Here is a 144,179-nt window from a genome sequence, read left to right as displayed (position 1 = left end):
TGTTCCTCTCACTGATCAGAGTTGACTTTGCTACGAATAATATGTTCCCCAATATTCAGAACAGAATTTAGAAAGGACAAGGACTGAAGATAAGACTTCCAAGACAGAAGGAAAAGTCCCCTATGTTGGGACAGGGAGTACACCTGTGATTTCATTTTCATATAATCTCCCCCCTTTCAATGGGAGTTAGATTTATGGATTTAGAAAGTGATCTAGAACATTTAGTGGTTAAATAGTTTGTCCAAAGTCACCCAGCTAAATGTTAGAAACCAGATACACAGGCAAAAAAGATTTATAGCAAAATGTTTTATGGTAGCAAAAAACTGGAAACATTTTCCCCCAGGTGGAAAAATCTGATTGACAGATGATTGAAAGTGTGAATGTAATGGTACATGATTAGGCAGTAAAAGAAGCAGGAAAACAAACTATCCAATAACTTACAATGAAAGAAAAGAAAAACAATATTGAAACACAGAAAAAATTAGATCAATGAAGTAGCCAAAGCTGAACTTAAGGAGCTAATAATAAAAGCCATCCTTCATTATTTTTATTATTATTTTGCTGAGGCAATTGGGGTTAAATGACTTGCCCAGGATCACACAGCTAGGAAGTGTCAAGTGTCTGAGGTCAAATTTGAACTCAGGTCCTCCTGACTTCAGGGCTGGTGTGCTATCCACTGCACCACCTAGCTGCCCCTAAAAGCCATCCTTCATGACTGTATCATCAAAATAACTGAATTGGAATTTTAGTTCTGCTATCTATACTGACCTGACATTGGGTAAATCACTTCCCAGTCTGTCTGGGCTTCTTTATTTCTCCTCTACAAAAGAAAGGTGTTGAATTAGCCTTTTAAGATTCTTTCTACTTTGACCTCTTATCTTTTAGCAGATAGTTGGTAGAATATAGATGCTGAAAAAGTATCTATATTCTATATGAGACCTATGTCTTAGTTGGATTTGATTAACTACATATATTTTTTATTACAAGGAAGAAGTCATTGCGAATTGAGAATGATGCATAGAAAAAAATAAATTAAATATACGATTTTAATTTCTTTTTTAAGTTAAATATATGTAATTCTTCTAAACATATTTCCATATTCATCCTGCTGCACACACACAAAAAATCAGATAAAAAGGGAAAAAAAACATGATAAAGGGGGAAAAAACAAGCAAACAACAACAAAAGGGGAAAATACTTTCTCCATAATTCCCTCTCTGAATGTGGATGGCACTTTTCGTGACAAGTCTATTGGAATTGTCTTGAATCTCCTCATTGTTGAAAAGAGCCAAGTTCATCACAGTCAATCATCACATAATCTTGTTATTGTATACAATATTCTCTTCACTTAGCATCAGTTTATGCAAGTCTTTCCAGGATTTTCTGAAATCAGCCTCCTCATCATTTCTTATAGAACAATAATATTCCATTACATTCATATACCATAATTTATTCAGTCATTCTCCAATTGAGGGGCAACCACTCAATTTCCAGTTCCTTGCCACTATAAAAAGGGCTGGGTCCTTTCCCCTCTTTGATTATACCTTTGGGATACAAACCCAGTAGAGACACTGCTGGATCAAAAATTTTGCATTGTTTTATAGCCCTTTGAACATACTTCTAAATTTCTCTCCAGAATGATTAGATCAGTTCACAACTCCACCAACAATGTATTAGTATGCCAGTTTTCCCACATCCTTTCCAACATTTATCATTATCTTTATCTATCATCTTAGCCAATCTGAGAGATGTGAAGTGGTACCTTAGAGTTGTTTTAATTTGCATTTTTCTAATCAATGAGAATTTAGAGTTTTTCATTTGACTAGAAATAGCTTTAATTTCTTCATCTGAAAATTGTCTGTTCATATCCTTTGACCATTCATCAATTGGAAAATGGCTTGGATTCTTGTAAATTTAAAACAACTCTACATATTTTTAAAATGAAGCCTTAGAAACAGTAGCTGAAAAATTTCTCCCTAGTTTTCTGTTTCCCTTCTAATTTTTGATGTATTGGTTTTGTTTGTGCAAAACCTTTTTAATTTAATGTAATAAAAATTATCCATTTTGCATTTCATAATGTTCTCTAGTTCTTCTTTGGCCATGAATTCCTCTATTCCCTACAGATCTGAGAGTTAGACTATTTCTTGTTCTCCTAATTTGCTTATAGTATCATCTTTTATTCTAAATCATGAACCCGTTTCAATCTTATCTTGATAAAGGATCAATGCCTAGCTAGTTTCTGCCATACTATTTTCCAGTTTCCCCAACAATTTTTGTCAATAGTTTTGATAACATTTTTGTCAAAATGTTTTAATTTCTAACACAGTAAACATGGATACAGTAGATATAACCTACATAAACAAAAGTTATGTAGGGAATCTTACGTAATTCTTAGAAGCATAATGGGGCCCCAAGGCCAAAAAGTTGGAGAATGGCTATAATAGACACTGTGCTAAATGTTGGTGAATGCAAAGAAAAATTGAGAGCAGTCTCTGACCTTAAGGAGCTTATAAACCAGTAAGACAGTAAGCTAAAACTAGTAGTTGAGGTTTATCTTTCATTTGAAAGTGGTGTTACTAATTGAGGTTTATATGCAAATCTATTTCCTAACACATTTATATTTGAAACCATTGAATTAAAAACGATTAAATAATGTTCAATTCTTGATTGTTATGTTAATTAAAATTAATAAGGCTTACCTAACCTTTAGCATCAAATTTCTTGCTAATCTTTCAGACCATTAGGTAAAAATATTACTAGTGGGGAAGATGACACATACATAAAGATATAGGCATTGAAAAGAAACAAGGGAATTTATAGGAGGATTGCAGTAGGGTTAGAAACAAGATTTGACTACTGATTGGAATAACTCGGCTGAGGGAAAGTGAAGAGTTGAGGGCAACTATGGTTGTTCTCAAGGAGGTTTATGGGAACTAAGGTATATAGGGAAGTGGTAGTTAGGGAAGGGCATTTTAGTGTGAGAAGTCACAGGGAATGTGAATGGTATCGTAAGACAGTCTTTTCACAAGCACTTTCCTTTTGCTAAAGTAGTTTTGAATTGGTTATTATCGATCATATCAAGAGATCGAGAAAGGAGAGAAAAGATCAAATAGAAAGATAATTAGAGATATAGAGCTGCTAGATATAGTGGATTCTTACCAAATTGTCTCTCTACTTTCTTGGCTTCTTTCCTATTCATCTCTCTTCTTCCCTGCCTTCTTAGCCTAACAATTTGTTTTTGTTTATTATTATTATAGCTTTTTATTGACAGAACATATGCATGGGTAATTTTTCAATATTGACCCTTGCAAAACCTTCTGTTCCAACTTTTCCCTCCTTCCCCCCACCTCCTCCCCTAAATGGCAGGTAGTCCAATACATGTTAAATAAGTTAAAGTATATGTTAAATCCAATATATGTATACATATTTATAAGGATATCATATTTATAAGGATTAATAAGGATATAAGAAAAATTGGATCTAGAAAAAAAGAAATAAATCTGAGAAAGCAAACAAGAATGTAAGCAAACAATAACAGAAAAGAGTAGAAATGCTATGCTGTGATCCACACTCATATCCCATAGTTCTTTCATTGGGTGTATATTTAGAACTGGTTTGAATCATCTCATTGTTGAAGAGAGCCATGTCCATCAGAACTGATCATTGTATAATCTTGTTGTTGAAGTGTATAATGATCTCCTGCTTCTGCTCATTTCTCTTAGCATCAATTCATGTAAGTCTCTCCAGGCCTGTCTGAAATCATTCTGTTGGTCATTTCTTACAGAACAATAATATTCCATAACATTCATATATCATAACTTATTCAGCCATTCCCAAACTGAAGAACATCCACTCAGTTTCTAGTTTCTTGCCTCTACAAACAGGGCTGCCACAAACATTTTTGCACATGTGGGTCCCTTTCCCATTTTAAAGATCTAGTTGGGATATAATCCCAATACTAACACTGCTGATCAAAGGATATGCACAGTTTGATAACTTTTTGAGCATAGTTCCAAATGGTTGGATCTGTTAGTTTCACCAGCAATGTATCAGTGTCCCAGCTTTCCCACATCCCCTCCAACCTTGGTCATTATCTTTTCCTATCCCCTTAGCCAATCTGACAGGTGTGTAATGGTATCTCAGAGTTGTCTTAATTTGCATTTCTCTGATCAATAGTGATTTGGAGCATCTTTTCATATGACTAGAAATGATTTCAATTTCTTCATCTGAAAATTGTTCATATCATTTAAATATTTATCATTTGGAAAATGTTAGCCTAACAGTTTGTTATGCATTCATTTTGTTTAATTCTGTACTACAGCTGTTTCCGTCTGTGTTGTTCTTTGGTTTCCTCATCGTAACTCCTTCTCCCTCCCCTCTCCATTAAACTGCAAGATTCCTGAGGGTAAGGACTGTATCTCATTTGTTCTTCATATCCCACTTAGTTTCAAATACAAGTACTGGGCACAAACCAGGTGCTTAACAGGTGTTTGTTGAATTGAATTACATTCCATTTTGCACCTTTGATTTGACTTTTTTCCTTTCCAGGAATTAGTAACTTAATAATCACCAACACATGCTAACAATAAAAACCTCCCACTTTGTCCTAAAGACCAGAGGCAAAGACTGTTCCCAGCACAAAACCCTCCCAAGGGTCTTTTTTTGGTACTTGCCTGATATAAGAACTGAGAAAGCATTAACCAAACATCCCCCCAAGAAAAATAGTCTCTGGCTTCATAATAATGTTCACAACCAGGGAGTCTTTCCTCTTTCTTTCTCTTCCTTTCTGTAAAGAACTCCCTATCCTAGAAGCCAAAATATAGATAGAACTTCCAGCCTACTGAGAATTTTCATTTATATGAAAAACACATGGAAATTCTCAGTGGAAAAATTGCAGAGATCAAGATCTGCAAGGCTGGATGCTCTGGTATGTATAGAACAATAGAAAAGACAAGTTCAGGATTTCTACATGTCCTCTACACCCTGTCACCTCAACTACCAGAGCCTCCCACAATATAATAATCCTCCTTTCAGTCCCAGTCTTATTCTTCTCCAATGCTGAAAACTTTTTTCATTGGTTTACAGAAGACAACCTGGAGATGTGACCTAACACAGCTTTGCCAAGACTTTTCAAGTGGTTTTCAGCTTGCAACATTTTCCCTCCTTCTCCAACTTAACTAAGGTCATAAAAAGCTAGGTTCCTTTAAGATAAACTTTTTTTTTTTGCAGTAGATTTCAGCCATCATTACAGAGGAAGCCTAAGGTGGTCCACAAATAGAGAGAATTGGTCATGACAGGCTTCTGCAAGCCTCAAGAAATTCAGAAATACTAGTCCTAACTACTTCTTTGGCCCCATTAAGTAGGTCAAACCTCCCTGCTTCTTTATGAGTAGGGAGGTGGTGTAGTGGATAGAGTGCTGGGGATGGGAGTCAGGAAGACTCCTCTTCCTGAATTCAAATCAAACCTCGGATGCTTACTAGCTTTGTGATCCTGGACAAGTTATTTAACCCTATTTGCCTCAGTTTCCTCACCTGTAAAATGAGCTGGAGAAAAAATGTCAAACATCTTTATGATCTCTGCCGACAAAACCTCAAATGGGACCAAATGGGAGCCAGATATGACTGAGAAATAACTGAACAACAATTCTACATCTTCAATGACTTTGGACAAAAGTATCACAGTTTTATAGTTGGAAGGGTCTTCCTCAATCATCTTGTCCAATTTATTCACTTTATCAAAGAGGAAGATGAGATAAAAGATCTAATTAACCTGGCCCCTAACTTCGTAGCCAGCAATTTATTACCTCCTGTAAAGGAGGACCTTGCTCTCTATTCTTACAAACACAAAGTCCACAAGTGATAATAATTCTCAGATTTTCTCTGAACTCTATAAAATCTTCCAGGGCCAAAAGAGTATTCAATATGCATTTTTCCCCCATCATGACAAGCAGGAATCTTGGTACAACTGCTTTATGGTAGGCTCAATCCAAGTCAAACTGAGATAAGTGAGCGGAGAATCAGCCTATAAGAACTGGGAAATTTCCATGGTGATCACTATGCTAGGAAGAGAAAATGAGATCATGGAATAAGGCGTAAATGAAATGGATTTGTTAGAGATCGAGCTATCCCTGGTAATTCAGGGTAGACATCACAAAAGAGCCAGAGAAAGCCAGCCCCCCCCAAGACACAAGTCTCTATGAAAAGAGACCCTAATACAATAGCATCATAGGAAGGCAAACATCCTCCTCTACCATGGGTGGAACACCCTAAGATTGCTACCGGGGAGGGAACAGGACAGGGACAAGGAGTTAAGGAAGAGCTAAGCAGAGATGAAGCAGCCTACCATCTGGTAGTACTTATTTTAACTAATTATGATTATTAACTCGGTACTATCTTCAGTTGTTTTACTTTCTGGCGGAGTTCAAGAACTGTCAGTACCTACTAAATTTCTACACTTGTATGCAAAGCCACTATAGTCCCTGGTTAGGTTTCTGATGAATCATTTAATGACTCCATTGCCTTTTGTTTGTATAGCATTTAGCATTAGAATTCTGTGTCCCTAAAAATTCCAACCATCTGTTTAGGGGATTATGTGAAAGGAACCAAGATTCTCCTATGAGATCCATTTTCTCCATTAAAATAAAAATAAAACACAACAACCCCACAACAACCTAGTAGAGGCAAACTTTGTCTTATTGAACTTTGCAGATATTCTTTTATTTGTCTTTTTTTTAAAAAAACAAATTGAAGTTTTGTGACAACCCTGCACCAAGTAAATCTACTGGCACCATTTTCCCAATAGTATATGCTCACATCATGTCTCTGTCACATTTTGGCAATTCTCGTGATATTTCCAGTGTTTTCCATTATTATTAAATCTGTCACGGTGATCATTGATCTTTGATGTCACTATTGTAATTGTTTTGGGGCACCATGAACTATACCCATATATGATAATGGTAACTTAAGTGTTGTTTCTGTTATGACTCTTCCACCGACTGGCTATTCCCCTATCTCTCTTCCTCTTCTCAGGCCTCCGTATTCCCTGAGACACAACAATATTGAAGACTGTTATATAAACTTAGTTGATAAAGTAGCCACAGGGTTTCAGAGGATTGATTTTAATTTTGAAAGTTATTGTGAGTAAAATGCTATCAAATAATATTGCATGCTACAGAGAAAGCTTTCATGAAAGGAAAAGTCAATTGATGCATCAAACTTCACTGTTGCCAGCCCAATCTTCAGCAGCCACCATCCTGATCAGCTGGCATTCATCAACATTAAGGCAAGCACCCACCCCCATCAGCAAGAAGGTTATGACTTATTGAAAGCTCAGATGATGGTTGATTTTTTTTTCTTTTGGTGATAAAGTATTTTTAAACTAAGGTTTGTATATTGTATTTTTTAGACATAAAATCATCGAACACTTAATAGACTACATTATATCTTTATATGCACTAGGAAACAAAAAATTCATGTGGCTCACTTTATTGCCTTATTTGCTTTATCACAGTGGTCTGGAATAGAAGCCACAACATCTCTGAAATATGCCTTTACTATTTTCAACTACAGTAGTCATTTATCTCTCATTCAAAGTCTGGGGTTAGAAGATTAAGCCCAGGTAGAAAGTCAGAGGTAAAGCAAATTGAGCAAGAATATCCCCTTCCTTGTGGGAAAACTGGGACACTGATACATTGTTAGTGGAATTGTGAACACATCCAGTCATTCTGGAGAGCAATTTGGAACTATGCTCAAAAACTTATCAAACTGTGCATACCCTTTGATCCAGCAGTGTTTCTACTGAGTTTATACCCCAAAGAGATACTAAAGAAAAGAAAGGGACCTGCATGTGCCAAAATGTTTGTGGCAGCCCTGTTTGTAGTGGCCAGAAACTGGAAAATGAATGGTTGTCCATCAATTGGAGAATGGTTGAGTAAATTGTGGTATATGAATGTTATGGAATATTATTGTTCTGTAAGGAATGACCAGCAGGACGAATACAGAGAAGACTGACGAGACTTACATGAACTGATGCTAAGTGAAACGAGCAGAACCAGGAGATCATTATATACCTCAACAACGATACTGTTTGAGGATGTATTCTGATGGAAGTGGATCTCTTCGATAAAGAGAGCTAATTCAGTTTCAATTGATCAAAGATGCACAGAAGCAGCTACATCCAAAGAAAGAATACTGGGAGATGAATATAAACTGCTTGCATTTTTGTTTTTCTTCCCGGGTTATTTTTACCTTCTGAATCCAATTCTCCCTGTGCAACAAGAAAACTGTTCGGTTCTGCACACATATATTGTATCTAGGATATACTGTAACCTATTCAACATGTAAAGGACTGCTTGCCATCTAGGGGAGGGGGTGGAGAGAGGAAGGGGAAAAATCGGAACAGAAGTGAATGCAAGGGATAATGCTGTAAAAAAAAAATTACCCTGGCATGGGTTCTATCAATAAAAAGTTATTAAAAAAAGAATATCCCCTTCTTTTTCTAGTAAATTTATTTATTTTTAATACACATTGCTTTATGAATCATATTAGGAGAGAAAAATCAGAGCAAAAGGAAAAAATCATGGTAGAGGTAAAAAAAAAAGTGAACATAGCAAGTGTTAATTTACATTCAGTCTCCTTCATTCTTTTTCTGGATGTAAATGGCATTTTCTGTCAAAAGTCTATTGGTATTGCTTTGATCACTGAACCACTGAGAAGAATCAAGTCTTTCATAGAGGAGCATCACAAATTCTTTTTTTAAAAAATTTATTAAAGCTTTTTACTTTTTGAAATAGATGCATAGATAATTCTGCAACATTAGCCCTTGCAAAACCTTGTGTTCTAGTTTTTCTCCCTTCTGCCATTCCTCTCCCCTAGATAGAAGTAGCCCAATATATGTTAAACATGGTAGAAATATATGTTAAATTCAATATATGCATACATGTTTATACAATTATCTTGCTGTACAGGAAAAATCAAATCAAATCAACCAGAAAAGAAAATAATGAAGAAAATAAAATGTAAGCTAACAAGAACAAAAAGAGTAAGAATGCTATGTTGTGAACCATACTCAGTTCCCACAGACCTTTCTCTGGGTGTAGATAGCTCTCTTCATCATAAGGTCATTGGAATTGGCCTGCATCACCTCACTGTTGAAAAGAGCCAAATTCATCAGAATTGATTATTATATAATCTTGTTGCCATGTATAATAATCTCCTGGTTCTGCTCATTTCACTCAGCATCAGTTCATGTAAGTCTCTCCAGGTCTCTCTGAAATCATCCTGCTGGTCATTTCTTATAGAATAATAATATTCCATAACATTCATATATTACAACTTATTCAGCTATTCTCCAACTGATGGACATCCACTTCCTTTCCAGTTTCTTACCACTACAAAGAGGGCTGCCACAAACATTTTGGCACATAAAAGTCCCTTTCCCTTCTTTAAGATTTTTTTGGAATATAAGTCCACTAGAAACACTGCTGGATCACAGAGCATGTACAGTTTCATAACTTTTTGAGCATAGTTCCAAATTGCTCTCCAGAATGGTTGGATGTGTTCACAATTCCACTAACAATGTATCAGTGTCCCAGCTTTCCCGCATCCCCTCCAACATTGAGCATCTTTTCCTGTCTTCTTAGCCAATCTGAGAGGTGTGTAGTGGTATCTCAGAGTTGTCTTAATTTGTATTTCTCTTATCAATAAAGATTTAGAGCTTTTCATATGACTAGAAATGATTTCAATTTCTTCATCTAAAAATTGTTCATATTCTTTGACTATTTATCAATTGGAGAATGGCTTGAATTCTTATACATTTGGGTCAATTCTCTATATATTTTAGAAATTAGGCCTTTATCAGAACCCTTGAATATAAAAATGTTTTCCCAATTTATTGCTTTCCTTCTAATCTTGTCAGCATTGGTTTTGTTTGTATAAAAACTTTTTAACTTAATATAATCAAAATTGTCTATTTTGTGATCAATAATGATCTCCAGTTCTTCTTTGGTCCCAAATTTCTTCCTTCTCCACAGATCTGATAGGAAAACTATCCTATGTTCTTCTAATTTGTTCTTTAGGTCTAGATCATGAACCCATTTTGACCTTATCTTGATATATGGTATTAGGTGTGGGTCAGTGCCTAGCTTCTACCATACTAGTTTCCAGTTTTCTCAACAGTTTTTGTCAAATAGTGAATTCTTATCCCAAAAGCTGGGGTGATCATCACACATTCTTGCTGTTATTGTGTACAATGTATTCCTGGTTCTGCTTGTTTCACTCAGCATCAATTCATGTAAATCTTTCCAGGCCTTTCTATAATCAACTTGTTCATCATTTTTTATAGAGCAATAATTTTGCAATTCTTTCATGTGTCAAAAGTTGTTCAGCCATTCTCCAACTGATGGGCATCCACTCCTTTTCCAATTCTTTGCTACCACAAAAAGAGCTGCTACAAACATTTTTGCACATGTGGGTCCTTTTCCCTCCTTTATGATTTCCTTGGAATACAGATCCAGTAATGGCACTGCTGGGTCAAAGAAGAATACCCCCTTCTTGATTCTGATACTTTGATTAGTAACAAATCTTCTGGTGACTTCAGCAATGATCCAAGATTCACATAGAAAAGGAGAACCTACTAAAGGAGTCTCTCATTCTCTGACCACAGCAATCCATATGGAACCTCCAAATGCTTCTGAAAGTCCAAACCCAGCTTGACTGGGACAGCAATGTGTGGAAGCAAAGCTTAGGATGGCAATATTGCGAATTTCAGTGACTATTATGTGAACTAATTGGCAGAGCTGGAGTTCTGCCACAAAGCTAGGATCTACTCCTCTGTACCTCCCCTAAAAGGATCTCCAGTTACCTGTAAGACCATAGATAAGCTACCAAAGCCTCAGATTCCAAGGGAAAATGTCTTTACTCTCAATGTTGGTGCTAGAGCAGAATCCCAGGATTGTTTTTTTTTTTCCTAAAGGTTGTTCTTCATCTCCAATCCCAAAGGTCTAGTAACCTGGTTATCTCAGTTATTCTCAGATTCACACCCAGGCAAATCAGTATCTTTGCTTCCTGCATCATGCACTTGGGTTTATAGTCTATATTCTGTTTTATATGTATCTAACTTGGTACTCTCTGTCCAAAAGATATTTGTCTTTCTTGTTTGGACTTCCTATTAAAGAAGAGGGATGGTGGTATCTGGCTCTGTTCTATAGTCACACCTTTCAGTGCAGGTGCAACCCGAGATAAATGCCCTTTGAATCAAGCAGGGACCTGGCAGTTTCAAACTCCTGAGATTCTAACTTAATTCTTTGAAAGAAAGGCAGATCCAGGGCAGCTAGGTAGTGCAGTGTATAGAAGAGCACTAGTCCTGAAGTCAGGAGGACTGAGTTCAAATCTGATCTTAGACACTTAATACTTCCTAGTGACCCTGGGCAAGTTATTTAACCCCAATTACCTCAGCAAAAAAAGAAAAGAAAAAAAAGAAAAAGAGACAGAGAGCGAGAGAGAGAGAAAGAGAGAGAGAGAGAGAGAAAAAGAGAGAGAGAGAAAGGCAGATCCTTTCACTCCTTTTGATAATGTAGCCTGTTTAAGCCACTTCTCTTTTGTATAGAATACACATACATCTCTATATGTATGTGTGTGTATGTATATATTTCCACAATTCCATGTTAAAAACATTTTTAGTACTTTTAACATTTTGAAAAAGTTTAATATACCTTTCTGTGTCACAGGTCCTTATGGCAATCTAGTTAAACTTAATGATCATTTTTAGATAATTGAAGGGAATGCTTAATTTCAGTTACGAGTTAATAAAAATAAAGCTGTAATTGTTTTACCATCCAAGTCTATAAAACACCCTCCCTCATAAATCTATTCTGCAAACCCCTGGTGAAGGACCCTTGCTTTAGAAGAACATTTTTAATATCCTGTTTAACTTCACATGTGCCTTCTCAATGGAGGAAGAGATTGGGGAAGAAGGGAGATAATTTGAAACTCAAAGTTTTAAAAACAAATTTTAACAGTTGTTTTATATGTAACTAGGAAAAGTAAAAATTAATTTTTTTAAATAGAACATTTTTTGATATGAAAAACACCAACAGAAATACCTCACCCACACAAAAGCTCTCTGAAGGTCTCCAATAATTTTTAAGAACAACAAATAAATACTGAGACCAAAAACTTTCAGAACCACTACTCTAGGTTGTTTTTTTTTATTTTATTTTTTTAATCTAGTCTTAAATATGGTGAGTAACTTGTATGATATTTTTCCATCTTTTGGTGGACCAAGGATAGACTACAAACACAGGCTATAGTGGATAAATGGATCCTTATATAGGAAATGCTCCATACATAACACAAACCTAGAACTTTCTAGGTAATTTCTTCTTTTCCTATCCTATGTGAGAGATGATATCACCCCCATTTAAGGATAGATAGAGAATGGATTTACAACTTGATTTTTCTCTTGTTAGCTAATTTCCTATTCTGTCTAAACTAAATGTTTTGTCATGAAATTTTTGGTCTGCTGGTAAAAAAAAAAAAAAGGCACTGATGGGGACTTAAAATAAATGCTTAATTCTGAACCTGGATTAATGAGAGGTTCCAAAAGCAAGTGAAACCCTACTTACAAATAATTAAATTAATATATATATATATGTATGTATATGTATATGTATATTTCTCTCCTATGGAACATGATAATAATTTGACTTTAGTATTCATGCAGCAGAGTGGTATGTGGAAAAACACCTGAAGTCAGAGGACTTAAGTTCAAAATTTAACTCAGTTATTTAGTGCCTATGTGATTTAGAGCAAGTCACAATTCTATGAGTCTTAGTTTTCTTGATCTATAAAATGAGGGAGTTGAACTAGATGATTTCTGAGATTCCTTTCTGCCCTAAAGTAATGATTCCATGATCTTAAGTTATTAAAGGAGTTGGGAGATTTGGCCTTGTTTATTATGATCAAACAAGAAGCAGGAATTGTTTGATTTTATTTCCTGCTGTTTGCAGTCATTGGAACTCTGTGTTATGATCAATTCTTCATTGATGGAGAGGAGTTTTTGAAGACCTTGGTGTGTCTATATTCTGATTTCCAACCAAAATAAAAAGCATCATCCTTGTGGTATAGTATTTGGACATGGTTTCTCTTCTTGCTTTCCACCCTCCAGCAATGGAATAGTGCTTTTCATTGTTTATTTCTCTGAAAATTAAATATGTCCCTAATAAGCATGGGGCTTCACAGGTGACTGGTCTTATATTTTCAGATTCCTCACACTATTGTATGTTTCAGAAATACCTCAAATTTATTAGAGAAGATAAATCTCATTCTCTCTGTCCCACACTCTGTCTCTAGGGATGTTACTAATCTCTGGGGTTGTCAGCAAATCTACCCTTTTCTTCACAGCCCACTGCCAAGCTATTGTCAAATTCTACTTCTTTCTTCTTCATCTTTGTAAAGTCTCTATCTGTCTCTCCTATCTCCCTTCCCTGACTCTATTTATCCCCCCAAATCACATGGAAAATAACATTTAATCCCTATAAAATAACAACCAATCCCTAATCTAAACAAGGTGTGGAAAAAATTCCAGTTTCTGATAATAGTCAGAATGACTATTCTCGCCTCAAATTCAATGAACAAATTTGATGCTTTTAAATGCTAGAGTCTGTTCCTGAAATCTCCTGCCCTTGTACTGGCATTCATAAAGAGAGCATAGGGTAGAGATGCTTGGAAGAAAAGTCATACACAAGCAAAATTTAAATGATTTTTGCCAAAAAGGATTAGCTAAATTTATAAACAAGGAAACAGTTAAGGCACAAGCTGACCCAACTGACTGTAGTTGTTTGACGGATATTGCTGAAACTCACTAATAGGAGTCCCTGAAGAACAACAAACTAAACTGCAAGATCCTGTTGTCTGCTAATCAGCAGAGACAGACAAGGACAGAACTGGCAAAAAAAAAAAAACACTAATGTTTTCTATGCCACAAAAGTTTAATTCCCCATCTCTATGTCATGTGGATCTTTGGCATTCAGTGAGGGACATTTCACAAATCAAATTCCAGGCCACTGAAGCAGAAATATCAATTTTCAAAAAGCTCAAAACATCCTGCAAGAAAGACTATTTCCATATTAAGATTTAGAACATACCATTGTGAGACAGCCAGCTAGCTATCTACCTTTCACAGTGGGGTACTTATGGGAAGCCAATTTTGGTCCATTCTCTTTCTTTATCCCTCTTAATTAATGTTAGGAAGAAGTGGATTATCAACCATGATCCACTAGGATCTCTTGTCTTGGAACCAAAATCTCAGCCTGAATCCCAGGTCAACCACTTCCTAGTTGTGCAATCCTGGCCAAATGATTTCATCTCTGAGTCTTAGCTTTGTTGTTATTGGGTTATTTCAGTAATGTCTGATTCTTCGTGACCCCGTTTGGGGTTTTCTTGGCAGACATTGGAGTAGTTTGCCACTTCCTTCTCCAGTTCATTTTACAGATGAGGAAACTGAGTTTTAGCTTATTCCTTTGTAAAATGGTAATAACACTTATCCTGTTGCCTCACATGGTTGTTGTAAAGGGAAGGTGTTTTTTAAGTGGTTAGAAACTATAAAAACATGATTTTTTGAGGGGGAAAGGAAGAAGAGCTGGATTAATCCTATTGACCGTGGCAAATTATTTAGCCACTGTTGAATCTAATTTACAGGGGAAGGACCATATGGCCTCTGAGGATAGTCCTTTCTAGTTCTGGAACTATGATTCTATAGTTTCATCAAAGTAGGGGATTCCTAGTACAGCCACTACTTCTACCAATATGGTTTAGCAACTTGTAGATTTAGGAAATTACTGAAAGTCCTAAGTTGTTACTTACTCAAGAACATAAAGCTTCTAATCCAGAAGTCAGACTTATTTTCCTGACTACAAAATCAGTCTTTATTTAAAAAAAAAACACATCAGGACAGAAGCAGCTACATCCAGAGAAGGAACACTAGGAAATGAACGTAAACTGTTGGCATTTTTGTTTTTCTTCTCAGGTTATTTTTACCTTCGGAATCCAATTCTCCCTGTGCAACAAGAGAACTGTTTGGTTCTGCACACATATATTGTATCTAAGATAAATTGTAAGCTATTTAACATGTATAAGACTGCTTGCCATCTAGGGGAGGGGGTAGAAGAGGAAAGGGAAAAGTCGGAATAAAAGTGAGTGCAAGGGATAATGTTGTAAAAAATTACCCTGGCATGGGTTCTGTCAATAAAAAGTTATAATAAAAAATATTTTGCAACAAAAACAATTTTTAAAAAACACATCAGAATGTCTCACCTTGTCCATAAATTCCTGCTGCTTCAAAATTTCTATAGCATCATCTCATGTCCTTACAACCACTCAGTGAGAGAGGTAATTCATGAAAATGAAAACTAAGGCACATGCTAATTTGGCACATAATAAGGACCCTGGCTAGAAGGACCTTGCAACTGAATTCAACATCTCCTGAAATAGTAGTTATGCTTCAGTCATACTGAATCCTTTCTTTAGCTGTAATCCTGACAACTTGGGTATTGTTGTCTTTTAAAAATAATATATAACACTGAGGTCTGAATACCTCCAAAGAACTCTGATTCTAGAATTCCTTGACAATTTCCTTAATATCAATGTGGCTATATTTGGTAATAAATCATGGGAATCTTGGACTTCAGCACCCATAAATGAAATGTTCTCTATTAACACATCATGCAAGCCATACATCCAATAGTACAGCATTTAATTAAGACACAAAAGAGAATAAAGTAATAGCAGAATTCTCTTTCTCCTGACCTCAAATAAATGTAGCCTTGAAGGGAATTATGATATAATTTTTTCCTTAATCCCTGTTAAGTCCCAAAATCTATCAGGGAAAGCAATGTAGTAACCTCCACACCTATGACAAAAACCTTAGGTGTTTAATACTATTTCTTGGTAGAATGGATGTCTTTGATGCATACTCAGTGCAATTTGTTATGGTCTCTTGTCTCAATTCCAGGGATGTCAGGATTCTTTTGGGATGTTAATGTTTGAAAAAACCATTAGCACATTATTCCATTATTTTTCCTTTCTAGATCTAGAAATCATCTATTACAATTACTGTCCCTCTTCACTTATGCCTTTTGGTCATCTCTATAAGTACAGCTCTTTAAACTTTCAATATTCAGGAAGATCCTTTATTAGTGTAGCTTGGGTGCTAACAGATTCACCCAAGTGGGCAGTGTAGCCTGCAGGTGTGGTACCTAATGTACCTTTTGCTGTCAGTTTCTAATGTATCAGTCACCACAACCTGTACTCACACTGGTACATCTGTACATTTTTCTCATGGTGAAAACTACCTAATGAGAACTAAGAAATTGATTTTTCTTATCCAAGAGATAAAGTGGGAAGAATATAATCCTGCTATTCATGACCATAGGGGGCTTCCTATTTACACAAAAATAGTCATCATGTCAGCATTAACTTCAATTTTTTTTTAATTTTTACTTTCAGTTCCAAATACTCTCCTTCTTTCCCATTCCTCTCCTGTCATTGAGAAGGCAATTATATATATGAAGTCATGAAAATGTATTTCCACATTAGCCATATTACAAAAAGGAGAAAAAAGCAAGAAATATAAAATGAAAGAAAATATGCTTCAGTTTGAACTCGGAGTTCTTTAATTCTCTCTCTCTGGAGATGGATAGCATCTTTCCTTATGCTGTTATTAATGAGTCATTGAGACATGAACAACCCTTCATAACCCTACTTGGAGTTTTCTTGGAAAAGATACTGGTATGGTTTGCCCTTTTCTTCTCTAGCTCCAGCAAATTTCACAGATGAAGCACTGAGGCAAACATTGTTAAATGACTTGCCCAAGTCATACAAATAGTAAGTTTCTGAAATCAGATTTTAACTCAGATTCTCTAGATTTAAGAGCTAGTGCTCTATTCGCTGTGTCACCTAGTTGCCCTTTTCATCATGAATCCTTTGGAATTGTCTTGGACCACTGTATTGATCAAAGTAATTAAATCCCTCCTGATTGATTGTTGTTATAATTTTGCTATTACTGTGTACAATGTTCTCCTAGGTCTGTTTGTTTCACTTTGTATCAGTTCAATTAAGTCTTTCCAGTTTTTTTTCTGAAACCATCTATTTCATTTTTCTTGCAACACAATAATATTCCATCATAACCATATACTACAATTTGTTCAGTCATTCTTTAATTGATGAGCATCTCCTCAATTCCCAATTCTTTACCATCACAAGAAAAACTGCTAGAGGGCAGCTAGGTGGCGCAGTGGATAGAGCACTAGCCCTGAAGTCAGGACGACCTGAGTTCAAATCTGACCTCAGACACTTAATACTTCCTAGCTGTGGGACCCTGGGCAAATCAGTTAATCCCAATTGCTACAGTTTAAAAAAAAAGTGCTAAAAATATTTTTATGTGTGTTGCACATGAGTGTTTTTCCTTTTTCTTTGATCTCTTTGGGATATTCATATTAGTGATATTTCTGGGTCAAAGAGTATATATAGTTTTATAATCCATTTGGATATAGTTCCAAATTGTTCTCCAAACAATTACAGTTTATAATTTTATCAACCATGTATCAGTGTACTTATATTCCCACACTCCCTCTAACATTAACATTTTCCTTTTCTGTCATGTCAGTCAATTTGATGGGTGTGAGGTGAACCTTAAAGTTGTTTTAATTTGCATTTCTCTCATTATTAGTAATTTGTACATGACTATTGATAACTGTTTTTCTCCCCCTGAAAACTGCCTGTTTACATCTTGTGAAAATTTACCAACTAGGGGAAGGCTCTTATTTCAATAAATTTGGCTCAGTTCCCTATATATTTATCAGAGACCTTTATCAGAGAAACTTACTGTAAAAATTTTCTCCTAGTTTCCGGCTTTCCTTCTCTGTTAATATGGGCATTTTTTTCATCTATTTCATTTAGATTAACAGTTTCACTTGGCATAAAGTTGTGCAAAAAAGCTCCTAACAATTGCTTTAATTTCATCTTCATTAGTTATACATTTACCATCTTCATTTTTGAGACTGGTAAGTTTGTTTTCTCCTTTTTTAAAAAAGTCAAGTTATTTAATGGTTATTTTATTGGCTTTTTATAAAATTAGATGCTACCTTTATTTATTACTTCAATTTTTTGGATTCAAGTTATTAATCTCCCATTTGATTTTCAGGGTTCCTTATTTAGTGACTAATTGGAAATATTTAATTAGTTCTTTTTCTAATGTGTTTTTTATTTGCATGCCTAATTTTTCATCAGTTCTTTCTCTCTTCTATTTATATAAGTGTTTAGTTATACATTACCCCCTCAAAACTGCTATATTATATTTCTACCATGTTTAACATATAGGGGAGATTGCCATCTAGGGGAGGGGATGGGTTAAGGGGGAGGAATTGGAACACAAGGTTTTGCAAGGCTTAATGTTGCAGAATTATCCATACATATGTTTTGAAAAATAAAAAGTTTTAATAAAATGGTATATTCATAGCACAAATAAACAAAAACTGCTATGCTGCATCCCACAAATTTTGGTATATTAATTCATTACTATCACTCTCCTTAATGAAGTTGTTAATTTTTTCTATGATTTATTCTTTAACCCACTCACTCTTTAGAATTAGATTATATATCCTCAACAGAAGACAAAATCAGAAATAATCAAAACATTATGATCCATTTATAAACCTGGGTCACACTTTCTTGCCAATGCATTCAGTATCCATAGCAATAAGATGGCACATACTATACAATAAGAAGACGTTTAAAGGAGGAAATCCACATGCCCAGGGCAACTTAGTACTCAGGACTGCAAGTCTTGGTGTCCTTGGTCCCTTTAGAAATATTCTGCAACAAGGAAAGCTGCTTCTTTGCTAATTGGTCTCTTTTTAGTCCTCAGTGTTTTCCTAGTAGAAAAAGCTGTTCCTTTTCTTGTGTCAAACCAATGAAGTAGTGACAAGTCTTTCTGCTCACAGCCATTCTTAGCAGGGTGCTGAGAAAAATGTGTTATGTTCATTTAGTGACAAGCAGTTCCTTTAAGCTGAAGAAATGCCAGGCTCCTTGGATCTGAAAATAGCAAAGGATTCCACTTTCTGTGATCAATTCTAAGTCTCTTCTCACAGCAAAGCTTGAATTTTCCCCTTCTATTTCTCACTCTTAATGCAGAAAGGGCAAAATAGGTATCTAAGAGGTTTTGATGGCATTGAAGAGAAATAAGCCTGCCTATTCTTTGTGTAGCAGCAGGTTTCAATTTTCTACCAATGTGTTTAGGGCAGCTTTTCCATACTTTTTTTTATCAGTCAATAAAATAGTCTCTTTTTCAATCAGCAAATTCTCAGCAAAGCAGCTGAAAGCCTTTTATGTTTTTGATCCCAATTTTTTGTGACTCTTCCTGTGCACAGCTTATTCTCCTGCTTCTTGAATCTTTCTCCTCCTATAGCTTCTTCTCTATCAGAGCCTCCTAGTGGTCAGTAATTAATCTTTACTTTATGAAATAAAACTCAAGAAATCCACCTTCTATTAGATTTAAATTCAATAGTGCTAACAACAGCAGCAGCAGCAACTACAATAACAACAATTAGAATTTATACAGTACTTTTAAATTTGTAAACTGCTTTATAGATATTTTCTCACTTAATATAATCTTCCCAGTCCATAAAATTAGATACTAGCTTTATTTATTAGTTCAATTTTTTGCATTCAATTTATTTTCTTGATTTATGAATTTGTCAGTTACAAATTTTAAGACTCTGAAAAGTCACATGTAAATAAGCTAATGGACAGCAATACAATACTCATAGCCATCATTACTTCAATCATTGCTCTATCTTCAACGATAGGCTTTCAGTGCACTTCTCTTAAGGCACCTTTCCTTTCATTATGAATTTAAAAAAAAAACTATCCATGAAAGGGGTTCATAGACTTCACCAGACCACCAAAGGGTCTGTGATATGAAAAAACTAAGAATCCCTGCCCTACATGTAGAGGGGAGATTAGATTTTGAATGTGGCCAAGGGCTGAAAGAGAAATTATAAAATCCTGGGACTAGAAGATTTTTGTTGTTGTTATTGTTTTCAGTCATTTACTCATGTCCAACTCTTCCAGACCATACTATCCATGGGATTTTCCTGACAAAGATATTGGAGTGATTTGCCATTTTCTTCTGCCTTGGCTTTAGGCTTGGCCGAACCAACAGTATTTTAAGGCAAATGAAGGTTTTTTTTTAAACATCCAATAATTTCTGTTTCAGAGTCATGATACCCAAGCCTCAAGAAACATTTTCTTATGCCTAACCTAAATCTGTCTTATTTCTGCTTAATCTAATTTCTTCTTGGTTTCTCCTCATTGAAGACAGAGAACAGCTGGTCAGAGAGATTCATTCTAATTCAGACACTGTACCAGAAGGATAGGAAACTTTCTTTACTAAGCTCATCAGAGGTACTATTTCATCAAGCTTTCTTTTATTAGTTTAGGAAGAAGATTTCCTATCCTTTGAATAAGTATATTCATTATATGGATAAATCCAATCCTAAAGAATATTTAAAAATTTATTTTTCAGCATCACTTTGTCATTAGCTTCACATTAATCACTGATGATCATCATGCTGATGATTTCCAAATTAATATTTATTCCCTTAACATCTTATTTAAACTTCAGTTTCATCTATTGCCTACAGCAAACCTTCACTTGGCTTTTCTACTGTCAACTTAAATTTGACATGATCAAACTGAGTTTATCTTGTTCCCTTTCATACCTCAAGTTTCCTATATTTGTCAATGATACTACCGTTCTTCTAGTTCCCCCAAGAGAAATGTATTATCAGTTTTTTCCTTATCCTTTCTTAATATAATAGTCACCAAATGCTGTTGATTCTTTCTCAGAAATGTCTCTCACATCAGTTCTTCTCTATCTCACTGCAGTCACCCTTAATGTATATATTCATCAACTCACAACTGTATCAAGCAATAGATGTCTTAACAGAATCTCTATCTCTATTTTTTTTTCCTTCTCTAATCTATTCTGAAGGATCACCATACTAGCATTCATAAAATGTCATGTCAGTTTCTTACTCAAAAAAACGCAGTGATTACTTGCAAAATAAAATTTGAAATCTTTGGCCTGCCTTTAAAGGCTTTACCTGCCTCTTCCCAGTCTATTCAACTTTATTTCTCATTTTATCTCTTATTTGGCCCAATTATTCTGGTCTTCTTCTTGTTCTTCTTCAACAACTCATATTCATTCAACTATGGATTCCATCTTCCTTCTCCATGTTCATACATTTCACCTCACATTTCCTTCTGAGAAATCTTGGTTTCCTTCAGGGATTTATCTCAAGTTCTACTTCCTATGAAAAGCCTTTCTTGACCTACTTAGTTGTTATGGTGCTATCCCTTCTCAAATTATGCTGTTTTTCCTTCTCTGTTTACATGTTGCACAAGCATATATAAGAGAGAGAGAATGTGGCATAGTGGATATAGGGTAAGCCTTTAAATTAGGAAGTTCCGGTTCAACTCTTACCTTGACACAAAGGTGAGCAAGTCACTTAACATTTTAGCACTCTAAGCAAATTTTTATAAATTGCAGCGTAAATATGCCCTATGGTGATAGAGGAAGTTAGATTTTTCAGTAGCTCCCCATATCAATCAAATAACAGTTTCAGTCTATCTCTATTCTTACATTTTATATTATCCAGTGGAAAGCAGAGACTACTTTCCATTTTCATATTTGTATTTCTAGTACCTGGGACAGCGCTTTGTGAATTAGAGGGTCTTGGTACATGACTATTGAATTGAATCCAAAACTTTCCTCAATATAGTCGCCTATTTGGAACAGTTTTCTGTCTCCTTTCTCCCTACCTTTGAACCTGGTTCACTTCCTACCTACGCCATAAGGCCTTCCTCATTTTACCAGACCAGAGCAAGCTCTTCTCTGAGCTACTAGAACACTTATAGTCTATGCTGTTCACTCATTTAAATGCTACTAGACATTGTTCCTTAATTGTGGTAAGATTGTATGTCATGCCTTCCTGTGACATTTGCCATCACTTTATAGGAGGGGGTTTACAAGATTAGCATTTGTGAAATTGTTTATTTCCTCCAAGGTATTTGCTCTTGCGGTAGAGAAATAATCAAAACTGACATTTATATATCACTTGAAAGCTTGCAAAGGCCTTTATATTTAAAATTTCATTTGATACTCAAAATAGCCTGGTGAGGTATGTAGCATAGCTATTATTACATCAATTTTTACAGTTTAAGAAACTGATACACAAAGAGATTATATAAATTGGCCAAGGACCTAAGTATTAAGTGTGGGGGGTCAGATCTGAACTCATTTGACTGTGAAGCATTATTTTACCCATTAGGGAAGCTGTCATTAGGTAGATGATGATATTTCTATTATGTCCTGAATCACTGAATCCAAAGAATGATTAACGGGTTAACTAATTCTTGCTTTTTCCTACAAAAATCTAATGAGGTAAATGCTAGAATTATCCCTAGTTTTCAGTTGAGAAAACTGAAGTAAATAGAAGGTCATCTGTGTAGTAAATGTTTGAAGCTCACAAATGTCTGAAGGTCCCTCTGAAGAACTTTGGCATCCATTGCCATTCACAGGAGACACTGTCACAGGACTACCCATCATGGTGTGCTTGGATCAAAGAAAGTTCTGTGCTTTATGAGCAAAGCAGAATTACAGTAGCTCCAAGAAAAGGTGAGATACACAAATTTAGAGAAATCTCCGCTCTAAATGTTCATGTGGACAATTTGTGCCAGATCTGTGTTAAAGCCTACCAAACTTATATTGATCTGATCAACCCCAGTCAAACACTCTTTACCTTGATCCCGTTTTGGTCCTCTTCAGAGTATGAAGGACAACAACAAATCAAACGTCTGAAGCAAGATTTGAACTTAGATCTTCCTAACTCCAAGGGCTACAGACCTTATATCATCTAGCTCTTCTTTTTTCATCTAGGCTTGAACTGGCTGATGAGATCAATGACCACTTTACTTAAGAATAGATATTCTATGTTATGCTTACTTTTACTTTTTTGTTTTTTATAGTATTTTTTCCAATTTATATGTAAAGACAATTTTTAGCATTCATTTTTCCAAGATCTTGAGGTTCAAATTTTTCTCCCTCCCTCCCATCTATTTTTCCTAAAATGTTAAGCAACTTGATATAGGTTATATGTGTGCAATCATGTAAAACATATTTCCAAATTAGTTACAGTTATGAAAGCCTGGTGAGCAATGTAGCATGGCTATTATTATTACATAAGTTTGTAATTGAGGTAAAGAGAAAAAACACAAAAAAGTAAAGCAAAAATAGTATGCTTTGATCTGCATTTAGAGTCCATAAGTTCTTTTCTGGATGTGGATAGCATTTTCCATCATGAGTCCTTTGTCCTGTTGATCCTCTTGGACCATTAATTGCTGAGAAGAACTAAATCATTCACAGTTGATCATTATACAGTATTGCTATATATAATGTTTTCCTCATCAATCCAAAAGGTATATAGCAGCACCTCAGAGTTGTCTTAATTTCCATTTTTCTGATCAAAAGTGATTTAGAGCATTTTTCATATTACTAGAAATGATTTTAATTACTTCATCTGAAAATTGTCTGTTCATATTCTTTGGCAATTTATCAATAGGAGAATGGCTTGCATTCTTATAAATTTGCTGCTCATCATTTCTTATAACACCATAGTATTCTGCATTCATATATCACAACTTATTCAACCATTTCTCAATTGACAGATATCCTCTTAATTTCTAATTCTTTGTCCCCACAAAAAGAGCTGCTATGAATATTTTCATGTATTTTTAGATGCTTCCCCTCCTCTTTTTTTTTTTTAACTATCTCTAGGATAGAGACCTATTACTAATATTGCTATATCAAAGGGCATTTTGCTTAACTTTTTCAAAACGAGTATCATCCCTCTCTGACCTACTTTTAGTTTTTGACCTAGTAAATCCCTGAATCTTGGTCTGTCCTGCTTATGTACTATACTTCAGTCTTGAAGATGCTTACATGGATTTAAGCTCTCTTGTCTGCTTTGCTTCCAGTTTGTTCTCTCGTGCCTCCAAGATCCTTGCTAGCTCTAAGTCTATGATCCTATGACCTCATTCCAGATAAGGCTGCATCAATATCTCCAGCCTATCAAAGAAATCTTGAGTTCTAATCTTATCCTCCTATATTTTAGACTTTGCACTCTCCTCCCCTTTGTCATCAGCTCAGTAATAGTGAAGCACTGACTTTTAAGTCAAAGAACCTGAGCTTGGATTGGGATTGTATCCCTTACCAGCTGGGTTACCTTGAGCAGAGGGAAAGAATGCTAGTTAGGGTGTAGGAGGAGAGTAAGTGCCTTAAGCTTTAGATGTCTTATCTTCCAAAACATGGATATTTTTTGTGCTACCTATTCACATACTGGGTTACCTTTGAGAAAGTTCTCTTTATTTCTTGTTTAAAATTTTATGAAGTAGAAGTTTGTGATATTTCATACAATCTTCTTTAATGTTCCTTTTTATATGTTAGAATGTTTGTGTTGGCAATTGTTAAATTCATTTTTTTAAAAAAAGAATTCAATAAATTAGACTCAAGAGTTACTCCTTGATATTCCTCCCAATGTTGGCTCTGGATCTCTCTTTGAGTATCACTCTTCAATTAATCTCGCATATACTCACTACCGTGCCTGTCATCTCTCATTTATTTTCTTATCTAATGAACATGTGCATAGTGAAGTACAAAACCCAAAGCCTTCCTAAAATCAAGGTGGAATGTGTCTTTTGCTTCTCCTAATCTTCCATGCCTGTCACTCCATCACAAAAAGAAATTAGATTCATCTGCTAAGCTTTGTTTTTTTTCCTCAAAGCCCTGTAGATGATTACCCAGTATCCTGTGGTCTTCTAGGTGTTTGCAAATTGATTTTTTGATAATTTGTTCCAGTGTTTTTCCAGATATCCAGTGTTTTTCCAGCTTTCTCAGATGTGTAAGATGGATAAATTACTTCTTATATTTTTGCCTTTTCTCTTCCCTTTGTTAACTTACAATACAATGTTGTATTTCCATAGGGGATTTTGGAAACTGTATATCTCCATGGGGATATAGGCACATTTGTGCCAAGACATATGCATGGCCATATGTGTCTGTGCATATAGCAATCTGTGTTTTCAGTGAGACACACAGAATTTTACGTATCTGTATCATAGGAACTCATAACTGCACCAAATCTAAAAGCATGTTTAAAACATCTGGATATTCTGGGTACTGTCAATAAACTGGGCTCACAGATTTCCAGAAAGTGTTTATGTAGTGAAAAAATAAAGCATGGCTTCAAATGGAAGAACTGTGCTGATTGCATTCACTTGGCTTCTAAGTGCATCCCCAAAAGTTGGCTATCTTATATTCTCCCTTCTTTGACTCAAAGTCTGTCTGAAATCAGGATGGAGAGGGAAATACAATCACGCTACAAAAGACATTGCCTTGAATTTTGTAGATGACATATCCCAATCCTATTCATGACATCTCTCCCTCTTATTTTTCCAGTCTCAGATCCTACTTCTTGATATATATTCTTTGATCCAGGGACACTAGCTCCTTACTGTTCCATCAATAAGACACTCCTTATCTTGGCTCTGGACATTTTTTCTGGTTGTCCCCCATATCAATAATATCCTCCCTCCTGTTCTCCATCTACTGCCTTTCCAAGCTTCCTTTAAGTCCCAACTAAAAGCTCATTCTCTACAGGAAGGCTTTCCCAATGTCTCTTAAGTTATTAAAATATTGTTAAATTATTTCTTTTAAAGTATTAATAATTTAAATTAAATTATTAAATTATTATCCTGTAAATAACTTATCTGTACATTTTTGGGTGCTTGTCTCCTCCATTAGATTGTAAGCTCCTTGAGGTCACAAGAACTAGCTTTTGCCTTCCTTTGTATCCCTAGTCCTTAACATAGTGTCTGACACAAAGCAGGCTCTTAATATATGCTTATTTTGTGACTGACTGGGTTTAATAGTTTCCCTAGTAGAACATAAGCTCATTGAGAACAAGATCTGTTTCATTTTTGTTTTTGTACTCCTAGTACAGTATACATTCTATAATCACTTAATCAATAATAATAGTCATAAAGAATAATAATAAAGAAAGAAGACATTAGAATTGGAACAGTAAGGAGCTAGTATTCTTGGATCAAAGAATATTTTTCAAGAAGTAGGGTCTAAGACTGGAAAGATAAGAGGGAGGGATGTCATGAATAGAATTGGGATATGTCATCTACAAAACTCACAGCAATGTTTTTTGTAGCATGATTGCATTCCATCTCCATGAAATGCCAGTGAATTGTTTTGTATTAGAAGCCAACCAAATAAATAATGAGCTGGGTGCACCAGCTATTTTCTAATTAAATATTAGGATATTGATTTTCTTATCAACTGTATCCTTTTGAATTTGGTGAATGTCCAGTCCCATTAATGTCTTTTAAAGTGGTCAAAGGAAAGCTGGAATTGGCCAAAATCAGATTAATTATAATGATCAGTCTTGGATCTGAAGAATAAGTGATGAAGCATGTTTTCCTCCTCTTGGTACAGTAGTGGGGAGCTATGGATCTAGAATATTGCATATGTTGTAAGTCAAATTTACTTGACTAAACATGATAGAATTACAGATTGGAAGGATCTGTAAGGATCCTCTCCTTTTCCCAATGTCTCTTAAGTTATTAAAATATTATTAAATTATTTCTTTTAAAGTATTAATAATTTAAATTAAATTATTAAATTATTATCCCGTAAATAACTTATTTGTACATTTTTGGGTGCTTGTCTCCTCCATTAGACTGTAAGCACCTTGAGGTCACAGAAACTAGCTTTTGCCTTCCTTTGTATCCCTAGTCCTTAACATAGTGTCTGGCACAAAGCAGGCTCTTAATATATGCTTATTTTGTGACTGACTGGGTGCAATCCTCTCCTTTTTATAGTTTGGAAAACTTAAAATCAAGACTGAGAAAGGTTAAATGGCTTACCCAATGTCATGTGTAGTAGTCCAAGAGTCAGCATATGAATCCAGATCTTACAATTCCATACCCAACACTTTTTTTTTCCAAGGGAATGGTGGTAGCTGGAGATGGTACATTGAGGAATAACTATGATACATTGAAAAATATGAATGTAAAAAAATAGAGGCAGCCTTGATGCTGTAAATAAAGATTTGAAGCTGCTAGATATACTTTGGGTAAGTCAGTTTTTCAGTGCTCTAGACAGATCTTTAAGACAATCATTTTAGAGAAAGTGAAGAATTGCATTGCTAGAGGGAGTTTTCTTATGTGAGAGTTTTCTATATTATAAAATTGTGGGTCTAATCACTGTCCCTATAAAAAGAATCAGTAAAACTAGATGAAGAAAAAAAGATATATTTGACCTAAGATGTGCCAAAAAGATAATAATTATTTGACTTTGCTCTGAAAAATCCTGAAAATTATGAAATACAAAGATTTGTTTATATTTCTTTCTACTTCCCAAATGAGCAAATCTTGGAAAAATTTTTATATTAAATTAACATTGAACTTTGAAAACCATTTTCCACATCACTTTTCACAGCCTCAATAGTAGAAAACAACTGACAAGCTATCCAAGAGCTGAGCATTTATGGAAAAGAAGGGCAGTTTTGCTTTTCAGGATTTTTCTTAAGGATTTTCCCTACAGGCAAAGGTCTCAAGATGCAAGTCAGGTAACCTAATATGGAACAACATACAAGGTAACATGTGGAAAGCCATTTTGATCCATCTATACTAGACATGTTTTCCCATTCCAACTGTAAATGTTATGAATGTTAAATTTTGTTCTTTAACTTAAAAGTTTTAATTTTATATTTTAGAGGAAAAGAATAAATTGAAGCAATATCTTATCATTTTTCTTCTCCCCTATTTTAAAAAAAAAATCTCAAGTGTCTTATCCTTAAGAAAACTCATCTTTGGATAATAAAACATTGATTTATTTAATTCCTCATTGTGCAAGGAATGGTGCTGGGTACTACAGGAGATGCAAAGAACCCTAAGATATAATAAAAATCTTTCCAAAGCTTATGGTCCAGAAGGGGAGATAGGATATGAACTCTAAGGTAGTTAATATTGTAAGAGAATAAAAAATAATATAGTAAGACAGAGTAAAATATGCAAGTGATTGGTGGGAAAGGACTTGAGGATTCAAGGAAGATTTCTTGACTGAATTGAATCTTGAAGAAAAGGGAACAACAAGATGAGTTTCTGCTTTCTATTCTTAAAAATATATTCAGAGTCCATCCAGGGAAATGGTTTCTGATACTAATAATTCTGTAGTGTCTGGCTTTTTTTTTCTTTTAAAAGGGAGCTATCTTTTACTTTCAATCCCTTAAAACTCTGCCAGCATAACTACAAACAAATGTTAGAGTGGGCACTCTGCTGAAATATCTCTCTTGTTGGCAGTTATAGTGGATAGCCAGCTCTCTGCATGAAATAATAAAGATGACATCTTGGATCAAGTCACCCACCTCAACAATAAATGAAATAAACTCTGATGGTTACAGCTCCAGAGATTCTTCCTAAGGGCTTGATCCCAGGGTCTTCTCCTTCCTGTGGGTCACTCATAGTGTTTTCTTCTTCACTATGTGGTTTGACTCTTTTGTTACTGTCAACTACATTTGGCTGAGTTATTTATATCCCTAAGAAGATGAATTTAAGTGATAAACTCAAAACTGGGTCAAAATATGCCTGGACTCTCTCTCCTTATGGTTTAGTCTTTGCCACAGAAAAGGTTTTTAATCTGTTTGCTTTGTTTTAAAAAACACTTTTTATGCTCCCATATTATCCCCCTTTCTGACCCACCTCTACACTTTTTTCCCCTCAAAAAATGGAATTGTTGATGTTTCCTCCTCAAACATTGATCTCCGTATATTACTTGGAGTAAAATGTGGGAGAATGTTCTCCACAAACTTTTACCTCATTGGATCCTAGTTCTTTATGCTCTTATCTCTTAGGCTTTTTTCTTTTCTTTTTTCTTTTTTTGTTTTTTTGTTTTTTTTGGTAAGATATTTGGGGTTAAGTGACTTGTCTAGGGTCAAACTGCTAATAAATGTTAGGTGTCAAAGGCCGGATTTGAATTTGGGTCCTCTTGATTTCAGGGTCAAGGTTCTATCCACTGCACTATCTAGCTGCCCCATAGATTTTCTTTTTTTTAATGAGTTTAATAATTACCAACAAACATAAACATTTCAACATACAAAGAACAACAAAGAAAGACATCTCTGTAGTACATAGCAAAAATAATTCTAATTTTACTTCTATATGACAGGTCATGAGATATCATGCTAGAAATTCTATCTTCTACACTTTGCAGAGGCTGTTAAAATGTACTCATTCCTTGCTTCCAAGTTTTACAATAATTTTTGTTGTTTTTCAATTGTGTCCAACTCTCGGTGACCCCATTTGGGGTTTTCTTAGCAAAGATACAGGAGTGGTTTGCTATTTCCTTTTCCAGCTCATTTTACAGATGAAGAAACTGAGGCAAACAAGGCTAAGTGATTTAGCCAGAGTGACACAGCCAGTAAGTGTTTGAGGCCAGATTTGAACCCACTGCTCTATCCACTGCACCACCAAGCAGCCCTTAGAATCATTAGTATCCTTTAAAGCTCAGGAGAAACACTGCTCTCTACATGAGGTCTTTCCTGAAGCACCTAGTTGCTAATGTCCCCTCTTACCTTGAATTTACTTTGTATATGTTTTGTGTATATACATGATATTTCCTCCAAATGAATGCAAGCCCTTAAAGGCAGGCCACTTTTATTTTTGTCTTTGTGGTCCCAGCACATACAGTTTCTGGCATACAGTAAATGCTTATTGATAGACTGATTGAATTACATGATTCTTAGTTCTATCTCCAAAACTATAAAGTATAAATTTTATAGCTTCTAAAGTAAACAATAACAGAAAATTTAAAGAATAAACAAATACATGGGAAAACATAGGGAAAAGAGAGAAAATCTAGGTTTTTTTTTAAGTCTCCACTGTTTTTATGTGCAATTTTTATTTTGCACTGAGAAATGTGGAATAGTAAATTTTTGTTCCTTCTTACTTCGTATTAAGGGCTGTTTTGAGGACCCCTAGAGGTTATATGAGAAAAGTACTTTGCAAATTATAAAGCACTATATAAACGCCTTCTTAATATGTGTGTGTGTGTATATATTTTTATATATATATATATATACGTGTATATATATATATATATATATATATACACACATATGTTGCTGATGGATTTGAAACAATACTTCTCATGATTCACAGGTAAATAACAAAACTAAGGTTATAAGGGTTATCAGTAATCATCCAGTCCAATCCATCCATGAACAAGAAATCCTTTTACAATACACCCCATCAATGGTCAACCAGCTTTTACTTGAGGATCTGAAGTAAGAAAGGGGAAAACCATGGCTTCTTGACATATCCCATTCTATTTCATGCAGTTTAAGTTGTTAGTTTAATAAAAAAAACTTTACATGTGTATATATAAAAATACATATTATATATATATTTATATGTGTATGTATAAAGTACTATATAATAAAGACAGCTAGGTGGTGCAGTGGATCAAGTATCAGGACTAGAGTCAGGAAGACTCATTATCCTGAGTTAAAATCTGATCTATCTCAAACCCTTACTAGCTGTGTCACTTTGGGCAACTCACTCAATCTTGTTTGCCTCAGTTTCCTCATCTGTAAAATGAGTTACAGAAAGAAATGGCAAACCACACTGGTATCTTTACCAAAAGAAAATCCAAAAGGGATCATGAAGAGGCAGACATGACTAAAGTACTCAACAACAACCTATAAATGCAAGTTGTTGTAGCTATATAGTAATATTGTTGCTTGCAGTTCTAAAATTCTCTGAGTCTTCTGTAATTAGGAAGAGGAATGAAAATATACTAAGAGATTTCTTCCTCTATGACCAAAAATTTTGTAGTGGTTGTTTTTGTTAAACTTTAGAGGAAGTAGAACATTGTGAAAAGAGCATTGAGCTTGCTTGAAGTCAGGAAGACTAGTGGAGGTGTGATGTAAGGAAGCCCCTCTAACAATTTAAACTGCAAAAAATGGATTGGGCTGGGTCAAGAAGCTGTGGTTTCCCCCTTCCTTCAGATTCTCAAGTAGAAGTTGGAGAGCCATTGGTGGGATGTATTGCAAAAGGAGTTCTTGTTCAGGATAGACTAGACTAGATAGTCACTGACAACCCTTCTAACCTTGGAGTTTTGTGATCTGTGAATCATGAAAAGCATTGTTTCAAAATATTTAAGCAGTCAACAAGTATTCATTAAATGGTAGGCACTACTATCCCCTGTTGGTGGTAAGGAGGTCAGACGGTGAAAAAGGACAAGGACAAGAGTGTGAGGAACAAGAAGACCAGTCTGGCTGGATCACAAAGTGTCCATTGGGGTTAGAAAGCCAGGTTGGGACCAGCTTCGAAAAGAATTTAAAAGCTAGAATTTATATATGATCGATCCTAGAGGCAGCAGGAAGCCACTGGAGTTGACTGAATAGAAGAGTCACATGGTTCAACCCATATTTAAGGAACGTTTAGTCATAGTATAAAGAAGGAACTAGAGTTAAAGGACATCAATTAGGAGGCTATTGAAATAATCTAGGAGTGAGATAACAGCCTAAACTTAAAGTGGCATCTGGGTATGGAGATAGAAGGGATCAAATATAAGGGGTGTTGTGAAGGCAAAAATGGAAAGATTTAGCAAATGATTGGATATTTGAAATGAGGAAGAGAAGGTGGTTTAGGTTAATGTTGAGGTTACCAAGCTGCTAGATTGGGTGGAGGATTGAAATAGGGAAATACAAAAAATACAAAAGTTTGGAAGAAGATGAGAGATAATGAGTTCGGTTTTGAACATGTTAACTTTGAGATGTCTTTGAGATATCTAGTCTGAAATGCCCAATAGATAATTAGTGATGAGGGACTGAAGCTCAGGGGAGAGACTGGGACTAAATATAGATACCTGGAAGTCATCTGCATAGATGACAATTAAACCCATGGGACCTGATGAGGTTACTAATAGAAAGTTTTTGTGTTCTAGGACAAAATTCACACAAATATTTCCAGTCTTGGAGATCAAGCTATATAAAGTCCCCTGAGCCATAATTGGTTAGCCAGCTTTAACCACACTACAGACAGAGACAGAGAGAGACAAAGAGTATATAGTAATAACAATATTAACACATTTTTATAGCACTTTTTACCAAGAGCTTTCCCTTCAGTCACCCTGTAGAGTACACAGATTTTAACTCTGGCACAGCTAAGGAGGACATGTCTATACACTGGGTTTATCAGCATTTATGATATCATTGAAAATGTTTTACTGATGTTTTATTTATAATTCTTTGCAGGTAGCCCAAATTCTCCCCACTTCCTGGTCATCTCCTCCTGAGATTTCCTCTACTTGGACTTGCAAGTCCATTTTCTTCCCACCAGAATCTGGGACTCCTTCCCTGGCTCCAATCACGTGAGATTTTGCCTTCTCTTGACAGGACCCAGGCCTCCAAGTCATGGACATGGACCCTTCCTAGAGTTCTTCCCACTTCCTTACACCTTTATGTGTTTGTATTCCCCCATTACAAGATAAACTTCTCTTGCTAGCTTGTAATTTTGTCCCCATGGCCTTAGCACAATGTCTGTTTCATTTTTATTATTGATCAATGGTGTCCAGATCTTCATGGCACCAGAGAACTTTCTGTCCATAAGGTTTTCTTGGCAACGATCCACTGAGCCGCTTAATGGCTTGGTTCATGGTAAAAATTTAATAGATGCTTTCTCTGTCTGTTTGTCCCTCTGTCCATTTTTCTCTTTCGCTGTGTTTCTATCTTTCTGTTTCTGTCTCTTTGTTCCTCTGGGTCTGAATGTATCTATTTCTGTCTCCATCTCTTTGTGTGTGTGTGTGTGTGTGTGTGTGTGTGTGTGTGTGTGTGAGAGAGAGAGAGAGAGAGAGAGAGAGAGAGAGAGAGAGAGAGAGAGAGAGAGAGACAGAGAGAGAGAGAGACAATTAGAGAGAGAGAGAGACAGAGACAGAGACAGAGACAGAGAGACAGAGAGACAGAGAGACAGAGACAGAGACAGAGAGACGGAGAGAGGGAGAGAGGGGGAGAGAGAGACAGAAAGACCGAGAGACAGAGACAGAGAGAGAGAGAGAGACAGATAGAGACAGAGAGAGACAGAGAGACAGAGAGACAGAGAGACGTAGAGAGGGAGAGGGGGGAGAGAGAGAGAGAGACAGAAAGACCGAGAGACAGAGACAGAAAGACTGAGAGACAGATAGAGACAGAGAGGGAGAGAGAGACAGAGACAGAGAGAGAGAGAGAGAGAGAGAGAGAGAGAGAGAGAGACAGAGAACAGAAATACAGAGACAAAGAGAGAAAGAGACAGACACAGAGAGACAAAAAGAGAGACAGAGAGAGACAAACAGAGACAGAAAGAGACAGAAAGACACACACACACACACACACACACACACCCAGAGTCCCTTCCCCCGGGTGTCTCTGCCCTGCCTCTATCTCTTCAGCACCGGACAACGGTGGCCTCTTCCCCAGCCAAGCCCGTCTCCAGACCAGTCTCGCATCCCTCATTGCACGGAGGACAAGTCATTGTCCTCCCGTTAGGGCATTTCCTGGCCATAGCGTCCACGTGGGAGCCCCTAGCTTCCCCTCACGCCCCAGCCTCGTCCCCCACGAACGCCCGGGGGAAGCCCAGCCCCGAAGCTGCCGTCTCCCGGCAGGCTCTCTCCCGCAGCTCGGCTCGGAGCGGACTCGGTGCGGCTGCTAAGGGGGCCCGGGGCTCTGTAACCTTAGCTCAGGAAACTGGAGGCTCCCGCCGAGGGCCCCCGTTCATTATGGATGCACCGCCTGGCGGTTTTTAAACAAACGGCCTAGATTGCATTTCTCTGGGGCAGCTTCGGCTTGGGCAGCTCCTGGGGCACCCAGAAAAAGGCCGGCACTCTCGTCGCCGGAGAAGGCCGGGAGTGCATGAGACGCGGACGGGGTCCCTCACTGGGTCAGAAGCGGCACAGAGTTTTCCCTCTCAGGGGAGGCTTTGGAAGCGATCTTAATTCCGAAGTTCCTGTTCTCATTTCCCTTTCCCTCTCCACCCATTCTAGGGGCTCCTAGTGCTCAGCCTCCCTCAGAACGAAATGGACACGGCCCTCTAGGGACTCATTGTGCCAGGGGGGAGAAGCCGGGAGGATGCGGATTCACGCCGGCTAAGTGCAAAGTGGACCGTTGGGTCCAAAGCTCCCCAGGGATCAAGTAGCAGCAGCCAGCCTACGGAACTCATAAGCGTGGTCCTTGCCCGCAAGGAGCATGTGGTTTAAAAGAGATAGGAGAGAAAATGAGAGGTAGAGAAGGCAGAGAGAAAGGGAGAGACTGAGACACAAAGGAAGAGAGAGAGGGACAGAGAGAGAGAGACAGACAGAGAGAGAGAGAGAGAGAGAGAGAGAGACAGACAGACAGACAGAGAGACAGAGACAGAGAGAGACACAGAGACAGAGAGAGAGAAGAAGAAGAAGAAGAAGAAGAAGAAGAAGAAGAAGAAGAAGAAGAAGAGGAGGAGGAGGAGGAGGAGAGGAGGAGGAGGAGAGATGGAGACAAAGACACAGACACGGAGAGATGGAGAAACAGAGACTCAGAGAGAGACAGAGACAGAGAGACAAACACGAGAGAGAAGATAGAAACAGAGACAGATATTTATGAGACAGAAACAGAGAGATAGAAACAATTAGAAAAAGAGATAGAAACAAGAAACAGAGCAGAGAGCTCCAAGAGAGAAATTCAGAGGGACAGAGACAGAGAAAGATAGAGACATAAGAAAGAGAGAAAAGAGAGAAACACAAGAGAGAGACACAGAGAGATGTAAAAGAGAGGAACAGAGAGGAAGAATACAGTTGTAGAAACACAAAGAGAAAAATAGAAAAAAGTGAGTGACAGAGGAAGAGAAACACTAAGAGGAATAGTATTCAAAGGGACAGAAGAAAAATCCTTCTACATGTGCCTTTTATACCATCTCTCCTATCTCCTTCAGGATACAGAAATGAAAATAAGGTTTTGTTATTTATTTATTAACCACATATTTATTGATCCCCAATTCTGCTCAAACTTCAGTATTTAGCATGGAGCTCATGAGCTCCATAACAATCCTTTAAGGGAGGCACTACAGGAATTATCATCCCCATTTTACAGATGAAGATAAGTTTATGAAGAAAATGGTACAGTCTCTTTTCTCCCAGAGGAAATAACAGATGCACATACATAAATTATTTTAATACAAGGGATAAAGCAAAAGTGCTATGGAAGTTTAGAGAAAGCTTTGTGGAGGATTTGGCACCTGTGTTGCTTTTTAAAGACTGGGTAAAAAGTGGATAAATGATGCTGACTGGGTGACTATTAATTAGTAAAAGAGAGCAATGTAGCCAAAAGGGGCACAGGATTTGTAATGGCACCTGGTTTCTAGCCCTAGCTCTGTCACTCATTCACTGGGTAAGGCCATGGTCAAGAGACTTAAGCAATCGGAGGCTCAGTGGCAGCACCTGTTTAAAGGCAAGTTTGGACTTAAGATCCCGCCAGTTCTAAACACTGATTCTCTGAACTTCATAAATCTCACTATCTGTAAAATGGGTAGGATAATTCCTGGAGGGCCTCCCTTACAGGATTGTTCTAGAGCTCACACAAGACAATTTATGTAGAATGCTTAACTATCATTATTGCTTACAACTCATTCTGGAGTGAGACCCTATGAATGTAAAACATGTGGCAAAACATTGAGTTTAATCCTTATAAGAACACTAGAAAATGTGTGCTGGTGAGAAACCTAAATAAACTGAATGTGGGAAAACCTTTAAGCAAACAAAGCTTAACCATTATTAAATGGGAGATCTGAATTTGGAATCAGAGAATCTAGATTTGATTTTTTTATTCTACTCCTTCCTCTCTATGTGCCTTCTACCAAATGAGCTGTTAACAGAGTTTTAGAAAGTTGTCCAGAATTGCGTGTTAAAAGACTTATGCAGAGTCAAATGCTAAAATGCATCAACCCCAGTCTTCTTGACTCTAAGGTGATCCTTTATGTCATACTACCTCTCTTTCTTCTCCCTTTCTTTCTTCCCTCCCTCCTTTCTTTCTTTCCTTCCTTCCTTTTTTCTTCCTTCCTCCCTTCCCTCTATCCTCTCTCCTTTCTCTTTTCCTTCATTTGTTTCTTTCTTTCTCAGTACTTGTGATTTCATTAGGATAGGGAATGCTTGATAAGGGCACTGGTAGCAGTGTGAGTCAGTATCTGCTCTGTAACTTAAACCTCTGCAGAATGGCCCAAAGTTCTAACAGATTAAATGATTTGTGCAGGGTCATACAGCCAGTGTGTGTCAGAGATGGGACTTGAATCCAGTCTTTTCTGATGCTGAAGACTGCTTTCTATCAACTAAAATAAACTGCCTCTCTTACTTTGCTCATTAAGGGTTTTTATCCTTTTCAGATATAATTGCATTCTCTCATCTGCACTACAAATTGCTTTAAGGTTAGTTACCAGGTGAAAGGCATACATTTGTCACCACTCCTACTCTCCACTAGGGAAAATCACTTCAAAATGTTTAAAAGGGACTTCTATTTTCAGACTGCCTTAAAATTAAGACAATGTTCAGCCCAGAAGAAAGTTTCACTATGAAACCAGTGGTCCTCAATTAGACGCATGTATTTTTTTTCCCTTTACCTATCATTCTCTTCATCTGAAATCCTTTTGACATCATACCCTATACTTGCCTCCTTTTTCCAGTCCTTCATGGCCCTACTCCTTACAAAGGCAAATATATGCCTTTGATCTCATCCTCTTCTGGCTCCTCAGGAACAACATATTCACAGAAATTCCAAAGCACCTTGTGATCATAAATCATTGTTCATATTTTATGAGTCTCACAAGAGAGGCAAGATTAGTATTTTTTGGTTTGTTTGTTTGTTATTGTTTAGGACCAAAGATCCCATTGATGAGGAGAATCCCCTCTCCCAGCACAGAATTACACTTCTTTATCACTTAGTCTGAAATGTCTTCTGGGTTATTGTAAAATTAACCCGTTTGGAGTAGAAGGAAATCTTGAACCACCAGATCTTTTTTTCCCCTGACCATGAGGTTGGCTTTCAGTCAATGAACTGCCTTTCAGTATAACTAATATTATAACTCAGTGCTTTTCTAGATGAATTCTTCCACTCTCCACTAGGGAGATCACTACAAAATGTTCAAAAAAGACTTCTGCTTTCTGCCTGCCTTAGACTTAAAAAACAATGGTGAGGTTGGCTTTTAGTCAATGAACTGCCTTTCAGTACAACTAGTATTAATTCAGTACAGCTAGTATTATAACTCAGTGCTTTTCTAGATGAATTCACCAAAGTCCAGAAAAACTGTAAGTTCTTCAAATTCAGAGCTACTCATGAAACTTAGTTTGATGGGGATGAGACTCAAACATAAGTCCTTTGACTCCAAATTTAGACGTTCTTAGATTTTTCTGTGCTTTTAAAACATAGAAAACATTTTTCTTGGAGTATGCTATAAGCTATAAATCATGATAAAAGTCCTATAACCATTCACAAAGCTAAGAAAAGTTTTTCCATTTGTCTATTTGTCTATTACTCAGACAGGACAGTTAGATGACAAAGTGGACAGAGTATGGAACCTGTATTTAATCACAAAGATCTGAGTTCAAATTCCATTTTAAGCACTAATTAGGAGCCTGGGCAATTCACTTAATCTCTGTTTGCCTCAGTTTCCCATCTGCAAAATGGAATAATAATAATAAAAGCAACTACTACTTAAAATTGTTGTTAGGATCAAATGAGATATTTATAAAGTGTTTTGCAAATCCTAAAGCACTGGTGTAAACACTAGCTATTACTAGAAAGACCTCAATCCAAAAATTTAAAATACCTAAGTTTTGCTAATACTATTAACATGGCTGCTTACCCTCCAAAAACGCCTGCTTTTAGCTTTTGTTTTTCAGCTTTCCAAAGACAATCATAACAAGTTATGAAAGGAGCATTGACAGTGCAGAAAATTCTTGTCATGTTAAGTAAAAGAATCATAGAATTATGGAATCATAGAAACTGAATCCCTTGGGTCAGATCTTAAAGTTCTTTTTTTAATGATCTCCAGGAAATATGGTACCACTACTAGCCCCTCGGAAAACCAGTTTTAGCACGTAGGTACTCTTCCCAGTTCTTCATATCTAACTCAAATCCTTCCTGCTGCAGATCTTTTGTGGAAGCTTCCATTCCTTAACCAGCAGCACGAACACCGTGTTCCTGGAGGGAGGAAACAACATGAATTTTTGAAGTTTGGCCAGCCTAGTAAGAGAGCTGCATTTCTTTAACACTGCACAAAAAAAGCTTTCTCCTTGTTGACACAAAGAACAGCTATTAATTCCCATGTGTCTAAGGCTGAATCTATGCTGGGCACCTATCCCATTTTCTTCACTGTTTGATCTTTTTTTTTTCCTTCCTCCTTAAGAAAACACATTGTATTTACAGGGCATCTATATTAGCCAAAGAGATTCGGTGTGCGATTCAAGTTCGCAACAGCCAGTCATTCAAGGGTTTGGACCTGGTTTCCATTTCTGCAAGCAAAACTTGGCTCTGAATCCATTTTTTATGCGGACATTTAAAACAATGGCTGTCCCAAGCAGAGCCATGTCTAAAGGAGGCACAGACTGATAGACATCATTCTTTTTAAAGCTTTGTGGATAGTACCACCTACCACTGTCACCCAGCCACGGGGAGTGGATTTACAGGGCTCACTGCAGGATTCAATTTCTAGTGGGGCCTGCTTGCTAAAGCAATGAGGGGTGACAGTGTTCCTCAAGTGTTTACTTGGATTATTTATACTTCAAATAACCCAGGAGGACTGCAACACCCTTGGGAGCTCTCTGTAAGTGAGGTGACTTCTCCCCCACGGCTGCTGCTTAAAGCCAAAATTATTAAAAAAAAAAAAAAAAAAAGAAAGAAAGAAAAGAAAGAAAAGAAAAGGAAACAAAGGTAAATTATGTTGAAGGGATGTGTTGACTTCAATCTAGCACCTCAAGGTCAGAACTGTTTTGGATTTAGGGAAAGGGCTTAGAAAGTATATATGCAATATATAATATATAAATATAATGGTCTCCCATTATAGTCCACATTGAAATTATCAACACATTATACTTACAACTTTCTAATTTATATTTTATATATATCCATATTATATATATTTCTAATTTATATGTTACATATTGTATTATATATATTATATAATGGTACTAACACCTATGATTTTTCACATTTCCAATTCCATTCATCTCCCTGTCCCCTTATTTATACAACCTAATAAAAGAAAAGATATAGAGGGGAAGAGACAAACAGACAAAAGTAGGGCAACAAAGAGAGACAGACAGACAGACAGGCAGAGGTAGGGCAACAGAGACAGAGAGACAGAGATGACCTCATGCTATTCCTCTTCCAAGTATTTTACATCCAGACAAACGGCACTGCTCTCCCTTCCTTCTTCTCCTCTTCCTCTTCTTCATTTCTATAGTTATGCTCTTGCTGTCCTTCCCAAGCCTGGATGGAATGACCCCTGGCTTTTTTCCTGTTTTTTTTTCCTCCTTCAATAGCTGGCTCAGATGCCTTTCTCCCTGATCCCTCAATTGCCAAGAAAAAGTGGTCTCTTTCTCCTCAAAGTGCTCCTGTCCTTTGCCTAATGTCACTAAGTTCACTTACTCATCCTCTTTTTTTTGTTTGTTTTAAATCATATTTGCACTTGTCCTTTCTTTCCCTGCTGCCCTATGTTATTGTAGATTCCTGGAGAAAAGGACCCATATTTCATCTTTGGATCGTCAGTGTTTTGTATAGCATCAGGTGCACATTAAATGGTTAATAAATATCTGTGGGATTGAATTGAGTTGAATTGGGAATGCTTCTTAATCTGAAATCATGAGTGGTCTATGACTATCACCCAACATGAATAGCTCCAAAGCCTGGCTTCTTGAAAATGGGCTTACATACATAACCTGTCAAAAGTCTTGCCATGTTAAGGAATGAGTAGTAAGGGAAGGAAATTATTTGGAATTGAAAAAAAAAAAATATTAAAATATTTAATTAAAATTTAAAATTAAGTAAAAAATATTAAAAATTAAAATTTTAGAATGAAATTATTTTCATTTATTAAACAAATTAAATTTAGAATTAAATTCTTTAAAGTTAAAATGTTAAAGAATATTAAAAAATTATAAATTTCAGACAGCTTTGTCACAGTGAATAGAACATTGGCCCTGAAATCAGGAATCAGGAGGGCCTGATTACAAATCTGGCCCCAGAAAACATTTACTAGATGGGAAAGTCACTTAATCCCAATTGCCTTGCAAAAAAAAAAAAAAATCTTCACATGTAATTGGAAAAAAAAAAAAACAAATACTACTTTTTAAAAAGCAAGGTATGACAGAAACTTCCAAAGTGGACGGTCACTTAATAATTTTTAAAAAAATATATAGAAGGTGTAAAAAAAAAAAATGCCTCATATGTCCAGAGAATCCTGGCTTTGGGTGAGACACTGGATATGGAAGTAGACTGGAACTAAATTACTTTTTAAATTACCTGTGAATGTGTATTATTCATGTCCCCTCAAAATCCCCATTCTCACAGGTGCTTTAAGTCCAGGCAGTTCTTCCCTAACTCACTTGTTATATCCTATCTCAACTATATTAGAAAGTCTAAGATAAGAAATCATATGTAAGCAATCTTCTACAAGTCACTGAGCAGCTCTTTGTGGTTTAGTGTGGGCACACTGAACAAAATTAAGAGGATTGCCCTTCATAGCAATGGTGATATAGTCAGTGATAATGATAATATACACTGGTAAGAAATTGCTGTTGGTCTTCCTGCCACAGGTCTCTCCCCACTACAATCCATCCACTCCTCAGCTGTCCAAATGATCTTCCTGAAGCACAGGTGTGACCATACCATCCTTCTACTCAATAAATTCATGTGGCTCCCTTTTACTTCGAGGATCAAATACACAATCCTTCCTAATTGGTAAATTGACAAACAAGTTCTTTCTAATTGAACTCCTCCCTACCTCTCCAGTCTTCTCATACTTCTTAAAAACATCTCTACCCCAAATGTTCATAGTCCAAAGACTGGGATTGATATCTAGGAAATACCTAAAGACTTGGAGGAAGAAATCTGAGTATATTGGTTTTTAAGGATGTATGGGAGGGCATGGACAGAATCAGAATATTTGTTGCTTTGTCTCTGCCTTCTGGTTAACTCAAATCTTAGCTAAAATACCAACTGTTGCAGGCAGTCATTATTGGTCCTCAATGCTAATGTTCCCTCCAAGACTACCTTCCAGGTATCCTGTATACAACTTTTATGTTCATAATAGTTTACATATTGAATTCTCCATTAGAATGTGAACTTCTTAAGAGCAAAGATTGTTTATTCCTTTATTTGCACATTTGGCATATATATGAAACAATAAATAATTGTTGATTGACAGATATACATTAAGGCCTTAAGATGAAAACATATTAAAATGTTTTTGAAATCTCAATTTTGGCCCCAAAAGCTGACACAGTCCTTTACATACTGCCAGTCTTCCTGACCGTTTTTTATTTATGCATACTAGAAAGGGAATTGGACTTAATAGCATCAGGAAGTTTGAGTTCAATTCCAGGCCTTGATAGTTCTGAAATTATGGCATTCTGGGCAAGCTGTTTTAACTTTCAAGCACTTTTAAAATCTCAAAGCACTCTATTGTAATATCATTAATATTGTAATCATTATTTATAATAACAGAGGCAGCACAGTATACTGGAAAAAGCCCTAAGCTTTGAATTGGAGGAACCATGTTAAAATTCTGTTTGTTTTAAAGAAGTTCCCACCTCACTACATTTGATAGCTTCTCCGTTCTTTTTCAACTCCAAATCTATATTATGATTATTATAATAACACTTGGGCCCTATTTTGGTGGCTCTTTCCATTGGCAGATTCTAATCCATTTTCACCTTGTCCACTCCTGTCATGTTCTTCCATCCATCCTCCAGAGTTGATCTATCCTCCTCTGAGCTTTTCAGCATTTCCTGGGTACCAATTGCAGCACTTGGGCTGTTCAACTGTTAAGCTTCAGTCTCACTGAATGACCGGCCTGTTTCCTCTGATCAGATACTTCCCTGATCATTATACGTCCTACTACTTCTTGCATGCCAGTCATCATTAGGAATATACTGTAGCCTATTACAGACATAGCAATGAGAATAAAAGCCCAAGTCCTGAATGAAGCCTTTAGGAGTTTAGTAGAGAAGCGTTGACAAGGTTATTACTAAAATTAAATGAACCAGAAAGCAAAAACTTGTTTATTGCCAGCCCTGTATCAGGAGAATATTTGCACACTTTCCGATCTCAGTGAGTGCTAACATTTATATGGCACTTTGGAGTTTGCAATCCTATTCTAAATAGGGACATTTGAATTGTGGAGGGAGAGGTATGTCAGGATTTTCAAGTGAGTCAAGGGTAGTAATCTGAATAGCTGATGACAAGCTCAGTGTAAATAAGATATATGGGATAAAGATAAGCAAGGTGGAAGAGATTGGGCAGGATGTATGACATCCTGTGGAAGTTCCTTTTTTTGGAATATATTCCAAATACTGATTTTTTTCTCTTAACATTTGTCTTTAAAAAAAAAAAATTGCCTTTTTCTCCTAAAAGTAGGAAAATTTTGAAGGAAATAACTGTCTTTGACTAGAGTTAAATTCAACAGAAATTGGATTCTAAGTTTCTAATGGATCATAAATGTTTGATACATCAAGATTATTGCTGACACTATCCCCTCTCCATCTTCTATCTTACCAGATACTCTGCCATTACAGAATTTCTGGATGTAAAAGTTTCTTTCTGTCATCTGAGGAAATGATAGCAAATCCTGCCCCCTTATTGTATTACAAGGTAAAACAGGAACTGAGCTCCACTAATTCCACTGCCATCTCTGAGGAGAAAAGCACTAAGTAACAAGGATAGAGAAGTCAAGGTGAACATGGAATGTGGGCAAAGAGGGCAACCATTGTACTATAGGACTAATATAGGATTTCTAGTTACCAACTGTATAATAGGGCATGAATTTGGCTTAAATTTCTATTTGCCAATGATTAGCTGATTCTAACAGCCCACTCCCAGAGAAGTCACATCTTTCCTGTCACAAATTCCTTCTAACCCCTGCCTTCCCTTGAGGTAATTTGTTTGACTGTTCCAGGGATATCACAAAGGAATTGCCAGTATTTTTCCATTCAGCCTTTGGGGTCTAAAAGCTCTTTTGTTCCCACTCAGAACATGGATGGAGAAACCAAACTATCACCGGTGTATCTTAAATTATTTTTTTAATAAAATCAATTTATATCTCTATATATCACAGACATCTCCAAAGATGTTGCTCCCCTCTCCCCTTGTTTTATTGGTGGGGCTTGCCATCTCTCTAGAATTGGGAATCCGGGGTATATGACTGGGCTGTCAGCTTAGAGCCTGCTGAAGCTGCATTCACCAATGAACAAGGCTGCTGAATAGTAATTGTGTCTACAGATTCTTTCAATAAATCTGGTTTCACTACATAGCTGTTTCTCATGAGCCTGAGCACTTCCTTCAGCCCACTGTGTTTCCCTGAGTTTTTGTCTAGTCCTTCTCTTCAATACAATGCAGCCTAGGGAAATAGTCTGTTATGATACAATCTGCCACATTTAACAGAGTGAAGTATTTTTCCTTTCTAAAAGAATCAAGGAAATGACACCCTGGCTAGTCATCCTCAGCTATGTTTTAATTCAGTATTTTCTCATTTTTTCCTTGCCTCTTTTTTAAAAACAGCACTTCTTAGGGATTTTATAGTTTATGTTCATTGCTTTCTAAAACGATACCAGAGAATATCCTCTCTCCAAACAATACAAGGTATATTTCCTTGTCCCATTTCCCTCAAGTCACCAAAAATAGTGTGAGTGCTAAGTTCTCACCTAATTTGAGCCCTGGTATTTTTAGCTATGATCCAGAAAGCAGTTTTTAAAACTTTCCCCAATCTGGAAATAAGGAGCAAGGAACTTGCAGCCCTATAAAGGACAGATGACTTGCAGTCAGTACTTTTCCCTTTTCTCCCATCAGTATGATCTCAGGACATTCCTGATAAAATAATGCAACACCAAATGAAAAAATTATGCTTTATAAAACTTTATTCAAAGAACAGATTTATTTCCATTTTTCTTCTCTAATGCTTAACAATACTCTTCTGTAAACTTCTGTAAACAATGACTGATAATTAAGTTAGTATCTTCCCATCCATTTGTAAGGAGACACTAAGGGACTTGCTTCCCCAAGGCCACCCAAGATAAGGAGCAGAGTTTCCACGGTGAAATGGAGAGAAAAAGGAGCCAGAGACTCCTTTGACTTTAAATTCAAAAAATATCAAAGATGGGTCATGCTGTATTTCTCTATTTCAGGTTAAGTCAGGGGGCAGGGCCAGGCAATTGTCTCATGCTGGATCCCGTCATGTAGGCTGAGTAAAATTTTAAAAGGATTCTCAGTTGGCTGTTGCTATCTTCTAAAGGCAACACACTAGTCTTTTAATAGAGTTAACCAAAAAGAAGGCAATACAGAGAAAAAAATATAATATAAACATCCCTTAGCTTTTTTTTGCAAAAATGAATTAGTAACTTGGGAAAAGAAATGGAAAGGAGAAAGTACACCACCTCTGGTTGTCTCTTTTTAAAAATATGTACTAATCAGTTCCTCATGCTACCTCTTATCCCCTTATTGAGCAAATTAAAAGAGCTATTAAAAAAATACTAACACCCTCAATCCATAGGTGGAAAGTCCAGGAAAACAAATTCCCACATTAACTATGTCAGAAAATCTGAAAGAGGTGAATGTCATGTTTCATTTTCATTCTTTTGGACTTCAAGTTTATCATTGCATTGATGAGTTCTAAAGCCTTTCAAAGTTGTTTTTTTTTTCCCTATCAAGTTGTTATCCTCATTCTTTTCACTTTACCCTGCATCAATTTATAAAGATCTTTCCTGTAGAGGGCTGAAACTATTGGGTTAGTGCACTGAGGTCGGAACTGCTGAGCGCTTGAGGCTAACTACTGATTGGACAGTAGTCTATGGGCACATGTTTGGAAAATGGTCCTTTCCACTATCTGTATTGGCTCAATGATTGGTGTATAGAGGATTGTAGGAGGGACTAGGGGGTGGAATAAAATGAGCCAGGGAGATACTCTCAGCCAAGTAGACTAGAGAGAATATGCTTCCATCCTGTTCAATCCTGAGTCTAAGACCAAGAATAAAGACTGAGGACTTTTGCTTATCCTGACTCCGGCTTATTCTGGGGTGTCCTGGGCGCTAGTGCAGTCGTTACACTTTCCAGTTTCTTAAATTATCTATTTTATCGTTTCTTATGACATACTAATATTCTATTACATTTATATTTCATTATTTATTTATCCAATACAATTTGTTCCCCAATAGTTTCCAATTTTTGGTTACCATGAAATGAGCTGATATATATACTTTTTTAAACTTTGTCTTTGGTTTTTATTTTGGTTTGTTTTCTTTTACAGCATGACAATTATGCAAAACATTCCATAAAAGTAATGTTGCAAAAGAAAACGTAGTTCTCCTCTCATCCATCCCCCTAAAGAAAAATAAAGTTAGAAAGAAAAGTATGTTTCAATCTGTATGCTGACACAATCAGTTCTTTCTTTGGGATTTGGATAGCATTTTTCATCATAAGTCCTTCAGAGTACCTGAATCACTGTACTGTTGAGAATTGCAAAGTCATTCAGAGTTGATTATCCTATAACACTGCTATTTGTACACCAACATTTGACTTTGCTTGAGTTCATGGATGACTTTCCAGGTTTTTCTGAAAGCATCTTGCTCTTCACTTCCCACAGAATAACAATATTCCATCAAAGTCACATACCACAATTTATTCAACCATTTCCCAATTGATGGGCATCCCCTCAATTTCCAATTCTTTGCCCTGAGAAAAGAGCTGCTATCAATTATTTTTGTAGATATAGGTCCTTTTCCTTTTTCAAAAAAATCTTCTGGATTCATGCTTAGTAGTAGTATGCTAGGTCAAAGGATATGCATGATTTTATAGCCTTTTGATCATTTATCTCTTGGGGAATTTTTAAAAATAAATTTGACTCTGGAACTCAATTTTTAAAATGAATATTGAAAATAGTTTTTACATATAACTGGGGAAAAATGAAATGCTAAATTAATTTTTTTTTAAAAGGAGCTGCTATGATTTTGTATATGCATGTGTGTGTATTTATACATACACACACATACATACATATACAGATGGATACGAATGGATATATCTTTTTCTTCTTTCCTTGATTTCTTTGGGGTGTAGACGCTGAAGTGACATAATTGAGTTAGAATATGTACAATGTAGTGACTTTTTCAGAATAGTTACAAATTGCTTCCCAAAATCACTAGACAAACTCACCGTTCCATTAACCATGCACTAATGTACTTGTTTTCTCATAGCTCTTCCAACATTTGTCCATTTCTTCATTTTATCATCTTTGATAAGCACGAGGTGGAATTTAAAGTACATTCAATTGTATTTATCTTATTATTAGTGATTCAGGGTATTTTTACATGATTGTTGATTACCTGGATTTCTTATTTTGAAAACTATGGATGACATCTTTTAACCATTTATGTATTGGAGAATGGCTTATAAATCTGAATGAGATTTATCTTGTATATCTTAGATATGACTTTTATTTTAAAATGTACTGAAAAACATTTTTTCCAGTTATCTGTTTCCATTAGTTTTGTGTGTAAAAAAATTTTAAAATTTCATATTATCAAAATTTTTCTTTTTATCATGTGAAGCTTTCCATTATTTGTTTAGTCAGGAACTCTTTCCCATCTGTAAATCTAAGAGGTTTTCCTCTTTGCTCCTCCTACTTGTTTATTATGTGAATTTTTATGACTAGTTCATATACACATTTGGAGCTTATCTTAGTCTATGGCATAAGGTGTTTTTGGCCAGACTGCCATCCAGTTTTCCAGGAGCTTTTTGTCAAATATTGGAACCTTCCCATACTACTTATGGTTTATCAAAAAACGCAAATTATATTATTGTATATACATTGTTTAAATGTTTGTTTGCATCTGTATATTGTATATCTAATTTATTCCACTAATGGTGTGGTTTTTTTTTTTAAACCATTACCAAATGTTTACTTCTTTTTAGTAAAATTTGAGATCTGGTACTGATAGATTCTTGTCCTTCTCAATTTTTGGTTGGTGCTTCACACTGCTGACCTTTTCATCTACAGTACATTAAAACCCTCAGATGTTTTTTTTTTTCCCCCAGAACTATCTAATTATTATTCTCTCATTTTGTATGTTTTATATTTTTTTAACAAAATGTTACATTTCTTCCTACTGAATTCCATCTTATTTGTTAAATTCATCCCATTCTCTGGATTAATTCTACTACCTGGTATATTAGCTATCTTTCACAGTTTTGAGTAATCTACAAATTTGATGAACATATGATCTATGCCTTCATCTAATTCATGGATTTTTGTAAGATTATATGATCACAGATTTAGTTTGGGAAGGTACCTTGGATTCATTCTAGTTCAATCCCCTTATTTTACAGATAAGGAACTATACAGCCCAGACTAATTGTCCAAGGATTCTCATGGCTTATAAAACAGTAGAGATTTGAACTCAGGCTCCAAATCTAGTACAATGCTCTTTCTACTTGCCGCTTCCCAATCCTACTCACCTCTTCTAGAATTCAGAATCAAACTCCTAGAAAAAAGTTATTTATAGTCACTTCAGAGGCAGTTAAGATGGTGCAGAGGAACACTGGATCTGGAGTCAGAAAGGCTTGAGTTCACCCAGTGATACCCAGTCTCAAACACTCATTAGCTGTACAAACTTCAGCCAAGTCACTTTGTCTGCCTTAGTTTCCTCAACTATAAAATGAGGATAAGAATAGTACCTACCTCTCAAGGTGGTTGGGAGGACCAAATATTTACAAAGTGCTTTATAAACAGCAAAATGTCATGTAAATGTGAGCCATTTGTTATTTTTGTTAAGGCATGTGGTAAACCTTAAAGTGCTAAGTAAATGTTAGCTATTACTATTACCGTGAAAGTATTCTGCAAATCTTAAAGTAATAACTAATAACAAAAATGACAACAAACATTTAAATAATATCTCCTAAGTGCCAGGTACTGTGCTAAGCCTTTTACACTTATCTCATTTGACTTAACAACCCTGGAGGTAGGTACTAAAATGGTTATCCCCAAACTGAGGCAAACAGGATGTGTGACTTGCCCAGGATCACACAGCACTTGAACTTGGTTAAACAGTTATCACCACAGTCTGATGAATAGAACCACTGCATAAGACAACATGAAACCAGACATAGCAAAAGAACTGAAGTCCCTCAACACGAGCAACTTCCAATTGGAACACGAAGTGGAGCTGTCAGGACAGACCCCTTAAATACTACAGCTGAAAATTCAGGACTCTGACTTCCCATTGTAAAATACCGGGTTTTTCAAAAAAGAATTTTACATGTCCTTTGTTGTTGTTCGGTCCTGTCTCCTTATGACCCTATTTGGACTTTGGGCGGGGGAGGCGGGGGCAAAGATACTATAGTGATTCATTATTTTCTTCTCATTTTACAGATGAGGAAACTGAGACAGATAGGATTAAATGACTTGCTCAGAACCACACAGCCTAAGATCTGAGCCAGATTTGAACTTGAGGCAAAAAAAAAAGCCTTCTTGACTCCAAGCCTGGCATTCTCTCCACTGTACCACCATTGCCCTTAAATCCTCTCAGTGAAGAACAAACTCTAGAAGTCAGGACTAGGAAAAAGAATAGGAACATAAGAAAAGCAAAGATGAGACAGGGAACTGAAGATCTGACTCCTGAGGATAAGAAATGCTGCTATCAAACATTCTAAGTGCTACAGAAAAGGATGCTCCTGTGGGAATGTCAAGAAATGGGCTGTGGAAATCAGGATACAACTCACCCAAGAACTCAAGAAAAGATACTTGTATTCTTCCATGCACAAGAAGGTTGACACATCGCAAAATGTTGAGGCTCAGGAAGAGATGTCTACGTGGTGCCTTTCTGAGAAGACGCAAAAAATGTCCCTGACATCAATGCAAAGTGTATTTATAGGATGCAGTGCACTCCGGGGTGCGGCATATGGCAAGCATGATAAAAAACAAAACAGGATCTCATTCTTGATCCTGAAGTTCCAGCCTGCTAAGCCTCTTTCAAAGAGACCAACACCACAGAATATTTAAATCCACATTATTTGCATTTCCCTCTCTCAATCTTAAAGAACAAATAGATCTTTTTTTTTTCCTCCTTAGCAAATTTCTCCATCCATACTTTTAGCTAAGAGTTATATGTAATATATTAATGAACCATCCTGGCTCGATCACATCTGGGATGCAGGATTTAATTGTGGATGACATATTTCAGAACCAGAATAAATCTGAGGCTATCTAGTCAAATCACTTTATTTTATAGATAAGGAAATTAAGGCATGATTGCATCTGGGAAAGTGAATAGCACTTTTAACAACCCCAAGCTATTTCCTGCCATTTGAGCCCATCATTTTAATAACAGTATTCTTCCTATAATAGTAGAGAGGCTCAAGTGATGGACTACCACCATCTTAGAGAAATCAAAGAGCATTGGAGGCCCCCAAGATGCAAGAGGCAGCATATTATTAGTGATACACAGTGAGCAAGAGGTATTATAAAAGACATCCTCATTATATAGAGGATATATATAGAGTCCATTTTAACACTTTTTAAATACCTAGTGTGTACCCAAAAGTACATATGTACTAAGAGAGAATACAGTGACAAAAAATTAACTTTCCCTGCGCTCAGGGAGCTGATGTTATAACACAGGAGACAACATGCATATTAACCAATAAATATAAGAGGGCACAGTGGTCCAGGCAGTGGGTTAGAAAAGGCACTGAGGGGGATCAGGAAAAGATTCCTGTAGAAAATATGGCCTGAATAGGGTTTTGTAGGTAATGAAGATCTTTAAGATGGAGCAATGAAATGAGAGCACATTTCAGCCATAAGGATTAGCCAGATCTCCCTTTACACTTTAAAATTCTAGTGCCTTTCCCTCTGCTGACCATTTCCTATTTATCCTGAGCAGAACTAGTTTGTATATAATTGTCCTCATGTTTTCTTCATTAGACTGAGCTCTTTGAGGACAAGGACTGTTTTTTGCTTTTCCTCCTCTCCCTGGTGCTTACTAGCACAGTGTCTAGTGTATAGTAGGCACTTAATAAATGCTTACCTAAGGGTATCACTGGAGTATGTTGAATAGAGGAACGACAGATATATACCTTAGGAAACTCAAATCATAGAGAAAATAGACATGAGAAAGAGGGGTTGATGGCAAGAGGATGTTGCAACAAAGTCCGTTGATAAGCATTTAAGTGTCTACTATATGCATAGCTCTGTGCTAAATTTGAGGGATTCAGAAAGAAACAAAGAACAGTTCTTGCCCTCAAGAGGCTTGGGGATGGAAAGTGTGATCTGGCCCTGGCAGCGGCTCAGTAACTATTTCAGCACAGCCTCTGTAGGTCTGGCCTGAAGAGTTCTGTCCCAGGTAGGAAGAGTGCAGGAAAGGAACAAGAAGGAAAGAATCCTAGCAGATGGTTTCAGCATTCTGCCTGTTTTCTCTCTTCACACAGACAATACACGTCCTCCTTGCCTCTACCTCTTAGAAATCTCTAGTTTCTACCAAAGCTCAGCTTAAGTGTCATATCCTAAACCTCCTCAAGCTGCCATTGCCTCCCCCTTAAATTACCTTGTAATTATTCTGCACCCACTTCTATATACACGTGTTATCTCCTTCTATAGAAGGTCAGCTTCCTTTGTAGCAAATGTTTCACTTCTGCCCTTGTATCCTTGTATCTAACACAGTAGGTGCTTAAATAAAACAAACTAAAGCTTGTTTATTCATTGAGTATGTCTGCCACCCATTAGCAGTGCCACAGGATGGGTCCTGCATAGCACCCAACACTGGCAACATCTCACACTCTCAACACCATCATCCCTACTGTTGGAGAAAGTTCACAAAAACAGACATCCAAACATCTCACCATTAACTAACAAGATCCAAGAGCCAAGATTCCTCTCCATCCGATGATGCAAAATGTGGTCACTATCACAGAAACATTTGTTGTGAGGCACAAATGAGACAGTGCAAAGTGCTTAACACAGTGTCAGGTACAGAGTAAGCGCTACATAAATGTTAGTTATTACCGTTATTAACAGTCTGGGAGTATTCCGTACAGAACGCAATCACAGTGAACGAGCAGGTAGAAATAAGGATCAATGTAGATCATAAATAAAACAAAATTAAATTCACATTATGTTGGCAACCGAGTGCGCTTCAGGTTGCTTTCCTACAGAATGAGATGAATGTGTGAATATCCACCTGAATACCTTTAAGTGTTGATCAATATTTAATTTCACCTAATTTTAATCCTAGGCTGAAATTTTTCTGTGGTGTTAGTCATGCAGCAAATTTCTTCTTTGGGAAAACCTCTAATGCAAAGCTAATGGAGTCAAGTTGGGGAGACCTTTAGAGGGTGAATGAATCAGGCAACAAGTATTTATCAAGATGTGAGGGACTGGACATCATGTGAGTTGCTTGGGATAAAAAGAGCAAAATAAAAGCCCCTCAATATCCTAGTGGAAGAAACTACACATGTATGTGTAAGCACACGAAGAGCAGATACAAAAGAACCTTTGAGGAAAAGCTTCATGTAGAAGGCGACTTTTGAGCTGAGTCTTGAAAGAAACCAGTGATTCCAAAATGGAGGAAAGGAACGCATCTCAAGCTTTGGCCAGTGCAAAGACGTAGCAAGTGAAAAGGGGTCGTGTTTGAAGAAACACACAAAGGCCAGTGCTGCTCGATACCAGGAGAGAGGGAAGGGAATGAGGTAGAAGACGACAAGAAGGTAGTAAGTGGACAAATCAAAACCACCTGACAGGCTTTCAAAGCCAGAGAGAATTCTACGTCCTGGAGGTGATAGGACGGTGAGGTCTGTGCATTAGATGGAGGGCGGATTAGGGCACAAAACTCCTCGCAGGTGATGGCAGTCGTCCAGGGAGGTGATGAAGACATGGGGGAGCTCCAAGGAGAAAGGGCACTTACCCAAGAGATGCTGCAGATTGGACATGGGAGGTAAGGGAATAGTCAGGGATGACCCGTAGGCTGGGAGCCAGGATGGCGGAGAGGATGGTGACAGCTCCCAGGTTATTGGTAGCAATGGAGATGGAGGAAGGAGAAGGGGAATGAGCTCCCTTCTGGACGAGGCACGTTTAAGGACTCTGGGACATCCAATTAGAGACATCCCCTAGGTGACGCAAGGCCAGAGGGCAGAGCAGAGGACAAATCTAGATTAAGAGACCTAAGAAGTATCATCACCAAGAAGCTAATGAGATCACCAAACGAAATGCTACAGGAGAAGAGAAACTTGTATATCAGAGCCGAGGTTGCCTGCAGTTAGGGGTGAGCTGGATGAAGATCCAGACAAGGGGTGGTCATACAGAGAGAACTGGGCTACAAACCCCTAGGAAGGAGAGAGTACCAAAGAAAAGCAGGTGATTGATAAGGTCAAAGGCTGTAGGTGAGGCCAGGAAAGATAAGGACCAAAAAAATACTGGCCGAAGTGCACCAGACTGATTTTCTGAAAACTGGTTCTTTCTAATCTTAGCCTGATGTGTAAAGCCACATATAATGAGTGAATGGAATACAAAATGAAAAGGACACACAAACAGAAATCCCTGAGGCAAGAGACCTCAATGGCTTTATTCAAAAAAAAGACTTACTTCTTAAAAATAAGGATAAAATTATCTTTACGATGAACTAACTGAAACTTAGGACCTAAGCTTACATTATTTCACCAACACCGCTTTTGCTATAAAATGAGTTGAACCTCATTATTGGATTTTATATGCTTTTTCACTAGAAAAAAAACAATGGTCCAAACCTGAACTATAGCAAAGGACACTTCAATTGAATCTACAGTACAAATTGAGAGCATGTCTATACAAGCATTTCCAAAGTGCAACATGTGGTTGAGCACAGCTAGATTTGCACCTAGGTGCTGGAGACTAAAACAGGTAAATTTGAATTTGAATTTTATAAGTCCTAACTTGGGAATCCATTTATTTCTGTTCTTTTCCCTCCTCATCAAAAGTCAAAAAACTTAGTTCCTTTATTGTGCAAACATTTTGTAAAAGCTACAACTTTCCTCCCTGCCCAGCCCCTGCCTCTTGGTCTCTGCATAACTGAATTATACATTTTAAACTACAATCCCACAATCCAATCTGTGGGTTGCCTCTGAATTTCCCTGGGCATCAGAAGTAAATAGGAAAAAACATTCCACCAGCAAAGCTTGTGCACAATGCCAACGGCACAGAGACTCAAGATTCAATTGGCATCTCCAATGAAAGCTCTGAGAGTATGAGATCATATCTTACATGAAATTTATCAATTAGAGTAAAAGTTCTCCTTTCTGTCCAGATGTCCTTGCAGGGCTGGCCTCCAAGATGCCAGGATGCCATTCTGGATAGGTACGTTCATGATTCTGAAACTTCAGATACCTGGTCATTCTTAGTTTTTCCTAGTGGCTCTGCCTTGGAGTTAAGTCCAAAAAAGTCATTTTGGATGATGTATCGAACACACTGCAAAATCACATTTCTTTCATGTCTTATGTCCTGTGCTAAAAGCTGAAAAAAAAAGAAAATATTCACCAATTAATTAAATATAAGGGAAAGATGGTCACCTATAGAAGTATCCCCAAATCTGTATACAACCAAATGAGTTATGTATATATGAAGAGCTATACATACATGTGGGTCTGTCTGCAAACTTGGAAGAAGGAAGTAGAAAAATGAGAAAATGAAGGGGAGAAAGAGAAGCAAAAAATTGGGCTTCTCTGAAGAGGGAAATTAAAAATCCAAATGAGATAGAATTAAAATGACTCTAACCTTTGTAGACTTCTGAAAAACTAGACTTGGAAAACTGGCACTATTACTACTAATAACCTGGGATTATCATTGGAGAAGTAGAGAATCCCTGAAGTTCAAGAAGCACTGTCTCCAGTAATCGGACAAGCTAATATGTTGCAAAGAAAGGGCAACGGCTCTATCAAATGTCATTTCTCTTGCTAAATAAAACCAGGGAGATAATATATTTAGTGACAAGAAACAGGGTAACTTGGTTACCTAGAGTTTTATTCTGCTGTGTTAAAAATTATAAAGCAGCCATAGATAATAGATATAGCTATTATGTCTATATATGTATATAGCATTTTTGTTTTACTTTCCTGTAGTCAAACTACATCTAAATATATATTAATAGCACGCAGTGGTGAAGGGTACTTTCATATTGGTAAAAGATCTTACCAGAGGAAACTCAGATTTTTCACAGACCATCAAATAAAGGAAGTAAAGGAAGAGAAGCATTTATATAGCACCTATTATGTGCTAGGATCTGTGCTAATGGCTTTTATAAATAATATCTCATCTTATCCTCAAAACAACTCTGGGAGGTTAAGCGTTTTGTTATTTATTATTATTAGCATGGTTGTGGTTTGGTGATGGTGGTTACCAGAATGTGGTAATGATCATTTTTGTATCTTACATTTGTTTAAGGATATGTCTTCTTAACTGCATCATCATCTCAGTGAAATCTCAAATATTAAAAATCAATCTCAACTTATATTTCTCTCCCATTTTGTCACATCTAAACTCTCATGTTGTTGTCAGGTTCAGTTTAACTCTGATCATTTATCATTTATCAACCTTAAAGAGAAAAAAGCCAAAACTTCCATCCTCATGGCAGACCATGAAGAAAAATCTCTTACCATCTCTAGGAGGTGTGGACGTCTTTTCCGTGGTTCAGAAATTGTCTTTTTTCTGTAGAGGTTTTTCTTATACCTAAAATTTTTTTTCATCCAATTTTTCCTTAAGTTCTTAGTCTTAATCTCAGGGAGGTTTCTTCCTCGTGTCTGGATATCTTGACTTGGACTCTGAGGGACATCATTGAGGATGACCTGGTTTTCTGCTGAGGGCTCTGCTTCTATCTTGATGGAAGTTTCTAAAACAAATAGAGGAAAACAAAATTACAAATCCTTAAAAAAAAAAAAAATGGATGAATTGAACTGATGGAAGAAAAGGATGGAACAAAGGAAGCAAGTACTTGCTGTGTGCCAAGCCCTGTACTAAGCATTTTACAATTACTTTCATTTAATCCTCAGAAAAACCTGAGAAAGTAGATACCATTATAATACCCATTTTACAGTTTTTATAGCTAGTAAGTGTCTGAGACCCGATTTAAAGTGAAAAAAATGTAATCTCTCTGTATTCAGAGAAGCATCATGGAGGACTCAGCTGAAATTATAAATCAAGAAATTAGAGGATGAAATGGTTTTGATTGTGTGAACTTCTTCAGCAAGTTCAGTTGCCATAGAGCAAAAGCAGAGCAATCCAAGGGCTGTGGTTAACCCAGAAGTAATTTGGAGGCATTAAAGAGTAGCTTGTAAAAAGACAAAGAATTCTAGGATACAACTAGAGAAACACTGATATGGCAAACCTGGTGGTGGATGTGAATAATGATGTGTGAGAGGGAGTGCTTGAGACAATAAGGTTTGGTCAGGGGACCAGAGGTTCAAAGTAGATCTAGTGTAGATAAGAGAGAAAAGGAAGAACAGGAGATTGTGGAAGGTGAATTACTTCATGGAGTAATTCCGAAGAAAGGCACATCTCTGGTGGAGCCACACCAAGGCATGAGGACGCTCCAGTGCTGGGAAGGTAAAGAGAGCACCTGGTTAGATTATTACAGGAAGATGATGGCAGAGTGCAGAAGAGGACCGGGAGATCTTTAAACACAATATTTCTGCCTATCCTTTCTCCAGGGTTTTCCCCCACCTTTTTACCACTTAAGTTTCAAATGCCCAATCAACCCCTTCCACATAACAAGGTTCGTGACTACATAAATTCAGTTTCTGCCACCATGTCACCTCATCTTACACATGTACTGATGAATCAAAGTGCAGAAAGCCATATGAGTGTTCTGGGCCCACCACAGATTAGTGTGACATCATCTCAGCTGGGTCGGACCACTGAGAGACTATGACAGCCTCCCATTCTCTGCAGCAGCTCCTGCAAACCTTCTGTCCCCAGACCTTCTCCGGCCTCTCAGCTGAGACTCTCCTCTCTTGTTCCCCTCTTCCAGTGCTTCTCCATCCCATCTTGCACAATGAAATGGTTTTCCTTCTTCTTTGCCCTCCCTCTCTTCAAGCCTTACAATCAAGTCTCTGGCCTTCTCATTCCATCCAAACTGCTCTCCAAAGTTGCTACAGATCTCAACTGCCAACAGCCCTCCCTCAGTCTTCCTTCTCCTTCTCAACACTCTCTTCTGTCCAGGCTTTTAGGAAATACTTTCCTGATTTTCCTCCTACGATCTGACCACTCCTCTGTCTCCTTTGCTGTCTTTTCTTTCAGAGCACACCTTAAGGTTCTGTCCTGGATTCTCTTTCTACTTCAATCTCATCAGCTTCCATGGATTTAATTATCACCTTTATGCTGATGAGCTTCAAATCTACCTTTCCTGCCCCAGACCTCCAGTCTGGCATCTCCAATTGCCATTTGGACACCTCAACCTGGATGTCCAATAGATATTTCATGTTCAAAACAGAATTTATTATATTTGCTCCTAAATCCCACCCCTCACCCAATTATTGTAGAGGGTTACTCCCAGTCACTCAGGCTCACATCCTAGACTCCTCCCTACCTCTCACCCTACCCTGTCCAAATTGTGGCCAAAACCTCTCAATTTTGCCTTTGTAAGATCCCTCAAATACAACCTTTCTCCTCTTATATTGCCATCCTTCTAATTCAGGCCTTAATCCCCGCAGGTCTGGACTCCTGCAGTAGCCTGCTAGGTGGGAGGGGGTGTCAGTCTCAAGTTTTCCTTTTCCAAAAGCTCATATCACACACCTCCCCCACCCCCAATAAACTCCAGGCTCCCTGTTCCAAGACGGTACCTGATGTTCAGAGCCCTTCATCACTGCAGCCCCTTCCTAGCTTTCCAGTCTGTTTACACCTCGCTCTCTGAGGGAGTGGCGCTGGCTTCCCAGCTGTTGCACAAACAAGATACTCTCTTCCTTCTGGCTGTCTTCCATGCCTCGAACCTTCTTCCTCCTGTACTCTGGTTACTGACCCCCCTGGCTTTTTGAATCCTAATCTCATCTTCTGGGAAGGAGTCTTTCCCAACTCCTTTTAATTCCAGCACCTTCCCTCTGCTAATTATTTCTTATTCATCTTCTAGATAGATTGCTTTGCATATATTTGTTTGCTCTTCATTTTCTCTATAAATGTGTCTGGTCTAACATTTAACACATGACATGAGTTTTCATGTTCCTCATAGGCCCCCAAAGTAGCCTTCCACTTACGGATGATTTTCTGGTACAAACACAAGAATCTTGGTCCTACAACTTCTCTGGCTCTATCACTTTGTGCTTTGCTATGCCAGGAAGGAAAAGAAAGTGGGAAAAATATATGGCAAGGTAGAAGGTGAGTCCCAAAGTAATTTGTGACAATTACAAATGAAGAGCTAGGAAGGAAAAGTTTCAGCTACCAAAGAACTGGGCCACTCAGTGCTTCCTATCATTCCCTCCACTTCAAACACTGATCCATTTATTTTAAAGCAGATGCACAAAAGAGAGAACAAAGCTTGCTGCTGCAGAGGATTATCAAAGTGCACAAGACTATTAGTATCTCCATGGCTTTCTTGGTTTTTGAACCCGTCTTCTCATTTAGGGCTACTTTCCTATCTGCCCTTCATTCTTCCAGTCCAACTTTAATTCTAGTTCCATGAGGTTCCTTCCTACCTCACTCAAAATTCTGTTTATACTTTTTGATGGCCTTAAAATGGCAACACTGAATAAAAGACACTGTGCAAGATAGAAGAAAATACTCTATTAAAAATACCACCTGTTTTAATGGGGTTCAGCAAATCTGGGGCCAGCCTTCTTTACTATCACCTGTCACAAACAAAGTTGATAGGAAAGAAATAATTCCACTTTCACATTAGGCATATTGGATACGAGAGTAACAAAGTCTTTGTTCTTTGTGAAGGAAACAAGGAAGCCAATCAGCTAAGGGATCTTCTATTAGATAAAAAACAGGCTGGTTAAATTTCAACTCAACTGGCTGAAAATAACACAATGCTGCATGTTCATAATACACTGAATGTCATCCCTCTCCCCCCCCCCCCCCTTTTCTTTTCTTTAACAGACCTACTCTTTTTATCCATATGTGGAATTCCTCTGTCAATGTGGATGGACACTTTTTTTGCAACTTACATAGTCTTGACCATTTGGCTGAGAAGCTAAGAAAGTAAGTGAATTGTGCAAGATAACGAAGCCAGTAGTTATCAAGGATAGGAGCTCTTTCTGACTTTAATGTCGGTTCTCGATCTACTTGGCTGCTTCTCTAAATGTCTTCCTTCACAACAGAAGGCTCTATCCTGATCATCTCCAAGTCGCAAAATACCTAAGCAAGAAGAGGCGCTAACCCAGTCAATTCTAAGAATGTTGTCCACTCCCTATAGGGAAGATTTTTGCCAATAAGGTCTCAAAGTTTTCACCAATCTCTTCAACTTCATTCAAACCTTTTTTCATGCTATAAACCTGCTTTTCAGACCATAAGCTGTCATCCTCATCACAAATGAAATCATCTTGTCATAAAAGGAAAAATATCATGAACTGTCATGGCCTGGTTGGAACCTGGCCTCTGCTGCAGCAGAAATCTGTACGTGTACTAAAATGACCCTAGTTATTCACATAACATTTTAACAAGACTTACATATACATGGACTACAGAACTACTATGCTAGGTCAGGCCAACAGTCCATATGGGGGAAGGGAATAAACATTTATATAGGACCTACTATGTGCCAGCATGGTCCTAAGTGCTTTACAAATGTTAACTCATTTGATCTTTATAACAATCTTGTGATCTTCATAACATAACCCAACCCTAGGTGCTATTATTGTCCCCATTTTACCAGTTGAGGAAACTGAGGTGAAAGATTAAGTGATTTGTTACTAAGTGTCTCAAGTGGGAAATGCTTCTAAGAGTGACATTATTGGAGAAGAAATGGTTATTACAATGGAGGAGAACATGGAAGAGCTGAAGAAGAGGAAGGAAAAAAGGAAAAGGAAATATGATGTTGACAACATTACACAGACAGTGTCCCAAAAGTCTTGATGTAGTTACAGGGTTAATTTATTAAAACTACATTAAGACTTTAGGATACCCTGAATCATCCTGTATATAAGTAGCACTTAACGGTTTTTTAAAGATTTTCACATACATTATTTTAGGCTGCCCTTCATGATCTCATCCCTAAAGGCTAAGAATTTATGCTTCACATCCTTGACTTTCTAGAATGACTCACGTCTAAATAAAAAAAAAAATCACTCCCATTTCTGAGGGCATATGCTTTGCTGAAAATGAATGAAGCAGAGCCAAGTTTGCTTTAGTGGTTTCCACCACTCAAGCCTGCCAACCTTTGTAGGCCAGCACCCAATGTGAAGAATTTTTCTCCACCCATGAGAGATGCTGTGCATTTTAATGAACCAACCAACCAACCAACCAACCTTTAGGCTGGTTCTTTGGTCCTGTGTACCTTTCCAAGGAGGTATGGAAAGGGAGTAGAGAAAATAAATGATGATTTGCTACATCATTTAGCATTCCCTTCATTCTTTTTAGTCTTTGGCTCTCATGCTTTTCTCCTCTCCTCTCTTCTCTTTTTCTGCCTGGCTTGATCTAATATACACATTAGGCATCTAATGTGTTTCTAGCTGCATACAGAGATATAAATATAAGCTCAGGCTCAGCTCCTTGAATCTGTCTCACTTTCTTCCTCTCAGGCTGTTCCCACAATCCCCCTGAGCCTCTAGCTTTCTCTCTCCCATGTTTAATATTACCTCTTATGCCAAATTAAAATGGAACTTGAAAGTCAAAATAAAGGATGTGCAATGAAATATGAAAGGGATTTAATAAGTGAATTTCATACTAGAGATTATATTACAGCAAAAAAAAAAAAAAAATGCACTTAAGCAACAACTACTCACCCTCTGGCTCACTTTCTGACCCCGACATGTTCCCGTAGTTAGTCATCAGTAAGCCCAGGGCCGAGGTGACTTCCTTGGGGATGACAACATTTTCTGGCTTCTCTTCCTTGTCGGACTCTAGAAGAGAAGGAAAAGAACTTGAGCATCTTGTCTAGATTCCCATCAAGCTGCTGGACGCCAGTCTCTCTGCCTTGGCCAGCCTAATTGAATCCTGCTCTGGGCCCACCATTGGAAATGTTTTTTAATCTGACCCACAAGTAAAGCAATCCCATTCCTGCTGTCTCTAAAGAACACACTTTCAAAGAGGCAGCAAATCTCTCTTTAGTTTATGCTCTTCACCAAATGGAAGGAACAGAAAGACAAATGGATACCACACATAGCTCAGGTATATCTTATAGCTTGCGGATGTTAGTCCTGCCTTCTCCAAATAATTATAGACTCTGCTATTAATTACAGGTCATACAAACAACATAGTAATGTGTTTAATCTGATCAATATAAGTACCTAACCATCGCCAAACCAAACCAAAATAAAATCACAGTTCCTATCAAGGAATGCAGAAGTATTTTCATTTTAAAATAAAAAGGTTTAAAGGAGACCTTAATATTTAAATAATGCTACAGAGCAGACTCTTAGTCAAGGAATTATGCTGAAATGAAGACATCCAGAGCTTTCAATAATCAGAACTTCTAAAGATTCTAAGCAAAAAAGCAAAACTATTTCGGGGGGGAGGAGATGAGAGAGGGGGAAGAAATCAAATATGGGAATTCAATTAATATTAAAGCCTTTGTCAAAAAGTGAGGCCCCTGCATCAGGTCAAGAAGCAAGCCTCCATGTTGGCCTGGGTCAAAATACCTATATTACTTGGCAATCCTGAAACATCCCATTACATTTGTCCTGGACGATCAGAAAAAAATGAAGGCTGATGACAGGCTTAAGCATAACCTTGTGTACGACAGTGCCAAGCCAATCCACGGGCAGCTAATGGGAAAACCCAACAACATTAAGGAATCGAAGGATTCCATGACCTGCATGCCAATCACTGCCCTCTTCTGGAGGGAAAAAGCCCTTTGTCAGGCACAGCTGTGTCCTCCAGTGGTCACACTCAATACAATTTGCTCTCTTAATCCACTAAAAGGAAGCGAAAGAAGAACCTGTAGTTTGGAAGAGATTCCAAGCTATGATATTTATGTAGATGGTTCCAGGGAAAATAAACACAAGCAGACAAGCAAAGGCCAAGCTGCAGCACCACCATCCAGGCCGAGACGGTGTTGTGTAGGGGGCACAATGTAATGACAGTTTTCACTTCATCCTTTCTTCCACTTCATTTATACTTGTCAGGAGCTTTACTTTTTCCCCGTTTCGTAAAATTTATTTTAAAAATATATATTTAAAGGAAAATAGGCATAACATAGTGCCCAGCTTCTTCTTCCTTTTTCCCTGAGGCAATTGGGGTTAAGTGACTTGCCCAGGGTCACACAGCCAGGAAGGGCTAAGTGTCTGAGATTAGATTTGAACTCAGGTCCTCCTGACTTCAGGGCTGTGGCTCTATCCACTGTGTCACTTAGCTGCCCCATACTTAGCTCCTTTAACCTGTGGTTTGCAACCCCTTATGAAGTTTGCGACTCATAAGGGAATCACAAAATAATGATTTATCATCAATAAATATTTCAGTCCTACCTATTTTATATTTTATATACCTATATGCCTAGGGTCACTTAAAAACTTCTTGTGTAAAAAGGGGTCATAAGTGGAAAAAGCTCAAGTCCCAGTATAATAATAGATCAAGAGTTGGCCTCTGGCTCTAGGGAGACCTAGATTCCAAAGTTCTGCATAGGTCCCATGTTGGTTGAGTGACTCTGGGAAAATCTCAAATGCTCTAAGTAGCAGAGAATGTACCTAACTGCAGTAATAAATTGGTTTTCTCATCTATCAATGAATTTACAGTCTAGTTCCTATTTCTATACTGTCAGAAGCACTTTTACACCATTCTGACAAAGAGGGTCCACAGGTTCCATCAGACTGTCAAAAGGATCTACAACCCAAAAGACATACACCAGTAGTAAGAAGATATTCAATCATGAGAAACATCTTGAACAATATTAGCTCCCTTTTAGCACTGTTCAGCAAGTCCCTTCCAAGAAGGATCTAGCTCATCAGGGTCATTATCACTAGGAAGAATCTCCAAGACCCCCAAACAATGGGCATTTCCAACAGTCAACAGTGAGTCCAGTCACAGACTATTAGCCCCACACTACATCCCACAAACAAGTTTTCTGGCTTAGATGCTTAAGCCAGGGCCAAAATTACTTAACCTATGCAGTTATCAAGGTGAGAATGGAAACATACAAACTGCTTTTTAGTTCCCTCGTGTATCATTCTAAGACAGCAAAGGCCTAAGGAGAGTCAAACTGGAAGGCTCAAGTTTTTATTCATAAGTATATATGAGGACAAGCTTAAGAACATTTTTAAAATGCAAAGCAATCTTCACTCATTTTTAATAAACACAAAACAACACCCTAAATCTTTTAAAAATACTAGGTGAGAAAGTCAAATTATAGAAATGATGGTGGCAAAAACATCAGGACAGTTAATTCATCTTCTCACAAGCTAAAAACCTATGTGGAGTAAAAAAGAAAATACACATATTTAAATACCTTACCCAATAACATTCTCATTTCTTTGAAACACAAAATTACAATGGAAGGAATGGGAAAGGCAATAAGCATTTATTTAGTGCCTACTATATCCCAGGTACTGGGCTAAGTGCTTCTGACAAATATCTAATTTGACCTCAACTGAGAACACATCACTATAATATATATGTGAGTTTTTAAACTCAGTTTCTCTTTTGGAATATTGGTAGCAAAAATCTCTTTCACGCGATTTAAATACTGATTTTTTTTTTCTATTTATGATTGAGTTCTGTGAAATAACTATAGCTATTTAAGAAGTTGTATCCAGAAGGTAACTCAGAAATACATTCAGTTGGTCAATCATTCAACATTTATTTATCTACCATATATGTGCAGGGTGCTATGGGGGTATCAAAAATAAGATACCATCTCTATATTATGGGAGCTTACAGTCTATTAGAGATAGGCATGTAAATAAATAATATGGCAAAGGTGCCAAGAAATAAGAGGGAGGAAGGGTGAAGAAGAAGGGAAGGACAAAAACAGAAAGTCACACAAAGAGAGGGAGTGAGATCACTCTGGCTTTGGGGAGGGGATATAGAAGGAAGATAGCAGTAGGGAAAACTTCATGAAGTAGAAGGGACTTTCAGTCAAGATGGGGATGTAAAAGATGACTATATATAGAGAACACATGCTCTGCACTGCACACAAGCTGGGTGAAGGCATAGGTCGCCAGCACACTTCTGAAGCCCATTCATCCCTCTAGCCCTCTGCGCATCTAGGGAGCAGAATCCACTCAGTTCAGAGGAGCTTCCAGAGAGGTTTCCCATGCTGCCCAAATGCAAGCCCTCTATTTAAGGCTTTCATCTCCTTTCATGTTGCTGTGATACTAAAATGTGAATGTGCATGAGCAGAAGTAAGGAAAAACACTTTAGAATAAGATCTGGCCAAAGACTTCATATACTATAATGAAAAATGCTAAGCACTCCATTAGCAGAGATTTTGTCAGGCCCTGTTCCCAATGCAGTAAATTTTTTACAGTATCAACTGAAGACAATAGCCTCTAGGTAATCTGTAAGCTGGTCCAAGCTGTGGGGATCAATGTCCTTCTTAGAGTCTGAATAAAATTCTCAGTCAGAACAATCAGAAAAGAAATTGGGATAAGCAAGACCGTCAGGAGTTTTCCATCCTTAGTGACTTAACTCTATTGTAGTCCGATGGCCCTGAATACTTAGTCTGATGCTGCTGTCATCAATGCTCATCTGAACATTAAATAATAGGATCAAATCGCATTATACCACTGTCTGTCTTGTCCCTGGATTACGGGGCAGAAAGAGCTAGAATGGTGAAAGATGAAGAATAGAAAGCTCGTGGGGAGTATTCCATTTTGGCCAAGTAAGGATCCCTTTTCCCTCCACCTACCCACTCCAGTAAAGATTTGTGTCCTTCCCCTCCTCCAATGTTTCTATACTGTAGATCATCAAATACTACGGATTGGATCATAGAATTGCAGAATTTCTGAGAGCAGTTTCACTTGTTAGGAAGCTTTTACTAATAAGTCTGAAATGTGCCCTTCCTATGACCTCCATCCCCTGGACCTTAACTTTGCTCTCTGGAGCTAAGTGGGGCAAGCTGAATCCTTCAACTCTGCAAATATCTGGGCTAAGACTCCTAGATCTGTTGGCAATCTCCTGCAGTCCACTACGGTGCACTGACTGTAATTTACTTCACCTTTCAGAGAGAATAATTTTCTAGGATTTAGAGGGACAGGGCCCCTAGAGATCAGCCTCCAGCCCAAACTCCACATTATACAGGTGAGTAAACAAAGACAGCTAAGTATGTCTCCCTTAATTCTTCTCTTCTCCGGGCTAAATATCCTTAAATTAGTCAACAAATTTTTATTGGAAATGGTTTTGCTTCTCCTCAATAACTCCAATGGGTTATTGGTAACCCAATAGCTACCTTCTATTTGCCAACACCTTAGAATATGGCACCTGAAAATAAGTACCTGCATCTTTACCTGCATCTGCCTCTGGCCGAGTACAGTTGAGTGGGCCTGACATTATGCTTTTATTGATTAGTTGTTAACCTGTCCAGTCTTATCTCACCATAGGCCTTCCTCTTCACAGCCTACTCTCCCACCAAATCAAACAATTCTCTTTCCAGCAAATAGAAACTAAGAGTAACAGTTCAGCCATTACACTCTTTTACACCAATTAACTTCTTTGAGAGATAGATGCTATTACTATTCCCACTTAATACAAGAGAAAACTGAGCCATATAATGTACCATTCCTGGGGTCACACAGCTACTAAAAGTCTGCCTGAGTTCTAGGCCAACACTATGCCCCCTTCAGATCTAGGGCTGGACAGGACCTCTTTAGAAGCCCGGCCTCCTTTTCTTTATTAACAGAGAAACTGTAGTTTAGAGGGGTTCAGAAGCCCAAAGGCATGTAGTTGGCACCCACCAGAGGCTCCGATTCGAGCACTTGCCCCAGCCTGCCAGCCTGTCCTTGGATCCCCAGAATCCCCAGGCCTACAGAATCTCAGCCCTGCTGAGCTCTCTGTGCCAGGATGTGGCCCCAGACTCCTGCTAGGTGAACAGGGAGCCAGGCAGCTAGGAGTAGGGCCTTGGAGAACCCACCAGGGAACAGCCAGGGGGACTCCTCAACTCAAACCAAAATGACTTGTTTCTACAGATGATGGGAAGGAGAAATTCCAACAGGAGTACAAAGCCATATTTTTAAGACTCTCCTATCAAATCACAGATGACAAGATGAGAGATTCCGAGCTGTGTCCAGTGCTTCAAGAAGTCCAGAGTAAGAGCCTTGCCCACATGATCAAGCTTCAGATAAACACGAATAAACAGTTTTGTTGGATGGCAAAGATGCCAAAGCACAGGGATAGTTTGGAGTTGGGAAGACCAGAGTTCAAATGTTGCCTCAGACACTTTTGAGTGGTATAACTGGGCAAGTCCCTTCTCTGGGTCTCAGTTTCCTTATTTGGAAAATGGAGATAACAGAAACCACCTCCCTAAATTGTTGTGAAAATCAATTGAGGTAACACATACAAAGCACTTGGCAAACCTATCTAAATGCTAGGGGATACTACTACAATTATTATGATTTTCATTATTGTTAACTTCAACCTGTCAGCCATCTAGAATTCTCCCAGGTGTCCCAGATTTACACCTTCCTCTTTAGAGAGTGATTTTATAGTATTTAGAGCTGGCAAGGGCACCAAGAGATTATGTGGGCTCTCGTTTTATAGATAAGTAATCTAAGGACTAGAGATAAGACCAGACCTATCCAAGGTTACTTGGGCAGTAAGTGGCGACCCAAAAGTCAAATCCATAGGAGGCCAGGACACACCCGAGGGTCAAGAAGCCCAGCTCCTCCCAGTGCCTTTGAGGACTTGACCAAGCTCCTGAGCCAACCCAGGCATCCTCTTCCAAGTAGTCATGGGGCAACAAAAACTAGCTCAATTCAGTCTACCAGCCCAACAAGCTAGGTGGAAAAGCCAGCAAGGGAAAGTCAATTTTAGGGAGGACAGTCGGGTGCATCAGAAAGGGTGCGACAGGGCCCGGCCTGGGTCTGGACAAACACCAATCACTTTTCCTCTCAGCATCTGCAAAGTGAAGTGCTAGATAAATCCTCCCTAAGATCCCTCTGGCTCCAGAAGTAGATCTTTATTTACTTTTACATCTTCAACAGCACCTGACACCTTTCTCTGCTCTGAAGATTTAGGAAAGAGGGCTGCACGAGGACATCTCAAGGGCCCCCATCTGAGGCAAGAGCCTCATCACTCTGCCTGGCATCTGGCACATTCAAATTCTAGCCAGGATAAGTTCACAGCCAGGTGATCGTGAGAGCTGATCAACCTCTCTGTTCCTTGGGCCTCTCATCTGTAAAACGAGCAAGTAACTAAACTCACTACACCTTTCCACAAAACCAGATTGTCTGTGGCCAATCAGAGAGGAAAAAAGAGGAGACAGAGAGGAGCCAGAAGCTAAGAGGGAGCCTAATAACTGGGGAATGACTGAACCAGCTGTGGCATATTAATGTAATAGAATTATTCTTCTGAGATCCTTGGTAAATGTGATCTGAGAGGAGTGAAGTGTGGGGGAAATAATTCTTTATACAATAACCAAGGATGAGTTCCAGAGACCTACCCTAAGTCAGGTAACCCCTCTGCTGATGGGTGATGGACTCAAGTTACAGCAAGAACCATAAACACTGGACAAAAGTGATAGAAGTGGAGGGAAGAGCACTGACATCCCCCCACATTTCCCCTAGGACCTCACCAGCCTCACTGTCAGCCAGCACACTCAGAGGATCCTTCTGATAGATCTCTGTCTGGACTTCATGCGGCTCTTCTGCTCGACAGCTGCCTGGAGAGGCTGCAGGAGATGCTCCTCGGGCCATATTTTCACCAGTTTCTGGCATTTTCCAGCCTCCGTGCCATTTCTGCCACTTCTGCCACTTCCTGTGCCTCCCATACGAATGCCTCCCGGCTGCTTCGTTTGGATGCTGTTTCCACTTCCTCTGCATCTTTCTGTCAGATACAAAATGTGGAACTTTTTAATAACAAGGATTTTGTTTTTAACTCTCTAAAATACATTTCTTAGGTAGAAATGTAATTCTGAGCACCAGACCCAAATAGTGTCTGATGCCCCCTCTCTACAAGAATGCAAACCCTCCTGAAGGCAGGGACTAATCTTACCTAAAGTTTTTCTCTTCAGCCTAGTGCCCTGCATAGAATTTTATTATGAAAAGGACACTAATATCAAGAAAATAAGAGCTGGAAACAAAATGAAATATTTAACTTTTTAAAAAATAAGGCCGAAGAAGTGGAGAGGTCACTGCTAATCTCACGACGCTTGAGTTACTTTAAAGTAACTTTTTAAAGTACAGGTAAGAATGTAGTTGACAGACAGATCAGCGAAATTCAATGCACTAAATGTGAAGTGTTACTCTATGAGAGGCACATACTGGGCCACGAGAGAGGAAGAATGGGTCTAGTGAAAAATAGAATGGCTCTTGCTACGGACTCCCCATAAAAATGAAATCTATCTAGTTTACAGAAACAAGCAAATAAAAACAATCAACAAAGAACACGTAAATAATATAGCCACAAAGTGTTACAACCCAAGCCTTTTTTTTTTAAACAAGATCCATCACAGACATTTTCTATGATTAAAAAAAATGACAAGTGAGTGTCATAAGGCCTGAGGATAGCAATGCAATTTTGTATATCCAATGAGGAACCTCTCATGATTAACACTAATTAGTATCTGACTCCATGATATAAACCACCCTTTTATTAACCCCAAACAGACACAAAAAGGTACAGTAACTCCTCATCTTCAGAGAACAGAAATACACGCTCCCTTCCTTGGGAGAAGATGCCTGTAAATAACCAGAATAGAAGGAAGGCCCTATTCCCTAGGTCCTGAGGTGGGCCCATCAATGAGGTCTGGCGTCTCCCTGAGGATCATCAGCTCCCCTCGTGCCTGGGTGCTGGATACCCGGAGCTTACCCTGTCCCCTCTGTCACCACACGGGGCACAGGGACCAGCCGATGTTCCTGGTCCTGGATGAGCCGTAGCATCTAGAGAAGCTGAATAAGGATCTGCTTGGGAGGCGCGTCCCCAGGAAGGCCCTGCTGCACAGGAGGGCTGGAGGATGACCTGCATCTGGAGAGTCTTACTACGAACTGTGAGTTCCTTTGGGATGAAGACAGCCAAATGGTGGGTGTGAACCTGGCTACCAACCCTGCAGGTTAGTTGGGCGAGGCTGTCCTTTCTCTGGGCTCGTCTCCCCCAAAGGGCTGATCTGACTCACCCGGGGTCACCAAGCAGCACAGACTGTGCCGTAATGGCAGGGTGGCCCCCACTCTAGTGAACACACCATCACCAGGCTGGGCCAACCTTCGTCCCAAGCCCACCAAACTTCAAGGCCCTCAGAGAGGACTCAGAACGAGCCTGGTCTAGTGCAGGCCCCATCCCCTTCGCGCCCCCAGATCTAACATGGGGATCAGCACTTCACATGAAGGTGGCTGTGAGCTGCACGGCTAAATCCAGATCTAGCCAGATCACACCAACTTGGAAACTCACAGCTCCTCAGTGTCACCTGCCCCTGGATACGTGACCACCAAGAGCTTGTCCAGATCCAAACTCATCACCTCCCACCTGCTGCAGAGTTCCCTGTACTCCCGCGCAGGACAACCCACCTTCCCCTGCCCTCTATGCTTTATTTTTATGTATTCTCTCCCACCAGCAGATTGGAGCTCCTTGAGGGCAGGGACAGGGATTGTCTTTTCCCTTTCTTTGTACCCTCACTGCCTCCTTGGCATGGTACCTGGCACTTACTGGGCATTTAACAAAGACTTACTGACTAGTAAATTGTGAAAGCATAGTTTTGTCTCCACCACTCTCCCCTATCTTCTAGCTCCTGACAGTCTCTCTACCAATCCAGATTACTCTCCTATTCTTGCTCTAAGTAGATTGTACCGTAATCCATGAGATGCTAAATATGAGAATTAAAGTGTTGGCTAATAAAAGGCTAACTGCTTGAATTTGCATTTAAAACCCATGGAGTTATAAAGACTGACCTTCTAAAACAAAGTATATAAAAAGAGGAAAAGCAGACTCCAGAATCAGACTTAGCATGAAAATGGGATTTAGAAGTGAACAGCTTAATCTCTTCATCTTACAGAGGAAAAAACCTGAACCCACAGTCCGAGTAAGAATTGGTCATAAGTAATAGATTCCAATTCAGACCCTCTGACTGAAAACTCTACGTTTTTTCAAGTCTACCAGACATTTTTCCAAAGAGGCTATCCACCTTGCCAGCCAACAGCTCATCCCCCTTGTAACTATGCTTCCAAGCAACAATACTGAGTACTCCTGACAAAAGTTCTGGCAGTCTCCCCCCCTGGGGAAAGGAAGGAACCAACAACCATAAGATCACTTTTTTTCCATCTCATTGGAGCGAATAAGTCTCAGCAGAGCACTATTTCAAAAGGACTGGCTCCCTGTAAATGATACCTTTAAGATTATTATGACAGTATTAGGAAATCAAAGAAAAGAAGTTACATTTTTAGGAGTGACCATAAAAGAGTGAGGACTGATTTCTCAGGTATCTTAGAGAATTAATCTCATTACATGACTTAGAGAGAGCAGGTAATAGAAAACAAAAGGGATAGAGCCAAGGATAAATATCAAGGATTCAAAATTCACTGTTGATTTCTTTCTAAAGTCAAGACTTATATATCCAAATGGTTAATACTCTTAATTTCTTAAAACCTTAATATTTCTTAAATGTGACATGCAATTCACTATTAGAACTACAAAAGCACAAGATGAATTTTATCCCACCATATTTATCAGTAAATAAATTGCTAAGCAAATAAACTGCTAAATTCTCCAACTACAGAATCTTTTTTTTTTTTTTTTTGTCCCTAATTCACCAATCAAAAAACCCAAACGGTTGAAAATGGCAGGCTGAGTTTATGGTGCTAAAAATGTGATCCTTTATACCTGACGCTGTCACATTAAGTACCAAGACCTGTCATCACATATACAAGCACATCTATCATCACTATGTCTTCCTTTTAAAGTCATACTTTGAAATTCAACATTAGAACATTTTACAGTAGAAGAAACTGAATCTGAAGAATTTTTAAATGACTTGTCCCAGTTAACACACTGGAAAGAAGTCGGATTTGAAGGACAGCTGGAGTTAATTCTTACTTCTAATCCTTCCTACTCTGAGACCCTGAGCAATACTACTCCTATTGGTACTACTACTACCACTTACTGCTGCAGCTACTGCTATTGGTACTACTGCTAACAACCACTACCACTACCATCACTAGTAGCAGTGCTTCTACCACCACCACTATTATTACTGTTGCTACTAGTACCATCACCACCACTACTAAGAGTAGCTAGGACATACACAGCACTTTAAAACCTGTAAAATGTTTTAGAAACATGACCTCATCTAATCCACACAACAACCTGGGAGGTAGCTCCCCATTTTACAGGAATCTGAGGCAGAAAGAGGTTAGCTAATTAAGTGCGAGAGGCCACATTTGAACTCAGATCTTCCTGCTCCAGGTGCAGTGATCTACCTACTGTACCCCAAACTGCCTATTACTTAAGCAAAATTTCCCTATAAAATGAAGGTACTGAACTAGATTTCCATCCTCCCTGCAAAGGACATTTCCAATATTAGATCTATAATATTTAGAATATGAACAGAAGTAGTCTGACATAGTGGGTAGTGCTGAACTTAGACAAGAAGACATGAGTTCAAATCCTCAAACACTTACTAGTTATCTAATGACAGGGAATGTCCTAAAGGAAGCTCTTCCTAGAGTTTGCTGTGTACATCTGTAAAACGGGAATCACATACATGGCAGAGCCCCCACTTCAAAGGGGTCATTGTGATACTCAAATGAGATGATCTGAAGCACTTTATACACCTTAAAATGCCCGGTACAATAATCATACATCCTTTTATGAAAGACAGCATAGCAGGGAGCAGAGAGCAGACTTTGAATTCAGGAAGAGCTGGGTTCAATTTCAGTGTCATTTATCTGAATTGGTTAGGGCTTAACCCTAGTCTAGCCGCTAGGCCAATGAGAAACTTTTTTTTTTTTTTAAACAGCAAATTAAGAATAAAGTCTCAGTAGTTTCAGGAAAGACGTTATAACAAACTGAATGGCAAAGGACTAGAGAACTTTTGGCACCGGTGAAGATTACGCTTACTATCTATAAATATATTCTATTAAAATAAGTAACAAGGAATACAAGGAAATAGAAGGGATTGAGCAACTGCACTCAGTAGAAAAATACTCACCCAAACTGTGTAGTCGTCAATACTTCTCCTCGTTGCTCTTTCTCCTCCTGTAACAGCTTCTTCTTTTCAATATTGGCTCGGGTTGGAAAGTTTCTGCAAAAGAATTCCAATTATTTCTAAAATATTTCTCAGTATCTAAAATTGATTGAGTCACTAAAAATTTTTTGCAGTTAATTAATATTTATTTAAATCAAAGAATGACAACTAAGCCACAGGCTTTTTATTTCTTCTACAGAGATATTCTTCAGTTGCTTTTCAGTTATCTCAAACTCTGCCTGATCCCATTTAGGGTTTTTTTGGCAAAAATTCTGAAATAATTTGCCATTTCCTTCTTCAGCTCACTTTGCAAATGAGGAAACTGAGGAAAACAGGATTAAGTGACTTTCTCAGGATCACACCACTAGTAAATGTCTGAGGCTGGATTTGAACTCACAGGAAAATTGAGTCTTTTTGACTCAAGGTCCAGTACTCTTTCTATCCATTGAATCACCTAGCTGAGATATTCTAAGAGATGGATAAAAAATAAAAACAAGAGGTATGTATTCTCTACATAATACTCTCAACGAGTTCCTAAAAGAAGGAGAAACTAAAAACTGTAGATTTGTGTTTAACTTCTTTACCTGCAATAATGTTGGGAAAAGTATTTATGCAATCAATCTTGCCAGAATAATTAACCTTCCATGATAAAAGACAGACGGGATATACTAAAAAATGTAAGATTGATACTGACTTGGGCGAGGATCCCTCTGCTGGCATACATGTCAAAGTGGGCAAATATGGCTGGGAGCATATAACCATGGAATGGGTGAGATCATGACTTGGTTATACACTGAGTTATCAATAAAGAGGTATGAAATCGAAGACAGACTTAAAAGCAGGCTTTTAAAGGTGTGCTCCTGGTTTTGGTTTAATATTTGCACTGGAAAAATGAAAGAGAAAAGTACAATCTTAATTTAATATCGCTATTTTAATTATATATTACTTTACATATAAAAAAAGGCCTTTTGATATAAGCTCATTCTTCTTCCATTCTCTTCATCTCAAACTACCCCCTACTCCTGACATCCTTTCCTATTTTCTCCTCCTTTTGTTGTCTGACAAAAACACAACCAACCTCTGAACATGTTCCTTCCCTATAGTCCACTCTCTCCCTACCTACACCAAACCCAACCATCCTTTCAAAAGCAATTGTCCTATTTCACTCTTCCTCAACTAGACTCCCAGAAAAAATATACTTGTCACCTTCACTTTCTCTCCTCGACTCTCTACAATAATTCCCAATGGCACTCTCTCTCTTAAGTCAGCAACAATATCTTACTAACAATCTTCCCCCAAGTCCTTTTCTTCAGCCATCTTTACCTATCAGCCATAACTGACGCTGGTGACCACCCTTTCCTCCTTCAAATTCTCTTCTCTTTGGGTTTTTCCCAAACTGCTCTCTGCTTGTTCTCCATTTGCCTAACTTACTGGGTCTCATCCATCTCACACCTCCTAACTGGGTGATCCCCAAGGTCTCATCCTAACTTCTTCTCCTCCTCTACATTCTCCATTAATAATCTTATCAACTCCCATGGGTATAATTATCACCTCTATGATTCATAAATATAGGCAAAGAAATTGATAAGTGAGGAAAAAAAAAAGATAGGTAGCAAGAGATGGATTGGGATAATAGATAAAGTTGGGTGACAGGTATATGGAGACCAGATAGACAAATGGACAAGTGATATGTGGACATATGATAGATTCAGGTAATAAGCAGATAAAGATGGATAGGTAATAACTGATAGGGAGAGACACAGACAAGAGGTTAGCTCAAGCACCACCTTCTGCATGAAATCTTTTCTGGTGGTCCCAACAGGTAATGATTCCCCTCCCAAATTACTTTGAATTTAACTACTTGGCATGTGTGTTCACTTTCATTTTATGATTGTCTATGTACTTGCTGTCCCTGTTAGAATATAAGTTCCTGAGCAGAGATTTTCTCACTTTCCATCACTGTTAACATTTAGTACACTATCAGTGCTTACTAAATTCCAGTCTGCTTCTTTGATTGGTTCTTTAAATTTTGCAAATGACAAAAATCTAAATAAATTACACAGTAGCTCAGACCCAGGAAGAAAGGATTGGAAAGTGGTATACTGCTTCTTCTTTTCAAAGCTGTAATTACTATGAAAATAAATTTTACATGACAACACATATATAATCTACACAAAATTATCTTTAAATACAAAGAAAGGTGAGGAAGGAGAAAAATATAGAATTTAAAAATCTTGTAAAAATGAATGCTTAAAAACTGTCTTGACATATAATTAGGGAAAAAATGCTATTTTTTAAAAAGTGGTACAATAAAAATAGCATTGATGATTGGAAAATGGTCAGAAACAACCAGCATAAATATATTTCAATAAGGAAAATTTAGGGAGACTTATCTGGGTAAGGGGGGAAAAATTATACACAGGCAAGATGGGAACTACAAAGAGCCCAGAGGACCTCAGATACCACCTGATCTCATTTTTTCATTTTCCAAAGGAAAAAACTCTAGAGAGGCTAAGTGGTACTGGTCCCAAAGGTCCCAAAGGCAGCAAAGATTAGAAGCAGGATACAAACCCAGATCCTCTCATTAGATCCCATGTTAGTGCTACTGGACCACACAGCCACCCAAGTGAGCTGGCTGATTATAAACAAGAATAAGGGAACATGCTCCTGAGGTCATGATGGAGAGATAATAAGAGGCCCAGCAACCAATAACACAGTCAGAGACTTTTAAAAAACAAGCAGGACTTCAGCAATTCACAACTTACACCATCTTATATAGTGTTTCAACCTGGTTTTTAAGTCAGTATATTGGGAACCTGGAACATAGTTTCTTACAGAAGCAATGTCATACCTAAGGCCAGGTTCTCATACCAGCAAGAGGAAGGAAGGGAAGAAGGAAAGGAAGAGAGAAGGAGAGAGGGAGGGAGGGAGAAAAAGGAAGGGAAGGCATGAGGAAAGAAGGAAGAAAAGAGAAAAGGAGAGAGGGATGAAAAGAGGGAGAAGAAGGAAGGAGAGAGTGGGAAAGAGGAAGGAAGAAAATCTATTTATCACATGGTAACTGAAATACAATCTTTACTACCATTATTATGGATCCCAGCTATGCCATGTAATGGTACATATATGGAGAATGTACTTGTAGTTACAAGGGGCTAACAGAAAATCTCAATTTCTCTTGCCTTGGCCAAAGGCACCAGTGTTCAGGGTTTGGAGGGTAGCAAGAAGCCAAGGTCTCCATGAGCTTGTGGATTAAGAAGCTGAAGGGTACAGGGGCCTGATGCCTATGTTAACTGGGAGAGGGGCCAATCTTGCCACAGCTAATAAATGCTTCTTCTGAACAGGACTGCCCTCCTTTCCTGACCTCCTGCCCAATTGAAAGCAGTCTTACTTCTTCTTCTTGGGTATTAATCCCTCAAAAAGCCCACTGACATTCTCAATTTTCAAAGACTTTTTACTGTTAACAGCATTATCCCCACTTTCTTCTACTTAGAGCTTACAGAGAAAGACAGTTCCATATCTTGAATTGCTGAATTACAAAAATTAAAATTTGCTGATTTCTCCAACAGAAGAAACACAGGTTTCAGAACCAAAGTCCAAGAAGCTTAAGGCAGGGCTTATAGCACTTGATAACAAGAACCATTTATTGCCTAGTTCAATGTGAGCTAAACATTTACACAGAACAGTGAGAGGCAGGGCCTGGTTCTGTTCCCCTGAACTAGAGCGGAATGTAAAAAACGCAGAGGATTCAGAGCAGATCCATGAAGAAAGGCTATAAGAACTACAAATATCCAGCTGGTGAAAAGAAAGTTTGCAAGGTAACAACAAAGAGGCTTTTTTTTTTTTAAAAAAGAGAAGATGGTTACTGGCTGTTCTCCATCTTAAGACAAACTGCACAAGAGCTTGATAAGGTAGGATGATAGCTTTCTCTTGGCCCCACTTTGTCTACACCCACACATCCAGGGCTACTCATCTTACTGCCCATCTAGAAACACAGTTAGCCTCTCATGTCCATTCCTAAAAGTCCCTTATCCACATGAAGGGAATCACTGTGACTGCCTAATTATGTGCATCCAATCTCTGTAGGCCACTTGCTATCTGTGCCTTTTACATGAAGATCACAGGATTAACAATTTAGAACAGGAATGGATTGGTTATTTTTTTTCCCCATTCAAAAGTATTTTATTTTTGCCAATTACATGTAGTTGTTAACATTCACTTTTATAAAATGAGTTCCAAACTTGTCTCTCCCTCTCCTTCACCTCCTCCCTCCCTTTTTTACTCCCCAATATAGCCAGTAATCTGATACAGGTTAAACTATTTCCATCTGAATCATGTTATAAAATAAGAATCAGAACAAAAGGGAAAACTACAAGAAAGGAAAAAAAAGGGAAAATATGCTTTGATCTGCATTCAGTCTTCATAGTTCTTTCTCTGAATGCAGATTGCATTTTTATTAGAACTGTCTTGGATCACTGTCTTGATGTAGTTAAGTCTATCATAACTGATCATGACACAATCTTATTGTTGCTGTGTATAGTGTTCTCTTGGTTCTGCTTATTTCACTCAACATCAGTTCATACAAGTCTCTCCAGGCCTCTCTGAAATATTTATATATCATAACTTATTTAGTCATTCCCCAACTGATGGGCACCCACTCAGTTTCCAATTCTTTGCCATAATGGTTGGTTTGTAAAAACTATCCAAATCGACCTCCTTGTTTTATAGAGAAAACAAAGGCACAAATGCTAAGTGGTTTGTCTATAGCTACTAGAATTTGGTGGGATTTGGGTCTCAAGTTCCAAATCCAGTAGCCTTTAGGCTGCCTCCCACCTCTCACACCTATGGCCCTGCCCATATTCTGGGATTCAATGACACTTGCCTTCCAGCTGCTCCCCGCACTAGACCCTCTATCTCCTAAGTCTAGGCCTTTTCTCTGGCTGTCACCCCTACCCAGAATAATCTTCCTCCTTTTCTTGGCCTCCCAGCTTCCCTGCTGCAGGAAAAACTCTTCCAATCCTCTTTTATTCGGCTGATATCCTTTTCTGTGTATCTCTTGTTTGTACTGCTGGCAAGTTGCCTCCCCTGTTAGACCAGGGACCTTCTTTTGCTGTTTCTTATATTCCCAGCACATAGCAGTGGCCAGCACACAAGAGGCACTTAATAAATGCCGACTGACACTACCTCTCTCCAATATAGAGCAAATATTCCAGTACACATCAATATCAGCTGTTGACAAACGATGATAACGGACAAAAACTTCAATGAAAAAATGATGAATAAATAGGGCTTCCATGATAGCATTAAGAAAAAACTCAGTTAAGTATGCGTGAGAAGGGGGAGAACAGAGAATTCTCGTTCTCTGAAAATTTTTAAGATCCTTTTCACAGCAAAATTTCAGTATAATCATGTGAGATGGTCTCACAAAGTCCCTTTCACATTCTTAAGAGTCTAATTAATTAATTAGAGGAATCTGGGAAATGAGTTTATATATTCCTCCAAGTTTTATCCTCTTCTTATTTGCTCAAATGAGGGCTATTAAGTTAGAAATAAATAGAGAAAGTGAAGGTACTAGAAAACAAAGCCACCTCAAGAGGGGAAACAAGAAGTATTTGATTTAGTTACAAAGACAAAAATTCAAGCATTATTTTAGCTGTCTCTGAAGCATGCTATGTTCTTACAAACAATCCGGAACCCACCCCACCAACATAAAATACCTAATGCTTTTTACCTCCACCCTCCAGGAAGCAGGAGCTGTGAGAAGAAGGAAAAGCCCACCCTCTTAAACAGTAGGACTCTTTGATACAGGATACAGTTCAAGTTCCTGAAGTACACTTGGAATAACAAATCCAGAGAATACCAAGGAAAATAATTTATTCCTTGTTCCTACAATTATTTAAGATCAAAATCTGCAAAGAGTTTCTTCCCTTAGGCAGAACAGCCCTAATTAAGCACCCCAAATCTGACTGTGCCAATGGCTGTGTTCAGGCATTGGTTTTTAAGCACCTACTGTGGTGTTAGGCACTGTGCTAAGCAGTGGGAACATGTCATCGTGTCACTTCATTTTGCTTAAACCAAGGTTTCAAAAAAGATCTTTTCAATTCGCTCACTACAGGAGAAAAGTGAATAGTTCAGATTTCATGGTTAAGAGTGAGAAAAAGATGTGGAGCTTTCAGCGGACTGCAAGCTCACTATGCATCAAGAGGATGACCCGGCAGTCTAAAAGGGCAATGTTGTCCCAGGGTGCAAAAGCATTAGCACAAGGGACCGTGCACCCCCCAGTCGGGTTGCATAGGGAACACCGGTCAGCTCTAAGAGTCAATTGGACCTGTCCAGAGGCCAGCAGGAGGATGAGAGCTCTGAAGAACATGCTCCAAGAAGATGATCTGATGAAGGGAGCAATGCTGGGCCTGAAGACATGAAGAAAAGACTCGGGGTCAGTTTTAGGGCAGAGCAGAGCAGTCAGATTGGCTCTACTTGGCGCAGAGGGGAGAACAAAGTGGGACAAGATGCAAGAGGCAAACTGAAGCCTGTCAGGAGACAGAGGAGAGCAAAACCTCACCAAAACCAGGTGAGCTGGTTCCCACTCACCAGACGCCTGCAAACTGGCAGAAGGAGCCTGGAGAAGTCACTCTTGTTTGGAACAGGACTGGCTACAAGCGAGCTTTTGGGAGCCCCTCCAACTGGACAGAAGGCCTTCTGCAAGCCTGCCCAGGCTAGACAGGGTTGATGGGAATCACACCTCTGAATATATAAAGAAATGCTTTCAAAGTGCCACGTCAGACTCAAGAACACAAGGATGAAATGCCCATATCGGGAACTCCCTGGATGCATCTATGAAGGCTGGACCAGAAGCCAAACTGCTTCCCGGGTAACCCTTTTTCCTTAGTCCTTCTGGGCCTCTTTTCTTCATTGTAAAAAGAAGGGGCCAGATCCTTTCACCTTCAAAGTTCCTTCCAGCTGCATATATACAATACCAAGGAAAGAGTCAGAGTCAGAGGCTTCCTAAAGAAGCTGCTCATTCTTTCCCTCTTTCTGACTTTGCCTTGTTGGCATTCCAAATTTTCAAGATACGGCATTAAACAGAATTCTCTCATAACAAAAGTAACTAGTACTAAAAGAAATATGTAACTACACCACCTAGTGGACTCTAGATTAGAGTTGTTTTTCTCCTTTTAATCTCACTTGAACCACAAACTTCTACTACCTTTTTTGCTTAGGCCAAAGCATGGAAAAGTCATCTACATATATATACACAGAGACAAACATATTTGAAAAGCCAAGCCTTTCTAAGCTTTTCTAAGCAATTAAGTCATCTACATACACAGAGAGAAACAGAGATAGACATTTGAAAAGCCATGCCTTTCTAAGCAATTCCAAAAATGCCACTAAAGGGGGAAAAAAACGAATAATAAATAGCCTTTGGACACTAGAAATTAATTCTAAAATTAGCTTTCAATTAAACACAGTAGACCTCCTTTACTTACCTTTAATTCAGCTAAAGAAGTAATTTACAAAATGAATCTTTGAAAAAAATTTCCTATATCCTACACTCTAAAAATTTTTCTGAATAATTTGGACAATTTTTAACATAGCCAGCTTGATTCAATATGTCTTCTAAGCATAAGCAAGAATATGAAAACTTTAGGAAGAACTGTAAATGTGATATGATGGGAAAGGGAGATTCTTCATTTTCTGATATGAAGATGATGAAAGCTTTGAGCACATGAGATCTGAACCCCAAGTTCATCGTCTGGCTCTGTGACTTAATATTGGATAACCATCTGGCAAGTCACAGAACTACTCTGGGACTCAATCTTCTCATCTGTAAAATAATTAAGTTGGGAAAGAGCATTTCTGAGCTCTAAAGTTTTTATTTTATGATGCAGTGAAATATAGAGAAAAATCTACAAAACATTTCACAAGATCTTCCAATGTGAACCCTGACATTGGTGACTTCAATACAAGTCCAGGTACAATTAAAAAAGAATTATTGATAGAAGGTTGTAAAATTACTTCATTTTAAAGGACAATTGCCATTTAAAAATAATCAAGATGGGTTGAGACTAAGAAATAAAAAATATGGTTTTACCAAAAAAAAAAACTAATACAGAAATTTATATTAAGGAAATTATAAACTTATTTTTTTGAAAAAAATCAAGCAATTTGAAGCAATACTCCAAAAAATTCTATCAAACACATATATGAGGAAATCATATAAGAACATCTGGGAATGTCGATAGTTAAGTGCTATGGAAATGACAGATGATGAATATATTATGAAAACCTCCTCAGGAATCAGATGTATAACTATTTGGTTTTTAAGGACCTCAAGGGAAGAAAAAATCTATAACTTACCTTGGTAACTAGTTCTGGTATTTTAGAAATCCTAAGTGAAGATAGTTTAAATTTTTTCTCCTAAGAAACTTTAGTGTTTTAGATGAATACTTAGGGAATCCATATCTAATTGGCCCCTACTAGGTGCAGGACACAGGCTGAGGTCTGGCTTGGGAGGGCTTAAGGAGGAAAGAGAAAAAGAAAAAAGAAAAAGAGACACTTTTATTCTTGTCCTGGAAGAGCTAACACAATTTATTCGAACTGGTAAAAAAAAAAAAATGATTGAAGACAAAACAATTTATCAACAAGTGTAAATTATATTCGAGCCTATACCATCATCCTTTCCCAAAACACCATTTCCAGTTTCCAGCACTGGCCTTCAAGCCTCAATCTTGCAACCTTGGGGTCGCCTTTTAATTAAATTGAAATGAATCCAACATATGAGCAAATTGCTGGTAAATAAGCCAGAACACTGGACACTAATCTTAATTCTGACAGTCACAACGCTACGTCATGGCCAGATCACCTCATATTCTGAGTCTTCTGTTGCAAGGTCCAAGTCAGGCTCCTGTCTCTAGTAAGGAAGACATTTGGGAAAGGACAACACTGGAGCCAAAGACCCACAGTTCAAATCCCCATGGGTCTCAGTTTACTGATCTATAAAATACTGGAGTCTGCAATCTTTAAAATCCTCTTCCGGCTCTCAATCCTCCTTTGAGTCAAGGCTTAGGCCCTGTTCACTAGTCTGCCCCCTCAGCACCCCAATTTCTAACCACAGTCCTTAAAAAGCCCTCCACCAACTTTCTGCCCCAGGCTCATGATGACCTTTCCTCCAATTTGTACCCACCCAGAAGATGGAGCAAACCCACTGACTAAGTGAATGAGCACTTGTTGCACGATACCACAAGGGGGCAAAGTCTGCATTAAGAAATGAAAGCAGCGGCTCCATGCGACTTTTAGGTGATTGTCTCACACAATGAGAATTTGTGTTTTTTACAAAGTGGCAGAAGTACTATTAGTTATGCTATTGAGCACGGTGAGTCATACATTAAAAGGGGGACACTGACAATTCTTACTCTTAGAAAAAAGTCTCCAATAAGTTATAACTTATCTCAGTTACAAATTCTAACAGACCAATAATGAAAATATTTTCTAAACTTAAGACTAACAGCCTTGAGTGTCTACTATTCAATAAGACTATAAGGGCTAGATACAGGGCTGCAAAGGATACAGAAACATATAAGACTGGTTGGAATTGGCCTCTAATTGAGATGATAAAGACACATACATGAAGAAAAAGAACATCTTCAAGAGTATCACGAGTGTTACTGATACTAGGTATGATATTCTTTTGTTCCCCTCTTTCTTGTGAAATATCCAGCCACCCTTAAAAGTCATCTCAAACACTATCTTTTAGGAGACCTTCCACATCTCCATTCATCACCCCCTCAATAACAACTATCTTCTGCTTGGGAAGAATGGAGAATGGAGGATGGGCAAGGGTGGGGAGAGGCTGGAGGCTGCAGACCCCCAGTGGGCTACTGCAGTATAGTTCAAGCATGAGGTGATATGGGATTGCACCAGGAGTGGCAATGGCAGGAGTGCAAAGTTGAAATCAAATCAAGACAAGGAAACAGAATAGCGGAAGGGCGAGGAAGATAGGCACAAATGCCCCACATACAGTTTTATCAAAATAGTTTCCCTGATGCCCTGACTGAGCTTCAAGTTTTTATAACATCACTGACTTTTCAATGAGATGCGATTGCTTCCCTCTCTATCTGCTCCCAAGTTCATGGAGCAAACTTCTGTGGTGGGAAGGGGCTTGGTGTCCTGGACATTTCCAATTTCTCTCAAGTAGGGATCCTTAACCTAGTATCTATGAACTTGCTTTTTTTTGGAATATTTTGATACATGATTTTCAATATAATTGGTTTCTTTTGTAATCCTAGATTTTTTGCATTTAGAATTATTATCCTGAGAAGGGATAAGGTATTAAGGTACCACAAGAGGCTTCATTAGACTTGTCAAGAAGATCCTTGCCACAAAACAGGTTAAGTAAGAACCCCGAGTCTCTAAAGGAAGGTGACTCTGTATCTACATTATTGCCCCTTTATTATCTCTCCATGCATCCTCCAAAACATGGACAGAGGCCTGCAAGGATTCTACTCAATGAAGGACAAGCATCAGCAAGCAAAAAGTTTTGTTCCCCCCCTAACAAGAGGACCCCTAATTTGTCTTATTTCATCACTTCTTTCTTCAGAACACTGACAACCAATGGGGAAAATAACTGCAGAACTGTAGTTAAAAGAAGTTTCCGTCCTTCAGCTCCTGCCCACATCTCCTTCCATCCTCCAGTACTGTTGTAAGACAGAAGTGCCTATGGCAATTGGGAAATATTTAACAATTAAATAAAAATGTGATCAAATATAAATAATGTTATTACATGGATTTCTAAGTCAATATGTGCATGACCCACGTGGATCATGTAGTAACTCAACAACTCCAAAGAGAGTGACTATTCCATAAATTTAAAAATGATACAGGGCATTTCCATTAGTGCAGGTTTAAATTTTAGAGCTTAATATGAGATTAAGACTTCAGGAACACTTTATAAAAACGAATGACTATTATGACGCTGATAGTGATGGTGCTTCAAGGATTTCCACCAGATTCACCAGACCACCTCATTTTCTCATGCTCTCATTAACATATGATTACTTTATCCATCATTTTATTTCATTAATGAGCTTCTTTCTAGGAGACACTTTCCCTGCATAAGCCTAATAGTCCAGTTGGCCAGTAGCTTCTTTCCTGATAGCAGCTCTTAAAACCCCACAATTTTTGCTAAATAAAATGTGATACCTAACTAATGGAGTATTACTGCATTTTAAGGAACAATTGCAGTTAAAAAAAATTCAAAGAAACACAGAAAGGAACAAATAAGCATTTATGCAGAGAGAACCAGGAAAACAATATATCTAATAACTAGAAAACCTAAACTGTAAAACTCTACAGAGGTAATAAATGTGTCATTACAGCATCTCAACTTAACTGTTGAAAAGAGATGAGCAAAAGTCTTTCTGTTCACTGCAGAAGTAAAAGAGTATACGATTCTGTGTATATTTTGTATTCACAATTCAAAACGTAGCAGCTGTTTTTGTATCTCTCATTTTTTGTCTTTCATTTAAAATCCTTATATAAAGCTCATGGTAGGGTGAGGACGGGGGAAGAACAATATTCAAAAATAAACAAAAGTGAGTCAAATGAAAACATTTTTAAAATTCCATCATTTCCATCAAGTCACCATAGACAAACTGCCTCCTTCCTATTTGAAATTTAATGCTTGTGACTTCTTCACTCACGACCCAAATCCTCTCTTTGTAATAAGTGACCTATTTATTTAAATGAATTGGCTTACTGATGGCCCTAATGCATTAATGTATTTGTTGGCCTGAATTAACAATTAAGTTTTTCCAACAGTGAAAATAACTAATTCACTTTACTCCCAGAGCTCTACAGCTATCCTTTAACCAACAATTTTGATTTGATCACATTAACTAAACCAGAGAAAAACCAAAAGCAATTTCAAGAGGCAGCATGGAAGCCAGGTTAGTTTCACAAAAGATCTGATTAAGACTCTGGATGATACTGTTTCTCTTCTCCTTAGATCTATTGTTTTGTTTTGCTTACAATTTTCAGATACAGAGAAGCAGTGCCTGAACTGGTTAAGGTACCATAAGAGCCTTCAGTATTGTCTGTTATCTATTGTTGTTCAGTCATTTTCATTTGTGTCCAACTCTTTGTGATTCTATTTAAGGTTTTCCAGGAAGACCAATTGGAATGGTTTGTCATGAGGTACTAAGTCAGAGGAATTGATAAGAGACAATAATTATCTAACTTAGCATGGTACTTAACAGTTCTCTGAGTACATTAATGTACTTAGTACTCATTAGAGTTCCACAAGATTCACACCTTTAAGAAAGCATACATAAGGAGGAGCCTACTAAAGGACAAGCCCACTAAGACACAAGCCTATTTCACCTTTGTGCTGACTGGAGGCTGAAGCTGACAGAGGCAAAAGATTAGTGGCAGGAGCTCTTGAAACCAAGGAGAGAGGCCTCTAAAAAAGCTAACCAGGCCCAAGGAAGGAGACAATATAGGATTTTTACTTTAACTCCTAGCGGCATTTGGGGTGATTATACTGAACTGAAAGAAAAGCTGCTCCCAGAAGTTCCCCAAGAAACCTGCTCCCAGAGAACATTATATTTTAGAGAAGAATATTATATTTTGGTGGCACACATAGCATATAGAAATTGAGGCACATTTAAGTAACTCGCCTCTTAACACTTAATTGTCACACAGCTAATAAGTATCTGTGGGCAGATTGTGGACACAGGCATTCCAGACTTTTAAAGATAAAATTTTGCTATAGAAATTTTGCCAGAATTGCTGCATTTTTCTTCAGTTTGCTGTTCTCATTTCATGTTTCAGTGCTCTTGGGGTGACCTAGCTTCACTGGATCTCATGTCATGTATCTGGAGCTTTATTTTCCCATTGCTTTCATAAAATTCTTACTTGTATGCCTCGTGGAATGAATGACCAAGGTTCTTGAATGCTTTTTTATGGGAGTATGTAAGCTTGGGCAAGTTCTATCAATTCTATCACTAGTCGGGATGGCCCCTTAGAGATGAATTTCTTGTTTCATGCTTTCTTATATAATCAAATGAATAAATAAAAGGGCCTTTTGCTTTGTGTGGCTGTCTTGTTTTGGTTTTGCTATTTTAATGATGGTAGGAAGACAGCAAAAGGCATCCACAATTTTTAAACCATCTATCAACAAATTAGCTAATTGTGATATCAAAGTGCCATAATGGATAGATTGCTCAGGAAATATTAAGTTCAAAAGCTTCCTCAATAACTTAACTAAGTAGGAGCAGCTAGATGGCACTCCTGGAGTCAGGAGAACTTGAGTTCAAATCCAGCCTCAAACACTTAACACTTCTTAGCTGTATGACCCCAAGCAAGTCACTTAACCCCAACTGCCTCCCAAAAGGGGAAAAAAAAAAATATATAATAATAACTTACTAAGTGACATGATCTTAAACAAGTCCTTTAACTTCTCCAAGCCTCAGTTTCCTTATCTATAAAGTGGAGGTAAGAATATCTAGTTCATAACATTATTGTGAAGATCACAAGATCTAAAAATCTTCAAAGTATTTTACAAACCATAAATCACTTAAGTTGTAATTTAATCACTTAAATCATAAATACTAGCTATTATTAATAAAAAATGACTATCTTTGCCCAAATATTATTATTGATAAACATATTCCTGTAAAAACTGAAGCACACTCACATTGGTATTCTCACTATAAATGAAACCAGGATATAGAACAAAATTGCAATGAAATGGAAAAATGGCTCCCAAATTTTTATTAAGAGACAAATTTAAAAAGCTAGCAAAGTTGGTTTCATTTCTGCCCAAAGGCAACAAAGAAACATCAAGGACATCTCACTTTGCTGTAGTTATGACAAAAATAAACAAAAAGATCACCTTGAAGAGAGCTACATTTTAATAGTGACATCAATGCAAAGCCGACTACAGGGAGAGAATGTGGAAAATAGAGATCAGATTGTATATTCTATCAGGTTTGGTCAATAGACAGGTTAGTTTTGATGAAGTGCTTTTCTTTTTCTTTTCTTTCTTGTTACAATATAAATATAGAAGCTTCAACCTGACTTATTTCAATAAGTTATGATGCGAGAGAATAGAAAACAGATAAGGAAAGACAGCAAAAGAGATTATCAACATTTCCTACAGATTTTAAACTGATACAAAGTAATCACTATATATAAGAAGACAAGAAACACCAAAATGAACAAAATGACAACAAATACCTCTCTTTGACAAGAAGAGAGAGATGGAAGGCAAGGACAATATTTATTTTATTTTTAGAATTTATATTTGTAAAAGCATGGGAGGAAAATTTAAGGCATTACACACTAGAAAAATCTCATTACAATAATGCCTATATAGATTAAGACAAAGACCAACAGAACTAAAGATGCCATCTAATGTTATCTAATCTAATCACCCCATTACACCCCTCCCCATTTCTTGGACAAAAATCATTTGCCTGGAATCACAACATTACCTATAGTCAAGACTAGCTCCCAAGTTTCTAACTCCTAGTCTAGTATTCTTTGCAATCCACAAGGGCAATGTATTTCATCATCTTAAACACATAAAAAGTACCATAGGATAATAGACATATTTAATTATCTTATAAGAAGAAAAACATCCTTTCATAATAAGAAAAGTGACAGGCAAGGAATCAGATTTAAATCTGAGCACATGCTGTGATCCAAGTTAGCACTTTGGGGAATCTTACTGAAACTTTTGGCTTTTTCACCTATATGGAGGCAAGAATACTCATATTACTCACCTGATAAGTGGTTGTGATGAAATATCACTCTAAACCTAAAAATGCTCTAAAATGTAGCAGAAGTACTAATATTACTACTAGTAATAGAAATAATAAAACAAAAATTCATTAAGTCACACACACACCCTCCCCAAATCTAAGAAATAAAGAATAGTAAACAGTTATAATAATGTTTATGGATCCTGTCTCCCAAACCTTCATTCTGCTATTTTATTCAGTCAGTTACCATTCCTACTTCTCTAGGATCAAATTTCCTGGGTTTTAAAAATGATGTGTGAGGCATAAAGTCCAGCAAATTCATCAATCTGAAATTCCCAGCCTTAACAGCAAAAGACTTAACCCCTTCTGAATTCTTACTCACTTTCTTCTCTCTTCTCTCCACTTTTCAATCTCCTCTGGAGTATCTAACTTTATCCGCTTGGTACCAGGAGCATGCACCTAAGAAAGAAAAGAATGTTTATAATATCAAAGTGAGTCTGCCTCTAATTATTGGAAATCTGATCAGATCCCAGGGGAGCAATGGAGGCTTCACATAGAAAACCAAGTTCAGCACCAGCCATAATAAAGCTACCAAATGAGTAGTTATTGGTTATTTTCACATGGTGTTTTCCCCTAATGACTAATCCAGTACTGTCTATCAGAGAAGAGAAAGTTGTACTAGTAATAAGGTTCTGCCAGATCATTTTAACAAAATCATATAAATCTATCGTAAACTGATAAAACATTAAGCCTCCTATTTACCTTCTTAATTTGACAATGAAGTAGCTGAGGAGATAACAAGATTAAAAAATTAAATATCACCATACTCCATTCTATGCCATAATCACTGTAGAATTGGTGAACTAAGAGGTTGGTAAATCTAAACATAAACATAAGAGTGATAACTTACATTTCTCCAGTGAATCTGAACAATCTTTTCATGCGCACTAAAACTGCAACCATCCACCGAACACTGAGGTAATTAAAAAAAAAAAACAAAAAACATTATTCACTACTTTTCACATGAAACTTATCTTGCAACAAGGCAGACAATGCCTGTATCCAGTATGTTCTTATAATCAATTAAGTTTTTCAAGGTAAAACTTTTTACCTCTCAATGGTTAAATCAAGAACAGAAAAAAACATCATTCCAGAACAGAGAGATTCAGAAAGAGATTCATATACTGAAAATGGAGATCAAGTATACTTATCAGTTCCTTTTGCTACCTGAATGTCAGGATCATCTCAGAAGGAAAGGGAGAGAGGAGAGAGGAGAGAAGAGAGAGGAGAAAGGGAAGGAAGGAAGAAAGAAGGGAGAGAGGGAGGGAGGGAGGAAAGGAGAGAGAGAAAAAAGAAGGAAGGAAGGAAGGAAGGAAGGAAGAAAAACACTCTGAATGAAGTTTAACTAGTCTTAAGAGTGCTTAAAGGGAAGTTTAAAGGACTTCTGTCTAAAACAACTAAGATTTTCTTTTCTTTGCCTTCTAACACAAGGTGACGATTACTTGAGGATTCATTTAATAAAGTACCATAGATATAGACGTTGTAACCTTATGGTTACTTTGCAGGTGGGATAAAGGCCTATAATCAATCACCAAAAGGAAGGGAATAGGAAGGATCAGACCCACCCCAAGGAATTTGGGGCATGGAGATGACTATAATAGCTAGCTAACATTGCATTCATAAAATGCTTTAAGGTTTACAAAGCATTTTATGTTTTGTTATTTGACCCTGATAACCACCCTGGGAAGTCATGTATATGTAAACAGCTAGATTCTTTTAAAAAAGACAAAAATTTAAAAAGGACACATGGGAGCTTCTCAACTACCCAATTATCAACTGCCTGATCCCTGAAGAAATGAAACTCCCCACAACAGGGGGTATGGCCCAGAACAGGCTGTCAATTTGTCAAATCCTGTGATCAGTACAATTTCAGTCTATCCTGCTAGATGTTAGGAAGCACTAGCATGCTACATTTATCAAAGTTACCAATCTTATGGAAATGAATTTGAAATTGTTAAGAGATATAAAATTAGGGAACAATCAGAAAAGAAGACTTACTGTTCTATGCTGAGAAATGTGCTCATCATATTTTTCTTGATTTTTAAAGCCACGATCACAAGTATCACAGAAATGGGTATAAACTGGCTCTTTATTTTTCTGTGATTAAAAAACAAAAGCAATCTTTTTATATATTTATCATTCCTTGAAAAAGAAAACCTTTAATAGTCACCAAAACAACTTCAATATCAGAATATGGATAACTAGAAAATAAATTATTTTGATTAAATACTAACATTAGAAAATATTTACCTTCCCACTCAAAATTAAGTTGCATTTATTTTGTCTATATTCTGTGTACTTACACACACACACACACACACACACACACACACACACATACACACACACACACACGTGTCTCATCTTAGGGTACAAGCTCTCTGAGGACAGAAACTATTTCACTTTTTCTTTGTATTCCTGAAACCTGGAATAGTGTTTTGCATATAGCAGACACACAATAAATACGTGTTGATTTAAATGTAAAGAAATAAATTCTAAAACTGGCTGGATTTCTGAAGGAAATATACTAAAACTGCCATGAAACATGAATATAAAATGTTTAAAGGAAGCTAGTTAGATGATATTGAACAAGTCTAACAGCACCCACCACAATATGTGAGCTGTAATCACATTAAAATATCTCCTATCCTTCTATTTCCAATATTCTGATTTAAAGAGAATCTATGGCTCTTGGGAGAAATCTATGAATGGCACAGGTAGATGTTTTCTGTTCATTTAGATAAATATGAACCTATTTAGATAAATAGGACACAAAGGAAAAGAGAATGATACTAGCAAAAAGAGACATTAATGCATCATCTGGATGTTAAATTAATTTTTGTGTAAGTATAGCACAAGGTTGCATTAGTATAGTCTATTACTTTAAACAAAATAACTCGAGATGAGAAAAAGAAAGTTTTCTCCTTTTTTGCAAAATGTCTACTGTATGATAACAAAGAGAGAGACAGAAGAAGAAGAAAGATAGTACAGATTTGGATTTCAATAGTGAAACAAATTCTACTTAGGACACTTTCCTCTAATAATGCAAGTCAGCAAATATTCTGACTGATGTGTATTCAAAGTCATAATGTATCAGAGGAGGAATTTAAACCTTGATTTTCCAGATTCCAAGATCATCTTTCTATTCACTAATCCAAAACAAAATGAATCCCTGAATGCAGGTTAACCATTTTCATATTTTACCATTGTAAATTTAAATTAAAGTGATTACATAACTAAAACGTTTAAAAATTTTTTTTCAATAGTTCAAAGGTAGACTTATTCCAAGTAAATATATTTAATATTTATATTAAATTCAACACTTACACAGCATTTACAGAACATTTTTACGAAATTTTATTTTATATGCAAGTTTTCAAATTAAAATTATATACTCTACCCAAGACACAAAAAATTCCTAATTTGAAAGTTTTTATTTATGATCAATAGCACAATTTCTTAAACTGTGATTTATAACCCTATATGGGATCTAATAACTGATTGTATGGGTTGCAAAATCATGACTATCAGTGTTTGACTTGTAGATCTTTTCTATATACCTACATACCTGGGATCATGTAAAAATTTCTCAGGTGGAAAGGGTTCAGAAATGGAAAAAGTTTAAGAAGCCCTGGTCTATAGATTGGGTAGACTGGACTCTCCACTGCATTCACTATAGGAGTTTGGTAAAAAAATAAAATTAACACAGCCTATTGCATAGCATGGCCAAATATATCACCCCCCTCCATGTCTGATCAACATTTATTTAATGTCTAGAGAGAAACACTATCCCAGAAGGAAAAAGAAACCCAATCCACATGAAAGAAACTAAAAACAAAACCTTACACAGGCAACAAAGAGTATCTCTGAAAACTTATCTTTAATACCTTTGGTCTCTGGTTTCCACTTTGTTGATTTTTGAAATTTCGATTTGATCTGTCATGATTTTTCCTAGGGAAATTATAGTTTCTGCCTATGAAACAAAGAGGGAACCATTGTTACTTATGATTATTTTTAAACTATACATCACAGGGTATTTGTCAAGAAGCAAATTTGGTAGAAATATAGTAAAGAAGCTAGATATTAGCAGAAATATACAACTATTCCTCCTTCAGGAGAATGTGAGTTAGGTGAGATGGCATTTTCACCAAAAAAGTAGACTCAAACCAATGTTAGGGTGACTGTATGTCAAATGTAGATTTTGACCCACCCACTCCTTCTCAACCTCTAAGTTTCTTTAGGCCTTTCCTAGGCCTTTGTCTTCCAAAGATAGTAGGGCATTCATTCCATAGTCAAATGTCCATCCATTAAACTTCACTCTTCTACATTACGTTTCACCTGTTCTTTCAAACATACACTTCCTTGATGATCTTTTAATGACAATCCTTGCATACCCAGACACCACTGGAAACAGAGTACAGCCAACTCTACCATACCAACTGGGCAAAGCCTGTTAAGTCACCAGCAATTTTGATTCTTCTGAAAAACAAGAGTGACCAATATATAAGTGATATAACCAAAACACTATTAGTGGTTTCTAAGGCAGTGAAGTGCTTAAATTCAAAGAAAACAGTGTAATTTATCAAATGTGTCCCAAGCAGCTCATCTTTTTCTTATTTATGGTAGGTTCAGTCCCTTATTCATCTGCAGTGCTTATCTAAGACTGAAGTGCTTATAATTTCCATAATCTTAACTAACAGATATCCTTCAAGCATATTTATTTGTCTCATAAAATCAAAATTGTTCAATCTAATAAACGATGAGCAATACAAAAAATATTAATGATCACTACACAGGATGATTACGATGAAAGAGCTTTGCAAACTTTTTAAAGTGACATGTGAATTATTTTTATCATTATTAAATATTATATTTCAACTTGATTGGCCTTTAACTGGAGGCAGCCGGTAGTACAGTAGATAAAAGACTGGGTCTGGAATCAGGAAGAGCTGAGTTAAAATACAGTTTCAGACACTAACTGGCCAGTCACTTGACTTCTATTTGCCTCAGTTTTACAGTTTCTCTGTAAAATGGAGATAATAACTACATTTACCTCATAGGGTCATTGTAATGATAAAATGAGATAATTATTTGTAAAGTGCTTAGCAAGGGCTACATAATTGCCTTCCCTCTTCAACTGGGTACCCACATTTGGGTAGATGTGGAGTTCACTTTGATATAGCAGTTAGATTTAGCAAACTTTGGAGCAAGTAGAGGCACTAGTATTGGAGCTACTCAAAGAATTCAAACCGAGGTCTGAACAAGAAAGATCGAGGCTGGATATCATTAAATGACAAGGAGAACCTTTGGTATTTTTCCTTCTGACTATTTTTCTACAGTTCAAATAAAAACCTTCTGGGGACTGACATTTTATACACTGCTAAAAGACATAAAGAAAATGTAAAAAAAAAAAAAAAAAAAAAAAAAAAGCCTCTGGTCTCCTGAATTTTAATGGGAGAAAGAACAGGAATATATAAAATATTAGCAGTTGGAGGGACTGGGGAAGGTCTCCTGCAGAAGATCAAATGAATATTATTTAGAAAGTGCTAAGCACTATATGCACAACATATAGTACGTATTATATAATCACTAATTATTACCTAGAGCTTGAAATGTACAACTAGTGGAGCAGATGATAAAGCTACTGATAAAGTCCCTTTGGCAGCTTTAATTATAATAGAAAAAAGCCACCACTGAAATGAAAAGAACCATATAACAATTTGTCAGTAACTAAAGTGAGATACTTCATTCTTGGTGGATTTTCATTATCAATACTGTCATTTTAGTTTCTAATCCTACATATCACTTTCTGCCCTAATAACATTTGATAAATCTTCACAGCTACAGTCATCCTGCAATCTCTGTATTCTAAGGAATTTTGTTAAGTGGCAATAGTTCTGTGTGCAATATGTCTTCTTTATTGTATTATTCTTAATATCATCTCAACCATTTAACTATTCCAACTTTAATGTACTATATAAAATCTGATTCTTGAATTTCATGCCCAGCAAGAGTTGTTAAAAATTTAAAGAGTCCTGTCGCAAAAGCATTCACTCTGCCCAACTAAAATTGGATCACCTTTTCCCAAGGCTTACAACTGATACTTCATTTAAAAAACAAAAACAAAAACAAAAACAAAAACAAAAACAAAACATCCTTGGCAATTAAGACCCTTCTATTATTCAGACATCTAAATTGAAGCTCTCTTGCCACTCACTTTTCCTTTTCACTACTTAGAAAAATGGGATGGTGAATATTGTTTGATTTTATATCTTCTTTTACTGGGAAACTAAAGGAAGCCTTAGACAGGAAATAGTTAAACCAAAGAGGCAGCACAGTAAGGTAAAGAGAATAAAATTTTTAATGGGAGGAAGTGGCTCCGGCCTTTGATTACTTCTTCATGCCTCAGTTCTTTCATATATAAAATACACGGATAGTAGCAAAAGGATATCCTAAAGATAATTAAACACTTGCTAGGGAAGAGCAAAGAAAATAAGTAAACGATTGTAAATGGGGCAGACTGGTGATCTTGAATTCAAGGTAGAGAATTTTGGATTTGATTGGAAAATGGCATCCCTAGAAAGAGGTTACACTTTTGTCTATTAAAAAAAAAAAAAAAAAAAAACTACTGCTGTCATTTTAATCACAAACACAAAGCATGATGAGACCTTGGAAATCAGGAATCTAACTCTCTCATTTTACAGATAAGGAAACTGAAGGCTAGACAAGTTAGTCTACTATTTACTTAGGATCACACAAATACCAACGATCTGAGATGAGGACAGAAACCCAAATGTTTGTGACTCCATCCATGATACTTCTACCTCAAACACAAACTCGAAGTGTTTGAAAAAGTTTCTTGTCACAATAAAGTCAGCAGCATCTCCTACAAGGTGAGAAAACCCCGCAAAATAGACCCTTTGTGAGGCAGCATGGTGCACACTGTATCTGGAGTGCAAAGATTCGAATTCAAATTCCAATTCTGAAATTTCCTAGTTCTATCACTTTGGGCAAGAGAATCAGGAAGGACCCGAGATAAATTCGCCAGTAGATGCTTACTACTGTGACTAGGCGAGTGACTTTACCTCAGTTTCCCCAACAGAATCTACCTTCCAGGGTACAAATGAGATAAAATGTGTTTGATACTTCGAGGGCACTTAAATGACCTCTGAAATCCCTTTTGGTCCTAATGCTGTGATTTTAAAGTTATTTGAACAAGCTCCCCTCTCAATGAATCAAAAAACTGGGAGAGGTAAGTAGAATGGCAGGGAGAAGGATGCAGTTTCCAAGTTAATAAAAGATGCAGACGTGGGGAGGGAGAGATATCGGAAGAGAGGGAGGGGAAGAAAAAAGGAGGGGAGCTGCACTGGGGAATGCACCCCCGCGGAGAAAAAAGCCTGCGGCGTACCTGGCTGCTGGTACCAGTGTCCCTGCTGAGGATCGAAGCCATCGTGGCCCGGAGCCGGCGCCCAGGACCAGTCTCGGGCCGCTTGGAAGTCCCACGAGTTCTCGGAAGACTGAGGCAGGTGGGGAGGAGGTAGGTGAGGCGGTGGAATGGACGGTGGGGGCGGTGGAGGAGGAAGCACCCAAGATGCCCAATGCGCAGACTGATTGGACTCAGACCCCGGGAGCGCTAGCACCGGGGGCGGCCCGGGCGGAGGGTACCAACCGAACGGGTCCATGAAAGTCGGAGGGCACGTCTCACCCGGGAAACTAAGACTAACTCGTTACTTCGCAGGCACTCCGCAGGCACACCGCAGCACGTGTGCTAAACTCCGAGGCGGTGGCATTATGCGTCACTTCCGTTCAACCAGTAAACATAGTGAGGGACCAATGGTTATATCGCAACGTCACTTCCTCAGCGACAGAAAATTTCTTTCCGGGGTTCTCCCCCCGACCTCCTCCCGGACCTTGCGCGTGCGCGTTGAGGGGGCTGTGTTTGTGGGTCGGGCTACCTGGACTGTGGAGCTAGGCTGCCCGCGGGCAGCGATGGCCCGGGACCTGATCGGGCCAGCTCTGCCCCCAGGCTTCAACGCCCGAGGGACTGCGGAGGAAGAGCTGGATCTGAGTCCTGGTAAGCTGGGAGGGAGGGAAGGAGGGAGGAAACGCGAGCCGTCCCACCGAGTCGAGACCAGTCCGGCGCCTCTCGGGGTGACGAGGCCTGCTAGGTGCGGGGCTGCGGAGCCCTAGATGAACACGAAACTGGCCTTCGGGGAGCTTCCTTCCTGCCCAGGGGAGACAGGTGCAGGCTCGAGAAATGCACAGTAGTTTTTTTTTTTTTTTTGGGGGGGGGTGGAAATTATTTGGAGAGAGGGGAACTTGGGGAAGCCCTGCTGGGCGGAACTGGGCTCTGAAGGAAGCTGGGGATTCTGCTGCAGGGAGATGGGGGGAAGAGGTGAGGAGATACATCCCATAACCATCTTCATTATCAATCGCTCTTTAAGGCTTACTCCTAGGATCTCCTTCGCTCCCCATCACTCTGCAGACGAGATGACGGTACACTTAGAGAATCAATTGAAAAGAACTAGCTCTAACAGTCTTTTATTTGATTCTCACACAGCAGCCTTGGGAAGTAGGCAGTTACGATCCTTATTTTACAGATAGGAAAATGAGGCAGAGATGAGGGACTAGCTTAGAGTCACACAGTTAATGATCTGAGTTGAACTCAGTTCTTCCTGACTCTGGTTCCCAGCGCTATTCGTCCGCCTGCGCAAGGGACTTGTTTGAAAACGAGGAGGCAGGGAACAGCAAGGAAGTCAGTTTAGGTGGAACTAATCTGGAAAGATAGACGGAGAGTAAGATGGTGAAGATGTTTGTCAGTCAGAAGGCATTTGAGACAACAGCTAGATGGCACAGTAGATAATTTGGGGCTTGGAATTGGGAAATCCTGAGTTCAAATTCCACTTGCTGTCTGAGTGAGCAAATCACTTAACTTATCCGCCTTGGTTTCATCTGTAAAATGGATCTAATAAATAATATTAAAGTATGTCCAATTTCTAGTCAGATGCATTATAAAGCAAGAAGCAAGCCTCCATGTATCAAGGATATACTTCATCATAAGATCCTAATTTTTCCGGGAGGCGGGAATGAGAAATCCTTATAAAAGAGCAAGTGAAGGAAAGGGAAAAAAGCAGAAGAGCCTTAAGGGTTTTTTGGTTTTGTTTTGTTTTGTTTTAGGACAAAAACAAAATCTGAACCTCTGAAATTAAATTATCAGTTCATTTTATTTCTGCTGCTGAGACTGTTTTTGGGGAATTGGCTTATTTATATCTTGAACAGATTTTTTAGCTTTCTGAACTAATTAATAAGTATTAGAAAGTAAAATGGTACAGAGGAAAAAATAAAGACAAGCATGATAACTTCTTAGTGAAAAAGGTTCAGTGAGTCCGTTTTCTTTAGGATAAAATATGTCCCACCCAAAGAATATGAGCAGAGATCATATTTTTGCCCTTTTTTGCATCTCCAGCCCTTAACATAGTGCCTCACAAATAGTGTTTATTAATAACAGCAACTAATAGCTAGCACTTATACAGCTTTTTAGGTTTTCAAAGAGCTTTACTAACATCTCATTTTATCCTCTTAGATGAGGTCTTTAGTGTTATTCTTCAATTGTTAGGGGCTTCCCTCAGAAACTACATTGTATCTAGTTATACATGTACACATTTTCCTTCTTAAAGAATATGAGCTCCCTAAAGGTAGGGACTGTAACCTTTTATGTTCCTGACATCAGCACAAAGCAAATACATGATAAATGTTTGCTAACTGCCTAATTGAATTATTAGTCAAATTCCTCCACTTAGTAAATATCCAATAAATTGTTTAATAAATTAATTTGCTTGCACTAGACATTATAGGAAATACAAGAAAAGGATTTTGAAATTCACCCTACTGCCAGCAATTTTATAATCTTTTTCATAAGAGTGTATATCCCATTTTTGTAACAATATACCTGTAGTCTAGGTGACATCAAATCCCTCCACCCCTCAGATACTCTCCTAGACTATCACTCTTGTTTTGGCTCCATTTCTCTTCCAGTTTGTACCCTGTAGTTCACACTTAGTTCGCACACAGGGTCTTGTGCTATACCCAGCTTGAGATTGTATCCACCATCTCTCTCCTTCATTCCTATTTCAATATTCCTTTTCATGATCCTGCTGAACAGAGCTGTGGGAAGTCCACCACACATTTGTCATGTATTCCACCTGAGATCTTACTGTGTTATAGAAAACCTTTTACTCTTCTCTAATTGCTTGCCCATTCCTCACAACTGTAACTCCCAAACCAATTACTACAAACAACTCAGCCTCCTTTTCATGCATTCTATGATACAAAAATACTGGCTTTTTTGTGGTTCCTTATACAACACACCATGGGGACTGACTGTCCCCCATGCCTGAAATACCTCCCTCATATTATCTTGTATTTTATATTATCTGTGTACAGATAGGACCAACAGAAGGTAAGCTTTCTCCAGGCAGTGACTGCTTTACTTTTTGTTTTTGCCTCTTTAGAACTTAGATAATATCCAGCACAAAGGTGGCACTTAATTGGTGCCTGTTGTTTGATTAGGTATGTAGGATCATTAATCTTTGTGTTCCTTTCTAAGTGGGGAAAGCTTTGAGACAACTTTGAAAACTGCTACTTTTAGAGGTTTTGACCTTGACTTTTCTTTAAAAAAAATTTTATTTCCTCAACACTTAGCACGATGCTTTTCACATAAGAACCTAATAAATGTTACTGAGTGAGTAATAAATTAATGAATTTTAGAGCTGTGAAAGGGGAAATTTTCTGTTAAAAATAAATAAAATAAAGCTAGCAACATTCTCCAGCAGTTGTCTATCATCACCAAGCCTAATGAATGCAAACTTGTGTTACTGTCCTTCTCATAGCATGATGCTATCCTACTACATAATGGTTATTTCTTTTGTTGCCTATAAACAACATCAAATTATTTCACGTAAAGTATATAGCTGATTTCACACTTCATCATTGCTCTAGTTTTTTTGGTAGTACCATATGCTGTTCCTTGAATATTATCCTCATCTGTTGAAAGTAATAACTAATTCACAGTATCACAAATTTAAAATAGATTTATAATCACTGTAACTATACAACTGCTGTAAATGAAATTACTCCTCAATCTGTGCTACTTCCTAATAACTTACTTTTTTAATACTTAATGTAGTCATTCATTTTGTTACATATTTTGCATGGCTATATAGCATATAACAAAACTAATTAGATTGGTGTAGCTAGATGGGCCAGTGATAGAGTCAGAAGCATCTAAGTTCAAATCCAGCTTCAAACCCTTAACACTTAGTGAATGTGTAACTTGGGGCAAGTTGCTTAAACCCATTGCTCATATCTTGCCTCCTCTTCCCCCCCCCCTAAAAACACCAAACAAACAAACAACAGCCAACCTAATTAGATCATATTAAAATCCTTTCCATAGCCAAATGAAAAGCAGCATGAAAGATTGGCCAGAAAACGGACCTCCAGACCATAAAACCCTGCATTCATGTCCCACTTTCACCACATCCTGGCTGTGTACCTCCCCTGCACATCACTTAACTTTTCAATGCTGTGGGCAACTCTATAACTTTTCAGAGATAATCCCAACTTGCTTGACTAAAGGAAATTCTTTTTTGGGCATTGTATGCCTATAAAAAGACAGGACAAGACAAAATCCAAGTACCTATACTGTACCTGCCAATTTAGAATTAGCCTGTTTCCTTGAGATCTTAGGAGGTAGCAAAGTCAGAATATTGCTACCAAGTAGTGTCTTGTTCAATCATTCAGTCTTAACTTTTCATGACCCCTTGGACCACATCTGTCCTTGTGGTTTTCATGGCAAAGATTGCTATAATAGTTTTCCATTTATCTTCTCCAGCTTTTGTTAAGCAGTCTGAGCTTAAGTGCTTTCCCTAGGGTTGTAAAGCAAGGGAGTGTTTGAAACTGGATTTGAATTCCAGTCTTCCTAACTACAGGCCCAATGCTCACTGAGCCAAGTTGCCTGGAGGTAGAATGCGTTTTAGTGTTGCATTATAAGTGGAAAGGGGGAAAGAAAGGAAGGGGAAAAAACCTTCCTGCTTAAAACTTTAAACTCAAAAGCAAAAAGAGAAAGAAGAAGTAGTATGAGTGAGAGAAGAGCATGCCAAAATGGCATTCTTACTCAAACAGAATCCCTATTCTGGGGGTGATCTTCTTTCACCCTGGATGATGGTACCATTCCTTGTTTACTAGGTAAACCACTAATCAGAAGTGCATTAGGAATATGAATTCTGTAAACTAGTCCAATTTTATGGACTGAGAAAACTTAGGCAATTAAAAAATCAAGTATCTGTTCAAATAATTCAGCCTAAAATAATTTGATTCAATGATTTGAGTCTTTCTATTATATGATAATCTATTCTAGGCATTTTCCAAAGTGTGGTGTTCATCAAACATTTATTAAATGCTAGTATGTGCAAAGTACGTGCTAAATGCTGAGAATATTATACTAGTATGTACAAAGTACATACTAAATGCTGAGAATATAAAGGTAAAAAGCAACCTACTAAATGCTTAAAGGAATTTGCAATCTGTTGAATTCTAGAACAGATTAAAAAAACAACCTGTTCCTATAAAAAACAAAAACAACCTATTCTTTTTAATGATATAAAAGAACATTAAGGAAGACTCTATCAAGTTTTTGAAGATAACTAAAGCAGATATGCTTTCAAGTTTATCATGTTATATATTTTGTGAGAAATTGAAAGCTGCTAAGTAGATTGCTAAGTATTGTTAGTAATAGATTATACACACATGAAAAAGAGAAAAGATGTTGTAAAACACACATGAAAAGAAGGGCTGGTTACATAGTAAGAGAAAGGGAAGACAGATGAATAATCTGAATATTACATTAGTAGCCTCAAAATAGTAACAGACTTCAAGAAGATCTCTCCTGCTTTGGAAAGATTTTATGGATTACATCAGGGATTTGTGACTGTGTTAGTGTATTTCCTTCACTGATGCTTACTACAATTCCTGTATTACTTTGTAGAAGAATTGATTTGATCATAAATCCATTATCTTTTAGCAATCTGGTGATGAAGTGTCCTGGAATCACCTAGACTTGTCCTTGAACAGCTTCATCACCTAGCCCTTACTTCATGGCTTTCCAGCTTGGTTGAGCCTGTCAAGAGTTTGCACTCTTCTGAAACCTTGGGTCATCTATATACTACTTAAAACACCAGAAGTAAGGAACTTCACTAAAGGGTTTAAGGAAGACAAAGATAGAAACCACACAGAATGAGAAGGGATTGGATCTGCCCTTGTATAAGGCTTGGTCACATGAAGAAAATTATAAATCCATCAAAATATAATTACTCCTAAATGCTGAGAATAGGAAAAAATGTCATCCTTTTGCAAGCTGAATACACATAAGTTAGAAAAAAAATACCAGATAGGATATGCTAAGTGACATTTAACATTGTGTGAATGCATGGAAGAGCTCATAATGCCTAGGAAAGCTTTCCTAAAGGTTACAGCACCTCTAATAAATCTTCTTTAGTTGCAGGACCAGCACTGCCCCCCAACTATAAGAGCAGTAGTTCAGACTCATCATCCAGTGATGAAGACAGTGATTCTCCTTTGCCACATCAAGGAGGAAAGGAAGATTCTGAAGAGGATCATGACACTGGTCCAACCTCAAGGTCAGTCATTTTGGCCATAAGTCACTGTTTAAACCTTCCCTACAGGATTATCTGTAGTAGAACAGTTGAATATAAGGAAAAGAACATTTTATCTGAATTGTGTAAATCAAAAGGTAGAAATGATTTCATTAGATTTTATCACAAATTGAATCTATTAAAGGGAAATTAAATTAAAAGTATAATATGGAGCTATTATGTTCAACCAGTTGTCTTTTATTTACAGACTTTTCCTAGAGGTGTTTTGCAAATGACTATCCTAACCAGATCCAAAAAATAATATCTGTCTAGAAGTTTTTAATGTAAGTTAATTTGGTTGAACATAAGATTTACTGGGGGTAGTAGGTGGTTTAGTGGATAGAGCACCAGCCCTGAAGTCAGGAAGACCTGAGTTCATATCTGATTTCAGGAACTTAACACTTCCTAGCTGGTGACCCTAGGCAAGTCATTTAAGCCTAATTACCTGGGGGAGGGGGGAGGAACATAAGATTTACCTTCTAAGAACATCCCTTTAAATCTAGCCTACCCAAATATTCTATTTTATAGCCTTTTGTACATTTTTACCCTTTTGGAGAAGGATTTATATCTATTTCCCCATACTGCTTTTCTTTTACAAATTTGTTTATTTTAGTTCTGTTTCTACATGATTGTTTTCATTTATTCACCCAAAAGCATGTGTAGTCAGTTATTCCTTAGACCATTTGAACATCTGAAACTGTGCTTGCCTGTAAGACCTTGAGTTCTTTAGTCCTCCCAGCATAATTTCCTGTCTTTTTTTTTTTTAAACTCTCACAGCTTGACTACTTCTGAACCAAATCTTCATTGTCTTAGCTTCTTCTCCCTTGATCCCATACGTTGTTAGTGATGATCTCTATCTTGACTTTATTTCCCACCTGTCGTACGTTTGAGTGAGATATTAGTCATTTCCATGAAAGTCTGCACTTCATTCTCATCTCCTTTCCTATTTGGCTTATTATTGTTCTTTAAATCTTCAACCCACGTGGAATGATTCAACCATTCTGGAGAGCAATTCAGAATTATGCTTAAAGGGCTATAAAACTGTGTATACCCTTTCACTCAATAGGTCTGTATCCCAAGAAAATCATAAAGGAGTGGAAAGCACCCATATGTGCTAAAATGTTTGTAGCCACTCTTTTTGTGGTGGTAAAGAATTGGAAAATGAGTAGATTCCCATCAGTTGGGGAATGGTTAAATAAGTTATGGTATATGAAAGTAATGGAATATTATTATTCTATAAAAAATGATGGACAAGCTGATTTAGAAAGACCTGGAAAGATTTATATAAACTGATGCTGAGTGAAATAAGCAGAAGTAAGAATACATTGTGCACAGGAACAGCAAGATTGTCTGATGATCAACTAGGAAAGACTTGGTTCTTCTCAGTGGTTCAGTGATCCAAAACCTGAAAAAATGCTATCTGCATCCAGAGAGGGAATGGTGGAAATTGAATATAAATCAACCCATGCTACATTCATTTTCTTTTTCTGTATTTTTTCTCTTGTGATTTTTTTTCCCTTTTGTTTTGATTTTTCTTTGCCAACATGCTTTAGAAATAAATGTTTATTTAAAAAGTTAATATATGTGTATAATCAGAAAAAAAACTTTTAAATTAATAAAAAAATGAAAAAGAATAAATCCTGAACCCAAGGTCACCCCCACTATCTGCCTCCTTTGCGCTATTCCAAAGCAAACTTCTGTGGAACTTAGGAAACTTTGCTGATTTAATCGATAGTAAATTTATGCTATCTGATGTTCCTCACTTTCCCTGACCCCTGCATAGTGAGCATTTTACTAATTTCTGACTTACAACATATCACTCTCCACAGGAGTTATTCCAGGCCTCCTTCTTTGCCTTCAAATCTCCAGTTAACTTCAATTATTTTCTTCCTCCTCCTCTCCCCTTCACTTTTCCCTGTCTCTCAGAAAATCATCTTTCTACCAAAAAAGTTGAGGCCATCAGTTGTGAATACCTTCAGTATTCTGTCATAACTCACAACCTCTCTAAAACCTTCATCCATATTCTCTTTGCTGTAGCGTCAGAACTGAAGTTGCCCCTTTCCTTGTTCATGCCCCAATTTTTGTTCTTGATCTCATCTCTCCTGCCTCCTCTTAGATTCTAATCAATTCTAATCAGTCCCCTCCCTTTTCATTAGTCATCCATCTCCCAGTATGCTGAAGCCTCACCATCCTAAAAAAAGGCATTCTTGTCATCCAGCAAGCTATCTTCCTATGTTCTTTCCTCTTCACTGACAAACTTTTGGGAAAAAAAAAAAATAGCCTGTACTTACTTGTTATTTCCTCATGCTCAGTCACTTGCTTAGCTCTTTTTGCTAATCTCACAATTCTATTGAAACTGATCCCTCCAGTACCAATAGTGACTTTGTCTTTATATCCTCTATGACTTTTGCAATTTGACAAGATTGATCACCACTTTCCAGACTGATAATTTTCTCTCCCCTTGTTTTCCGTGACACAGTTCTTCCCTGTTTCTTTTTAACTTGTCTGACTGTTTCTTTGTTTTTTTTTTTTGATGGTTCATCTTCATGTACTTAAATGTAATTGACCATTTTCACATATATCCCCAAGCTCTGTTCTTGGTCCTCTTCTTTTCACTTTTCAGTAAATTCAATTCATCAAGCATTACTATGTGCCCTATTTTGTGCCCAGAACTGTGGCAGCCCCTGGAATTTAAAGACAAAAATAAAGCAATTCTTTCTCTTAAAGAACTTCTATTCTACTAAAGGAAAGCAACATGTCTACCGGTATGTAAAAACAAAAATTAATTACAAAGCAGTTTGGGGAATGGGGTGTTGTGGAATTACATTCTTACCCTTGAATAGTCTCTTTCACTCCCATAACATCAGTCATCGAGGAAATGCCTTATAGATCTCTATATGTAGTCTTAATTTCTCCCTTCACACAGCTTGCAAGTATTGACTGAATATCTTGACCTTAAATCCTTCATTTGGAACCACAAACTTAACATTATCATCCAAATATATGATCTAGTTCTCTAAATCAGCTCCTTTGCTCAATTCCCTATTCTTTTTATAATAGCATCTTTCCAGGCTTGAAACTTTGATTTTCTTTTTAACTACTCCTGGTAGTTATACCTCCATAAATTCCTTATTTTATGCATTGCCATAACTTTTCTGGGTTCTTATAATATTTCAGTAACTGGTGTCCCTCCATTCTTTTCTTTCGCTATCTTATTCTTCACGTAGCTTGCATAAGAATCTTTCTAGTAAATGGGTCTGACCATATTACTCTACTGGTTGAAACACATTGTTTGAAAAACATTCAGAGACTCCCTATTGTTTCTGCTTCTGAGATAAACTACAAATTCCTTAACCTTGCATTGAATGCTTTCCATAATCAATTCAATATTATCTCACATTGGTCTCCTTACCTACTCTATTCCAGCAAAATTGGGCTGCTGTCTGACCTGGGTTGTCTGCTATCTCAGTTCATTCTTACACCCCATCACAACAGTGCCCTTTTGATTAATCTCTGCCTGTCGGCATCCTCTTTAAGGCTTAGCTCAAGTACAAATTGCTCCAGAAAGGCTTCTCTAACCAGCTCAGATGAAAATAACTTTTCCTCATATTTTCCTAAGACTCTTAACATAAATCTCTTTTTTTACTCCTGTTGCATTCCACTGACACCATACTCATTTGTGTACAGGATACCCTCTTTATGATTTAAATTTAAGTGCAGAAACTTTGTTGTTTTTCCATTTCTCTGTCCTTACTGTTTCATCTGATACCCTTTGTAGAACAGTCACACAATAAATGTGTATTGTATTATAACTGCATATATCCAGCTATTTTGTACAGGAAATTAAAGAATAAGCAAAAGCAGCACTGGACCTGGACTTAGTAAAGCTGAGTCCAGTTCTTACTTTGTCACAGATGGGCTGTCACATTGGGACAGTCTGCCAGCCTTTGGTGGTCTGAGGTTCCCAGGTCATCTCTAGCTTCTTCCTGAAAGATAAGAGGGAATAGAGGAACTATATATTCTATATAGATAAATACACACACATACACAAATACTATTGAGCTGGCTGAGCACAATATACTCAATATATTGAACTCTGAAGAAGAGATATTTTTCCCTTCCTCCTGGTGCTCAGGTAAGGATCTCATCTTTGTACCCAAAGCTCTCATTTAATTAGTTTCAAAACCTCTTGATACCATCCCTTCCTCTTGCCTCTTTTCCCCCAGTCTCTAACAGTGATGTAACTCTTCTCCTGAGCAAGACCAGCTCCTCTACATGTGTGATGGATCAAATCCCCTTCCATCTTCTACAACAGGTATCAAACTCAATCCCCTCCGTGGGTGTGTGTGTGTGTGTGTGTGTGTGTGTGTGTGTGTGTGTGTGTGAGAGAGAGAGAGAAAGAGAGAGAGAGAGAAATCTTTTTAGCATCTCCTTTTATCCTAGTTGCTTCCCTTCTGCCTTCAAACATGCCCAAGCCTCCCCCATTCTTAGAAAATCTACACTAAATCATACCATTTCTTCATATTGTTGTCTTTAATCTTTCTTCCTTTTCTCACCTCAACTCCCAGAAAAAGCTATCAGTACTTGCTGCCTTCACTCCCTCTCTTCTGACACATTTCTTAACAGTCTGACTTTTAACAACATCATTCAATTGAAACTGTTTTCTTCAAAATTACCAAAAGATCTTCTGATTGACAAATCTGATGGTAGTATCTCAGCCATTATACTTTCCATCTCTTATATTTGACACTACTGAACCCCTACCTCTACCTTTCTTTTAGGTACTTTCTTGGGGCTTTTCTGACATCATTCTCCCGTTTCCATGTTTGGCCACTATTTCTCCATTTTCTTTTCTGGCTTATACTCATTACACCCTGTAACTGTAGGTATTCCCCAAGACTATCCTAGGTCCTGTTCTCTTCTTTTCTCTCCACTCTCTTTTTTGGAAACCTCATCAGCTTTCATGAATTTAATTATCATTTCTATACAAGTTAACATGAAGCGCAAGAGAGAGAGAGAGAGACAGAGAGATGTATTTGTGCACACATAACTATCTGTAGATAGATAACTATAGGTTTCTGTGCATCTATTTTATCTATTTTATATCTCTTCAGCCTCGGTCTCTACATTGGCTATCAGTTTCACATCACCCTTTGTCTATTGGACACTTGTATCCTTAAACTCAAAATGGCCAAAACTGAACTTTTTATCTTTCCCCAAAACTATCTCTTCTTCCAACATTCTTATTTCTGTTGAAAGCATTACTATCTGTCCATTCCCCCAGTTTTCTGCTCTCAGTTTTACTTTTGATTTCTCCCTCTCTGTCATTCTACAAATAGAAGCAGGAATCAAATTGTACCTTTTCTTTCTGTATCTCTCTTCGAACTTCACTCAGTTCACACAGTTACCACCTTAGTTTCAGATTCCCCACCCACACCCCAACACTTCTTATAAGTATCTAGTATGTGCCAGGCACTGTTCTAAACACTAGTGATATATAAAGTGGCTAATATTGCAGCAGGCCAGTAATTGGTCTCTCTTCCAGTCTCTTACCAATCCAGTCCATCCTTCTCACTGCTTCCAAAGTAATTTTCCTTCAGCACACCTATAGTGTCTCTGAAATAAACTCTGAATCTCTCTTGAGTTTTCAAAGTCTTTTACGATTTCAGCCTGCCTTTAACAGTCTCATTTTGGCTCATATATCAACAGGTTAATGTAAAAATTGAGCAAATTATTTGGTAGCAGGCTTTCTTGTGCCTCTTGAGACTGTCAATATGAGAACATCTATCCCTTAAGTCTTCCTTATATGGTTTTTAAGAATAGAATTGTATAACTTTTTATCTTAAATACACCCCTCTCATGGGCTTAAAATGTCTTTATAAAACACATTGTTGGTTTGTTGCTATTATAAAGAATGAGACTTCTTACTAATGTTTAGACAAGCAAAAAGCTCTAGAAAAGGGTTATAGTAAAAACTTACGTGCTGCATAAAATTACTTTATTCTTTCTTTAATGACGTCCATTTTTTTCCAACTAGCATTTTGTCTTAATCTCCTGAGTATATAACTTCCTATAAAATGTGAGAGATTTTTCTAACAAATTTTCCTGAAATAACTTTGTGGTTGTGTTTCTCTTATGTGTAAACAAAGTGAAATTGCTTCTTTTTTAGAAAACAGAGAAGAAAGGAAAATGAAGATGATGATGATGATGATGATGATGGCTTTTTTGGGCCAGCTCTTCCTCCTGGATTTAAAAAGCAGGATGATTCTCCACAGAGGTAACTAACATGAAATAATAGTACAAGCTGATCTTTTCCAAGTAAGATTCTTGTAATTAACATATTTTATTTGTTGGTTCTCGGGAGTGGAGAACCAGTAAAGTTCAGTTAAAGTCCCACTTTTGACACATTCTGACACATAGGAAAGTTGCTCCTCAATGCTGTAAGCTCTTCTCTAAGACTAAAAGTTGCAGAGAACGCATTGGCCTGCATTTTAAGAGTGAGGTTGTTGCTCACAAATTTCTCTATATCAGTAGAATCACAATTTTTGTTTCTGTCTTATTTCCTAAAGACTTTTTACCTTAACATAGTATCTCTCTTTTGTAGCTAAGATGGCCATTTACTATAGGTGCCTTCACTTCTTCTCCTCTTGCTCTTTCTGAATCCTTTGCAGCCTGGGTTCCAGTCTCATCACTGAAATAAAACTGCTCTCTTCAAAGGCACCAGTGACTTCCTTATAGCCATATCTATTTCTTAGTTGTCCTCCTCAAGTTCACTGCTGCCTTTTACACCATAGCCCTCTTCTCTCTAGGTTTTCATGATGTGCCTTTCTCTTGGTTCTATTCCTTTGACTGATTCCTTCTCAATGTCCTTGGCTGTATTTTCATCCAGGTTTTGATCAGAATTATGGGTGTCACCCAAGGGTCTCTCCTGGGCCCTCTTCTGTTCTCCCTCGGCACTGTCTCACTTTATCATCGCATGAGTACAATTATCATCTCTATACTGATGACTTTCATATCTATTAATCTTCTTTCTCTTGACGTCTGGTCGGGCATTACTAGTAGCCTGGCTGGATATATCTAATCTCTAATCCTTTAGGCTTCTCAAACTCAACATTCTCAAAATGAAACTCATCTTTTCCCCTCCAAACCTTTCTCTCTTCTGAATTTACCTGTTATTGCCAGCAGCCACACCATGCTCCTAGCTGCCCAAGCTCAGAAGCTATGGGTTATCCTTGACCCCTCACTTATACTCTCTCCACATTTCCAATCTGTTCCAAAGTTATATTGGTTATAACTTCACGAGATACATCTCTTATGTTTCTATCTCTTTACTCATAGAGCCCTTATTACCTTTTGCCTAGATGGTTGCAGTAGCCACCTGGGTAGTCTCTCCCTACTCTTTTCTATCCTCCATTCAACCACCACAGTGATTTTCCTAATACATATATCAGACCAAGTCGTTTCTTCCCCCATGCCTCCACTTAGTAAACTCCAGTGGCTCTCTGTCATCTGTAGACCAGAGTAAGACAACATATCAGATGCCTTGGGCCAAGCATTATGCTGAGAGCACTGGGGATACAAATAAAAGCATAAGACAGTCTCTGTCCTTGGGGAGCTTCCACTCTAGTGGAGGAGATAACAAATAAAAAGAAACTGAAAAGTAGGGGTGGGGATGAGGGCAGGGAGGAAGTGACCCTGCATGCTAGGTGGCCAGAGCAGGAAGTTATTGAAAGATAGGCAAGTTTCCTAGTAGATGTCATCTTGCAAAATGATGATGAAGTCCAGGAAAGTAGATAGGTAGAAAATGATGAGAAGAATCTTGAGGTATCAGGAAGGAGTTGTCCAGTGTCTGCCTTCCAGGCTCTCCTGTTAGAGGGAGGGAGGAGTCCCAGAGGCAGGAAGTGCTTTGTCCTAAAAGGCTCCCTTTTGGCCCCTTCTATCTTTACAATCTTCTGAACATGCATTTTCTTCCCCATACTTTATAATCCAGTAAAACTGGCTTTCTTGCTGTTCTTCATACACACCATTCTATATCTGGTTTGTGCCTCTTCGTTGGCATTGCACCTTAGGCCTGGTATGTTCTCCATGCTGGTCCCCTTTTCTCACTGGAGAGTTCCTTCTATCGGGTTGAGGATAGGCAGTAGGGTCAGACTAGTCATGGCTCTACCTGTGCTTTAAGTCTCCCTGAGCTTCACCTCAGTTACCCCATACAAGTATCTTCTCACCATTCCTTCAACTTTTCTAATGTGTTTTTTAATATGTTATTTCTCCCTTTTGAAATCTAAACTCCTTAAGGTCAGAGACTATCTTTCTTTTTACTTGTGTTCCTATCCCCAATACTCAGCACAGATCCTAATGGTAAATCACTTAAATGCTGTTTGCCTGCCTGCTGTTTCCCTCCCCTTCACTTCCTGTTTCCCTGGCTTCCTTCAGGAAACTACCTTAAATGTCCATGTCACCTTACACTTTCCATTCTCATGGTATCTCATTTGATTCTTATTATACTTGGCTAGATATCCAAAAATAAAATAATGAAATAAATTTAGATAAATATCAGAAGAGATACTTAACTCATTTTAATATATTTAAAATACAGTTATATAGCTCTTAAAAAGAGTGACACTCAGTGCCCTTTAAAGTTAGAAGATCACTGAAAGAAGATCTAATTGTTGACTAACAGAGAACTGAAGTGAAATGATTTTCTTCCTGATTTCTGATAGAAAAATACTTAGAAGAGAATTTTTTTAAAATAATATTTGAGTAATTTCAGTTTTTTCAAGATACCTGATTTTTGGTTATTCTCATTTTTGTATGCTTTTATGTTGAAAGTATAAATAGCTATACACTTGATTTTTGTTTTTAGGCCAATTATAGGTCCTGCATTACCACCTGGTTTTAATAACAGAACACAGAAGAGTGGGGAAAACAGAGATGATCTAGGACTACCAGCTTCATCATCTTTCAACTCTGAGGTTTGGAAAAATTGAATTTTAAAAGTTAAAATAAATGGAACACTTTGTGCCTCTTTTATCAAACTTTTACATTATAACTTCATAGTGATTTCTGTACACAATTTATTGTTCCTCCTAAATCTTTAATCACCATGAGGTCACAGACATCTTAAGTCATTTTTTTTTCTCCTAGGTATTTATTTTATGCTCAGTCTTTAAATAAGAATTACAGTCTAGAAGATTATGAACAAGTCATCCATGAACTCCATAAGAAAAAGTCCCCAGGGCCAGATGGATTCACAAATAAATTTAAACAACAATTCATCTCAAACATCAAAGAATCCTACCAAATTCCTTTAATGACACAAATATACCTAACCCAGGAACAGCAAAAACAGTAAAATTATAGACCAATTTTCCTAATGAGTACCAATACAAAATTTTTTGATAAGATACTTGCAAGGAGATTATAGTAGTATATCACAAGGATCATACATTATGACCAAGGTAATTTATAGTAGGAATGCAGGGCTGGTTCAATATTAGGAAAACCATCAGCATAATTGGCCATAGCAGTAACAAAACCAACAGAAATCATATGGTTATTTCAGTAGATGCAAAAGAAGCCTTTGACAAAATATAACACCCTCACCAGAAAGCATAGGAATAAATAATATAGCTTAGCTTAAAATGATAAGTAACATTTTTCTGAAACTATCACAAGTATCGGTAATGGTGAATGGGGCAAGGATACCCATTAATTCCATCATTATTCAGTATTGTACTAGAAATGCTAACATAACAATAAGAAAAAAAAAAGAAATGGAAAGAATTAGAATAAGGAATAAAACTATTACTCTTTAAAGATGATGTGATATTAGAAAATCCCAGAGAATCAGCCAAAAAAATACTTGAAATTATTAGGTTTAGCAATGAGGAAACAAAACTATCATTTTTTGCAGATATGATATCTTTAGAGAATCCTAGATAATTTTTAAAAAAAAACTAGTTGAAATAATAACTTTGGCAAAATTGCAGGTTACAAAGTAAACCCACATGAACAGCCAGCATTTCTATATATATTGCCAACAAAGTCCAGCATCAAGAAATAGAAAAAGAAGTTCTTATTTGAAATTACTAATGGACAATATAAACTATTACATGGGGGAAAGGATCCTACCTGTCAAGACAAATCGAGGATTTTTTCATTGCAAAACATTTTTCAAACAAATAGTCAAATTTAAACAATTGGGGAAACATTAATTACTCATAGATAGACTACATTAACACAAATGACAGTTCTGCCCAAATTATTCAGTGCTACACCAATCTACGATCAATTTACAAAAACTATCTTATTGAGCTAGAAAAAATAATAACATCATCTGGTCAAGTATATCAAGGGAATCAATGAAAAAAAAAAGTGAAAGAAGGTAGCCTAACTATATCAGATATCAAACTGTATTCTAAAGCAGCAATTATCAAATTGTACTAGCTAAAAAATTGTGGTGAATCGGAGGAGTAGCCTAAGTACACAATACACAGTTATAAGGGACTACAGTAATCTAGTGTTTGATAAGCCCAAAGATCCAAAATTTTGGGACAAAAACTCATTATTTGGCAAAAACTACTGAGAAGACTGGAAAAATAGCATTTCACACTATATAGCAAGATAAAGCCAAAATGGATATATGATTTAGACATAAAAGGTGATATCATAAGCAGTTTAGGAAAGCATAAAATAGTTTATCTGTCAGCTCTCTGGGGTGACTTTAGATCAGAAAATGTAAAATGTATTACTGATCACATAAATTTAAAAAGTTTTTGCATAAACAAAATCAATGCAGCCAAAATTAGAAGGAAAGCAGAAAATTGGGGACAATGACTATCTCTTATAAAAGCCTCATTTGAATAGTGCAGGATTCAGACAAAGACATCAAAGCTATCTGTGGTCATGAAGAAATGCTCTAAATCACTACTGACTGGAGAAATGCAAATCAAAACAATTATGAGGTACCACTTCACACTCATCAGATTGGTTACTATAGCAAAAAAGGAAAATGTTAATTCTTGGAGGGGATGTGGGAAACTAGGACACTAATTCACTGTTGGTGAAATTGTGAACTGATCCAACCATTCTGGGGAGTAATTTGGAACTTTGGCGAAAGAGCTATAAAATTCTGCATATGCTTTGATTTAGCAAAAAGAATCTAATTGTAATTGCATGTGGGTGTGTGTAGATGGTAGTAAAAAATTGGAAATTTGAGGAACTGACCATCAATTTGGGATAATATTGTGCTATAAGAAATGACAAAAAACTTGATTTCAGAAAATCCTGGAAAGACATTTATGAATTGATACAAAGTGAGAACCAGGCGAACATTACACAGTAGCATATGGTACAGTAAAAATAGCTGTTCTCAGCTATGCAATGATCAAAGACAATCACAAAGGACTTATAATGCTATCCATCTCTAGAGAAAGAAGTGGTGTTGTCTGAATACACAGTGAAACAGTTTTCTTTCTTTTTCATTAGAGTTTTCTTACACAATATGTCTAACATGGAGATGTTTTACATGATTGCACATGTATAACCAGTATCAAATTGCTTACCATCTCAGTGTGGGGAATTCCAAAGGATAGACTTTGAAACTCAAAACTTAAAAAAAAAGAGTGTTAAAACATGTTTTACCTGTAATTAGGAGAAAACAAAACATTTTTTAAAGTTTTTCATATTTTTCCATCTGATTTGTTTGACTTTTATGTCCTTTTTTTTCTTGTTTCTCTTCTTTTGTTTATGCTATATTCCATTGAACATTTATAAAAATGTTTCTACTAACTGCTGCTATTTTTTTCTCAGTAGCATTTTGTTTTTCCAAATAACTGCAAAAAGAGTTTTCAACATTCATTTTTATAAAACTTTTGTGTTCCATATTTTTCTCCTTACCTCCCCCTCTCCAAGATAGCAAGCATCTGATATAGGTTAAATATGAGCAATCTTTTAAAACATATTTCCATATTTGTCATGTTGTGCAAGAAAAATCAGACCGAAAGAGGAAAAAAACACAAAGAAATGAAAATACTATACTTTGATGCACATTCAGTCTCCATAGTTCTTTCTGAATATGATTGACATTTTCCATCTCAAGTCTATTGGAAATGCTTTGAATTACTGCATTAATGAAAAAAGCAAGGTTCATCCAGTTGATCACCATATAATCTTGTTTTACTGTGTTTCCTGGTTCTGCTCACTTCATTCAGCATCAGTTCATATATGTCTTTCAGGGATTTTTAAAAATCATCCTGCTTATCATTTCTTATAGAATAATAATACTCCATTACTTTTATATAATATAACTTATTCAGCCATTCCCTAGCTGATGGCCATCCGCTCAGTTTCCATTTTCTTGCTGCATTTTTTTTTTTAAATTGGGGAAAGGGATAAAAAGGAAGCAATGTCAATTATTTGTGTCATTTACAACCAGAATATAGACTCCTATATCACTGATTTTACCAGTGTTATGAAACTTGGGCAAGAAAGACCTTTGCCTATACTGAGATTCAGAAAAACATGAGAAAAAAAAAAAAGAGTATGATAATCTAAATAGGCTTTCTTTGGTGGGTGATTTTTGATATTATATTCAGTTTTCCAACACCTGCATTCTGTTTGTGTAGGTTTCTATGAAGAATGGTGCTATGACATCTTACATTACTTGATTACAGCATTATTAATTAGTAAATAATGTCTAGTTATCTTATTGAAAAGTTAGTTCATTCTTTCTGCAAATACTCATTAAGCATCAGCTATGTGCATGACTGTGAACACTATGAAAGTCACATAAATATGTTTTAGAAAAAAATGATTCCTATTGAGAAACAATTTTGCTACATAAATTTAAAATAATTTTACTTTCAATAGAGTCAGCATTCATCTGTATTATGTGGTTCAGTGTAATCCAGGCTGTGGGGGAAATACAAAATAATTAAAATAAACAGTTGTAGGCCACATACTTGTTTGCTTTTCTTTTTTTTTCCCTCTCTAAGTGTGGTAATTTTTTTTTTCATAGCTTGGGGGAAGTGCCCCATAAAATCACAAGAGGATTTTGTCTGTTTATTGCTTTTGTGGCCTTAAGCAAATTTCATTAAATATGGTTCTTGTGAAGTGCTTCTTTGTTTAACTTAGCAATACATAGACTTTTCTTGTTGTATTTGGGTCTCCCTTCTTCACATGTTCAGCCAAACAAATTAGTATTTGGACCAAGTCACATAAGGCACTGGGCCTAACATAATTTGAAAGAAATCAGCTTTTTCTGTGGCTCTTTTTTCTAATTTTGAAATTGAATGTATTTGATGTGAAGATAGTGTTTATATATTTTAAATCTAGCAATATGAAGAATATAAGAAGGAAAGTTAGTTAGATTAATAACTTTTAGAAAAGGACAGTTTAAATTTTCTGTGCTTAGATTAAATTTTTGGAAATGAGAACATTTTAATTGAACATCTTCATTGTTGTATATTACTAAAATATATTCATAGACTTAGAGCTTTCTGGATATTATTATATTTGTGGGGTAAGAGATAGAGCTATTTTTCAGAATTAGCAATTGAATTGTTAATTGATCAATTTAAAAAGATTTAAGGTAGTAACTGTTGCCCACTGAAGAGAAATTTTTTAAAGCTTTTCTGTAGCAACCCTCTGCAGTAGATGGCAGGGAAGGAGAAAAATCACTTCATTGCTCCATGATGTCTGTTCATTTGTGTGTGTGTGTGAGTTTGTGAGTGACAAGTGACTTCTTTGTTTATTAATGTGTATGTTTCCCATAAGGCAAAGGAGAATACCTTGATTACATTCCTGTGCATTAAGGCAGGTCAGGAAACTGAACGTTAGTCTGGTTCAAGCCGCATATGGGAATGTTATGGGCCACATGTTTGACACCTCAAGTCTCTCCCTTTCATTTTAAAGATAAAGATAAAGAAATTTTATCATTCCATCTGGATGCTAGGAGCAGTTCTCTTTCAGCTTTTCAGTTTGTTCTTCCTCCTTCCTCAAGTTTGGTACCTAATTCCCAGGCTTCCTCCCCACCTTATTAACTCTTTCTGCTAGGGTTCTTTGAGGTACATGTTGATGTTCTTTTCAACATTCTAACTTCCCTTTTTCTCAGTACCCTCAACTCTCATGACTTAATCTCATATCACCCATATGGATTCCACTTGAGGAATCAAAAACTCCAAAAGCTCTGATCCTGAAAAAATGCTCATCCCCTCCTTTATTTTTACTTATTTTATTCTAAACTTATAAAATAAAACATTTCCATAGCATAGTAGAATAGGAGAAAAAAAAAAAGATGATTGTACATGAAATTGTAAATCTATTATGTATAACTTGCTGTTTTTAAGTACATAATAAAGTTTTCGTGTAACTTTCTTTTTTTTCCCCTTTTATTCTTCCTTCCCTCTTTACTTCACCCTAAAGATGACTACCAATAGGTACGTGTGTGTGTGCGTGCAGGCATGTGTGTGCAATATGTATAAAACCATTCTATACATGCTTCTATTTTTCAGTTCTTTCTCTATATGCAGATAGCAGCTTCCTTTATATGATCTTTGTAGTTAATTTGGATATTTTTAATATTCAAAATGACTTTGTTACTCAGAAGCGTTCGTAAGTCAATATTGTTGTCATTATGAACAATGTTCTCTTGTTTCTGCTCATTTCGCTTTTTATTATTTCATGCAAGACTTTCCATATTTTTCTAAGATCATTGAGCTCATCATTTCTTACATCACAATAGTATTCCACCACAATCACATGCCATAACTTGTTCAGCCATTCCCCAATTTACGGGCATCTCTGCAATTTCCACAAAAAAGAGAGCTGCTATAAATATTTTTAGAACACAGAGGTTCTAAATCATTTTGGGAGTTAAACCTAATGAATTCTTCCTAATTTTTTCAAATCCCTTCCAGCCTTTGTTACTTTCCCCTTCGATCATTTTAGCTTGTCTAGTAGGTATAAAATGATATCTCAAGGTTGTTTTAATTTGTATTTCTCTAATCAATAATGATTTAGAGCATTTTTTAATACAAATATAAATTGTTTTGATTTCTTCATTGGAAAACTGCCTGTTCATATCCTTTAACGATTGATTTATCATTATATATAATATCGTATCATCATATTATGAATATCATTATGTTCATATGTATATATATGAATGTCATTAGATAAATTAATTCGAGTATTCTTATAGTTTTAACAAGTCTCTTTTGGTATTTGTGATATGACACCTTTATCTGAGAATTTGTCTATAATTTTCCCCCAATTTTCTGCCTTCCTTCTGGTCTTGGCTACATATGTTTTATTTGTACAAAAACTAAAATTTAATGTAATTGGAATTATCCATTTCATAGCTCACACTGCTCTCTATCGTTTACTTATAAATTGTTTTCCTATCCATAAGGCAGATAGGTAATGTATTCCATGTTCTTCTGGTTTTCTTATAATGGCTCTCTTTAAGTCTAGGTTATGTATCCATACTGATCTTAGCTTGGTAAATGTGTAACATTAGTCTGTCTGGTTTCTGCCAGACTGCTTTCTGGTTTTCCCTAAAACTTTAGTTATAGACCACTTGTACAAGAATGCTGGCAGTGAATTTCTAGAGAAGTGGTAGAATAAGTAGGAGCTTAGGAATCTCCTCAACTAAAATCCTATTTACCAATTCACCAAGTGAAAAATCTCTAACAAGATTGAAGAACTGCTGTTTTCAGTACTTCTTGCTTGTAAAACAAGAGAGAAGCAGTATTATTTAATTCTGTACACAGAACTGAAAACGGCATCATCAATCTTAGTGGCAGCATGCTCAGCTCCCTCGTTTTATAGATGATTAGTTTAAGATCAAGACAGTTTAAATCATTGACCTAAGATCACACAGTGGGTTACTTAGATGTAGAGCTAGAATATTTAATTGGGTTTTTTCTTTATTCCAAGTCCATTGTTCTTTCTGCTATTTTACATTATAAGTGACACTGAGCAAAATACCTTATTTGTGAACGTTCTTTCCAAAACTCATTCAGTGAAGATAAATTGAGTTTAGTTATAAAAATGCATAGACTCTACTAGGACATATTATACATACACTCTTTTGAAATTTTGGAAGACTGCATTACTCTCAGATCTGTAGTCTCCATTAACTCTTGTATTACATTTCTTTTTCATTAACTGTCCTGAGTTGTGGTCCTATTGACTCTTATAAAAATAATGCTGCTTCCCAGAGCCCCTATTGTATATCTAGAGTTGGTAGTTCTACACAGAAAAATGAGATTGAGATGAATTAAGTCTTTTCAAGAATAGGGGAACCCTTCCTCCTCATCCAGTTTTTTATTTTACAATTAATAGTCTGGGCTGTGGAATCTTTTACATGCTAATAATAAGAATAACTGTTATTATTTTTTTATATAACACTTTTCACTCATCTCATTTTAAAAGGCAATATAAAATACAATTGATAACTTTTTTTGATGTATAGGTAATACTATAATTTAGAGACTTCATTTGCTTTTTAATACAACTGGTCCCTCTAACTCTTTTGTTTAATGTAATAGTTATATTTTATTTTAAAAGGGAACAGAGAGTAGTGAAGATGAAGAGGCCATTGTTGGACCAATGCCTGCAAAAGGACCAGTTGACTATAGTGTAACTAAAGAATTTGAATGGAGAGCTCAAAGAATGAAAGAAAAACTCACTAAAGGAGATGATGTAAGTATTTTAAATTTCTCTTTGGGGATTAAGTAATACTTGGTTGTAAATTTAGCAAGTCCATTTTACTTTACTGATTGACTGTTAACTGACAGCAACTTTGTCAAAAGTAACAATTGAAAAGTATAGTTAGTAATTGATATAAAATGTTATTTGTATTCTTATATCTTTTTTATTTTAATTAAATATCTTATGAAGGATGAGTCCAGACCAGTTACAAGGGAATCATGGATGACTGAGCTCCCTCCAGAACTGAAAGGCTTTGGTCTTGGCCCAAGAACTTTCAAGAGAAGAGCTGATGACAAATCTGGCGATCGATCAGTTTGGACAGATACTCCAGCTGACAAAGAAAGGAAAGCTAAAGTAAGCATGATTTCATTTACCCATGGTATAGAGATTTTATGTAAAATAAGACAAATTTTATTCAAGAAGTGTGAACAAGAGAAAAAGATCAAATATAGTTTCAATTTGTACTAATGGCTAGTAATCTATAGTAATCTGCCTAAGATATGAGTCAGTCACTTCCCAGTTCACAAGCTTACACTATCTTCCTGCTGCTTCTGAGATCAAACACAAACTCTTCTGTCCAGTATTCAAGGCTCTACTTTTTTTTTAACTACAGTTTGCTTTTCAGTTTTCTTTCATATTACTCTGTTTCAAGTTTTTCCCAAATGGAGATTTGCCATCTGCTTTACTTAACACTTCTTCCTTCCTTCCTTCTTCCCTTCCTTCCTTTCTCTCCCTCCTCTGCCTTGGACTATTTCCCTGAAGCCTTCCTCTGAAATCTCCCCCAGCTCCAAGTGTTTTCTGTTTTGTTTTCCTGAATCACTTTGGGAGAACTCTTCTTTATCCTATCTTAGCTTTTCTTGTATTTACACATATAAATCTGGACCTGTGATTTCATAGAAATGTAAGCTACTTGAGGACAGGGAATATTTGGCTTTTAGACTTTTTCCATCTTCATTGCACAGTATAGCATAGGTCCTTAATAAATTTTTCTTGAATGACAAAAATAGTAAAGTCAAGAGGAGGATTATTAATTATTAGGAAAGGATAATGTGCTTAGCTTTTTAAGTGTGTTAAGTTGAAGAACTTGTGGAGTAGCTGAGTAGAGAGAGACCTTATAGCACTTTGAGGAGAAAGAATGAGTGCTTTGAGAGAGATTGAGGAGTGACCTCATAGCATAGACAGCATGGAACCCAATTCAGTTGTTCAGGGAGGGAGTGTAGAAAGAAAGAAGAGAAGCTGCTAGATGAGCATGTGGAAAAGCCCATCTTGAGTAAAGGAGACAGAAGAAGCAGTTAGAGAACTGGGAGACAGGACAGGAAAGAGCTGTGTATTCACAGCCCTACCTGAAGAATTATATACATAGGAGCTGCCTATTGCTATCTTCTAGCCACAGTCATATATGGGAAAAAGCTAACTTCCTATTGGTCTGGATCAGTCATTGAACAATTCAGTGACATTCACTTGGGTGACTTGTGTTTAATATTAGAAAATATTAATTGAGGGGAGGGGATTCTATTTGAGTTTGAAGCCATGAGAGGATTACTAATGTAATTTGTACATTAGGTAACATACCTCATATGTTTCAGAGGCAGGACTTCAACTCATATTTTTCTGTATCCAAGATGAGCTCTCTTTTCCCTACCCCCTTTCTAAAAATACTCAATAATAATCAGAGGAAAGGATAGGGAAAGAAGGAGAAAACCTATTCTTTGGTACTTCCAGGACAGTGTGGGTATTCCCTGCCAACAATGCTGATGACAATTCACACATTCATATCTTTTCATCTTACACATCTTTTGTCTGTATTCTCTTATAAATCTGCCACAAGCAGCCCATTGGATGCACTCAGGACCCACCCTTAAATTAGCTGACATTACTTAGGGACTGTGTCCCATTCAGGCTTTCCATCCATTGTCTCTCAAACTTGTTTCAGAACCAGTCCACGTCTCTTTAATTTCTTTTGTACTGTTTCATATGAACAGTTCTTCTCTGCTAATCAGACCGTAGTGTTCTCATATGCACCATGCACTTCTCCCTGGCTTTTTGGGTGACTCATTTTGTTTATTCTTCAGAGGTTGTGTTATCCCAGTATTCATTATTCATACTGAAAGAATATTGGTATTAAAAATATGGGCCTTTGTTTCAGGAAGAAGTTCTTTAAAGTAATGTCATTTCAATCCTTTGTGTAGTATAATTTAATTGCACAATACAATGACAGGTCTTTAAAAGTACTATACAATTACCCAAATAAAATCCAACCCACTCTCTTCCTCCTTTTCAGTATTCAATTCTCTATTCACTGTGTCTGTCCAAGCCATACATTGATGGGGTGATCCTGTGAACCATCCTTTGAGTTGAATATCATAGTGTAGACAAATTATATTTTTTACCCATTTAGCTTTTCCAGTATATGTGGTTAGGCTGAATTCTTGCCTGACTATGGATTTCATCTAGGAGGTTGTACAATGTACTGGTACCTAATGCAACCAATAAATAGTTGTCTATAAACAGGAACTTCAAGAGGACTTCATCACTTAGAGGGAATCTCTCTTCAGTTTGGACTCTGATGGACTCTACATAGGACAAGGAAACACCTTTGGCAAGCATATGTACCCATGTTTTATATTTACAGAGGAAAATTTAACAGAGTAATCTTTTAAGGAATTTTATATGGCCTTAACATATGAGAGAATCCTAACTGGAGGAGAGATTTTTTGATAGTGGCGTTTTGCTGTGCTCAATCAAGGACTTTTTTAATCCGTAGACTGTAAAATACAGTTAAGTAATCCCCTCTCACTGGATAAGTGTGACCATAAAGGTATGGTTTACTGTCTAATAATAAAACTGCATATCCTTTGATCTAGCGATTCCACTGCTAGATCCCAAAGATGTCCAAGAAAGGGGGGGGAGGATCTATTTATACAAAAATATTTATAACAGTTCTTTTTGTGTGTGTGGTGGCTAAGAATTGGAAATCAAAGTGATACCCATCAATTGAGCAATGGTTAAATAAGCTGTGGTATATGATTGTAATGGATTATTATTGTCCTATAAGAAATGATAAGCAAGATGATTTCAGAAAAACCTGGAAAGACTTATATGAATCGATACTGATGAAGAACTGTGAATGACTTAGCTATTCTCAGCAATACCATGATGTAAGACGGGCCCAAAGGATTCATGATTAGGCATATTTTCTGCCCTCAGAAAAGGAACTTATATTATTTGGATACAGACTGAAGCATGCTATTTTTTAACTTTCTTCCTTTCATTTTTTTTCTTTTATTTGAGTCTTCTTATGCAAAATGACTAATGTGCAAATGGTTTACATAATTGCACATGTATGACCTTTATCTGATTACTTACCATCTCAGGGAGGGAAAAGAGAAATAGAATTTGGAACACAAAACTTTAAATAAAAACTGTCCAAAAATGGGATGAGTGGGACCATCATCCATCTTGGAAAACTTGGGAAATCAGAACACTGAATAAAGGCAAGAAAGCATAAATGTTAGTAATTTTTAACTTTTTGCACTGCTTACAGCCATCCCTTGCAACTATTATCCAACAGCTCTTGTAGAGATGGGACCTGGCAGGTAATTCCCTTTCAAGACCCAGAAATTATGAAGGACCAACAAACTCTTCCTTCCTTAACACCTTTCAGTGTCAACTCCCCCATTGGAACATAAGCTTGTAAAGAACTAGGACTCTCTGTTCTTGTATCGCCAGCACTTACCATGGTGCACAGAATAAATATTTAGTAAATGCTTTTTTATTCATACATTCAGTAACTAAAATGGATAATGGAGCATACATCCTAGTTTAAGCAACAAATTCCAACTTAAAAAAACAACAACAACACATGTGTGATGTTAGATGACTCTAACTTGGCTTTATTCAGGATCATAAATTTTAAATGGAAGAAGAATGTAGGAATAATTTAGAATAATCCTCTAATTTTATAAAGAGCTGATGTGATCCTTATGGATAATGTGTATGACATTGTCAGATTCTAAAAGATAATTTCATGGTGCTGGTAAAATTACAAAGGCCTTTAGAGACACAACACAGAATTTTAAAGCAAAACTCTCTTCTCTCTTGTTTTACCACAGTCATTCAGCCTCATTATACTAATTCAAAGAAATTTAGATCTTAGCTCTTCCCATCTGTTTTCTATCTAATAGTACCATCAGCATGACTAATGGGAGGGAACTCCATAATCCAGTCTTCAGTATTTTGCTGTAGTTTAATCTGAATATTACTGGTATTGATTTGTTTTCACTTATTTTTTTTCTTTTATGATTTAATAATATTTTTTTTTTCCATTCCCTAGGAAGCACAGGAAGCAAAGAAATTAACCAGTAAGAATGATGAGGAACGTATATTATCAGGAAGGGACAAGAGATTGGCCGAGCAGGTGTCTTCATACAATGTGAGTGATAAAACAAAATGCTTATCTCCTTTATTTTAACTTTTCTCACCCTCACTCTAATCCTCAAAGACATATACATGTACATATTACACCTGTCTTCTTTCCCTGCTTCCCTCTCTCTGCATTTCTCTTGAAAAATACCCAGTTCTGTTGGTTTCCATGGTAATATCACCACAGTCTTTTTTTTTTAAACTGCTGCTGAAAGCAGTGTCAGACTTTTATAAAAATACCCTTTTGTGTAGGATATATTTTATATGTTCTCATGTAATATTTTCAATTTGTATTTTATTTAAGTGACTCATGTCAGAATTTCCATTATTGGGGATTGACAGCCTTTTTTCAGAGATTGAGAGCCTCTCAAAGTTACTACAGATCTTCATCAGTGTTCAAAAGTTTAAAGGAGAAACTGATTTGAAATATTTTATGTAAAAGCCTAAACCCAGAGCAATCTAAAGGAATCATAGTTAACAGATTAATTGAGAATATCATTGTCTTTTCTCTTTTCTATTATAGTCCTTGTATTTCTAAAAAATGCTTTCTAACTTCAAGAAATTAATATAAGTCATTGAGATTATTAAAACCCAAAGATTTTTTTCATTTCTTTTTGATGAAAATTTCCTCACTCCTTATTGATACTCATTTCAATAGTTGTAACTAAAGTCTTAAAGCTTGCCCCTTGGTCAAACTTGCCCCTTGCTTTCAGCATATACAGCATTATTGAAGAGCATCTTCCTGGTTAACTTTCCTGTGCTTCAGCTCAGACAGCAGCTGTAGAAGGAGGAGCATCTCACTCTTTTCTTTGTCATTATTAAGACACCAAAGAAAGAAAAGGAAGAGGTATTTTAGTCATTGTTCAATTACTAATGGCCACAGTATTTTCTCTCTAGTTGTCCTTCATGGAAAGTTTGGTTTAAACCATTGCCAAAAATGAATCTCTCTACACTTGATTATGACTAGCCTCCTGATTATTGAATTTGAAGCTTATCCACAATAATCCATTTCTGTGAAATCAGTCAGATACTAAGCTGCCAGTCATAAAGCAGAACTGAGTAGAATTAGGGATGACTAGATTTGAGGATATTTCATATTGAGTCTGCCTCTCTGGCTGCACTTCAAAGCCAAATATGATTATTTTAAAATATTTATTGAGAATTATCATCCCTCCTTTTTTCTCCACTTTCAGTTATTGATAATCTATGTTTAGTATCTTAGTCTTATTTTCTTTTACCAAACTCTTCTCTCCTGTATTGACACATTGAACTTTAAAGGGCCTTTCTTTGCATCACTAATGCTAGCTAGGAAACTGAAAGACAGAGGCCTTTATGTTCACAGTACAACATTTAAAAGAGTCTTTCCACTAGATACAAGAGACAATGTTTTCACCTCTACATTAACTTTTTTAAAACTCCAGCAAATGGTAACTCATCAAGAGAACAGGTATGTTTTTGGTCCTCCATTGATAATCTGTAGCTTATTAACTCATTAAGTTATTATTGGAGAGCATTGCTTTATGCACAAATACATAACCTTAGAATGATTATTCTTACATGGAAAATAAAAATTTAAATTTTGAAAACTTATTTTTCTTAATATTTTGAAAATTGGCTGGTATCACACATTTTCCTAATAGTTTTCTCTTTAGAGTTGGTGCTTCTCATTGTATTTTTACTATTTATTTCTCTCCCATAAATTTAGTATCTTTAGTCATATGTATATAGCATAAACTTTGTTTGTTACCTTGGTAATAGAATAGTACATGGAAAAATCACTATATTTGGAGTTTGAAAGTCTGCATTTGCTTTGCCATATCCAGCCTGAAAGATTGGACAACATACTTAACCTCATCTGTAAAATGAGGCAGCTGCACTAGATGAACTCCAAAGTCCTTATTTTTAATCGGGTTTAATTTCTTTAGTACATAGATACTCAATTGACTTATGATGAATCTACTTATTTCTCAATTCATATATTTGATTGTTCCATTTAATTCTGGCTTTTTGTTTTTCAAATTTGTGTCTCTCAATTTCTCAGTTAAAAACCTCTGAATTGGTTAATTATCACTCTTATCTTTCTTTGAATTTCTTCTTGTACTTTTAGAGTTTAGGTGACTGTCACTGAAGCACTATATACTGACTGAAACCACCATTTTTTAATAGCCCTGAAATAAAAATTTGGCTTTTCTAGCCTTTCTTTCACCTTTTCCGTATTTTTCCCTTATGTAAAAGTATAGTAATGACTTAATCTGCTACTGATGATTATTATTGAGGAATATATACTATCTAAATCATCATTTGACATATTCATGTTAAGAGGCTCTATAAGATCTTACAATTTTTTTTCCCTTTTTCAGTCAAACTCTACACTGGAGTATTAAAATGTTTGCATATCCTTAGATCTTTTTTTCTCAGTGGTTACATTACATTAGCTGGTTACAGCTAATGTAGGTTCCAAACTGTGTCTGATTTACATTAATTTATCTCCTGTACTTTCTTCCTATCTTTGGGTTTTGAAAAGGCATCAGGGAGTTGGACATTACTCTTTTTGATGTTGACTACTATTATGGAGTATTTATATTTCAGAAGATTTCATCATTGTGATGTTCATGCTAAGATTTTAATTTCCTGTTCCATATATGCCCCTTTCTACTCCACCCCAGGATTCAAAAAGATCAGAATCTCTTATGGACATACATCACAAAAAATTAAAGAACAAGACAGCTGAAGATAAAAATAAGTCCCAGGAGAGAAGGCCATTTGACCGTGATCAGGATCTCAAAGTCAACCGGTTTGATGAAGCCCAGAAGAAAGCTCTGATTAAGAAATCCAGAGAACTAAACAGCCGGTTTTCACATGGCAAAGGCAACATGTTTTTATGATGTGAGTATTCTACTCTTTACAGCAAGGTGTATTTTCATACTTCTGTATTTTGAAGTTATGGATTCATTTACTAGATGTGTAAATAGTCTTTTATTTGTATGCAAAATGTATTTTATTTTAAAAGACAGCCAATTATAATACTGCCTTTCTGTATAAATAAAATCTTTGGTTTTTGAAACTCAATCTTGAAAAGAAAATGTAGTTTAATGACAACAATCTCTTGCATTGGAATTAACGGTCAAAAAGACAGCTTTGCTTTCTGAAATGTTAAAAAAAAAATTTAAATATAATCATAAGTTTCAGAATTGACATAAAGCTATAGTTAAGCCCTGGGAAAGTACAGCTCATTAAAAGTTAGAGTAAGGAGATTTGTCAGCAATCTTTTTAGAAACATACATTTAATTTAACCAAAAAACACTGTTTAAAAGTAGTTTACCTTGCCTTGATGGTTCTTAAAGACTGTTCTTAAAAGTCCAACATGCTTCTTTTTTATACTTATTCCTTAGCTCTATTTTACATTAAGGAATAAGATGATGATGAAATAGTTGATATTTTTTTTAAACTTTTATCTTTATCATCTATTCATACCTTAAACTAAAAAACCTATTAAAACAGTCATAGTTATTTTACTGAGTGATTAAGGGGGAGAAAAAAAGCCATTTAAAGCTATAGCTGTAAATGAATGTATTGAACCTTTTTATCCTGCATCATGGAAGAATAGGATAGGCTGGAGAGGAATTGTAATTTCATGTAGTAAAGTAAGTGAAGGATAATTCTTTTTGTCCTACCTTTATTCTTTTGTGTTAGTCTTCTTTTTTTAGTCTATTCTTTCATATTACCTTTTATCACTTTTAAAATGTGAAAGCAGAAGAAAATAATGATCCATATATAGAATGCAATATTGCACTTAACACTCTTAGACTTCTTTGGATTGGCCTTTCTATAGATAATTATTGTGAGCTTTTCATCTCATCGTTATTTTATTATGGTTTAAAAGCTTAACAAACACAGGATGTTTTTATAAAATCTGTGAAAGTTTAAACTTGTGCTAAAGTCCTTGGAACTAACCCTATAAGATTGTTGATGTCTTCACCAACTTTGACCATAAATTATGCCTCCCTGATTCAGAGTCTACTGTGAGGGAAACATTTGTAAAATGTCTTCTAATCTAAGACTTCTGGACATTTCTCTCTAACAGAAGCCTGTACTAGTAATCACTTCTTAGTAAAATTATTATTTTTTTAAAAATAGAAACAAGGTCTATTATGTTTACTTGAAGGTACGGAGAACAATCATTTTTTGTTCAGACCTTACAACAAGCCATCTCAACCTTTGGGTTTTCTTAGGAAGTAAATTTTCATAGTTTGTTCGTGAACATTTAAGTTTTCAGCAAATTTATTTAGGCAGCTATTTTAGAGTAGTCATGAATGCCATTTTATTTACAGATGGCTAAATCCCCTGAATAGGAGAAATATAAATGGGAAATTCATGCAACCTTTAATTTCAGCTTCCCAAATGAAGGTATTAAGATAACTTGTTAATATTTTAAGCAATTCTCCTTATTACGTTAGACATAAAGCTATAATCCCAGATGCAAATTTCATTACTCATATTCTCTAACAAATTAATCACATTTGTTCCACTGCTGCTTTGTTCTGGTTTGGAAAAAGCACATGGGGCTAACATCAGTAATGAGAAAATTAATTTTTATTGAAAGCTCAATTTTGGCTTTTCACCATCTTATGTAAATGGTATGAATTGTTGGGTCAAATCATTGTACAGATAGCTTTCTCTGTAGTATTGTGTCTCCTAACACTCACAAATGTAAATAGTAGCTTACTAAAGAAGTTGAAAAGATGAATTTATCACTTTCTAAAGTAGAGTGAACAATGGTTTCACTCAAATGTCACTAACCAAAGTTTAATTTCAGTTTGGAAAACTTAACTGGATGGATTTTGGAAAACTCAACTGGACAAGGATTCAGGGTGCAACTTTTTCTTCTTACTACCTTCTAAAATATAAAGACTTCCTTGCCTTCATTTAGTTTTGCCTTTAAAAATATTTTACCAATATAAGTATTTTAAGTGTATTTATATATAGCAATCCTTTTCAGAAATTCTGGGAAAAAGTCTTCATGAAATTTTAAAGCTTTATTATTATTTGAAGCCAAATTTTATCTTTGAGTATTTTGTTACTCCTTTCTTAGGCAGAAAAATTAAGTTCAAAGTTAAGATTCCCAGCCCTGCTGTCATTTAAGTAACTTTTCTTTTTGCAACACTCTGCTTATTAAACATAGATATTCTGTGACTAATAAAATATTTTAGATTTTAAGATGATATTTTTGCACAAAACTCTTTCTTAGCATTCTTCTTTCCATGCTGAGGAGTATATGCCACCTCCCCTACATCCCAAGGGAGGATATGCTTCCTTATATTCATATGTCTGTATGTTTTGAAAGACACATTCATTGGCACACTGGATCCAAGAAGTTGCTTTGAACTACCTTTAATGACAGTCGAAGAAGCAAAGGGATAAGTATTAGGCTTGAGCTTTTATCGCTGAAGCTTCAGAGATCTAAGATTTCTACAGGCCTGGTACTTTTGGCACTGCAGCAGATGGCCATTTGTCTAGCCTTTGCAAATTCCTGTGGTCAGTCAGCCTGAAGTGCAGTCAGCCTCTCCAAGCATAGCTAAGCTGAGTCCTCTAATAAAAGCTGAACAGAAAATGAATGAATAGATGCAGAGAAGGAAATTGTTCTTTCCCTTGTTGAGCCTTTCAGAGGCTTTTTGAAATCCAGTCTCTGATACCATGTCAGAGATTTGAGCTTATCTTCACACTAACAATTGAGTTTTGGGAACTTTCAATTTAAAAAGTGCTTTGATTAATGAAATGTATAGGAAGCATTTTAATAGTCTCTCCTTCTGACCTTAGCATTTAACACTGTCCCTAGGAACAGCTGACATTGTCCATAAAGCAATTCCTTTAAATTGTGGGAAAAGCTAACAAATCATATTGATTCAGATATTCATAGCTAATTGATTACAAGGCTATAGGTAAGTAAAAAGTTGTATGTGAATAAACTTTTTCTGGACTAAAGAGAATATGATACAAGTATAGATAACAATGCTGTTTTTATTACATAAACCAAACTCTTGTGAGTTTTATGCTCATACATTTGGATTAATCATTGTCCTCCAAATACCCATCTTGCTAACATTTTTTGATCATTATCTGATTTTGATGATTGCAAAGTAATAGTTTAGGAAATTGCTATATGCATTTTGTTGAGATTAGTTGGTACATGTTCACCTGTTACTAATATCCTAGGGCTTCCTAATTAATTAGCAGTGTCTTTTTGACCTATTTGACTATAAAAAATGTTACAGCATTCATACACAATCTGTCCCTTTTTTTTTTTTAAACAAAGCTGCTAATTATGAATAACACTTATGACAGCATTTAAGAATCTAGGATCTTGGAAGATGGATTGTTATTACATACAGAAACCAAAGATTGCTTTTCAAGCTGCCATTATCTCTTCCCCTTTTGTCTCTTTTGGGCGTTCATACATTTTGCTAGAAGAAATATTCTCCATTGAGTCATTCCTAATAAGAATTAGCATGAAGAAAAAGGATAGACAATCTGGCCCCCTGAACAGAAACAAATGAGGATCTGCACTCTATTATATCAGTGTATTGTGAATTTGTATTTGATGCCAAAATGGGATTTAAAACTCAAATCATAAGAAATTATGTTTCCTTCTGCAGGAAAGGTTAACTTTTTAAATTCAAAAATTAGTGTGAAATATAAATATAGAAAAATAGGCATGTGCTACTCTCTCCAGTCTTGTCGTTATGAACTTTACAATTAAAGAACTGTTTTTTTAAAAGTGTTTCCAAGATGAGATGCTTAAGCTGGAAATCAAGGTTTGTTTAATAAATGTAAAGTAATTTTTTTGGTATAAGGAGGTCTCACAAAGAGGTTATTGGGATTGTCTGTAGTGTCAAAGTAAGTTTTGAGGCTTTTTTAAATGTATAACTCAGGCAAGAAAAATCATGATGAAGTTTAAAGCCCTATGCAATTTGGAGGAGGAAAGAGGAAGAGGATAGACATTAAATAATATTTAAAATCTTGATTTTCTACTACAAATTCAGTTTAGTAAACATTTATTAAACATCAGCTATATGCTAAGTACTGGGGATTCATGGGGAAGAAACACATAAAAAGCTTTTGTCCCAAAATATGCTAGATTTTGAAGTCAGAAAGCTAGACTCAAGGGAAGACTGCCACTTAAACTTTTAGACAAACTACTTAGCTTGTGCCTTGTTTTCCCTAAGTAAAAAGCAGGTGATGACTTCAGAGGTCACAGCTAAGTCTGTGATCCTCAGGGGTGGCTGAAATTAGAGCATGCCAGTGAATATTATCATCCTGTAAGAAATGATGGAAATGGATAGTTTCAGGACTAATTTATGAAGTAATTCAGAGTGAAGTGAAGAAACAAAAAGTTTATACAATAACATTGTGAAAACAACCCTGAAAGACTTAAAAATTATATTCATAATAACTAACCACAGTTGTGTAGGACCACTCATGAAACATGGTTCCTCCTGCCAGAGAGGCGAAGGGCTCAGTGCAGAATTAAGACTAGTCTTTGGACAAGGCCAATGTGGGCGTTGTTTTTACTTGACTTTTTCAAAAGTTTTTTTGTTTGTTTGTTTGTTTCCAGGGAGGGAAGGAATGAAGGGAGGTAAGAGAAAGAGAAAATAGATTTTTGTTCATTATGATTTTTTTAATAAAAAATTAAGTCTATGAATTTATGCTATTCAACTGTGGAGATTCAACATGTGCACACATAAATAACGCAATAAAAGGAAAAACAAATTCAACTACCTCATTATCTGGCTGCAGAAAAGACCATCATCAGGTCATGCTTTACAGCCCATCTAGCTGACTACTACAGCCATCTTTCTATCTGCCTTGCTTCTTCTCAGAACTTGGGACAGCACCTTTGCCCTCTTGTTTGGTAAGACTGGAACAAAGTTCAAATTCAACTAGCCTGTTTATACTTAGGTAGCTTCAAGCCAGACATGCTTCACATCCCAGCCAACCTTGTCCCTTACTTTGGGCACAGAAATTAAAATGATTCTACCATTGTTATAAAGACTTTGTTGAAGCAATTCCAATAGACTTGGGATGGAAAATGCCACTGGCATCCAGAGAGAAAACTATGGACATTGGATGTGAATCAGAGCATAATATTTTTACCTTTCATTGTTGTTTGCTTGTTTTTCTTCCTCATTTTTTTTTCCCCTTTGACCCAATTTTTCTTGCACAATGTGACAAATGTGGAAATGTGTTTAAAAGAATTGCATATATTTAACCTATATCAAATTGTTGTCTTGAGGAAGGAGGAGGGAAAAATTCATAACACAAAGTTGTATAAAAATGAATGTTGAAAATTTTTTACAGGTATTTGGAAAAATAAAACAAGTTTAAAAAAAACAAAAACTTTATTGACTGGCTTCTCTATGAATCAACACAACATCCTTGTGACTCTTGAGATACTCCTTTCCCTGGTCCCAATCTCCCTAACTGTTGGTTCTCCCCATTAAAATTGTCCTTTTAAAAAGAACATTTACAAAGAGACTGTCCCCTATTTATTTGACAGTAAGCACTTAATAAATGTTTGTTTCATTCATCCAGAAAAGCTTCCTGTGAAAGGTAGAGCCTGAATACAACTTTAAAAGAAAGTAAGGATCTCTTTAAAGTTCAAGGCATATAGGTAGTAGTGGGTAGGACTCATCCCTTTAAACAGAATTGAGTGACATCAGATCTGAGGAACTTAAGGGGGAAGTTAGAGGAGAGAGACTGATTTCTGAGTTGAAGTGTGGTTAACCCAATCAGATGTCTGCAGTGAATTTAGCATTAGGGTCAGAAAAACAGTAGGTCAAAATTTTAATGCCAATCAGACTGGAAATGACTGCTACACTTCTACCTTAAATGATATAGAAAGACCCAGTCTCGAAAACAAACCAAAAAACAGTAAAGGAGGCCAATGAGTTTTGAAGTGAAAGGGGGGGGAAAGTCATTTTCAATAATTATTTTATAAATTAATCATTTAGTAAATGATCTTCTGAAGCATAGGAATCCTGAATATAAGGGATTGGAGATTATCTGAAAGGATAAGAATAATGAGTAATATAAGAAAGCAAAAGAAAGGTGTGATTAAGACTTTAATATTTAAATTACTCTGAAAATTGAAAACATGTTAATCATAGAACTATGAGGGATCTCAGATATTATCTGGACCAATGTTTTCTAAATTTTTTTGATCAGACACCCCTCCCTATCAGGTTAAAGAATATTGGTATATCCCCATTCACTTAGTTCAACTTTTTCTTGTTGAATCATTTCAGTCATGTCCAACTCTTCTTGACTCCATTTGAGGAGTTTCTTGGCAAAGATACTGGAGTGGTTTGCCATTCCTTCTGTGGCTCATTTTAACAAGTGAAATGGAGACAAGTAGGATTAAATGACTAGCCCTGGATGGCACAGCTAGTGTCTGAGACCAGATTTGAACATGACCATGTCTTCCTGATTCCAGACCAATATTCTATGCACTGTGTATATTTACTTTTTAAAATATTCATGGACTATACTAATAATTACATACTTTGTAAAACATAAGGAAAAATAGACATTTGAAATGAGAAGCAGATGAAATAGCATTTGGCCCTAGGGTCAATAAAGGACCAATAATTTATTGAATGGAGAGTGATAGGTACTTTTAGATAAATCACATTAGCAGCTGTGTGGAGGATAGTATCACGGAAGTCCAGTAAAGAAGTGGTAACGACCAGAACTAGATTTTGTGATTGGAAAGAATAAAAGGAAGACTGACAAGTCTTGGCGACTCTTTTGATAGGTGGGGTGATGGTGATTGAAAAGTCAAAAATAGCCATTATAACCTGAATGAAGGGAAGGATCCAGTGGTGGGGTTTGACAATAACGGTGAAGTTGGTAAGAAGGATGAAGGGAAAGAAGGGATAGAGAATATAATATACTGAAATGTATCATGTAGATAGGATCCAAACAGGCTCATCTTTCACCCAAAATGAGGAGGAAAGCAGGCAGGGCACTTTGCTCTGATCACTGTGAGAGAGCACAGTCTCCCATCTAGTGGATATCTACCATAGCCATGAAGGGATCTGGGGGTAAGACGTAGACATAGGGAGGAGGGAGCAGAATAGTAGATTTCCTCAATGGTATGTGGGCAATTGCTGTTAAGAATGTAACTAATCTGAGGGGTTGACCCCCAAGTGCAAGCTGGGAATTTATATGATAAGGGAGAAAGGGGGAATCGGACTATTTGGTTATATTGGAGACAAGCCCCTTTGCTGCGTATGATGAGGAGAGGAGGACATGTCCCACTCTGGTTCACCACACACCCATTAAGCCATGTCACATCCCCGCAGGGGACTTCACTCTAAGTCCTGCTCTACCTAAGACTCTCTTTACAGAAGAAACAGCTAGAATTCTTCTAAGTCTCCTGATCCTGAGCCCAGTGACCTTTTCACACTCTATACTACCTCCGTTTACAATCAAATAAGTTTGCATAAACTTGCTGCATCCATCAGTGACAGGGGCCAATGAGAAACTGAAGAGATCTCAATCCATAGCTTCCAGACCCAAGAAAAAGGAAAACGCCCCCTTGTGGACTTCTAGATAACATAAATTTACAACAAACCCTGGAATTCGAGACTTGAACACTCTGGAGTATTTATCTGTATTTCATTGCTGGTTTTGATTTTTTACTTCAAGTGCATTTTTTTTTAAGTCGGCCTTTAGGTAAACCAAATTAAAATGAATAATCCTTGCTTGAGGACTGTTGAATGCTTCATCTATAATACCATAAGCATATTGTCTCCATCCTGAATTTATCAAACAGACTTTCTTAAGGATGTAAGGATGATGGTCCAAATGTCACAACCCGCACCTCCTCCCTCTCCCCACCCCAGGGCATAGAAGGCAATCGGCACTTTATTTTGCATTTATCCCAGTAGAAGAGGGAGCAACAGTAGATTGTCACTTCAGAAACTGCCTCTTGGCTTGAAGTTGAAGCTCCCCCTGCCATTTTTATGGAAATGATCCAACCATGATTAGATAAGGCTTGCTAAGCATAAACACAGATGTTTTGTAAAAGCAATAAAGAGGGGGAGAGAGAGAGAGAGAGAGAGAGAGAGAGAGAGAGAGAGACAGAGACAGAGACAGAGAGACAGACAGAGGGAGAGACAGAGACAGAGAGACAAAGACAGAGACAGAGAGAGACATACACAGAGACAGAGAGAAAGAGAGACAGAGACACAGAAACAGAGACAGAGAGGAGGGAGAGACAGAGACATACATAGAGACACAGAGACAGAGAGAGAAGGAAGAGAGAGAAAGACAGAAAGACAGAGATAGAGACAAAGACAGAGATAGAGAGAGAGACAGAGAGAGACAGAGACACAGAGAGGAGGGAGAGAGAGAGACAGAGACAGGGAGAGAGAGACAGACAAAGACAGAGACACAGAGAGAGACAGAGACAGACACAGAGAGGAAGGAGAGAGAGACAGAGAGAGAGAGAGAGAAAGAGAGAGAGAGAGAGAGAGAGAGAGAGAGAGAGAGAGAGAGAGAGAGAGAGAGAGAGAGAGTGTCTAAAGTCTTCTGGAATACTTAGCCTGGTTTGTAACACTGCATAATTTAGCCCTGCATTTTCTAGAAGCGGCAGCAGGCAATCTCTGAATCTAAGGATTTTTTATTTTACTTCTTAGATTACTATGAATTTCTTTTCAGATTTTATTCTTAGTAAATTAACCAAATCAAAGCCTAAAGAGGACCAGGATCATAGGACCATATCTTATCTAAACTTTTTAACTCAATCAGTGCTAACAATGTTCTTTACACACTTAATAAACTTTTGAAGAATTAAATTAGCAATCAGTCATTTCTTCTCTCAGTAATTTGCAAGATTCTACTAGTAACATAGTTTGAGAGCTAGAAGTTAGAGAGGATTTTTTGATCCAATGCCCTCCCTAGACAGATTAGGAAATAAAAGACAAAAGAAATGAAAATACTTATTCAAAGTCATAGAGGAGATCATTTGACCAAATCCAATGCCATTCCCATAGGAGCAACAAATGAGGAATAAGGATCAGGGGAAAATACTGAAGGATTAGATCTTTATATTTGTGACAGCACATGTAATGGATGCTTAATAAATAATGCTGGCTAATTATGACTGGCAAAGAAATAGCTGTATTTACCACATAAGATCAAGTATTTAAGAGTTTCCCGTTTTTTGTTTGGGGCAGTCCTTTTTGTAGTGGCTAGAACTTGGAAACTAAATGTCCATTAATTGGAGAATGGCTGAATAAATTGTGGTATATGAATGTTATGGAATATTATTTTTCTGTAAGAAATGACTTAACAGGAAGATTTCAGAAAGGCCTGGAGAGACTTTCATGAATTGATGCTGAGTGAAATGAGCAGGACCAGGGGATCATTATATACTTCAACAACAATACTATATGATGATCAATTCTGATTCTAATGGAGCAGTAATGAAGAGAGTCAGCTACACTCAGAGAGAGAAATATGGGAAGTAAGTGTGGACCACAACATAACATTTTCACTCTTTCTGTTGTTTGCTTGTATTTCTGTTTTCCTTCTCGGGTTTTTTCTTTCTTTTTAGATCCAATTTTTATTGTGCAGCAAGATAACTGAATAAATATGTATACATATATTGTATTCAACATATACTTTAACATATTTAATATGTATTAGATGACCTGCCATCTAGGGGAGGGGGTGGGAGGAAAACGGGAAAAGTTGGAACAGAAGGTTATGCAAGTTGAAATTACCCATGTTGAAAAATTACCCATGCATATGTTTTGTAAATAAAAAGCTATAATAATAATAATGATAATAATAATAAAAAGAGTTTCCCATTTTCATTCTATCTGCCTTTTAAGTGAACAACCTAAGGTTTCTCTGTACTAGGGCTTTTTACTACTGCATTGGATGCTTTATAAAAGCTATAATTAATCTCAGCCTGAAAATGACATTACCTTTAAAAAAAAATTGACTTCAAGGATCCTGAGAATATTGACAGATTTAATGGTCTTTGCAAGAAAAAAATATATATAAGAAAAGTTACCTTTCTTTATCCAGTCCAAGCTTATAGGTTCCATAGAGTTTTGCGCTGGGTTCTCTTCTTTTCTCTTATATTACTTTACTTGGTGACCTTATCAGCTCTTGTGTGTTTAATTATCCTTTCTATGATGGTGATTCTCAAATGTCAAATTCAACCTCTCTGCTGACCTTGTCTTTCATTTCCAACTGCCTATTATTTCCAACTGCCTTTTGAACATCTTCAACTAGATGTCCAAAAGTCATCTTAAACTCAATTATGTCCAAAATGGAATTCATTATCTCTCTACCTCTCTACCCTCACTTGTCCTACCTTCCCTATTACTATAGAGGTCAATACCATCCTCCCAGTCCCTCAGGCACATAACTGGAAGTCATTTTGGACTCCTCATTCACTCTTACCTCCCACATCCATTCTATTGCTAAGACCTGTCAAATCCACCTTTGCAGTACTTCTTCAACATGCTCTCTTTTCTCTCTGACAACCTCACCACTCTGGTGTATCACTTCACACCTAGATTACTGCAACAGCCTTCTGGTGGGTCTGCCTGCTTAAGTATCTTCCGGAGCCGATCTCTCCTCCACTTAGCCACTAAAGTGATTTTCCTAAAGTGCAGGTCTGATCATGTAACACCCTCTTACTTACTCCCAACAAACTCAATAAATTCTAGAGGCTCCTTATCACCTTCAGAATCAAATATAAAATCCTCTTTTCTGGTGTTCAAAGTTTTTCATAATCCACTCCTCTTTCTAAGCTTCTTATACCTTATAGCTCTCCAAAACCTCTCACATACTCTTCAATCTAGTGACACTGGCCCCCTTACTGTTCATGTTGATGCTGAGTGAAATGAGCCTCATTTCTCCACTCCACATATTTTGTTTGTCAGTCCCCTATACCTGGAATGCACTCACTCCTCATCTCTGCCTCTTGGCTTTCTCCAAATCCCAATTAAAATCCTACTTTCTACAGGAAATCTTTCCTGATCCCTCCTAATTCTTTTATTATTTCCTACTTATCTCATATATAACTTGCTTGAACATAACTTTTTGTATGTCTTTTCCTTTATTAGATTGTGTCTCAAGAGCAGAGACTGTCTTTTGCCTTTCTTTATTCCCAGTACTTACTTACCACATCACCACATAATAGATATTAAAAGTGTCTAAATACTTATTGACTGACATACATACAGTCATACATATAGGGGCAAATCTACTTGCAGCAGATCACACAATCCAATAGTTCATAACCATTGACAAAAGTTTATTGAGTCATTTGTTCAATGAAAGACATTCTGGCTAATGTTCAGTGTAGAGCAGAGGTTCTTTATTTTTGTGTCATGGACCTCTTCGGGAGTCTGATAGAGCTTACAGACCCCTTCTTTGAATAATGTTTTTAAATGTATAAAATAAAACACATAGGATTACAAGAGAGATCAATTAAATTGAAGTAAAATTATCAAAATATTTTTAAAAACCCAAGATCATGGACCCCAGGTTAAGAACCTCTGATTTAAAGAAAATTATGAGTTTCTTCTCTTAATGTGTTTGTAATCTAGTTGCAGAGACAATGACTACATAAAAATAAGTAATCTTGTTGATTACAAAAAATAGCTGGGAACAGGATGAATACAGAGAGGCTTGGAGAGACATATATGAACTGATGCTAAGTGAAGTGAGCAGAATCAGGAGATCACTATGCACTTCAACAACAATACTATATGATGATCAATTCTGATCAACATGGCTCTTTTTAACAGTGAGAGAATCCAAATCAGTTCCAATAGATTTATAATGAATAGAACCAGCTACACCCAGAGAAAGAACACTAGGAAATGAGTATGGACCACAACATAACATTTTCATTCTTTCTGTTACTATTTGCTTGCATTTTTGTTTTTTTCTTCTCAAGTTATTTTTACCTTCTTTCTAAATCCAATTTTTCCTGTGCAACAAGATAACTGTATAAATATGTATACATATATTGTATTTAACATATACTTTAACATATTTAACATGTATGGTACTACCTGCCATCTAGGGGAGGGGATGGGGGAAAGGAGGGGAAAAGTTGGAATAGAAGTTTTTGCAAGGGTCAATGTTGAAAAATTACCCATGCATATGTTTTGTATATAAAAAGCTATAATAAAAAATAAAATTATAAAAAAATAGCTGGGAAGTGCAATTTATTTTATTTTTCCTACCTCCTCTTTTAGCATGTTTCAGGCCTAAAAGACATGCTGGGTACTGCTGTTAGCCATTCAGTTTCCCAATGGGTTTATAATTTTAGAGAAACTGGCTTGTCTTAATCCTATCCACCCAAACCTCATGTTGTTGAATATCACTGTTCGTGCCTATCTTCCCACTCACCAGGATAATTAAGATACAAGTAAATCCTCATAATTTGAACTGTGTAGAAGAAATGTTGCCTTAGTTGTAGGTTTTTTTTAAAATACATATGTGTGTGTGTGTGTAAGAACATATTTGGGAGAAGCTAGGTGGAATGGTGGATGAAATATTAGGCCTGGATTTAGCTTTAGACTCTTACAAGTTGTATGAGCCTGGACAAGTTACTTACTCCCATTTGCCTCAATTTCCTCATCTCTAAAATGAGCTGCAAAAGGAATTGACAAACCATTTTAGTATCTGCCAAAAAAACAAAACCTAAAATGGAATTAAAAAGAGTTGGATGTAATTGAAATGATTCAACACTTACACACACACACACACACACACACACACACACACATACTTATATGTGTATATGTAAATATGTATGTATGTGCAAATGTGTATGTATACACATAAACTCAGATTTTAAAAAAAAGAAGAAAAGGACCTGTATGTATTTATTATAGTTCTTTCTGTGATGAAAAAGAACTGGAGACTAAAAACACAGCCATCAGTTGAAAGATAATTGAATAAATTATGGTATACAAAATTGTCTTAGCTAAAAAACCACCTTCTGCAAGAAGCCATTCTCAATCTACCTTAATGCTAGTGTCTTGCCTCTGAGATTACCTGCATATCTTGTATTTATCTTCTTGTAATTTTTTTTTTTTTTTTTTGCATATTACTTGTATGCTCCATTAGAATGTCGGTACTCTGAAGGCAGGAACTTTTTTTTTTTTCGCTTTTCTTTGTATCCTTGATGCTTAGAATAGTGCCTGGCACAAAATAAGTACTTAATAAATGCTTGTTGAGTTAGTTATTGTGCCATAAGAAATGACTTCTCTATATTTTTCACTCACCTTCTTTGAAGAATTTGAGGGAGGAGAGGCGTTATGATATCTTTCCATCATAGCAATCCAGGATCTGCTACATACTAGCTGTGTGACTTTGGATAAACATTCCACATCTCTGGGACCAGTTTATCTCTAAAATGGGGATATATTTTCACTGCCTGCTTCATAGAGTTATAAGTATCAAATGAGATAATGAAAGTAACAACAAAGTGCTACGTCAGATATTAACAGTATGAGAAGCAATCAAGGAACAGTGAGAAGAATGCTCCATTTGTTGTCAGAACTATTTGGGTTCGAGGGGGTCAGTCACTCTGTTACTTTCTGTATGACTTTGATCTAGGCCTTTAATTTCTTTTGGCTTTATTTTCCACACTTGTAAAATGGAGAAGGAAGATACTTTTAATTTCCTACAACACAGGTTTTTGTAAGAAACTACTTAGTAAACTTTGAGGTACTATATAAAAGTGAATTATTATAATGATAATATATTATAATTATTGTATTGTTTCATTATAATGATTATTCCATTGTATTATTATGGTAAATGTTTTGTTAGATCACATAATGATTGTTATACTGTCAATGATTCTATTATAATATAATGATTATATTACCATGGTGATTATATTATAACAATTTTCTTATTTTATTCTATTATTATATTGATTATATTGTAATGATTATCTTGTTAAAACAATGATTATATTATTATGATTATTATTCTATTTTATTATGTTGATGTTATAATAATGGTCTTATAATAATTATTACATTGTTATAATAATTATTCTGTTCTATTATATTTATACTTTATTCTGATAAAGTGCCTTAAAATCTTGGAAAATAGAAATATAGGCTACTATCTTCACTGAAAGCCATTAGTGATAAAATAGTTGATATTCAATTTGTCATTTCTGCATTTATTTATAGAAAAAGAGCAGTATATGGTGATTGAGACATTGGCACAAGTTAACTATGTTCATACTTACAGAAAGAATTATTTTGCAATAATATTGTGAAATACATTCTAACCAAATAAAATCCCTTTATAACACAAGAATAACCTGCATTCCCTCCATTTTGTCATTGCTTATTGGAGTGTAGCCCATCCAGAATTTTTGTTACTTAGGGCAATCAGAAAATGGGCCAATGAATCCCAGGAAGCCCTCATCCTGGCAACAGTTACTCCGTAGCATCCTGACTTCTCCTTTGGCTGAGAGAACAAGTTTAGATTTGTATGACTCTCTCCCTTCCACACTGATTCTTGGCGACTCTGACAGAGGAAGTGGGTACTGAAGAACATGCTAAATCTCTTCACCATAGAGATTGAAAAGATGCTCTCTCATGCTCTCTCATCCCATTTTTTTTTTTTTTTTTTGCTCTGAGGTTTCTATAGGAAGAAAGGAATAGGTTATTCAGCAAAGAAAATCAGGATTACCAACATAAACATAATATTATCTCAACACTCCAAAAGATTTATAGTCTAAAGTATTTATAGTCTAAATTCTGACCACTCAGAAAAATATTTCACAAATTATAACATTGTTCCTAGGGAACAATGTACCCACAACCCCCAAAGTGTCACACAGGTTATTATTCCTACTAACTTCAGTTTTATGGAAACACTTTATAACATTAAGTAAGCTTTCCCAGGACATAAAAATCTTAAAACCTGGAACAATTTCATTAACCAGATTTTAAATGATAGGAAAGAACTTTCTTCCTGCCCCACCCCCCACCTACTTTATCCTAGTCAGAAGAAATCTGGAGAATTGTGTTGAATTTGGAACATATTAGGAAGAAGACTAATCCTGAAATGTCCAGAAGAGAGGACTGAGGATCATCAAGGGCTCTGAGTCCATGCCATTTAAAAATCATTTGAAAGAAACTTAATCTGGAGAATCTTGTCATTTTGACCTCCAAACTCTTTCACAACTGTTTTTTTCCCCCTCTCTCTATTTACACAATTATTTGGGTAGCTAGATGGCACAATAGATAGTCTGGCCTAAAGTCAGCAAGACTCATCTTCCTGAGTTCAAATCTGACCTCAGGCACTTATTATCTATGTGACCCTGGACAAGTCACTTAACCCTATTTGCCCCAATTTCCTCATCTGATAATGAGCTGGAGAAGGGACTGGCAAACCACTTTACTTATCTTTGTTAAGAAAACACCAAACGGGATTAAGAAGAGTTGGACATGACTGAAATAACTTAACAACACCAGCATTTCCTTATTTCAGACCCTCATCATTTCCTACAAGAAATATTATAGTGGACTCCTAATTGATCTCTCTGTCTCAAGTCTCTCCCTTCTTTAATGCTTATTCCATAGAGCAGCTCAAGTGATTTTCTTAAAGCTCGGGTGTAATCACATCACCATCTTACTCAACAAACTTGGTGGCTCTCTGTTGCCTCTTGGGACAAATAAAAACTTCTCTTTGGGGCTTTTAAAGCTTTTGCCCACACGTTTCTAATCTACCTTTCCAGTATTATTATACATTCCCTATCACCCCTTCTCTATGGTCCAACCAAACTCGCATTCTCACCAGTGACATGTAATCCCCCATCTCTGTGCCTTTTCCCAGTTATCCCTCATGCCTGGAAAGTACTTGGGATAGAGGCAAGGGTATGCTGGTAAATGTTTAACTACCAGGTTTCAGATGGGGGGAAAGTACATAGGACACATTTTAAATTTATTCTGCATTATTAACATTTTCTTTGTCACTTTCTTAAGTCTGTATAATTATTAAAACAAGAAACCAGTCCTTGGCTTGTAGCACTTGCAAATTTCCGGGGTTTAAATCCTCAAGCTGAAAATTAACAATTAGCAGCACAATCCCCAAACCTTATTTCTTCACCTATCTTCTTAGAACCCTGTCTTTCCTTCAAATTTGCCTCAAATCCCATCTTCTACAAGAAATGAAGTCTTTCCTGATCCCTCCCTATGTCTATTGCCTTACCTCCAAAATTATCTTGTGTTTATATTGCATTTTTTCGTGTATTTATATATACATACAAGTTGTTTCCCTTTATAGAATGTAACCTGCTTAAAGATAAATAGGTACTTTCTCTTTTTTTTTTCCTTCTTATCACTAGCACCTAGCATAATGCCTAGCATACAGAAGGAACTAAATAAATGTTTGTTGATCAGCTGACTGAGAATAAAAATAGGGTAGATATGGTAACTCTTTTTAAGTATTTGGAGAGTTGTTACATTTCCTTGCCTGGCCCCAAAGGTCAAATTTAGCTAGAAAATGGAAAGAAGTCACAAAGAAACAGATTTAGACTTGAGAAAAAAAAATTTCTGGATACTTTGATCCCCAAAGTGGAATGGGCTACCACTGAAAAATCTGGGTCCCTATGACCAGAAAGTTTTAAGCAAAGGCTAGATGGCAAGTCATTTAGTATGTAGGAAGATTCTGAAGATCACCTGGCAGGATAAGATACCAGACACTAAGGTTCTTTCTCAAACTAAACTGCTGAGCATTCAAACCCTACTGTAGAGAATACAAATCTGTTGAGCTGGCCACATTGTTTGAATGCCAAATGTACACTTGCCAAAAAATTTATTTTATGGAGAAGTCACCCAAAGTAAGCGCTCACAAGGTGGTCAGAAAAAGTGATACAAAGACACTCCCAAGGTATCTCTTAAGAACTTTAGAATGAATTATATGAGATAGGAGACATTAGCACAGGACCACCCAGCATGGCATGCCTTCATTAGAGAAAGTCTTGTGCTCTATGATCAAAGCAGAATTGAATTAGACCAAAGGAAACACAAAATAAACAAAATTAAAGAAGCTGCCCCAAATGTTCATATGGACTATTTGTATCCAATCTGTGGCAGAGCATTTTGAGCTCATATTGGTCTGAGTAACCAGTTAAACACATTATAACTCGATTCTAATATAGTGATGTCATTTTGGTCCTCTTCAAAAATGAAGGGCAACAACCTATCTTACAGGTATGCTATCCTTTTTTCCAGCAAAGGATGAACTAGAAGTCTTTGAGGACCATTCCTATAGTAATAGTAGTAATAGCAGCAGCAGCAGTAGTAGTAGAAGTAGTGATAGTGTTGTAGTAGTAGTAGTAGTAATAGTAGGTGGAGGTATGGGTGTAGGTATAGTGGTGGTGGTGTAGTAGAAGTGGTAATAGTGGTGGTGGTGTAGTAGAAACAGTAATAGTGGCAGTAGTAGTAGTGGTGGTGGTGGTGGTGGTGATAGTAGTATAGTAGTAGTAGTAGGGGTAGGGGTAGGGGTAGGAGTGGTGGTGTAGTAGAAGTAGTAATAATGGTGGTGGTATAATAGAAATAGTAATAGTGGTAGTAGTAATAGTGGTGGTGATGGTATAGTAGTAGTAGCAGCAGCAGCAGCATTAGTAGCAGTAATACTAGTACTAGTAGTAATAATAATGGTGGTATAGAAGTAGTAACAGTGGTGGTGTAGTAGTAGTAGTGGTGGTGATGGTGGTGTAGTGTAGTAGTAGCAGCAGCAACAGTAGTTGTAGCAGTAGTAAAAATGGTGGTGGTGGTATAGAAGTAGTAGTAGTAGTGTAGTTGTAGTCGTAGTGGTGGTAGTAGTGGTGGTGGTATAGTAGTAGTAGTAAAAGTAGTAGTAGTAGTAGTAGTAGGTATAGGTGTAGGTGTAGGTGTAGTGGTGGTGGTGTAGTAGAAATAGTAATAGTGGTGGTGGTATAGTAGAAATAGTAATAGTGGTGATAGTAGCAGTTGTGGTGGTGGTGGTGGTGTAGCAGCAGCAGCAGTAGTAGCAGTAGTAGTACTAGTAGTAGTAATAGTAGCAGTAGCAATAGTAGTAGCAGTAGTAGTAGTGGTGGTGGTGGTGGTATAGCAGTAGTAGTAGTAGGAGGAGGAGGAGGAGTAGCTATAGTAATAGTGGTGGTGGTGGTATAGTAGCAGTAGTAGTAGTAGTGGTGGTGGTAGTGGTATAGTAGTAGTAGTAAAAGTAGTAGTAATAGGTGTAGGTGTAATGGTGGTGGTATAGTAGAAGTAGTAATAGTGGTGGTGGTATAGTAGAAATAGTAATAGTGGCAGTAGTAGCAGTGGTGGTGGTGGTAGTGGTGGTGGTGCAGCAGCAGCAGCAGCAGCAGCAGTAGTAATAGTAGTGGTGGTGTTGGTGGTGGTGGTGGTAATGGTGTAGTAGCAGTAGTAGTAGTAGTGGTGGTGGTGATGGTGTAATGGTAGCAGTAGTAGTGGTGGTGGTAGTGATGGTAATGGTGGTAGTGGTGGTGGTGGTGGTGGTATAGTAGTAGTAGAAGTAGTAGTAATGGTGGTGGTATAGTAGTAGTAATAGTAGTAGCAGTAGTAGCAGTAGTAGCAGTAGTAGTAGTAGTGGTGGTGGTGGTAGTAGTGATGGTGGTGGTGGTGTAGTAGTAGTAGTGTAGTAGTAGTAGTAGTGATGGTGGTGGTGGTAGTGGTGGTGGTATAGTAGTAGCAGAAGTAGTAGTAATGGTGGTGATGGTGATGATAGTAGTAGTATAGTAGTAGTAGTGTAGTAGTAGTAGTGATGGTGGTGGTGGTAGTGGTGGTGGTATAGTAGTAGCAGAAGTAGTAGTAATGGTGGTGATGGTGATGATAGTAGTAGTAATAGTAGTAGTAGTAGTAGTAGTAGTAGTAGTAGTAGTGATGGTGGTGGTGGTAGTGGTGGTGGTATAGTAGTAGCAGAAGTAGTAGTAATGGTGGTGATGGTGATGATAGTAGTAGTAATAGTAGTAGTAGTAGTAGTAGTAGTAGTAGTAGTAGTAGCAGTAGTAATAGTAGTGGTGATGGTGGTAGTAGTGTAGTAGTTGTAGCAGTAGCAGCAGTAGTAGTAGTAGTAGTATCCCCTAGACTGGTTTCTTCAACTATCAACTGGTGGCATCCTACTCATTAGTTCTTAGATGACTCTTCCTTCCAGTTAGATTCTTATGGAAGAGTGTAGTGTTCTATGATCTTCATTGAAGGAGAAAATTTTCACATTGGGAATTCCATACACCGATAATATCATAAATCTTCTGTGACCTCTACCTCAACACACTACTTATATCCATTCTCATCAACACCACCATCAACCCCTCCTCTCCCCAAAAAAATCTTCTCAAGGTTCTCTCACAATGGTGGAACAAATAAAGAAACTGGTTGGTTTAGCCACTGAAAACCATTAAATAAGGAATATTAAGATTCATAGTATTATCATATTTCACATAGGTTTTATTTGTAAGTAATCTATAAGCCTCACTAATATGTGGAGACATTTTGTGGGTTTTTTTCTTAAATTGGAATACTGATGGCCCTTTCTATTTTGCTTATTAGAAAGCCAAAACTCA

At 36.9% G+C, this 144,179-nt stretch overlaps 2 protein-coding genes across 3 annotated transcripts; one reads left to right on the top strand and one right to left on the bottom strand.

Moving 5' to 3' along the window:
* Nucleotides 1-38,196: 38,196 nt before the first annotated feature.
* Nucleotides 38,197-94,458, bottom strand: NUFIP1 (nuclear FMR1 interacting protein 1). Of its 2 annotated transcripts, XR_007951701.1 has the most exons (11): nucleotides 94,099-94,458; nucleotides 90,578-90,663; nucleotides 88,689-88,787; nucleotides 87,541-87,603; nucleotides 87,013-87,089; nucleotides 71,839-71,931; nucleotides 67,276-67,526; nucleotides 60,338-60,454; nucleotides 55,061-55,293; nucleotides 53,673-53,921; nucleotides 38,197-38,380 (listed from the first exon to the last, which is right to left on the bottom strand). XR_007951701.1 is itself a non-coding variant. In XM_051983845.1 (10 exons), the coding sequence occupies exons 1-10, from the start codon at nucleotides 94,370-94,372 to the stop codon at nucleotides 53,772-53,774; spliced, it is 1,443 nt and encodes a 480-aa protein (XP_051839805.1). In that variant the 5' UTR covers nucleotides 94,373-94,458; the 3' UTR covers nucleotides 52,971-53,771. The 2 variants fall into 2 exon arrangements, 1 of the variants encoding a protein (XP_051839805.1); XM_051983845.1 differs by lacking the exon at nucleotides 38,197-38,380 and having other exon boundaries at nucleotides 52,971-53,921.
* A 157-nt stretch (nucleotides 94,459-94,615) lies between these two features.
* GPALPP1 (GPALPP motifs containing 1) lies at nucleotides 94,616-129,931 on the top strand. Its single transcript, XM_051983846.1, has 9 exons — nucleotides 94,616-94,764; nucleotides 100,243-100,384; nucleotides 106,569-106,676; nucleotides 109,263-109,371; nucleotides 116,972-117,106; nucleotides 117,305-117,469; nucleotides 121,449-121,547; nucleotides 124,204-124,423; nucleotides 129,150-129,931. Exons 1-8 carry the CDS (start codon nucleotides 94,680-94,682, stop codon nucleotides 124,420-124,422), a joined length of 1,062 nt encoding a protein of 353 aa, XP_051839806.1. The 5' UTR covers nucleotides 94,616-94,679; the 3' UTR covers nucleotide 124,423; nucleotides 129,150-129,931.
* The last annotated feature ends 14,248 nt before the right edge of the window (nucleotides 129,932-144,179 follow it).

This window comes from Antechinus flavipes, chromosome 3 (assembly GCF_016432865.1).
Source record: "Antechinus flavipes isolate AdamAnt ecotype Samford, QLD, Australia chromosome 3, AdamAnt_v2, whole genome shotgun sequence".
Taxonomy (NCBI): Eukaryota; Metazoa; Chordata; class Mammalia; order Dasyuromorphia; family Dasyuridae; genus Antechinus; species Antechinus flavipes.
This window is presented reverse-complemented; position numbering and strand designations above follow the sequence as displayed.

Excerpts from the sequence above, each read along its gene's own strand:
- NUFIP1 (XM_051983845.1), bottom strand. The coding sequence starts at position 94,372 with ATGGACCCGTTCGGTTGGTACCCTCCGCCCGGGCCGCCCCCGGTGCTA. Across the intron at positions 67,527-71,838 it reads TTGACGACTACACAGTTTGG|AAAGATGCAGAGGAAGTGGA; the intron begins GTGAGTATTTTT and ends TGTATCTGACAG. Across the intron at positions 60,455-67,275 it reads GCTGGCTGACAGTGAGGCTG|AGTCCGACAAGGAAGAGAAG; the intron begins GTGAGGTCCTAG and ends CTTCTCTTCTAG.
- GPALPP1 (XM_051983846.1), top strand. The coding sequence starts at position 94,680 with ATGGCCCGGGACCTGATCGGGCCAGCTCTGCCCCCAGGCTTCAACGCC. Across the intron at positions 117,107-117,304 it reads AACTCACTAAAGGAGATGAT|GATGAGTCCAGACCAGTTAC; the intron begins GTAAGTATTTTA and ends TATCTTATGAAG. Across the intron at positions 121,548-124,203 it reads AGCAGGTGTCTTCATACAAT|GATTCAAAAAGATCAGAATC; the intron begins GTGAGTGATAAA and ends ACTCCACCCCAG.